At 39.2% G+C, this 124,521-nt stretch overlaps 10 protein-coding genes, 2 long non-coding RNA genes and 1 other non-coding gene across 18 annotated transcripts; 5 read left to right on the top strand and 8 right to left on the bottom strand.

Moving 5' to 3' along the window:
• Positions 1 to 24,940: 24,940 nt before the first annotated feature.
• LOC139197848 (uncharacterized) lies at positions 24,941 to 26,105 on the bottom strand. The gene is made up of 3 exons (XR_011583223.1): positions 25,690 to 26,105; positions 25,474 to 25,545; positions 24,941 to 25,165 (listed from the first exon to the last, which is right to left on the bottom strand). It is a non-coding gene; the product is annotated as an uncharacterized lncRNA (long non-coding RNA).
• A 4,828-nt stretch (positions 26,106 to 30,933) lies between these two features.
• LOC103452125 (geraniol 8-hydroxylase-like) lies at positions 30,934 to 34,745 on the top strand. Its single transcript, XM_029105024.2, has 2 exons — positions 30,934 to 31,958; positions 33,894 to 34,745. The coding sequence occupies exons 1-2, from the start codon at positions 31,062 to 31,064 to the stop codon at positions 34,512 to 34,514; spliced, it is 1,518 nt and encodes a 505-aa protein (XP_028960857.1). The 5' UTR covers positions 30,934 to 31,061; the 3' UTR covers positions 34,515 to 34,745.
• A 10,022-nt stretch (positions 34,746 to 44,767) lies between these two features.
• Positions 44,768 to 47,636, bottom strand: LOC103420450 (uncharacterized). Its single transcript, XM_008358517.4, has 2 exons — positions 46,955 to 47,636; positions 44,768 to 46,165 (listed from the first exon to the last, which is right to left on the bottom strand). The coding sequence occupies exons 1-2, from the start codon at positions 47,308 to 47,310 to the stop codon at positions 46,144 to 46,146; spliced, it is 378 nt and encodes a 125-aa protein (XP_008356739.1). The 5' UTR covers positions 47,311 to 47,636; the 3' UTR covers positions 44,768 to 46,143.
• A 1,488-nt stretch (positions 47,637 to 49,124) lies between these two features.
• On the top strand, positions 49,125 to 50,420 carry LOC139197291 (uncharacterized). Its single transcript, XR_011582532.1, has 2 exons — positions 49,125 to 49,873; positions 50,225 to 50,420. It is a non-coding gene; the product is annotated as an uncharacterized lncRNA (long non-coding RNA).
• Positions 50,421 to 51,796: 1,376 nt separating this feature from the next.
• LOC103405387 (actin-related protein 7) lies at positions 51,797 to 58,075 on the bottom strand. 3 transcript variants are annotated; one of them, XR_003774642.2, is made up of 9 exons: positions 57,908 to 58,075; positions 57,712 to 57,812; positions 55,930 to 56,145; positions 55,224 to 55,365; positions 54,501 to 54,745; positions 53,738 to 53,921; positions 53,290 to 53,357; positions 52,588 to 52,739; positions 51,797 to 52,129 (listed from the first exon to the last, which is right to left on the bottom strand). XR_003774642.2 is itself a non-coding variant. In XM_008344381.4 (8 exons), the coding sequence occupies exons 2-8, from the start codon at positions 57,787 to 57,789 to the stop codon at positions 51,977 to 51,979; spliced, it is 1,086 nt and encodes a 361-aa protein (XP_008342603.2). In that variant the 5' UTR covers positions 57,790 to 57,812; positions 57,908 to 58,075; the 3' UTR covers positions 51,797 to 51,976. The 3 variants fall into 3 exon arrangements, 2 of the variants coding, with proteins under 2 accessions (XP_008342603.2, XP_070680392.1); XM_008344381.4 differs by lacking the exon at positions 52,588 to 52,739; XM_070824291.1 differs by lacking the exon at positions 52,588 to 52,739 and having other exon boundaries at positions 57,712 to 57,842; positions 57,908 to 57,978.
• Positions 58,076 to 59,023: 948 nt separating this feature from the next.
• LOC103405388 (uncharacterized) lies at positions 59,024 to 62,275 on the bottom strand. Of its 2 annotated transcripts, none has more exons than XM_008344382.4 (3): positions 61,938 to 62,275; positions 61,079 to 61,422; positions 59,024 to 60,942 (listed from the first exon to the last, which is right to left on the bottom strand). In XM_008344382.4, the coding sequence occupies exons 1-3, from the start codon at positions 62,149 to 62,151 to the stop codon at positions 59,401 to 59,403; spliced, it is 2,100 nt and encodes a 699-aa protein (XP_008342604.3). In that variant the 5' UTR covers positions 62,152 to 62,275; the 3' UTR covers positions 59,024 to 59,400. The 2 variants fall into 2 exon arrangements, with proteins under 2 accessions (XP_008342604.3, XP_070680393.1); XM_070824292.1 differs by having other exon boundaries at positions 61,079 to 61,393; positions 61,938 to 62,076.
• Positions 62,276 to 69,519: 7,244 nt separating this feature from the next.
• LOC114825939 (uncharacterized) lies at positions 69,520 to 72,546 on the bottom strand. Its single transcript, XM_070824293.1, has 10 exons — positions 72,277 to 72,546; positions 72,105 to 72,180; positions 71,912 to 72,009; positions 71,623 to 71,724; positions 71,407 to 71,493; positions 71,100 to 71,216; positions 70,811 to 70,914; positions 70,521 to 70,660; positions 70,291 to 70,427; positions 69,520 to 70,165 (listed from the first exon to the last, which is right to left on the bottom strand). The coding sequence occupies exons 1-10, from the start codon at positions 72,472 to 72,474 to the stop codon at positions 69,983 to 69,985; spliced, it is 1,242 nt and encodes a 413-aa protein (XP_070680394.1). The 5' UTR covers positions 72,475 to 72,546; the 3' UTR covers positions 69,520 to 69,982.
• A 933-nt stretch (positions 72,547 to 73,479) lies between these two features.
• On the top strand, positions 73,480 to 73,596 carry LOC114826203 (U5 spliceosomal RNA). The gene has a single exon (XR_003775124.1). It is a non-coding gene; the product is annotated as a U5 spliceosomal RNA (small nuclear RNA).
• Positions 73,597 to 74,354: 758 nt separating this feature from the next.
• On the bottom strand, positions 74,355 to 80,740 carry LOC114825941 (uncharacterized). Its single transcript, XM_029105027.2, has 13 exons — positions 80,606 to 80,740; positions 80,304 to 80,468; positions 80,065 to 80,191; positions 78,663 to 78,790; positions 78,505 to 78,574; positions 78,279 to 78,381; positions 77,371 to 77,488; positions 77,117 to 77,198; positions 76,636 to 76,697; positions 75,868 to 75,940; positions 75,700 to 75,780; positions 74,994 to 75,074; positions 74,355 to 74,792 (listed from the first exon to the last, which is right to left on the bottom strand). The coding sequence occupies exons 2-13, from the start codon at positions 80,360 to 80,362 to the stop codon at positions 74,628 to 74,630; spliced, it is 1,149 nt and encodes a 382-aa protein (XP_028960860.2). The 5' UTR covers positions 80,363 to 80,468; positions 80,606 to 80,740; the 3' UTR covers positions 74,355 to 74,627.
• Positions 80,741 to 81,356: 616 nt separating this feature from the next.
• On the top strand, positions 81,357 to 83,986 carry LOC103409928 (protein TAB2 homolog, chloroplastic-like). Its single transcript, XM_017325418.3, has 5 exons — positions 81,357 to 81,959; positions 82,435 to 82,504; positions 82,892 to 83,063; positions 83,180 to 83,323; positions 83,577 to 83,986. Exons 1-5 carry the CDS (start codon positions 81,460 to 81,462, stop codon positions 83,834 to 83,836), a joined length of 1,146 nt encoding a protein of 381 aa, XP_017180907.2. The 5' UTR covers positions 81,357 to 81,459; the 3' UTR covers positions 83,837 to 83,986.
• Positions 83,855 to 102,415, bottom strand: LOC103420483 (uncharacterized). Of its 3 annotated transcripts, none has more exons than XR_011582966.1 (14): positions 102,121 to 102,415; positions 101,676 to 102,042; positions 98,266 to 98,443; positions 98,146 to 98,195; positions 97,374 to 97,466; positions 97,199 to 97,287; positions 96,559 to 96,637; positions 96,376 to 96,458; positions 95,999 to 96,077; positions 95,151 to 95,892; positions 86,100 to 86,171; positions 85,328 to 85,958; positions 84,661 to 85,045; positions 83,855 to 84,373 (listed from the first exon to the last, which is right to left on the bottom strand). XR_011582966.1 is itself a non-coding variant. In XM_029105028.2 (13 exons), the coding sequence occupies exons 1-13, from the start codon at positions 102,150 to 102,152 to the stop codon at positions 84,904 to 84,906; spliced, it is 2,637 nt and encodes an 878-aa protein (XP_028960861.1). In that variant the 5' UTR covers positions 102,153 to 102,415; the 3' UTR covers positions 84,491 to 84,903. The 3 variants fall into 3 exon arrangements, 1 of the variants encoding a protein (XP_028960861.1); XR_003774644.2 differs by having other exon boundaries at positions 83,855 to 84,481; XM_029105028.2 differs by lacking the exon at positions 83,855 to 84,373 and having other exon boundaries at positions 84,491 to 85,045.
• A 1,451-nt stretch (positions 102,416 to 103,866) lies between these two features.
• Positions 103,867 to 107,748, bottom strand: LOC103416412 (cation/H(+) antiporter 28-like). The gene is made up of 4 exons (XM_008354660.4): positions 107,453 to 107,748; positions 105,840 to 106,844; positions 105,020 to 105,610; positions 103,867 to 104,685 (listed from the first exon to the last, which is right to left on the bottom strand). Exons 1-4 carry the CDS (start codon positions 107,642 to 107,644, stop codon positions 104,071 to 104,073), a joined length of 2,403 nt encoding a protein of 800 aa, XP_008352882.2. The 5' UTR covers positions 107,645 to 107,748; the 3' UTR covers positions 103,867 to 104,070.
• Positions 107,749 to 112,424: 4,676 nt separating this feature from the next.
• On the top strand, positions 112,425 to 114,084 carry LOC103410445 (protein SEMI-ROLLED LEAF 2-like). The gene is made up of 5 exons (XM_008349146.2): positions 112,425 to 112,591; positions 112,707 to 112,904; positions 113,033 to 113,325; positions 113,409 to 113,558; positions 113,680 to 114,084. Exons 1-5 carry the CDS (start codon positions 112,582 to 112,584, stop codon positions 114,082 to 114,084), a joined length of 1,056 nt encoding a protein of 351 aa, XP_008347368.1. The 5' UTR covers positions 112,425 to 112,581.
• The last annotated feature ends 10,437 nt before the right edge of the window (positions 114,085 to 124,521 follow it).

A 124,521-nucleotide genomic window follows, 5' to 3' on the forward strand; every position in this document is an offset into this window, starting at 1 on the left:
CTGAAGATCAGGACATGAAGTTCCTAGATAAGTACCGTAAGTTTGAAGTGCCGCAATGCCTTAACTTAATTGTAATAAAAGCCGTAAGAGTCTCAGTTTACAGACTATTAAATAAGGACCATAAGTTTCTTATGTCCATACTCAAAATGGTTTAGCAGAAGCCTTTTATTAAGCGAATGAAATTGATTTCCCGCGCTCTGCTCATAAAAACGAAATTGTCAGTTTTCTACATGGGAACATGTAAACTGTACATGATGCATTATTAATTCGGTTGAGACATGTTACCGACCTTCAATACTTCTCAGTACAACTCAGGTTTGGGAACCAGCCAAACATTATACATTTACGAGTTTTTGGTTGTGTTATCTATATGCCTATTGCACTGCCACAACGTACTGAAATGAGGCATCATCGTGGATTAGGCATTGAAGTTGAGCATCATCTATCATTCAATATTTAGAACCCTTGATTGGGGATATGTTTACCACATGGTTTGCAGACTGTTATTTTAATAAGACAATTTTCCCGCTATTAGGGGGAGAAAATATCGTTCCAGAAGAATGATGAGAAAATACCGTTCCAGAAGAACGAAGAGAATTTGTCTTATTTTCATTCACGAAGCAATCAATGAGAAAATGAAATAGGAATAATTGAATGATGCAACGAAAGTGATGAAATCATATATACTTGCTGCAAATGTGCCTTCAAGAATTGATGTCCCTGTTGGACAAAATAATGAGACAGTAAATGATTTATCTGTTGCACGCCTGAAGCGTGTCAGACTTTTAAACTCAAAATGTTTAGTCATTTGAAAGAAAAAGAATATGGCACTACTGAACTATTGCATTCCCGAAGCTTAACTGTTGCATGCCAGAAGCATGACAGTCGCCGCATGGATACACGTCCTAGATAGGACAATCCGCGAACATGGGAATATTGATGTCTCATGCATGAAGCATGATTGACGTATAGGTTCTAAATGACTCAACTCTTGGAAGTGGAGATTAAAATCCAAGGTCTATAACGCTCAAGAAGAGGTTATGATCCGCATTCTTTAAAATATGACTATCCTGGAAGAGATAGTGTAATGCCCTTGAAGAGGCAATGGATATCCAAAAGAAATGAAAAGTTTTTATGCATGCGCATGCACATGAGAATATGTGATCACGGATTGATGATAACCAATGGTAATTTTAGTTTTTATAAGTAGTTACTAAATTCATCAATGAGCTGTGTTGATATTGAGTCTCATTCTTTTTTGTCAACAAAATTATTGGCCAAAATGGAAAAAGGCAATTCCATTACGATTTTGTAAGAACGTGGAAAAATGGACCTATATATATTTGAATACAATACAAATAGACAAAAGATGTTGAACCAAGGAGGTTACATATGGGCATTTTGTAATACAGTGTAATACACTCACATGATATGACACAAGATTACTAATTGAAACCTGAAATTATACTCTTGTAAACGAGTTCATATAAATGGAGAATTATATACGAAGGGTTGTGGGTCGCCCACATCATATTTCCATAAGTAAATCCCTCAAGTATACATGGGAGCAAATTGCTCTATATATATTCCAAAGGAAAATGTGTCATGAAGTGTAGAAAATCCCTGAAGGACTCAAATTTCTTGAAGTAAGCCCCCGAAGGGTAAAGCATAAAATATGTACTCAATACCAATGGATGGTATAAATTGCCTTAGTGAGTACTATTATTATGATATTATTGCAACATACTAAAATCTCTTGCAAGAGTCAATGACATTAAATTAGAACTCTTGAAGAGTTGATGATATTAAATTGAGACTCTTGAAGAGTCAAGAAAGATTATAAAGTGTTGAGAGAATTATTGTCTCGAGCTGCAGATCGAACAATCTACCAACATGAATCTTATCCATGATGTTTATGATATTAAAAGAACCATATGGATTGAAGATTATGAGTTGAATACTCAAATGATGTAGACACTAAGAATAATCATTTATCTTCGTGAGGGTAAAGATAAATTAATATTTGGTCTAGAAGTACCACATCTTAGTGAAGTATATGCTTTATTGTATTTGGCACAATACATTGAATGAAATAAAGCTTATCTATTAATATCTCCAAGAAATTACAGATATGTACATACACATAAGTTAAAGCAAACAAACAGGATGGAGCATTCACAAAAGTTGCTCATGTGAAGCATCAGTACTCGGAAGTACCCCAAAAGGGGGAGGCACTGGAGATTGATTATGTGACACCCCAGTACTTGGCAAAACACCAGAAGGGGAAGGCATCAATTGCTTTCAGAATCTAGCAACGAACCTCTGGTGATCACTTTGAATCTGACTTTCGGATTCCTGCAGTTGGTCGAGCTTTCTTTTCATGCTCGTCGAGCAATTATTTGCAAGCACGTGTAACACTCTATTCTCGTGCTTGAGCCCTTTGATCTCTTGTTTAAGATTTGCCACCTCAGCCATCAATGATTCAACTTGGCGAGTTTGAGCAAGTAGGCGTTGGCCCATATTGGAAACAGAGCCAGCACATTGAACACTAAGAGCCAAGGAGTCTTGAACGGCCAACTCATCAAACCGTTTTGAAAGGATTCTGTTATCCTTTGGAGTGAGAAGATTCCTAGCTACCACAGTAGCGATTATGTTATTCTTCATCACAGAGTCCCCAACTGTAAGAGGACCATTAGAAGATAAGAAGGACGGGCGCCATATGTTATCTTGACGCTGCTCGTTTGTATCACTCCTAAGACTCATCTAAGAAAATGTTAGATGGGCAAGTCATTTTCAGAAATGATGAAGGAAAAATGAGGTTAAGTAAAATTTCAGAAGTGCAAGTAGGGGAAATTTCTACAGGTAGCAACTTTCTGAGCATACTTTTGAACACAATTGATGTCTTTATAAAAGAAGAGGCAACATAGCCATTCGTCAAAAGATCGAAGAGGCACCGCTTTCCGAATTTCAAAAACTAGATTTTCCTGAATAAAGTTCGTTGGCATTTTTCAAACGCAATCTCAGCTTTTTCGGATATCGCGTGCAACGTTGTCAAAGATCTCTGACAAAGTTGAAAACACATAAATCTTACTGTTCTAATTACACCACAGTTGCTGACAAGAGTAAAGGCATAACACCACCACTTGCTATTGGGAAATCTCTATATATGTCGACCTCTGTTCTCCATAACAAGGCAGACCTGCAAGCATGTCCAACTCTTCCTCATCTCCGAGAATGCATCTTCAACACAACATCTCGAAATACTTAGTTTTCTTCATCTCTGAGAATACCTCTTCAAACAAGTCACACCAGAGTAAGATTATCTCATATCTTCAAGGACGAGAGTAAGAGTATCTCATATCATGCAATCTCCATGTCTTTTCCTTTGTCCTTGTTCTTACCTCCAAAAACAAGGATAAAGAAAACAATATGTCGGAACCTCCACTCAAACTCCCAGTAAGGAACCGACTGCCTGGAACCTTCCATGATTGCTTACCTAGCTCTCGAGTAGTCATCTTTAACTGTTGTTGGAGCTGGGTCTCCAGTCACCAAGAAGTGATGAACCATCCAAATGCAAGGGTTGCATTCCACTCCTGCATCAGAGGGCAAATACTGCAGGAGAATATGCCACATATGCATGGGGGAAAACCAGGGAAAATACTACTTAAGCAAGGGGAGCAAGTAAGGCAAGTGAAAATGATACATTGAAGCATGTGGAGACAAGCGCAACATACACATGTTGATTCATCCCGACAAAACCTAGAAGATCACTTGCCACGTGAAGCTCCTCATAGTCCAATTTCATTCAAGATTAAGCCTCGAAGTCCTTGAAGAAATCACAAGTCCGATTCAAGATCAAGTTTCCACCACCCTTGAATCAAATTCCGCTCCAGATAAAAGGAGTAAATTCAGACTTTTGAAGCAAGTCTAGCAGAAAGCCCTCCAGCTCAGTTTAAGAACAAGTCTGTGGAAAGTTAACAACAAGTAAAGCACCTCTTTCGGCAACTTTTCTTACTAAGAGACTAAAGCATAATGGTCAATGATTAGCCTAAAGAAGTTGAAATCAGGGGGAGATACTCGTCAGGGGGAGCATCCAAAAACTGATATTGATATATGGGCATCCAAGGGGGAGTGTTGTAAATAGTGGGTATGTTTGCCCACATATGTATAGTAATGTGTATAGTAAAGTACCACATGTGTATAGTAATGTGTATAGTAAAGTACCACATGTGTATAGTAAAGTACCACATGTGTATAGTAATGTGTATAGTAAATACTCACATGCATATAGTAAGCCTTTCACTATGTTGCTTGTGATTTGCTTCTATAAAAGCAAGTCTTATGGAACACAACAAAAGATTAGGAGATGAATGTGGGAGATTCACGGGAGAGATAGGAAGGAAGAAAGGAAGAGAGAAAAAGATAGGAAGAGAGAAAAGAGAGGAAGAGGAGAGGAGATAATAGAGAGAGTTATCTTTGTACTCCTATTATTCCAAATTATAATGAAAGCACCACTGCTGCCTCGAGGACGTACTCCAGTCACACTGACTGTAGAGGAACCTCGTAAATTTTGTGTCTTGTTTCATTTATTCCACTACACCCACCGTCGATTTTACAACAATTATGATATTATACAGTTTCTTTCCATTGTGAAGAAGCGTCGTGGGAGGTACCACCCATCCTTGTCCACCTACATCTGTAGCCATTGTTGCCAAGGTCCTCGCCACTTTCACGATACCAAGTGCTGCCATCTTCATTGGTACCAGATGTATATTTAGTAGACTAAACAAAAAAAATAAATGAAACATATAGTAGTGTAGTGAGGCCTAAAACATTGTTAAAATGGGATTCCACCCTCAAGAATATAATGGAAAGTATTACTGTAATTCTCAAATTTTACGGTGAGGCGAAGGAGAAATTAAAAATATTGAACGATGATTTATGTTTGCAAAACCAACTAAAAACCGTGAGTGTAAACCAACATTTTTTGTCAAAAAATGCAAATTATTTTCATGAAATATTTTTTGTGAGTATTAAGGAAAATTTTATAAGGCATTTGGAAGCGGATTCACGATTTATTAAGCAACAAATGTATATTTAGTAGATTATTTAAATCGAAAACTAAAAAAATAAAGGAAAAATATAGTAGTGTGGCCCAAAACATTGTTAAAATGGGTTCCACCCTCAACAATATTAATGGAAAGTATTACTTTAATTTTCAAACTTCACAGTGAGGCGAAGGTAAAAATAAATAGTTTGAACGGCGATTTTTGTACGAATTTGTAAAAACTGACAAAAAACCGTGAGTGTTAACCACGTTTTTTGTCAAAAATGCAAATTTTTTATTTTCGCGAAATATTTTCCGTAAGCATTAAGGAAAATTTATAAGGCATTTGGAAGCGGATTTACGATTTATTGAGCAACAAATGTATATTTAGTAGAGTATTTAAGTTGAAAACTAAAAAATAAGTGAAAAATAGAGCAATGAAACCCAAAACATTGTTAAAATAGGGTTCCACCCCCAAGACTATTAACAGAAAGTATTACTTTAATTTTCAAACTTCATGGTGAGGTGAGGGTGAAAATAAATAGTTTGAACAACAATTTATGTACGAATTTATAAAAATTGACAAAAAATTGTGAGTGTTAACCCACGGTTTTTGTCAAAAAATGCAAATTTTTTGTTTTCGTGAAATATTTTATGTGAGCATTAAGGAAAATTTATAAGGCTTTTGGAAGCAGATTTAAGATTTATTGAGCAACAAATGTATATTTAGTAGAGTATTTAAGTCGAACTAAAAAAATGAAAAATATAGTAGTGTGGCTTAAAACATTGTTAAAATAGGGTTCCACTCTCAATAATATGAATGGAAAGTATTACTTTTATTTTCAAAACTTCACGGTGAGGTGAAGGTAAAAATAAATAGTTTGAACGACGATTTATGTACGAATTTGTAAAAATTGACTAAAAACCGTGAGTGTTAAGCCATTTTTTGTCAAATAAACAAATTTTTTATTTTCGCAAATATTTTCCGTGAGCATTAAGGAAAATTTAAAAGGCATTTGGAAGCAGATTTACGATTTATTGAGCAACAAATGTATATTTAGTAGAGTAATTAAGTCAAAAACTAAAAAAATAAGTGAAAAATATAATAGTGAGGCCCAAAACATTGTTAAATTAGGGTTTCACCCTCAAGAATATTAACGGAAACTATTGCTTTAATTTTCAAACTTCATGGTGAGGCAAGGGTAAAAATAAATAGTTTGAACGACGATTTATATACGACTTTGTAAAAATTGACTAATTTTTTAGCAACAAATGTATATTTAGTAGATGAAAACTTAAAAAATAAGTGAAACATATAGTAGTGAAGCCCAAAACATTGTTAAATTTGGGCAGCACCCTCTAGAATATTAACGGAAAGTATTACTTTAATTTTCAAACTTCACGGTGAGGCGAATGTGAATAAATTGTTTGGACGACGATTTATATACGACTTTGTAAAAATTGACTAATTTTTTGTCAAAATTGCAAAAAAAAAAAAAATTCGCAAAATATTTTATGTGAGTATTAAGGAATATTTAATAAGGCATTGGGAAGCGGATTTGTGATTTATTGATCGACAAATGTATATTTAGTAGACTATTTAAGTCGAAAGCTAAAAGAATAGTGAAAAATATAGTAGTGAGGCAAAAAATAATATTAAAATAGGGTTATGCCCTCAAAAATATTTTATTAACGGAAAGTATTACTTTAATTTTCAAATTTCACGGTGAGGCAAAGGTGAAAATAAATAGTTTGAAGGACGAGTTATGTACGAATTTGTAAAAACCGACTAAAAGCCACAATTTTTGTCAAAAATGCAAATTTTTTATTTTCGCAAAATATTTTTCATGAACATTAAGGAAAATTTTATAAGGCATTTGGAAGCAGATTTGAGATTTATTGAGCAACAAATGTATATTTAGCTAGACACTTTGTTGCTTTGGCATGATTGTTTGGGACATCCTGGACGTGACATGATCTGCCGTATCCTCAAATCTTCACACGGGCATAAGTTACATCCACACATTGGAGTCCCGCCATGTATAGCGTATTCTTTAGAGAAGTTGAATAATGTTCTAGCCACAATGGAACGAATCCACCCAAAGGGCACGTTATGAACACAGGCCCAAAACATTGTTGAAATGGGTTCCACCCTCAACAATATTAACGGAAAGTGCTAATTTAATTTTCAAACTTCACTGTGAGGCGAAGGTGAAAATAAATAGTTCAACCGGCGATTTATATACGAATTTGTAAAAACTGACTAAAAATTGTGAGTGTTAACCCACGTTTTTTTGTCAAAAATGCAAATTTTTTATTTTCACGAAATATTTTCAGCGACCATTAAGCAAAAGTTACAAGGCATTTGGAAGCAAATTTACTATTTATTGAGCAACAAATGTATATTTAGTAGACTATTTAAGTCGAAAACAAAAAAAAGGGAAAAATATAGTAGTGAGGCCCAAAATATTGTTAAAATGGCGTTCCACACTCAACAATTGACACACCCCGACCTAAATTGAGGCGTGTTGGGCCCCCACCACAACCCGGGCCGGGATGTGACAACAATATTAACGGAAAGTATTATTTTAATTTAAAAATTCACAGTGAGAGGAAGGTGAAAATAAAGAGTTTGAACGACGATTTATGTACGAATTTGTAAAAAACCAAGTAAAAATCATGGGTGTCAAACCCCTTTTTTGTCAAAAATGATTTCTTTTTTTTTTTGCGAAATATTTTCCATGAGCATTAAGGAAAATTTATAAGGCATTTAGAAGTGGATTTACGATTTATTGTGCATATTTAGAAGACTATTTAAGCCAAAAAAATGAGTGAAAAATGTAGTAGTGAGGCCCAAAACATTGTTACAATGGGGTTCCACCCTTAAAAATATAACAAGAAGTATTACTATAATTTTCAAACTTCACGATTAGGCGAAGGTGAAAATAAATAGTTTGAATGACGATTTATGTATGGATTTGTAAAAACCCACGTTTTTTTGTCAAAAATGCAAATATTTTATTTCCGTGAAATATTTCATGTGAGCATTAAGGAAAATTTTATAAGGCAGTTGGCAGTGAATTTACGATTTATTGAGCAAGAAATTGATATTTAGTTGACTACTTAAGTCAAAAACTATAAAAATAAAAATAAAAAGTGAAAAATATAGTAGTGAGGCCCAAAACAATGTTAAAATGGGGTTCCACCCTCTAGAATATTAACGGAAAGTATTACTTTAATTTTCAAACTTCACAGTGAGGGGAATGTGAAAATAAATTGTTTGAATGATGATTTATATACGACTTTGTAAAAACTGACTAACACACCCACGTTTGTTGTCAAAAATGCAAAAAACAATTCGCGAAATATTTCCTGTGAGTATTAAGGAATATTTTATAAGGCATTTGGAAGCAGATTTCTGATTTATTGATCAGCAAATGTATTTTTAGTAGACTATTTAAGTCGAAAACTAAAAGAATAGTGAAAAATATAGTAACAACAACAACAACAACAACAACAAAGCCTTTTCCCACTAAGTGGGGTCGGCTATATGAATCCTAGAACGCCATTGCGCTCGGTTTTGTGTCATGTCCTCCGTTAGATCCAAGTACTCTAAGCCTTTTCTTAGAGTCTCTTCCAAAGTTTTCCTAGGTCTTCCTCTACCCCTTCGGCCCTGAACCTCTGTCCCGTAGTCACATCTTCGAACCGGAGCGTCAGTCGGCCTTCTTTGCACATGTCCAAATCACTGGAACCGATTTTCTCTCATATTTCCTTCAATTTCGGCTACTCCTACTTTACCTCGGATATCCTCATTCTCAATCTTATCCTTTCTCGTGTGCCCACACATCCCACGAAGCATCCCCATCTCCGCTACACCCATTTTGTGTACGTGTTGATGTTTCACCGCCCAACATTCTGTGCCATACAACATCGCTGGCCTTATTGCCGTCCTATAAAATTTTCCCTTGAGCTTCAGTGGCCTACGACGGTCACACAACACTCCGGATGCACTCTTACACTTCATCCATCCAGCTCGTATTCTATAGTTGAGATCTCCATCTAATTCTCCGTTCTCTTGCAAGATAGATCCTAGGTAGCGAAAACGGTCGCTTTTTGTGATCTTCGCTAGATTGCTCCGGTCATTAGTGTGGATAAGTATATAAATGGATAGAGATAGGAAAGCAAACACAAGATGTACGTGGTTCACCCAGATTGGCTACGTCCACGGAATAGAAGAGTTCTCATTAATTGTGAAGGGTTTACACAAGTACATAGGTTTAAGCTCTCCTTTAGTGAGTACAAGTGAATGATTTAGTACAAATGACATTAGAGTACAAATGACATTAGGAAATATTGTGGGAGAATGATCTCGTAATCACGAAACTTCTAAGTATCGGAGTGTGGTATCATCTTGACTTGCCTTATCTGTCTCATAGGTAGATGTGGCAGCTTCTCTGGAAGTACTCTTCCTCCATCCAGGGGTGGTATCTTTAACTGGTGGAGATGCACAAGGTAATGTATCAATTTCACTTGAAGCTTACTTGTAGTTTCAGGCTTGGTCAAGCACGATACAAACCATGTAGTAGGAGTCCCCCAAGTCACCGAGCTAAGGGATCTGTTGAAAGAGGTGACAGACAAGGTAAGCAATCAAAGCTCCGGCTGATTGTTCACCTTCTCCCCATCTTGCAGCAGCATGAAGGATAAAGAGAAGAAAAATGAGAAGAGATGATATGGGATACTTTTGCTTTTGAAGAAGTAACTTTCCACAGGCTTATTCTTGAACTGAGCTGGAGGGTTTTCTGGTTTCCTCCAGAGTATAAGGCTGACTGAAGAATTTGAGGGTCAAAACAAGTCCATCAAATATAGAGTACGTTCGACCCTGCTGATATGGGATACTTTTGCTTTTGACAGAGTAATGGATGTATAGGCACGTGTGCTGTTACGCTTGTCTCCACATGCTTCCTTGTATCCTTCGCACTTGCCCTATCTGTTCCTCAAGCAGATGCGGTATCTTCCCTGGAAACATAAGATGTTGAAGATGAGTACTCGAGAGCAATGCCAGGTAAGTAATCAGGTAAGGGGTTCCAGGCAGTCAGTTCCTGGTTGGGAGCTTGATTTCAAGTGCTGACTGATTGCTCTCTTTCTCCTTGTCTTGCAGGTAAAAACAAGGCCAAAGGAAAAGACAGGGAAAAAGCATGATATGGGATACTCTTGCTTTTAACCCTGATGATATGAGATATTCTTGCTCTAGTATAGCTTGTTTGCAGAGGTATTATCGGGGGGAAAGAAAGCTGAATATTTCGAAAGGCTTCGTTAGGAGTGCCCTCTCAGATATGAGGAAGGGTTAAGCATTTTTGCAGGTCTGCCTGTCCGTTGGGGATGGAGGTCGACATATATAGGAGTCTTCCTAACAACAAGTAGTAATGCTATACCTTTACCCTGCTTGGTCATAGCACGGTAGTGGGAGCTGCCAGCTTCACATGTTTTAACTGTCAGAGCACTTTGAAAAAGTGGTATGTGGTATCTGGCTCTCGAGATTCGGAGAACGGTGCTTCTTCGATTTTTGAGAAAGCAATCATGCTGGGGGTCTGGCTCTCGAGATTCGGGGAGCAGTGTCTCTTCGATTTTTGAGAAAGTAATCATGTTGGGAGTCTGGCTCTCGAGATTCGGAGGGCGGTGCCTCTTCGATTTTTTAGTAAGCAATCTTGTTGGGAGTGTTTTCTCGGATGTGAGTAAAGGTTGGGCATGTTTGCTAGTCTACCTTGCCACGAGGCACAGAGATTGACACACAGGGACTTTCCAATTATCCAGCAGTGGTACTATTCCTTTACCCTTGTGGGTAATAATATGGTAGCTAGACCTTCAAAATTTATGTGTCTAAACTTTGTTAGTGCTGTTTCTTTGCTATTCTTTTACCTTTCTTGGTCAGAGCGATGTAGTGGGAGCTGCAAGCTTCACGTGCTCAACTTTGGCAGAGACTTTGGCAAAGTTATCTGTGGTACCCATGAGCTATTGTTGCGTGTGGGAAGTGGGTGATTGAACAGTAAGATTCATGTGCTTTCGACTTCACCAGAAGTCTTCGACAGAATGCCCATAATTTCCGCAAAGCTGAGTGTGCGTGTGACAGGTGCTGACAAGGCTAGAAAAGTAGGTGCCTCTTCGATTTCTGAGATCGGCCCTCGTGATCTCTGAGCAGCCCAGCTTTTGAGAAAACGAGCGCCTCTTCGATTGATTCGGAGAACGATGCCTCTTCGATTTTTGAGAAAGCAATCATGCTGGGGGTCTGGCTCTCGAGATTCGGGGAGCAGTGTTTCTTCGATTTTTGAGAAAGTAATCATGTTGGGAGTCTGGCTCTCGAGATTCGGAGGGCGGCGCCTCTTCGATTTTGGAGCAAGCAATCTTGTTGGAAGTGTTTTCTCGAATGTGAGTAAAGGTTGGGCATGTTTGCTAGTCTACCTTGCCCCGAAGCACAGAGGTTGACACACATGGACTTTCCAATTATCCAGCAATGGTACTGTTCCTTTACCCTCTCTTCGATTTTTGAGAAAGTAGTCATGTTGGGAGTCTGGCTCTCGAGATTCGAAGGACGGTGCCTCTTCGATTTTGGAGCAAGCAATCTTATTGGGAGTGTTTTCTCGAATGTGAGTAAAGGTTGGGCATGTTTGCTAGTCTACCTTGCCACGAGGCACAGAGGTTGACACACAGGGACTTTCTAATTATCCAGCAGTGGTACTGTTCCTTTACCCTTGTGGGTAATAATATGGTAGCTAGACCTTCAAAATTTATGGGTCTAAACTTTGTTAGTGCTGTTTCTTTGCTATTCTTTTACCCTTCTTGGTCAGAGCGATGTAGTCGGAGCTGCAAGCTTCACGTGCTCAACTTTGGCAGAGAACTTTGGCAAAGTTATCTGTGGTACCCATGAGCTATTGTTGCGTGTGGGAAGTGGGTGATTGGACAGTAAGATTCATGTGTTTTCTACTTCCCCAGAAGTCTTCGACAGAATACCCATAATTTTCGCAAAGCTGAGTGTGCGTGTGACAGGTGCTGACAAAGTTGGAAAAGTAGGTGCCTCTTCAATTTCTGAGATCGGCCCTCGTGGTCTCTGAGGAGCCCAGCTTTTGAGAAAGCGAGCGCCTCTTCGATTTCTGAGATCGGCTTTCATGGTCTTTGAGCAGCCCAACTTTTGAGAAAGCAAACACCTCTTCGATTTATGAGATCACCCTCGTGGTCTCTAAGCAGCCCAGCTTTTGAGAAAGCAAACGCCTTTTTGATTTCTGAGCAGGCGCCTCTTCGATGTCTGAAGCTCCGTCGAGTGCAGCTTTTTATAGGGGCTGGCATTAAGTTCCAAAGCACACTTGAATCTCCACCAGTAGAAGCTCCATTCTTGCACTTCTAAGATCTTGATTTGTCCGACTTCTTCTCTCTTCAACACCTTTGAAAATGTCTGGCCCCTCCGACCGTCGTTTTGACTTGAACCTTGTTGAAGAGGTAGCCCCGCCTTCTCCAGACAACATATGGCGCCCATCCTTCGTCTCCCCTACTGGTCCTCTTACCGTTGGGGATTCCGTGATGAAGAATGATATGACCGCTGCGGTGGTGGCCAGGAACTTTCTCACTCCCAAAGATAACAGACTACTTTCCAAACGGTCTGATGAGTTAGCTGTTAAGGATTCGCTGGCTCTCAGTGTTCAGTGTGCAGGTTCTGTGTCTAATATGGCCCAACGCCTATTTGCTCGAACCCGCCAAGTTGAATCATTGGCGGCCGAAGTGATGAGTCTCAAACAGGAGATTAGAGGGCTCAAGCATGAGAATAAACAGTTGCACCGGCTCGCACATGACTATGCTACAAACATGAAGAGGAAGCTTGACCAGATGAAGGAAACTGATGGTCAGGTTTTACTTGATCATCAGAGATTTGTGGGTTTGTTCCAAAGGCATTTATTGCCTTCGTCTTCTGGGGCTGTACCGCGTAATGAAGCTCCAAATGATCAACCTCTGATGCCTCCTCCTTCTAGGGTTCTGTCCAGTACTGAGGCTCCGAATGATCCCCCTTCGATGCTTTCTCTTTCTGGGGCTCTACCGACTGCTGAGACTTCTCCTAAGCAACCTTTGTGAAGGCTCCATCTTGTTTGTTTATTTTGACTCATGTATATGTACATATTTTTAGCTTATCGGGGATATCAATAAATAAGTTTTCCTTCATTTCAACGTATTGTGTTAAATACACCAAAGCCTTCTTCGCTAAGTTCTTTGAATTTTCTTTTGTTGAAGCTTGTATGTTGAAGCTTTCTGAGTGGAGCATGTAGGTTGGGGCAGTGTTCCCTTAATTTTCCGAGTGAGGAAAACTTCTCGGTTGGAGACTTGGAAAATCCAAGTCACTGAGTAGGATCGGCTATATGAATCTTAGAACGCCATTGTGCTCGGTCCTGTGTCATGTCCCTCGTTAGATCCAAGTACTCTAAGTCTTTTCTTAGAGTCTCTTCCAAAGTTTTCCTAGGTCTTCCTCTACCTCTTCGGCCCTGAACCTCTGTCCCATAGTCGCATCTTCTAATCGGAGCGTCAGTAGGCCTTCTTTGCACATGTCTAAACCACCGTAACCGATTTTCTCTCATCTTTCCTTCAATTTCGGCTACTCCTACTTTACCCCGGATATCCTCATTCCTAATCTTATCCTTTCTCGTGTGCCCACACATCCAACGAAGCATCATCATCTCCGCTACACCCATTTTGTGTACGTGTTGATGCTTCACTGCCCAACATTCTGTGCCATACAGCATCGCCGGCCTTATTGCCGTCCTATAAAATTTTCCCTTGAGCTTCAGTGGCATACGGCGGTCACACAACACGCCGGATGCACTCTTCCACTTCATCCATCCAGCTTGTATTCTATGGTTGAGATCTCCATCTAATTCTCCGTTCTTTTGCAAGATAGATCCTAGGTAACGAAAACGGTCGCTCTTTGGTATTTCTTGATCTCCGATCCTCACCCCTAACTCGTTTTGGCCTCCATTTGCACTGAACTTGAACTCCATATATTCTGTCTTTGATCGGCTTAGGCGAAGACCTTTAGATTCCAACACTTCTCTCCAAAGGTTAAGCTTTGCATTTACCCCTTCCTGAGTTTCATCTATCAACACTATATCGTCTGCGAAAAGCATACACCAAGGAATATCATCTTGAATATGTCCTGTTAACTCATCCATTACCAACGCAAAAAGGTAAGGACTTAAGGATGAGCCTTGATGTAATCCTACAGTTATGGGAAAGCTTTCGGTTTGTCCTTCATGAGTTCTTACGGCAGTCTTTGCTCCTTCATACATATCCTTTATAGCTTGGATATATGCTACTCGTACTCCTTTCTTCTCTAAAATCCTCCAAAGAATGTCTCTTGGGACCCTATCATACGCTTTTTCCAAATATATAAAGACCATGTGTAAATCCTTTTTCCCATCTCTATATCTTTCCATCAATCTTCGTAAGAGATAGATTGCCTCCATGGTTGAGCGCCCTGGCATGAACCCGAATTGGTTGTCCGAAACCCGTGTCTCTTGCCTCAATCTATGCTCAATGACTCTCTCCCAGAGCTTCATTGTATGACTCATTCACTTAATACCCCTATAGTTCATGCAATTTTGTACGTCGCCCTTATTCTTGTAGATAATCACCAAAGTGCTCGTTCGCCACTCATTTGGCATCTTCTTCGTTTTCAAAATCCTATTGAAAAGGTCAGTGAGCCATGTTATACCTGTCTCTCCCAAAACTTTCCACACTTCGATTGGTATATCGTCTGGGCCTATTGCTTTTCTATGCTTCATCTTCTTCAAAGCTACAACCACTTCTTCCTTCCGGATTCGACGATAAAAAGAGTAGTTTCTACACTCTTCTAAGTTACTTAACTCCCCTAAAGAAGCACTCATTTCATGTCCTTCATTGAAAAGATTATGAAAATAACCTCTCCATCTGTCTTTAACCGCGTTCTCTGTAGCAAGAACCTTTCCATCCTCATCCTTGATGCACCTCACTTGGTTTAGGTCCCTTGTCTTCTTTTCCCTTGCTCTAGCTAGTTTATAGATATCCAACTCTCCTTCTTTGGTATCTAGTCGTTTATACATATCGTCGTAAGCCGCTAACTTAGCTTCTCTGACAGCTTTCTTCGCCTCTTGCTTCGCTTTTCTATACCTTTCACCATTTTCATCGGTCCTCTCATTGTATAAGGCTTTACAACATTCCTTCTTAGCCTTCACCTTTGTTTGTACCTCCTCATTCCACCACCAAGATTCCTTTTGGTGTGGGGCAAAGCCCTTGGACTCTCCTAATACCTCTTTTGCTACTTTTCGGATACAACTAGCCATGGAATCCCACATTTGGCTAGCTTCCCCCTCTCTATCCCACACACATTGGGTGATTACCTTCTCTTTGAAAATGGCTTGTTTTTCTTCTTTTAGATTCCACCATCTAGTCCTTGGGCACTTCCAAGTCTTGTTCTTTTGTCTCACTCTTTTGATATGTACATCCATCACCAACAAGCGATGTTGATTAGCCACGCTCTCTCCTGGTATAACTTTGCAATCCTTACAAGTTATACGATCCCCTTTCCTCATTAGAAGAAAATCTATTTGTGTTTTTGACGACCCACTCTTGTAGGTGATCACATGTTCTTCTCTCTTCTTAAAGAAGGTGTTGGCTAAGAAGAGATCATATGCCATTGCAAAATCCAAGATAGCTTCCCCATCCTCGTTTCTCTCCCCAAAACCATGGCCACCATGAAAACCTCCATAGTTGTCTGTCTCCCTGCCCACGTGTCCATTTAAATCTCCTCCTATAAATAACTTCTCCGTCTGAGCAATTCCTTGCACCAAGTCTCCAAGGTCTTCCCAAAATTTCTCCTTCGAACTCGTATCCAACCCTACTTGAGGTGCGTACGCACTAATCACATTGATAAGTTCTTGTCCTATTACAATCTTGATTGCCATGATTCTATCTCCTACCCTCTTGACATCTACAACATCTTGTGTCAAGGTCTTGTCCACGATGATGCCAACACCGTTTCTCGTTCTATTTGTGCCCGAATACCAAAGTTTAAACCCTGAGTTTTCTAGATCATTTGCCTTACTACCAACCCACTTAGTTTCTTGTAGGCACATAATATTTATCCTTCTCCTCACCATAACTTCCACTACTTCCATAGATTTTCCCGTTAAGGTTCCTATATTCCACGTTCCTAAACGCATTTTTCTCTCTTGAACTCTACCCTTCTGTCCTAGCTTCTTCACCCTCCCCCGTCTAATAGGATCAAAGTACTTCTTTTGTGTGTCCCGTGTAAAGTTGATAGGAGCATATGCTCCCAAACAACTTTGAGTGGAGTCGTTCGAAAAGAAGTTTCTACGGCCCCCTTGCTCATTTAACACTGCATCCGGGTGCCGATGGAGATACAGCGACCCTTGCTCACTTATCACTGTGCTCGGGCCACACAGCGCGCCACTTACGGGTGACGCCCTAGCTTTAGCGCGATTTTGTTCTGGATTCATTTTCATAAGGATTCGACGTGATCATGGAGTGCCGGCTGTCGACTACCTGACGCCCTCCCCCTCCTCCTTTATCCGGGCTTGGGACCGGCAATGTAAAATTACATAGGCGGAGTTAGTGAAAAATATAGTAGTGAGGCAAAAAAATATTATTAAAATAGGGTTCCACCCTCAAGGATATTTTATTAACGGAAAATATTACTTTAATTTTCAAATTTCACAGTGAGGCGAAGGTGAAAATAAATAGTTTGAAGGACGAGTTATGTACGAATTTGTAAAAACCGACAAAAAACCACGATTTTTGTTAAAAATGCAAATTTTTTATTTTCGAGAAATATTTTTCGTGAGCATTAAGGAAAATTTTATAAGGCATTTGGAAGTAGATTTTCGATTTATTGAGCAACAAATGTATATTTAGTAGACCATTTTAGTCAAAAACTAAATAAATTAGTGAAAAATATAGTAGTGAGGCCCAAAACATTGCCCTCAACAATATTAACAGAAAGTGATACTTTAATTTTCTAACTTCACGGTGAGGCGAAGGTGAAAATAAATAGTTAGACTGGCGATTTATATACGAATTTGTAAATACCGACTAAAAATTATGAGTGTTAACCCATATTTTTTTTGTCACAAATGCAATTTTTTTTATTTTCGCGAAATATTTTGTGCAAGCATTAAGAAAAATTTACAAGGCATTTGGAAGCAGATTTACTATTTATTGAGTAACAAATGTATATTTAGTAGACTATTTAAGTCGAAAACAAAAAAAAATAAGGGAAAAATATAGTTAGTGAGGCCCAAAACATTGTTAAAATTGGGTTCCACCCACAAGAATATAACGCAAAGTATTACTATAATTTTCAAACTTCACGGTGAGGCAAAGGTGAAAATAAATAGTTTGTACGACAATTTATGTACGAATTTGTAAAAACTGACTAAAACCCATCAGTGTTTACCCACGTTTTTTTTGTCAAAAATGCACATTTTTTATTTTCATGAAATGTTTTTTGTGAGCATTAAGGTAAAATTTATAAGGGATTTGGGAGCGGATTTACGATTTATTGAGCAACAAATGTATATTTAGTTGAGTATTTAAGTCGAAAACTTAAAAAATAAGTGAAAAATATAGTTGTGAGGCCCAAAACATTGTTAAAATAAGGTTCCACCCTCAAGAATATTAACGGAAAGTATTACTTTAATTTTCAAACTTAACGGTGAGGCAAATGTGAAAATAAATAGTTTGAACGACGATTTATGTACGAATTTGTAAAAACTGACAAAAAACCGTGAATGTAACACCCACGTTTTTTGTCAAAAAGGCAAATTTTTTATTTTCACGAAATATTTTCCATGAGCATTAAGGAAAATTTATAAGGAATTTGGAAGTGGATTTACTATTTATTGAGTAACAAATGTATATTTAGTAGACTATTTATGTCGAAAACTAAAAAAATAAGTGAAAAATATAGTAGTGAGGCCCAAAACATTGTTAAAATTGGGATCCACCCTCAAGAGTATAACAAAAAGTATTACTATAATTTTTAAACTTCACAGTGAGGTGAATGTGAAAATAAATAGTTTGAACAACGATTTATGTACGAATTTGTAAAAACTGACTAAAAACCGAGAGTACTAAGCCACATTTTTTTGTCAAAAATGAAAAACTTTTATTTTCTCGAAAACATTTCTGGGAGCATTAAGGAAAATTTTATAAGGCAATTGGAAGCATATTTACAATTTGTTGAGCAACAAATGGATATTTAGTAGACTATTTAAGTCGAAAACTAAAAAAATAAGTGAAAAATATAGTAGCGAGTCCCAAAACATTGTTAAAATAGGGATCCACCCTCAAGAATTCTAATAGAAAGTATTACTTTAGTTTTCAAACTTCAAGGTGAGGCGAATGAAAATAAATAGTTTGAATGACGATTTATGTAGGAATTTGTAAAAATCGACTAAACACCGTGAATTATCCACGTTTATTATCAAAAATGCAAATTTTTTAGTCACGTAAAATATTTTCATGAGCATTAAGCAAAATTTGTAAGGCATTTGGAAGCAGTTTTGCGATTTATTGAGCAACAAATGTACATTTAGTAGACTATTTAAATCCAAAACTAAAAAAAATGAGTGAAAATAGAGTAGTGAAGCCTAAAACATTGTTAAAATGGGGTTCCACCCTCAAGAATATAACAAAAAGTATTACTATAATTTTCAAACTTCACGATGAGGCGAAGATGTAAATAATTAGTTTTAAAGACAATTTATGTACGAATTTGTAGAAACTAACTAAAAATCGTGAGTTAACCACGTATTTTTGTCAAAAATGTAAATTTTTATTTTCAAGAAATATTTTCTGTGAGCATTAAGGAAAATTTTATAAGGCATTTGGAAGCAGATTTACGATTTATTGAGCAACAAATGTATATTTAGCAGACTATTTACATCGAAAACTAAAAAAATAAGTGAAAAATATAGTAGTGAGGCAAAAAATATTGTTAAAATGGGGTTCCACCCGCAACAATACTAACGGAAAGTATTACTTTAATTTTCAAACTTCACAGTGAGGCGAAAGTGAAAATAAAGAGTTTGAACGACGATTTATATACGAATTTGTAAAAACAGACCAAAAAGCATGAGTGTTAACCCACTTTGTGTAACATCCCACATCGCCCAGGGGAGTGGATCTTGTAAGCCTTATATGTATATTCTCATCTCTACCTAGCACGAGAGTTTGTGGGAGTTCACTGGCTTCAGGTTCCATCGGAACTTCGAAGTTAAGCGAGTTCGCACGAGAACAATTCCATGATGTGTAACCCACTGGGAAGTTCTTGTGTGAGTTCCCAAAAACAAAATCGTGAGGGCGGGGTCGGGGCCCAAAGCGTACAATATCGTGCTACGGCGGAGTCGAGCCCGGGATGTGACAATTTGGTATTATAACTAATCCCTGGCCAGGGGTGTGCCGACGAGGACGTCGGGCCTCTAAGAGGGGTGGATTGTAACATCCCACATCGCCCAAGGGAGTGGATCCTGTAAGCCTTATATGTATATTCTCATCTCTACCTAGCATGAGGCCTTTTGGGAGCTCACTGGCTTCAGGTTCCATCGGAACTTCGAAGTTAAGCGAGTTCGCACAAGAACAATCCCATGATGGGTGACCTACTGGGAAGTTCTCGTGTGAGTTCCCAGAAACAAAACCGTGAGGGCGTGGTCGGGTCCCAAAGCAGACAATATCGTGCTACGGCGGAGTCGAGCCCGGGATGTGACAATTTGGTATCAGAACCAATCCCTGGACGAGGGTGTGCCGACTAGGACGTCGGGCCCCTAAGGGGGGTGGATTGTAACATCCCACATCGCCCAAGGGAGTGGATCATGTAAGCCTTATATCTATATTCTCATCTCTACCTAGCACGATGTCTTTTGGGAGCTCACTAGCTTCGGGTTCCATCGGAACTCCGAAGTTAAGTGAGTTCGCACGAGAACAATCCCATGATGGGTGACCTACTGGGAAGTTCTCGTGTGAGTTTCTAGAAACAAAACCGTGAGGGCGTGGTCGGGGCCCAAAGCGAAAAATATCGTGCTACGGTGGAGTTGAGCCTGGGACGGACGAGAGCACTTGAACGTATTTATTTACACCCAGCCTGTTGTACAAACCACATTAGGTGGTTCCGACTCGTGTGCAGGGAACTAGTTGAGGAGCTATAAACTCAGTCGTACAGGCCACATTATGTGACTCTGGCTTGCATACCATTTCATATTGGGTTATTCCACATGGCTTACTTACTTCATTGATGAGATATTTGACGTGGCATATTTGTGGATTTGCTATTTTGAACATGGTTTTGAGATATATATATATATATATATATATATATATATATATATATATATATGCATGTTATTTTCTGGGAATTATACAGTTTTACGGCGAAGGGTTACTACCTTTGATAATTGCAATGGTTTTTGAAAAGCTTTGTTTTTGCCCACTCGCACTTTCTGTTTTGCGCCCCTCTAGGTTTTAATTGCTTAAAGTTCGTATCGACGAGGATTCTTGGAAAATCTCAGGGTAGGTGGTTACTTCTGAGAGTATAATCCTTATCCACTCTACTGTACTTACTTATGCTCTAACGTCACGTGTGAAGTGAGTTCATTCCCGCTCACCAGCGCACTCTGGTATTTAGGCACTCTTAGGTTTAAATTTATTCACTTTTTTCCACATCATGACACTTTATGGCTTCGTCACCTTCCAGGTGTCGGCTAGCACAGCTCGATTCGAAGTCCTAGCGGACATTTCAGGTCGGGGTGTGTCAGTTTGGTATACAATCATCAATACCTATACTCACCTCGAACTTACCTGTGCGTCCGCAGCGTTAAAAATATTATACACAACTAAGAGAAGCATATTCTAAGATATAAAGCATTTGACATGGCATACTTATGAATATCGCTTTTCTGAGCATGGTTTTGAGTTATGTATATATTCTATTTTTTCTGGAAAATTATACAGGTTTTACGGCGAGGGGTTACTACCTTTGATAATTGAAATGGTTTTTGAAAAGCTTTGTTTTTGCCCACTCACACTTTCTGTTTTGCGCCCCTCTAGGTTTTAATTGCTGAAGGTTCGTATCGACGAGGATTCTTGGCAAATCTCAGGGTAGGTGGTTACTTATAAAGGTATAATCCTTATCCACTCTACTCTACTTACTTATGCTCTAACGTCACGTGTGAAGTGGGTTCATTCCCACTCACCAGTGCACTATGGTATTTAGGCACTCTTAGGTTTAAATTTATTCACATTTTTCCACATCATGACACTTTATGGCTTCTACACCTTCCAGGTGTCAGCCAGCACAACTCGATTCGGAGTCCTAATGGACATTCCGGGTCGAGGTGTGTCAGTTTGGGTGACCCAGTGGGAAGTTCTCATGTGAGTTCCTAAAAACAAAATCGTGAGGGCGTGGTCGGAGCCCAAAGCGGACAATATCGTGCTACGGGGGAGTCGAGTCCGGGATGTCATGGAGGCCCAAGTAGGGATGTGACACTTTGTTTGTCAAAAATGCATATTTTTTATTTTAGCAAAATATTTTCCATGAGCATTAAGAAAAATTTATAAGGCATTTAGAAGCAGATTTACGATTTATTGTGCATATTTAGTAAGCTATTTAAGTTGAAAACTAAAAAAAATTAGTGAAAAGTGTAGTAGGGAGGCCCAAAACATTATTAAAATGGGGTTCCACTCTCAAGAATATAACAAAAAGTATTATTATAATTTTCAAACTTCACAGTGAGGAGAAGGTGAATAGTTTGAATGATGATTTATGTACAAATTTGAAAAAACCGATTGAAAATCGTGAGTGTTAACCCTTTTTTTATGCAAATATTATATTTTTGTGAATTATTTTCCATGAGCATTAAGGAAAATTTATAAGGCTGCTGGAAGCAAACTTAAGATTTATTGAGCAACAAATGTATATTTATTTGAATATTTAAGTCGAAAACAAAAAAATAAGTGAAAAATATAGTAGTGAGGCCCAAAATATTGTTAAAATTGGGTTGCAGCCTCAAGAATATAATGGAAAGTATTACTATAATTTTCAAACATCACAATGAGGCAAAGTTGAAAAGAAATAGTTTGAACGACAATTTATGTACGAAACCCATGTTTTTTTTGTCAAAAATGCAAATTTTTTATTTTCGCTAAATATTTTTCGGGAGCATTGAGGAAAATTTTATAAGGCATTTGGAAGTGCATTTACAATTTATTAAGCAACAAATGGATATTTAGTAGACTATTTAAGTCCAAACTAAAAAATTGAGTGAAAAATATAGTAGTAAGGCCCAAAATATTGTTAAAATGGGGTTCCACCCTCAACAATATTAACAGAAAGTATTATTTTAATTTAAAACTTCACAGTGAGGAAAATGTGAAAATAAAGAGTTTGAACGACGATTTATATACGAATTTGTAAAAACCGAGTAAAAATCATGGGTGTCAACCCACTTTTTTGTCAAAAATGTTTTTTTTTTTTATTTTTGCGAAATATTTTCCATGAGCATTAAGGAAAATTTATAAGGCATTTAGAAGCGGATTTATGATTTATTGTGCATATTTAATAGAATATTTAAGCCGAAAATGAAAAAAATGAGTGAAAAGTGTAGTAGTGAGGCCCAAAACATTGTTACAATGCGGTTCCACCCTCAAGAATATAACAAGAAGTATTACTATAATTTGCAAATTCCACGATTAGGCGAAGGTGAAAATAAATAGTTTGAACTATGATTTATGTGCGGATTTGTAAAAATCGACTATTTTATTTTCATGAAAAATGCAAAATATTTTATTTTTGTGAAATATAGTAGTGAGGCCCAAAACACTGTTAAAATTGGGATCCACCCTCATGAGTATAACAAAAAGTAGGGTAAATTACATAGTAGCCCCTCAAGTTTGAGGTCTATTACAATCCCATACAACGTCTTTAAAACATTTCACTTTCATACATCATGTACCATTTTATTTCAAAATAATACATCCGTTAGATTTTCCGTCCATTAATCTGTTAAATGCTGACGTGGCTGCCACATTTGTGCTGATGTGGCTGCCAAATGTGTGCCACGTGGCAAAAATAATAATTTTTTAATTTTTTAAAAAAATACCTAAATCTTCTAAATTTAAAAAAATAAATAATAATAAAAAATAAAAACCCAGAATCTGAACAAAACCCCACCCCCGTGAACCCCCCTCAGCCTTCTTCCCTACTCCCATCTTCCCCCACCCCATACCTGCACCTTTGAAGGAAAAAAAAAAAACCAGAGAACAACCCATATCCCATATCCCCGCGAAACCCATACCCCATACGACCACCCCCCAACCCAGATCCCATTACCACGCCCCCCCCCCCCGAACTGCAAGGACGTCATCCTCACCTGCATCATCTTCGTCGTCGAAGACGACAACGAGCAGGAGCAGCAAGGCGACGATGAGAAATCCCGGTCGACAGCGAGATCGGGTGGTGACAAAGGACCTCCGTGAGGAGCGGAGGGATCAGAGAGAGAGCTCTGCGATGCAGCGCAGGACCCAAATTCACCGCCAAGGAGACGACCAGAACGTTGAGCCCATTCCGACCCAACCCCCGACCCTCATCCCACTCTCCTCACTCTCTCTCTCTCAAACCCCAAACCCCCCAGATCCAAAACCCACACAACTCCGCCGGGTCACCTCCGCCAACGCCTTCCTCCTCAGCGGTTTGACCCTCCTCCCACTCTCCTCACTCTCTCTCTCAAACCCCAAACTCCCCAGATCCAAAATCCCCACCTTCTTCCCTCTTTCTATTCGCCCCAACGCCAATCCTATATCCATCACTCTCTCTCCTCCTTCTGCTTTCTCACTCCTTTCTCTCCCTCTCTGACTCTCTCTCCGGCAACCCCCCCACCCCCCCTCCGCGAACCTAGATCCCAGATTTGTGCATTTTTTTTTTTTTTTTTGCTTTTCTTTTCTGGGTTGAGATCCCATTAACCCCTTCCCCCACCCCTCGCGAACTCAGATCCACACAGTTCGGTGGTGTTGGGATTGGGAGTGGGGATGAAGATGGTGAAGGGAATGATTTTTGGGAGGTGGAATTTGTGGGATTGGGTTGCAGGGAAAAGGCGAGGCTCGGGTTGGGGGGAATGAGGATTTAACGGGAGTGGGTCGTCGGGGGGGGGGTGGGATTTGAAGGGAGTGGGTCGTCAGGGGAAGGGGGTGGGATTTGACGGAAGTGGGTCGTCGGGGGAAGGGGGATTTAACAGGGAGTGGGTCGTCGGGGAAGGGGGTGGGATTTGACGGGAGTGGGTCGTCGGGGGAAGGGGGATTTGACGGGAATGGTTCGTTGGGGGGTGGGGGGGGGGGGAGGAGGAGGTTGCTGCGCTAGGTTTCTAGGGGGATAAATGGGGAGGTGGGTTTGGGATTAATTGGTTTCTGGTTTTGGGGGTTGCGGGTAAAGCTTTCAGGTTTTTTTTTTTTTTTTTTTTTTTAGAAGATTAGATTAAAAATAAATAAAAAATTAATTTTTTTTGCCACGTGGCAGCCTCATCAGCACAAATGTGGTAGTCACGTCAGCATTTAACAGACTAATGGATGAAAAATCTAACGGAGGTGTTATTTTGAAATAAAATGGTACTGGATGTATGAAAGTGAAATGTTTTAAAGTTGTTGTATGGAGTTGTAATTGACCTCAAATCTGAGGGGCTAGTATGTAATTTACTCCAAAAAGTATTACTATAATTTTTAAACTTCAAGATGAGGCGAAGGTGAAAATAAATAGTTTGAACAACTATTTATGTACAAATTTATGCACTTGATAATCACAAATGAGATCATAACATCCAAAAAATTAACGACTCAACCCAAAACTATGAAATACCAAATTAAATACAAAAACATCACAACCCCAAACCCAAACAAAACCTCAAATCAATTAAAAAAAATGGCCCAACCCGTGTCTCTCTCATTTTCCCCTTCCCTTGCTCTGTCTTCCCACCTATCTGTCTCAGTGTATATTCTCTATGCCTCTCACGAAATCAAAACTGCCAAAACCATGAACCAACAGAAAACCTGCAAAATACCATAAACCTCCAGCTATTTATACCTTGGCATATTCATTTTTTTACAACTATCACTTCAACGAACAAATGGATTCATCCACTAACAGCATAAAAAAATTTATATCACAATTGAACTTAACACTTTATGTCATCATCTCCCTCTCAATGTTCCATGTTTTCCATACAAACCAAAACCAGAAAATTTTCAAAAATTGGAGTCGCTTGACTCATCTTTTTTCACAAATCACAAACCCCTTTTAATCCAACAATTGCAAATACATATTAAAATTGGGATAAACAGAAGCAGAGATAACACACCCAAAAAATAACAGTGTCGTTCCAATTCCTGCCAAATCCGAGATTTATGAACTGAGATAACAAAAACTGCAACTGATCACAAAGCCAAACGGTTAGGGTTTGGTCCAAACTGACAAAAATCGAAGGGGCAATAATCTGAAATTACAGTTCTAAAAATCAAAATACATTACGAAAAATAACAAATAATTTGTGAAGCAGAGCAGAAGCGCGATTTACCTCGACGCTTATGTAGAGGGTTTGGAGGATGGCTTCCTCGTAGTGGTCCATGCGACCAATTTGATAATAAGTACTCTGAATCTCGTCAATCCCAGACGGATTCGAACGCAAAAAAGGCCAAATCTTCGCCCCTCCCGATGACAACTCTAGAAACAGTGACCAATTTTATGAAGCTGGACAAAACACCCACAACCCCACGTTTAAAAGGATCCAAAACCCTCCACAAATCAGTTACCAGAAATAAGATCTCTTAAAATACGAAAAATTTTGGGACAGAGAAGGAGCAGAAGAAAAACAGTGAGAATAAGGCACGGATCAGAGAAGGAGCAGAAGAAAGAAAGGTTTAAACGAAATAGAAAACTCTCGAACTCGAAGCGGACATATCGAACTCGAAGGAGCAGAAGGACGATACACAATTTATCTCTATATAAAGGAGAACGCAAATTTTAATAAATTTTTCATATTGTAAAAATGCTTCTCACTTCTTATAACTACAACAACAACAACAAAGCCTTTTCCCACTAAGTGGGGTCGGCTATATGAATCCTAGAATGCCATTGCGCTCATTTGTGTCATGTCCTCCGTTAGATCCAAGTACTCAAGTCTTTTCTTAGGGTCTCTTCCAAAGTTTTCCTAGGTCTTCCTCTACTCCTTCGGCCCCGAACCTCTGTCCCGTAGTCACATTTTCGAACCGGAGCGTCAGTAGGCCTTCTTTGCACATGTCCAAACCACCGGAACCGATTTTCTCTCATATTTCCTTCGATTTTGGCTACTCCTACTTTACCTCGGATATCCTAATTCCCAATCTTATCCTTTCTCGTGTGCCCATACATCCCACGAAGCATCCTCATCTCCGCTACACCCATTTTGTGTACGTTGATGCTTCACCGCCCAACATTCTGTGCCATACAACATCGTTGGCCTTATTGTCGTCCTATAAAATTTTCCCTTGAGCTTCAGTGGCCTACGACGGTCACACAACACGCCGGATGCACTCTTACACTTCATCCATCCAGCTTGTATTCTATGGTTGAGATCTCCATCTAATTCTCCGTTCTCTTGCAAGATAGATCCTAGGTAGCGAAAACGGTCACTTTTTGTGATCTTCGCTAGATTGCTCCGGTCATTAGTGTGGATAAGTATGTAAATGGATAGAGATAGGAAAGCAAACACAAGATGTACGTGGTTCACCCAGATTGGCTACGTCCACGGAATAGAGGAGTTCTCATTAATTGTGAAGGGTTTACACAAGTACATAGGTTCAAGCTCTCCTTTAGTGAGTACAAGTGAATGATTTAGTACAAATGACATTAGGAAATATTGTGGGAGAATGATCTCGTAGCCACGAAACTTCTAAGTACCGGAGTGTGGTATCGTCTTGACTTGCCTTATCTGTCTCATAGGTAGATGTGGCATCTTCTCTGGAAGTACTCTTCCTCCATCCAGGGGTGGTATCTGTAACTGGTGGAGATGCACAAGGTAATGTATCAATTTCACTTGAAGCTTACTTGTAGTTTCATGCTTGGTCAAGCGAGATACAAACCATGTAGTAGGAGTCCCCCAAGTCGCCGAGCTGGGGGATCTGCTGAAAGAGGTGACAGACAAGGTAAGCAATCAGAGCTCCGGCTGATTGTTCACATTCTCCCTATCTTGCAGGCAGCATGAAGGATAAAGAGAAGAAAAATGAGGAGAGATGATATGGGATACTTTTGCTTTTGAAGAAGTAACTTTCCACAGGCTTATTCTTGAACTGAGCTGGAGGGTTTTCTGGTTTCCTCCAGAGTATAAGGCCGACTGAAGAATTTGAGGGTCAAAACAAGTCCATCAAATCTAGAGTACGTTCGACCCTGCTGATATGAGATACTTTTGCTTTTGATAGAGTAGTGGATGTATCGGCACGTGTGCTGTTACGCTTGTCTCCACATGCTTCCTTGTATCCTTCTCACTTGCCCTATCTGTTCCTTAGGCAGATGCGGTATCTTCCCTGGAAGCATAAGATGTTGAAGATGAGTACTCGAGAGCAATGCCAGGTAAGTAATCAGGTAAGGGGTTCCAGGCAGTCAATTCCTGGCTGGAAGCTTGATTCCAAATGCTGACTGATTGCTCTCTTTCTCCTTGTCTTGCAGGTAAGAACAAGGCCAAAGGAAAAGACAGGGAAAAAGCATGATATGGGATACTCTTGCTTTTAACCCTGATGATATGAGATATTCTTGCTCTAGTATAGCTTGTTTACAGAGGTATTATCGGGGGGAAAGAAAGCTGAATATTTCGAAAGGCTTTGTTGGGAGTGCCCTCTCAGATAAGAGAAAGGGTTGAGCATTTTTGCAGGTCTGCCTGTCCGTTAGGGATGGAAGTCGACATATATAGGAGTCTCCCTAACATCAAGTAATAATGCTATTCCTTTACCCTGCTTGGTTATAGCACGGTAGTGGGAGCTGCCAGCTTCACATGTTTTAACTCTGTCAGAGCACTTTGAAAAAGTGGTTTGTGGTATCTGGAAAGCTGATGTTGCGTGTGAAGATTACAGACCTGTCAGGGGTCTGGCTCTCGAGATTCGGAGAGCGGTGTCTCTTCGATTTTTGAGAAAGTAATCATGTTGGGAGTCTGGCTCTCGAGATTCGGAGGGCCGTGCCTCTTCGATTTTGGAGCAAGCAATCTTGTTGGGAGTGTTTTCTCGAATATGAGTAAGGTTGGGCATGTTTGCTAGTCTACCTTGCCACGAAGCACAGAGGTTGACACACAGGGACTTTCCAATTATCCAGCAGTGGTACTGTTCCTTTACCCTCTCTTCGATTTTGAGAAAGTAATCATGTTGGAAGTCTGGCTCTCGAGATTCGGAGGGCGGTGCCTCTTCGATTTTGGAGCAAGCAATCTTGTTGGGAGTGTTTTCTCGAATGTGAGTAAAGGTTGGGCATGTTTGCTAGTCTACCTTGCCACGAAGCACAAAGGTTGACACACAGGGACTTTCCAATTATCCAGCAGTGGTACTGTTCCTTTACCCTCTCTTCGATTTTTTAGAAAGTAATCATGTTGGGAGTCTGGCTCTCGAGATTCGGAGGGCGGTGCCTCTTCGATTTTGGAGCAAGCAATCTTGTTAGGAGTGTTTTCTCGAATGTGAGTAAAGGTTGGGCATGTTTGCTAGTCTACCTTGCCACGAAGCACAGAGGTTGACACACCGGGACTTTCCAATTATCCAGCAGTGGTACTGTTCCTTTACCCTTGTGGGTAATAATATGGTAGCTAGACCTTCAAAATTTATGTGTCTAAACTTTGTTAGTGTTGTTTCTTTGCAATTCTTTTACCCTTCTTGGTCAGAGCGATGTAGTGGGAGCTGCAAGCTTCACGTGTCTCAACTTTGTCAGAGAACTTTGGCAAAGTTATCTGTGGTACCCATGAGCTACTGTTGCGTGTGGGAAGTGGGTGATTGAACAATACGATTCATGTGCTTTCTACTTCGCCAGAAATCTTCGACATAATGCCCATAATTTCCGCAAAGCTGAGTGTGCGTGTGACAGGTGCTGACAAGGCTGGAAAAGTAGGTGCCTCTTCGATTTCTGAAATCGGCCCTCGTGGTCTCTGAGCAGCCCAGCTTTTGAGAAAGCAAGCCTCTTCGATTTCTGAGATCGGCCTTTGTGGTCTTTGAGCAGCCCAGCTTTTGAGAAAGCAAACACCTCTTCGATTTCTGAGATCGACCTTCGTGGTCTCTGAGCAGCCCAGCTTTTGAGAAAGCAAACGCCTCTTCGATTTCTGAGCAGGCGCCTCTTCGATTTCTGAAGCTTTGTCGAGTGCAGATTTTTATAGGGGCTGACATTAAGTTCCAAAGCACACTTGATTATCCACCAGTAGAAGCTCCATTCTTGGACTTCTAAGATCTTGATTTGTCCGACCTCTTCTCTCTTCAACACCTTTGAAAATGTCTGGCCCCTCCGACCGTCGTTTTGACTTGAACCTTGTTGAAGAGGCAGCCCCGCCTTCTCCAGACAACATATGGCGCCCATCCTTCGTCTCCCCTACTGGTCCTCTTACCGTTGGGGATTCCGTGATGAAGAATGATATGACCGCTGCGGTAGTGGCCAGGAACCTTCTCACTCCCAAAGATAACAGACTACTTTCCAAACGGTCTGATGAGTTGTCTGTTAAGGATTCTCTGGCTCTCAGTGTTCAGTGTGCAGGTTCTGTGTCTAATATGGCCCAACGCCTATTTGCTCGAACCCGCCAAGTTGAATCATTGGCGGCTGAAGTGATGAGTCTCAAACAGGAGATTAGAGGGCTCAAGCATGAGAATAAACAGTTGCACCGGCTCGCACATGACTATGCTACAAACATGAAGAGGAAGCTTGACCAGATGAAGGAATCTGATGGTCAGGTTTTACTTGATCATCAGAGATTTGTGGGTTTGTTCCAAAGGCATTTATTGCCTTCGTCTTCTGGGGCTGTACCGCGTAATGAAGCTCCAAATGATCAATCTCTGATGCCTCCTCCTTCTAGGGTTTTGTCCAGTACTGAGGCTCCGAATGATCCCCCTCTGGTGCCTTCTCTTTCTGGGGCTCTACCGACTGCTGAGACTTCTCCTAAGCAACCTTTGTGAAGGCTCCCTCTTGTTTGTTTATTTTGACTCAAGTATATGTACATATTTGTAACTTATCGGGGATATCAATAAATAAGCTTTCCTTCATTTCAACGTATTGTGTTAAATACACCAAAGCCTTCTTCGCTAAGTTCTTTGAATTTTCTTTTGTTGAAGCTTGTATGTTGAAGCTTTGTGAGTGGAGCATATAGGTTGAGGTAGTGTTCCCTTAATTTCCCGAGTGAGGAAAACTTCTCGGTTGGAGACTTGGAAAATCCAAGTCACTGAGTGGGATCGGCTATATGAATCTTAGAACGCCATTGTGTTCTGTCCTGTGTCATGTCCTCCGTTAGATCCAAGTACTCTAAGTCTTTTCTTAGGGTCTCTTCCAAAGTTTTCCTAGGTCTTCCTATGCCCCTTCGGCCCTGAACCTCTATCCCATAGTCGCATCTTCTAATCGGAGCGTCAGTAGGCCTTCTTTGCACATGTCCAAACCACCATAACCGATTTTCTCTTATCTTTCCTTCAAATAAAATTCAAAAGAAACAACCTCACCCGTGTAAAGAAGTTAGTGGGCATTTTTTTTATGAATTTATTACCAATTAAAAATAATAAATAAATTTTTACTTGCGAATTAAAATAAATAAATAAATAAAAATACAAAAAGTGGTAAGAATGATGAAGTCCACATGCGCCCTATCACATTATCACTTCTCAATTTGGATATACACGCAACATTCATCATCTCTTTCAACAGTTGCACTAGAGTTACAGGTTTAGGAGAACGAGGAGACAGAGCTCAGAGATGGACATCTGGAGTTGCATACTACTAGGTCTAATGGTTGCATGGATCTCAATTTACACTCTCTATTATTCACTTGGAAGAAGATCATCAGTTACCACAAGGCTCCCACCTGGACCAAACCCACTTCCCTTCATTGGCAATCTCTTAGAGCTTGGCAACAAACCCCATATCTCTCTCACCAAGCTTTCACAACGCTACGGCCCCATAATGGCCTTGCAACTCGGCCAAATAACGACGGTGGTAATTTCTTCATCAACCGTCGCCAAAGAAGTCCTCCGAACCCACGACCAACTCTTCTGCAACCGAACCGTCCCAGATGCGATCCAGGCCTGTGACCATGCTAAGTACAGCATGCCCTGGATACCGGTTTCAGCGGCATGGAGAAACCTTCGAAAAATATGCAACTCGCAATTGTTTGCCACCAAAGTTCTCGACGCCAACCAAGGCAACCGTCACCTAAAAGTTCAAGAGCTCATATCCGAGGTCAAAGAAAGCGTTTTAAAAGGTGAAGCCGTTGATGTTAGAAGTGCTGCTTTCAAAACTACGCTCAACTTGATGTCGCGTACCGTATTCTCTGTGGATTTGGCGGACCAGAATAGTGAGACGGCTAGAGAGTATAAGGAGTTGGTATGGGGTATTGTTGAAGAGATTGGGAAGCCAAACTTGGCTGACTATTTTCCTGTACTTAAGAAGATCGATCCCATGGGAATACGGCGTCGTCTGGCCAATCACTTCCAGAAGATGATCGGCCTCTTTGACCGCATGATCACACAAAGGTTGGAGTCAAGAAAATCACGTGATTATATCACAACTAAAGATATGTTGGATACACTTATAAACTTCAGTGAAGAGAAAAGCGGGGACATGGACATGGCTGAAACTGAGCATTTGTTTCTGGTTAGTTCCTACTATATATTGTTCTTGATTTGATGAATTAAAAGTAACTAGGTTTTCTTCGATCATAATTTTTGTTGTTGCTGGTTCTTTACTTGTTTGTTAATTATGAGTTGTGTCGCTATATGTACCTTCTAAAATGGTCATCATGTGCCTCACTTGAGGAGTACATAAACAATTGACGCTTCACAAGGGCTCTCTATTATTGCTACTATTCTTGAGGGGGTGAAGGACTATATAAACACTTTGTTGGGAGCCTTTCGTATTTAAAAGGAAGGATTATTGAGAGCACTAAAATTTAGTGAATGAATTATAGAAAACTTCATTTTAATCCTTAAAAAAGATGAGTTTTAGATTATAACCCTGTGTAAGATTAAAATCCAATTTTAGTCCCTAGTACATTTAATCATATCATTTATTAGTTATATTTTGATGTTTTATTTATCTTTTTATTTATTTTTTATTTTAATGTATTAATTACATTTAAATTTAATTTTTATTTCATTCATCATAATATATTTTAATGTCTACATTTAGGCAACTAATTTTTTTATAATATATATTCCGATAACAATTTTATATGTTCTTCATTTAGGTACATTAATACATTTGAATATTTCGGTATATCCATCGGTACAAACATATAGTTACAGTGATTCAGTATAATGCATTTCGTTACGTATACTTTGGTACACACATTTGAGTATTGACTTTTAGGTACATTAATTCAATATATTATATTTTGGTAAATAAATTTAGGTACATACATTTTGGTATTGATATTTAGGTACATACATTTCGGTATTGACATTTAGGTATGTACATTTTGGTACATACATTTCGGTATTGACATTTAGGTACATTAATTCAATATAATACATTTCGGTACATACATTTAGGTTCATTATAATATATTTCGGTACAATCATGTAGGTACAAATATTTCGGTACAAAAAAGTCAATTTTATATATTTAGCGCAGTCATTTATGTATACTTAATTATGTATTTATATATTTTTGTATCACAAATTTCTTTTAATATTTTCTCATTTATGTTCATTTCTAATTAAAAAAAACTAAATATGTGCATATTAATAAAATTAAAATTTAATATGGAAAGATTAAATAAAAATACACATTAAATAACAAAAATTGAATGTAAATTTTGATAAAAGTACACTCAAGGGATTAAATTGAATATTTAATCTAGCATCAGGTTTTTTTTAAATTTTAATCTTTTGCAAGGACTAATGTTCAAAAACCCCAATGAATTATATCTTTTAATATTATAATAGTTATATGACAAGTGGATTTTTTATAGGATAACCCTGTCCTCGAGCCCGGAACTTTAATTTTTTCACATTGTGCCCTCGTTGACTTCCGCTTTAGCCAGATTTGTAATGATCCATGTCAAAGATAATTTAATAAAAAGGGGGAGGGTGGAGGGTGGGTGTTTAAGGGCCCCAATAAATCATATGGTCACTTGAGTTAGTATAAGTAGTTTTTTTCATTCATTATATTAGCTTCATTTAATTTTTTTGTTGGAGTATAATAATGATTAAAATTGCTTTCTTGTCCCGTTTGTTTCAAGATTAGATCTTTATGAATACACCTATTGTAACCTTGTAGGAATGAAGTCTTGACAAAATGTAGTCCCTTTGCTGTGTAGCGTCTTATCAAATTTTTTTAAAATTCCTTTCTTTTAGTCAGTAGGAATAAGAACACATTTTTATGCAATGATATATTTACACTATGGGAAATGAGGAATAAATTCGTTATTTTTTAGATTTAAACTTAAGACCTTTCACTTACAAGTGAAGAAGAATGTCACTACTAATTAGTAGCGAATAAGAATAATAGTTTGTAATAAGTTTTTCTTCTATTCTCGTCACTTCGATATATTAAAATTTCAGACTAATTAGCCATTTGGTCAATTAGGATCTGTTTAGTGCAGCCACAGATACAACTTCAGGCACATTGGAGTGGGCAATGGCTGAGCTACTCCGCAACCCAGAAAAACTATCACAAGCACAAGCAGAGCTGAAGCAAATCATCGGCAAAGGAAAGCCAGTTAAGGAGTCACACATTGCTGGACTCCCTTACTTACAAGCCATAATCAAAGAAACCTTCAGATTGCACCCAGCCACTCCATTTCTACTTCCTCGAAAAGCCGAAATAGATGTTGAAATCTGCGGGTACATTGTACCAAAGGGTGCACAAGTATTGGTCAATGCATGGGCCATAGGGAGAGACCCCAACATTTGGGACGATCCAAACTCGTTTATGCCGGAGAGGTTTTTGGATTCGGAAATTGATGTTTTAGGGGGAAACTTTGATCTTATTCCGTTTGGTGGTGGGAGGAGAATATGTCCTGGATTGCCATTGGCAATGAGAATGTTGAATTTGATGTTGGGCTCGCTTATTAATTCGTTTGATGATTGGAAGCTTGAAAATGGAGTTGTATCAGAGACCTTGAACATGGAAGAGAAGTTTGGCATCACCTTAAAGAAAGCTCAGCCTCTCATAGCTGTGCCCATGCTATATAAAAACCTAGCATGATTTTTACTTTACTCAATATTGTATGTATGGGAGTGCGCCTATAGAACCATACGTTGTTGATATTGGAATAAGTTAATATTTAGTAGAAAAGAGAATGTAAATATTTTGTAATTACTAGAGTCTTGTTTTAGGAAAGGTATTATGTTCTTTATTTGTTGCCTTTCTTGTAACTAGGGTTGTACATATCCTTTTATTGAGAATTATGGAATACACAGAAATTATCCCGTAAAATTCTATTTGGTATCAAGAGCCAAAGCTGCCGTAACCCTAGTTTTTCCGTTGTGCTCAATCAACTGTTTTTTTTGCAATTCTTTTCGCAGAGATCAGTCACTGTGCGTGTGTGTTGTTGCTGTGTGTGCAACCGTGTGTGAATGGTATTGCTGTGCTTGTGGTTTTTAACAGTGTACAATTGTTGTGCAATTGTTAGCATACAATTGCTTTGCATCAATTGTCAAAGTACCTTTTCCTTTATCCCGTGGGTAGTAAACAATTTGGCTTGCTGTCCAGTTTGTTGCAGTGAGTATAACTATAATTCTTGTGCCGAGCTGCACTTGAATTGTTGTCCAGTATCGTGCCTTTGTTCCTGTGCGTGTTAGTACTATTATTTCAGATTCTGTCTGCAAGTTCTGCAATTTTTTCTCTTTTGAAAAAAAAAAAAAAAAAGGATTTGTGGGTTCTTGCTACTGCTTGCAATGTGTGGATTGTTCTCTTGTACCGTGGGCTACAGTTTGTGCTAGTGATTTCTGTCCGTGGATCAGCGTGTCTACAGCTGCAAGTGTGTAGTTTGTTACGTATAAGTATTGTGCGTACTTGTTGTTTTGTGCAGTGTGTAGAGACTGATGTGCAGTTGTTATTACAATGACCAATACCGGTTGGATTTTAGATTCCGGTGCAACGGATCATATGACGTATGATAGAACTTTGTTTCAGTCCATGAAAGATTCTCATAGAAAGTGTGTGGCAACTGCCAATGGTACTACTGCTGCCGTTGTTGGAGCGGGAACAATGTCTCTTACACCCTCTCTTCCGTTACATAATTGTTTATTGGTTCCGTCATTGTCCCATCACTTATTGTCTGTACCTCAAGTCACTGAACAATTGGATTGTGTTGTAGTAATGTATCCTTCATTTTGTTTGTTTCAGGATATTCAAACAAAGGAGATCATTGGGCGTGGCACTAAGAGAGATGGACTATATTATGTGGATGACGTGGTTCCTGGAAGAGCTCATTTGGTTCATTCGTCACGTAATAGGAATCTACAGAAGGTATTGTTATTGCATCGTCGTTTGGGGCATGCATCGTTTGGTTATTTGAAACATATAGTACCTGATTTGTTCAGTGGTATTGAAGACTCAGAATTGAAATGTGAAGTATGTATTTTAGCCAAAAGTCATCGTGCTTCATTCCTTCCAAGTATGAATAGAAGATCTTCTCCATTTGCACTAGTACACTCTGATGTGTGGGGGCCTTCCCCTGTTAGTACTACTTCGGGAATTAGATGGTTTGTTACTTTCGTGGATGATTGCACTCGTATGACGTGGTTGTATATGTTGAAAAATAAAAGTGAGGTTTGTGATGTGTTTCGTCTGTTTCAACAGATGGTTAAAACTCAGTATTCCATTGATATTAAAGTTTTGCGTTCTGACAACGGTGGAGAGTACATAGCTTCTGAGTTATCCCGGTTTCTACAAGATCGTGGAATTATTCATCAAACTACATGTCCGCATACTCCACAACAAAATGGGGTTGCTGAGAGAAAGAATCATCATATCTTGGAAACTGCTCGTGCCCTGCTTATTGGTGCGTCTGTGCCTAAACGTTTTTGGCCTGAAGCCGTTACCTATGCTGTGTATGTGATTAACCGTATGCCATCTCGGGTTGTAGTATCCACTAATACCCTTACTCCTCGTGTGTTTGCATGTGTAGTATATGTTCATATTCACAAGATTCATCGTAGCAAATTGGATCCATGTGCCCTTCGGTGCGTTTTTGTTGGGTTTGCCTCTCAACAGAAAGGGTATAAGTGTTATCATCCTGAAACTCGACATATGTATGTGACTATGGATGTTACTTTTTCTGAATCAGAGTATTTCTATTCTTCGATCCCATCACCTTCATATCACCATGGGGAGAACACTAGTGGTGATCAAGTTGATCTTGGGTGGTTAGAGGTACCCGAGGATGTGATATGTAGTTCAGGGGGAGCATGTGTTGACGACAATGATGAAAATGGGACACCAAATTTTCGACAAGAAATTGCCGAGAATGATATGGGCCTTCAGCTGATGCCTGCCGAGACAAGTGCAGGCTTTAGGCAAGGTCCTACTGAGGAAGCTATAATAATCCAGCAGCCTATTGTCGAACCAAGTACTTCAAGGGAAGAAGTGCCATCTGCAGAACCTACATCACCCTCTCTCTCTCGCTCGATAGTGCCACCCAATGTGTCTACTCTGAATATCCCTGAGGTAAGTACTACAGATGCTCATGTAACTAATCCAAATAATGATGTAAGTATGTATAAGTTGCCGCCAAGGCAAAATCGTGGTGTTCCTCCTGATAGGTTTTCTCCTGAAGGAAAAGTAAAGTATCCAATATCAAATTATGTGTCGTGCAAAAACCTTGCACCTGAACGTCAAGCCTGGGTAAATAATGTGGAAGCAATCCAAGCACCAACCCGAGTTGAGGAGGCCTTGAAGGATCCTAAATGGGCTGCTGCAATGGATGAAGAAATGATGGCACTACACAAGAATGATACATGGGAGGTGACGGAGCTACCTAAAGGCAAGAAACCAGTTGGGTGTAGATGGGTCTTTACAATTAAATATAAGGCAGACGGATCGGTAGACAGATATAAAGCAAGGTTAGTAGCGAAAGGGTATACTCAAACTTATGGTATTGACTATCAGGAAACTTTTTCTCCGGTAGCGAAGATGAATACGGTACGTGTTCTGATTTCTTTAGCTGCAAACTTGAATTGGCCACTGAAACAGTTTGATGTAAAGAATGCTTTTCTTCATGGGCACCTAGAAGAAGAGGTGTATATGGATTTTCCTCCGGGGTACAATGCTGGAGGAAAAACCGGAGTATGTAGATTGCGAAAGTCACTCTATGGACTTAAGCAATCACCTCGTGCATGGTTTGGGAGATTTACTCAGGTTATGAGGAGGTTTGGATATTATCAAAGTCATTCGGATCATACATTATTTGTGAAACGGGGAAGTGGTAAAGTGACTGCCTTAATAATTTATGTAGATGACATGATAATAACCGGTGATGATTCAGAAGAGATGATGAAGCTTGAACAAAACCTTGCTGCCGAGTTTGAGATGAAGAATTTGGGAGATTTAAAATACTTTCTTGGAGTGGAAGTCGCTCGGTCATCTAGAGGTATTTTCTTGTCTCAACGTAAATATGTTCTGGATTTATTAAAGGAAACAGGCATGCTGGGGTGTAAACCTGTGGACACTCCTATCGTAGAGAAACATTATTTGGGGATTTATCCAGATCAGGAACCGGTTGACAAAGGGAGATATCAAAGACTGGTGGGGAGGCTGATTTATTTGTCTCATACTCGTCCGGATATTGCTTACGCGGTAAGTGTGGTTAGTCAGTTTATGCACTCACCAAGTGTAGATCATATGGAGGCAGTGATGAGAATCTTGGCATACTTAAAGTCTGCTCCGGGTAAAGGAGTTTTGTATGAGAGTCATAGGCATATGAGGATCGAGGGATTTACGGATGCTGATTGGGCCGGTGATGTGACTGATAGAAGGTCTACATCGGGATATTTTACATTCGTTGGAGGCAATTTGGTTACGTGGAGGAGCAAGAAGCAAAATGTGGTGTCACGGTCTTCTGCCGAAGCTTAATATAGGGGAATGGCACATGGTGTATGCGAGATGCTTTGGCTGCGAAAGTTACTTGAGAGCCTTGGTTTTACACAGAAGGAGGCAATGAAGTTGTATTGTGATAATAAGTCCGCTAGAGAGATAGCCGAGAATCCAGTACAGCATGACAGGACTAAGCATGTTGAAGTTGATAGACATTTTATCAAAGAAAAGCTGGAGAAGAAGATTGTGTCAATACCATTTGTGAACTCAGAGGAACAACTTGCAGATGTACTTACCCATGCCGTGTGCAATAGAAGGTTTGGTGAGTCGCTTGTCAAGTTGGGCATGAGTAATATCTATGCTCCAACTTGAGGGGGAGTATTGGAATAAGTTAATATTTAGTAGAAAAGAGAATGTAAATATTTTGTAATTACTAGAGTCTTGTTTTAGGAAAGGTATTATGTCCTTTATTTGTTGCCTTTCTTGTAACTAGAGTTGTACATATCCTTTTATTGAGAATTATGGAATACACAGAAATTATCCCGTAAAATTCTATTGTTGATATGTAACCCCTGTTTGTCGCGTTTGACAAAATTGATATCGTTTGAGAGTGAAAAAACGATAAGTACTAATGAGAATGATGCAAGAGAAAGTTTTGCTCCGCAAATTTTGAGAGCACACTCGGTGGATTTTGTAAATTCCACAAACCACAAACAATATAACATTTTATTTACAGCCATTGCATTTCTTGATGATGCCAAAACTAAAGTACAGAACCAACTGATGCTCAGTTATCTATCATAACACAAAGAATCCTACTCACTTCCAAGATTTATGGAATTGGACAGCCAAATAACACTGTCATTTTTGTATCTACATATATTTACCAAGTTCTAAACATTAAAAATTACCTTAATGTCTCATATTAACAAAACTAGCAAAATATATAACCTTATCTCAAGAATAGCATTCTTTTTGCATAATTTTTTTGTTATTCGTGAAAATAGTGGTTAAAACCGTACTATTTTTGTCAAAAAATGAACGAAACCGAACGTGGCGCGTATTTTCCCTTATTTTTTCTAGGCGATGTCATAAGCCATGCTGATTCGAACAATTCAAGGAGGTCATCTTTAGAGTTCGTTTCGCTATCATCATCAGCAACACTACTCTCCACTTCTTCCTTGTTATTAACGTTATTCTCTTCTTTTTTTCCAATCCCTCCTTTATTTGTTCCCTTCTGCAGAAGCACTTCCTTGTAAGTAACACCTCTACGAGGAGAAGAAGAGGTATTACCCTTATTAATGTGATCACCACTTGCAGCAGCATTATTCTTATTACCATTTGGGGTAGACCAGTCAGCTTCATGAACCGAACCCGGTCCATGGTTGCGATCAATATTGCTGCTTGTATCAAATGTGGAATTTGTGTTTGTGCCGGAGTCTAGTAACTGTTGGCAGCGTCGTAGAATGAAATTGAAAACATAAATTTACTCAAACCATTCGAAGTAGAAAGAACAATGAAGCTTCTTCCCTCCTCTAATGTTGGATTTGTGAATTACTGAATATGGATTTGTGAGTTCTTGGGAGTTTATTCATCTTCTCAGTCAGTTTGCAGCAGCTTATTCTTGAGTCCTGATAGGGATTATACCACACACGCACAAGGGTTAAAAACTCCTATATTTCTTGCAAGAATGACAAGATTATTGTAGTATAAACGGTTCTCGCAAGGTCGTTCTCCACAAGGATTATTAAATAATTCGAAGCAAATCAAATTCCAATTAATTATTCTAAAGGAGAAAGTTGAGATGATTGATTTTATAACCTACTTAAATTAAAAATGAATTTAATAAATAAAAGTAAACTAATCTGCAATATTAAAACTGAAAGAAGAAGAAACAGTTTGGGAGAAATCAAATTAAGAAAACATTAGGGTTCCAACATCACCTAGCAATCCTATGAACTTTTATCAATTACTTATGATCTACACATGCCACTTTGAAGGTTAGGTTTTTCTAATTCATATTTTACTTGGAACCTCCAACATAGAACGTTTATCTAACATACAACCCGTCCGGACGTTCGGATCAAATCTGAACATGAGAGACTCATTATGCTTTATGAAAACCCTTTGAAAAACCATGCAACCCTTAAGACGAAGTGTTCATCTTAAGTGAAATTACAATTATTAACCACATGAAGTCAGCGTCAATTCCAGAGAACCTTCCAACCAAAATTGTATCAAATTACTTTTCTAAAGATTCTAATGGTGATCAGTCATTAAGACAATTAGATAGTTTTAATCACGGTGATTAATAATTCAAAGTATGCATGCATTCAATCATAAGCAATTAAATAAAAAAAGAATTAGTTTCGCATATTCATAATTAAAATCATAGAAAATATTATTAAGAATAAAAGGAATGAAAATACCTTAAAGTAGAAAATCTCCAAGAACCCTAGCAATTACTCTCTATCTCCAAAGTTGCATCAAAGAAAGCGTACGTAAAAGTGAGAACGGCAAAAGCAATATAACTGCTATGCCCCCGCACAACTCCTAAAACATAGGTCTCTTATTCCAATTAGGAAACTAAGAACAATAATAAAATATCTTAGAAAATAAAATCCTAATTAAACTAGGATAATCTGCTAAGTACTTGTCCAGCCACATTTTAGCCTCAGATATCGTCCAAATCCAGCCCATAATAGCTTGTTTTGAAGATCAGGACGTTCTGAACATATCTCCAAAAGGCCACAAACTCATCCGAGGTCATTATGGGCTCCAAAAACGCAATTCAAGCCCAAAACGTCATTATTCCAGAACCGCGCATCACTCCTTTATTTTATTACTAGAAAATAACCGCTTGGTAGACAAATCCCAAATTTTGATACAAATACGCCAAGAGAGACACAAGCGTCCTCCAATATTGAAAATACAAATCAAAGTATCAAAATTCTACAAAAATAATTACCAAAACATACTAAGAATAGGGTAAAATATATAATATGAAATTGACTTATCAAGTCCTCCACGATCAGGTTTCCTTTTTGCACGTTCAATTTCTTTTCTTTTTTCTTTCTATTTTATCTCAGTTTGTGGCAGTTTAGTTCGAGTCATCCACGATCAGGTTTCTTGTGAGTTTTAGTTTTGCTTAAGTTTGGTTTACTTAACCATCCTTTAGTTTTGCTTAAGTTTGGTTTACCTAACCATTCTCCTTTGCTTACATTACTTGCTTATCCCTTCAGGAACTTCCCACACAGGAGTGTCTTCTGTCCTTTTGATCTGGTAGTCGAAAGAATACCATGATTCATTACTGATGTTGTTCGTTTGTGTTTTAATTTCTAATGTTATTCTATTGCACATGCACCTTTGAAGCATGAACACCAAGAGATGTGGTTTGATTATGTTAATTCGTCTTTTTGAAACCAGAAACAAATGTGTTGCAGGAAGAATTCTTTGGCACAAGGAATTAGAAAATATAAAATGTGGGGAGAAAATTGTTGCGGCAAAAGGAAGAAATCAGGATCCAAATTCGATCAGAGTCGAATGTTTGAGTGAGTTGGTTCAATCAGCATGTACAGGTTTGGGAGTTTGTATTACTAACAATTTTGAAAATTTATCTTCTATAGGTTTTCAGAATGTTGGAAGGTAAAAGTGGAATCATTTTATTCTCATTGGTAGTTTCTTGACTTGCTTAATAATTTATATGGTACATTATTTTCATTGGAGTATGCATGATTCCTCTGTCTCTTCACTTATTTTACATATAAAAATTCTTTTGATAATTTATAATGTTCCCTTACTCTGCGTGAGGGATTGTGTAGTTTTACAGAATCAACTATTCATTTTGGTGGCAGCCAAAAGTTCCAACCGTCTTAAATACTTCGGACAAATGTTCGCAGAAAATTACTGATTTTGATATTCTGTTAAGTTACATTTTGCATTGTCTAGAATATAAAAGCCATGCAGGAATGGAGTTTATAGGCTGCTAAAGAGGCCCCTATCAACTCTGCTGCCGTGAAGTACACAAATTTCTTATTGGCAACAACCTCTGGAAAAGTTGGAGAGTTGATAGGCCCCAATCAAAATTAGTTTTATCACTCCCTTAATATGGAAAATTATGGACGTATAAATCAATGCATGTAGAACATGTATGAAGTGTTTCTAAAGCAAATATGTTTTTATGCATGCACAAATGTGGAAGGAATAAAAACTCTGTATGCCACGTGTAGCACGTCGTAATGTAAAAAATGTATTTTGCACGCGCAAAGCACATGCAGAAAGGCTAGTTAGTTATAATCCACATAATCATCTAATATTTACAAATCTCCACATCACTCTTAATCTAGACCATTGAATATTATAAGATCTAAAGGCTATAAAGGAATGTAAAAGTATTTGTCCATTGGTTCTAACCCATCATATATATATATATATATATATATATATATATATATATATATATATATATATTATCTATTATATTATTATTATTAAGAGAACTCTCCTTGTCAATCTTTCTCAAATATGACAATCATATTCCTATTTTACCCTAAACATTTTCTCAAAATGACAATCATATCCTATTTTTTGTATTTTACCCTCACACACAATATCTAAGGAGGACAAAACAGTAATATGAGCCTTTTGAGAAAATGACAATCATATCCCTATATTTTACCCTCGTTTTTTATACATAATATTTTCATAAAGATGACAAAACAGTAATTATGCAATACTAAGAAAAATATGCCCTTATTAATAGAAACGATCTCATCATCATTGTCCCATGCTTTAAAAAAAAAATTAGAAACTAATCACACTCCTTAATCAAAAAAAATAAAAAGAAATTGTTCACACACAAAATGTGTGCTCATCTGCTATTCTGATAAAATGTCATCATTCACTCAAAACATGCATAAATATAATGGAGAAGTACATAATGATTTTTTTCTAAGTGCTAATAACAAGTTTTGTAGTAGTACACATTATAATATCATTCATTTTGCGCAGGCTTCAGCGATGAAAATAAGCAATGTAGTATATGATAATGTGAAAGGCACATATGCCTCAAAAATGGGAGTGAAATTTGACTGTAGCAAGCGCTTCAGATGTTGAGAGATTTTGTTAAAAGACGTAAACCTAAAGCCTCTGGTCGACGGAATTGCCCAAGCTTCGTGTGAGAATGTCAGACTAAGTCATAGAGGAACGGTTTCTCCAAAATGCTTTCCTTAATACAATTGGTTCATGAACTTTCACCATATTTAGTTCAGATATCGTCATTAAATTAATCTTGGTCTTTGAAACGGCAAAAGATGAATGAATCATAAAGAGGGCAAAGATGGCCTTCATTTCTGTAGAGGTACCCACAAAGTTGTACGCGCTAAAGGTTCGTTAGACCTCACACGTTGGGAAGCAACTGTGAAATTTGTGATGACTAAATCAACTACTGAAAAGATAATAGTTGAGAAATAGAAACCACACCCAACGCATATTGGTGCAAAATCTGCTTGGTACCCAGTTTTCAATGTTTTATAACCCGAAATTCTTATCACAATGCACTGTTGTTCACGACCTGAGAAACCCGACCCATATTGCTATTGGAATAGTTGAGGGGGGTAATGTCAACATGTTGCAAGAGTTATACGAAAAATGGGTTCAAGCTGATAGAATTAACGTCCTACATGATTACAAGGTTGTTGTGTTGGGCAAAATTGCAGTTAATTCAATTCTTGCGATTAAATACAACATATTGAAAACGATATCGTAATTGTCTAAGTTAGTTCATACCAACTTTGAGAATGATATCGGAACTGTCTGAGTTAGTTCATACCAACTTTGAAGATGTGGAAGAGGTCATTAGAATGGACAGGAGGGTTGGACTTCACATTGATTCAAATCTCGGAATTGGAGGGCAGGGTATATTCTCCACCATTACGGCTTGAAGTAAGACTCGGAAGAAGTTCACAAAATCATTAAATTGAATGGTGAAAGTACAAGTTTATTGCTACGATGATTAGGAGGATGGGGACAATAAGAAATAAGAAGATTGTTGTATTCGGAGTTTCCTACGAATACAAATGATGTGCGAAACTCAACGGCAATACAGATTTGCAAATGTCTGTTGAAAGAAGGATGTGATAAATTAACGATTTATGATGCTAAAGCAAGAAGAGAAGACATAGTACGATCCCTACCATGGAGAGCAGCATAGTACGATACCTGCCATGGAGAGCAGTCTTTAATAAGAGGGTAGAGATTGATGTAGAGGCTCACAGAGCATGGGGAGGAGCTCATGCAATTGTGTTTTTGGTCGATTTAGATGAGTTTGAAGAATTATCCTGCGAAGATATTCATGAAACAATGGAGAAGCCACCATTTATTTTTGTGGGATACAATCTAATTCGACACCATTAGATAAAATATGGGTTTAAATAAAATTTATTGGAAATTACCTCTAGGTCTGATTGAATCCCAGAGTCCTAACGGTGTTCAGATTTAGATTGCATCCCACAAAAATAAATGGTGGTTTGCCCATTGTTTCATGAATATCTCCCCAGGGTAATTCTTCAAACTCATATGAATCGACGAAAAACACAATTGCATGAGCTCCTTCCCATGCTCTGTGAGCCTCTACAACAATCTCTACCCTCTTATTAAAGACTGCTCTCCATAGCAGGGATCGTACTATGTCTTCTCTTCTTGCTTTAGCATCATAAATCGTTAATTTATCGCATCCTTCTTTCGACAGACATTTGCAAATCTGGATTGCCGTTGAGTTTCACACATTGTTTGCATTCTTTTTGTAGGAAACTCCAATACAGCAATCTTCTTATTTCTTATTGTCTCCATACTCCTAATCATCGTAGCAATAAACTTGTACTTTCACCATTCAATTTAATGATTTTGTGAACTACTTCCGAGTCTTCCTTCAAGCCGTGATGGTGGAGAATATATTTGTAGTAGTACAAGTCGTTGGTAAGACACTGCTCTCCAATTCCGAGATTCGAATCAATGTGAAGTCCAACTCTCCTGTCCATTCTAATGACCTCTTCCACATCTTCAAAGTTGGTATGAACTAATTCAGACAGTTCCGATATCGTCCTCAATATGTTGTATTTCATTGCAAGAATTGAATTAACTGCAATTTTGACCAACACAACAGCCTTGTAATCACGTAGGACATTAATTCTATCAGCTTGAACCCATTTTTCATATAACTCTTGCAACACGTTGACATTACCCCCTAAACTATTCCAATAGCAATATGGCTTGGGTTTCTCACGTCGTGAACAGCAGTGCCTTGTGATAAGAAATCCGGGTTATAAAACACTGAAAACTGGGTACCAAGCGGATTTTGCGCCAATATGCATTGGGTGTGGTTTTCTATTACATCAATTGGCAGGGTGGATTTCTCAACTATTATCTATTTAGAGTTGATTCAATCATCACAAATTTCATAGCTGCTTCCCAACGTGTGAGGTCTAATGAACTTTTAGCACCTACACCCTAAGGCTTTGTGGGTACCTCAACAACAATGAAGACCATCTTTGCCCTCTTTATGATTCCTTCATCTTTTGTCGTTTCATCACATACAAAACAGACATTATGAGAGTGTTTGGCATCATTCAACAAGTCTCTCAGATGAGGCTCCTCAAAAGGCAATGCAGCATCAGGCACACCATTCCAGACATTATTCCAAGCTCAATCTTTAATTTGTCAGTATCAACAATTGTAAAACCTATACCGTGGTGATTTGAAGCCATGACAAGCATGTTCACAACGCCAGAAAGGCTGGCCCCTAAACAACAAACATTCTGAACCTGCATAAATAATAGTTTGGGGATGAGAAAATCTTGAGACATCTAGGTTTTCACGTTAGTATTCAAAGTTTACAGTTGAGCAAAAACTGTACTGTTTACAAATTTCACTTCACATGACAAATATGTTTTCAAATCATATATATGCTATATATCAATTAGTACGCCGTCTCACGTTATTAATCAGTATGCTATATATTAATTAGTTGTTCAATTGATGCCATAGCAGTAAACTGTATAAGTACTTGAGGAAAAAACATACAACTGATGCTTTTGGAACATAAAAAACTTTTTCTTTAAAAACGATTTTAATCAATTTAAAAGCACATCCAAATGAGCCCATATTTGGGTGGACAATAAAATTTGATCTTGTAACTTCACCGTAAGCATAGCCAACAAACCCTCAATTTTAAATCAGACATCATTACAATAAGCCAAATAGGAAAATCGTTTCAAGAACAACCTTCAAGCAGAAATCAATCCCAAGAAATCCAACCGTAAGCATAGCCAACAAACCCTCAATTTTAACAGAGGAATCAGACATAATTACAATAAGCCAAATAGGAAATCCTTTCAAGAACAACCTTCAAGCAGAAATCAATCCCAAGAAATCCAACAAAGAATGAAATAATAGGCACTTGGATTTGGCCTTAATGAAATGCGAATGTCACAAGAAATTCAATTGAAAACACCAAAAACAAGAAGAAGGAATGTTGAATTCAACCAAAAAAACAGAAGAAAATTTCATTGATGCATTTGATCAAACACCTGGTAGTGCTGAATCGAACGAACCTGAGAGTTTCTTCAATCTTGAACCAGAACCTGTCAAAGAGATGGAGCTCGCCAGACTCAGAATTCCGGCAATCTTTACAAGAATTGACAGCCGAAAGGCCACCGAAGATCTTTAGAGCAGTTCCACCGGAGGTGGAATAGCCCAGCACCCAGTCAAAAAACCAGGCTAGGACCCTGTCAATCCACTCCAGCCCGTGGAATAGACTAGCACCCAGCCCAAGCCAGTCCACAGGCCGGCCTAAAATCGACAGAGGAAGGAGACGGCTCATCTGACTCCATGCTAACGTCATGGTCACATCTCTCTCATCTGGAACCCATTCAACGCCTAGAACCCCATCCCGATCCTTGGAACCCATCCCGATGGAGCGAGCGGGCTTGGAGGCGAGGGGGGAGGTTGAGGTTGTTGAGCTTGATCTTGCAGAAGCATGGGGAGAAGGAAGGGTGAACGACGGAGCGAGCGGGCTTGGAGGCGACGGGGATCTTGAGAGCGAGATTGCCCACTGTGACCCGCACAAATGGGCATGGATCCATTTTTCACCAGCAAAATAAAATCAAAGGGGGAAATGCTAATGCGCCTATGCCTCTCTCCCTCTCTCCCTCTCTCAGTTGAGTGTTGGGGCAAATGGTGTTGTTGCTGCCATTGATTTCTGGCAAGTGGGAAGAAGAAGAAGGAGAAGAAGACGACATTAAAAAATCAAATTATTATTTTATAGTAAAAATTAATAATATTTTAATAAAATTGACTAGGTTATTTTTTATTAGGAGTAGAGATGTTTTGGTCTATTACAGTTTACTGTGGTATATTACTGTTTATTTGAGTGGATAAATGCCTTGGGTGCTGGCTCAAAATCTTTAGGGTGGAATTGCTCTTAACAGTGAAGAAAAGCACAGATGATATCTCAAAGAAGAGAAGGTTAAGAGATGTACTGTACGTACATAGCTCGGAGCCCATTTTAGTTGTCCATAGCCTGTTTCAGCCGGCCCACCAAGCGGGCTCTTAAGGTAACGGTACCAGAAGCCCAAAGACTAAAGTATTTTGAACTATTTCAACGTTTGGGAAAAAAATTATTAGAAAATTATTATTGGCACTTCAAAAATTTAATTGTGTACTCCACGCTTTTATATTTATATATAAAAATACTATTAAGAGGAATACACAATTAAATTTTTAGACTGTCAACAATAATTTCAAAAATTATTATTGCTTTCGTGATTGTTACTTGTTTCCCGTAAGTAAATAAACCATTTTTCTTAGTGCACAATGATTTGGTTAACTTAATTGTAAAGTACAAATTAAAAGGTTGTTTTGGCGGATCCTATCCGGATCCTCTTTGTGAGGATCTCAGGATCAATGAATCATAATTGTACGTACATTCTGCAACCAGTTTTTCTTTAAGACTGTTTGTATTTAATTTTAAATAAAAAACTTCAAAAATTTTCTGGCCGGTTTCAAGCCATGCTATAGTAGTAAACCGGACGTTACGTCGGGGGCATGGTTCGTCAAGCCAAATATTTTTCATATGGTGATTTACTTATAGCATCTAGAGGCGCAGGCCTTTTTTATTTTATTTTGGACATTAGTCGATTGCAGGGAAGGGAAGTATTTGTCGAAGGATCGAAACGGCGGATTGGCGAGAAGCGTGAAAATTTGGAGAGATAACTGACTCCCGCCCCTCAACGCCACAATGCCCTAAACCTGCAATTGTGATACCAGGACCTGCTCCAACTTTGTCTACGGCATCATTTATGATAACGGCAATCATCAATTTTCTTCTATGAAATTAAGACGAATTTGATAGTTTCAATCACATTGTACACGACTCAAGCATCTTATCGGCTTATCTGGCCTTGCAATAATTTACTGTTAGAAGTGGGTATCATTGCGATCATGGAATTAGTTCCACCACCACAAGGTTGGCATCTTCTCTGAAACCTCCCACTTGATTGAGAATAAGGTATGGAAGACTATTCGGAAGATGAAAGTTGTCCCAAAAATTATCAACTACCCTTGGCGGGCTCTCTCCATGGTGTTACCTTTTTGAATAGCATATTCCAAAGGAAAGTCATTTCATGTGAAATCTGTCCTTTTTGCGACAAGTTTGAAGAGACAGTAGAGCACCTTACCCTCATATGCCGATGGACCTCCCGACTATGGTTTGGATCTCCCCACAAACAATCACCAATCTTGATGTGTGGCTGTTGGGAGTTGCAAAATCTGTTTGTACATAAGATATAGGGATCATTTACTTATCATGGGGAGGGTTTTATTTGTGGGAGATATGGAAGAAAGATTCAATGTTTTTTCAAGAAGAAAAACCTTGATGTAACAGCTACACTAAGGCGAACCTCTCGCTCTACTGCGGAGATGATTGAGCATCGGTGCAGAGTGACGAGAGAGCTCATGCCACCACTACATGAAATGTCATTTTGGACCCCTCCCACACCACCTTTTGTCAAAACAAATGTAGATGGTGCATGAAAACCATTGTGTAAGGCTGCTTTGGGTGTTGTCATACGAGATTGTAGAGGGATCCTACTGGGAGGCGAACACTGCCATCTTCCCAGACCATCTATCGAGGAAACTGAGGCAGAGGCTACGCTTGCATGATTGGAATCAGCTAAAGACATGGGTCTGCAGAACGTCATAATTGAAAGTGATCATTCAAAAGTTTTTATGGATGTTGTCCTGAAGAAATCAGTTAGAAGCATGTGGAGAATTTAACTCCACCACAAAAGAGATTTGAAGGTTACTTCAATTTTTACTCAAGTTTAATGGAAATGGATTCAAAGCAGCATGAAGTTGTTAGTCTGGGTATCAAGAGGGTGTGTCTTCAACAGCTGGCCCTCGCAACCTCCTCCCTCTCTGGTTTTGGTTGTCAAGAGACGGGGTGTCATGTCCACCGAGGAATATAAATCAAGGTTAGGCAGAGCTTAACTCTTCCTACTTTTTTTTTGGTGCCTTTGTGGCTAGGTTAATGATGCTTCGGTGTTGCAGGCTTTGTGAGGGAACCTGTTGTATAACGCTGTATTGCTCTATTGTTCATTTATTCTGCCTTATCTGTGGTTTAATGAGAATCTCATTTGACAATAAAAATCCAAATATACCCATGTTAACAAAACGGAACCACGTCTAGCCAACCTATGAGCCACCGGCGGAGCCAATTAAGGCCCACAAGGGTCACTTGACCCTTCTCACCATCTTAAAAATGTCTTCTTATATGTTATATCCAAAGTTTTCATATTTGTACTTATAGTTGACCCTTCTCGCAGAATAATATTTGCCCCAATAAACATAATCTAATGTCATCGTGCTTCATGTGGTCAAAGACTCAAGACATTTGGGCTTAAAGGTGCGTGACACTTCATTCCTTGTCTCTAGTCTTTTGATTTATTCACATGTGTATTGAATTTATTTGATCTTTTTAGTAAATTTAAATCAACATGTGATACTCTTATTGTTTGTCTATCTTTTCGATCTTTTTTTTTTTTTATGTTAAAACTTTGGTTATACTTGTCTTAAAAAAAATATTGGTTATACTTACCATTAGTATTATTATCATGTGATTTTGGAATGATGACACAATTAGGTCGTAAATTTCAAATTTGTAATATGGGTAATAATTATTATGAAACCTTGACCAAGTTTAAAGACACTTCCAAACGAATTTAAAAAAAAATTGTGAAAGTGAAGATACATACAAATAAGAAATTAAATGAACAGAAAAGTGCTAACCCCAAAGTCCCGTTGTTCTTGAAACCTTGACTCGCACGGCACAATGATGTTCGTTGGCTTTCTCTGAAACCCTGGACAGACAATGCCTCTCCCACAGTCCCACTCGCACGGCACCAGTTGTTAATTTAGATTTAAAACACTTCATTCCATCAAATATAATTTCACCTTCCCCGAAATACCCCTCATAATTATTAGTAAGATATCATATAAAAAGGTCGTACCCAATGCACAAGGCTCCCGCTTTACGCAGGGTCTGGGAGAGGTGAATGTCCGCTAGCCTTACCCCCATTTTATGGAGAGGTTGCTCCCAAGTCTCGAAACCGAGACCTACCGCTCATGGGCGAAGACACTTGTCATCGCACCAAATGCGACCTCTTTAGTAAGATATCATATATAGTATATAATTTTAGTCATTTAACTTATTTTTAGACAATATTTTGGGTAATTTTCCCTTGATCATCTTCAAGTTTCGCAAAAATCACACTTTACTAACTGCAAAGGCCACTGGGAATCTACGAATTCCCACGACCATTGCTAGTCACCAGACATAGGCCCCGTTTGGGATTGAGGTGATTTTAAAAAAAGCCACTGTGAAAAAAAGCTGAGGGTCATTTTTGTGTTTGGTAAACTGAAAAAAAATGGCTTATTTTGGAAGCTGCTGTGAGAATAAGCTGAAAATCAAAGGAAAAGCTGAAGCTGCTATTTGCTGCTTTGAAAAAAAGCCAGTTTTTTCAAAGCACACGGAGCTACAGTGCTCCTTTAATGAAAAGACACACTATCATCCTGATTTTTTTTCCAAAAGCACTTTCACAAAAAAGTTTACCAAACACTCTACTGGCTTTATTTCACAGCCACTTATTCTCACAGCACAGCCGCTTATTCTCACAGCAGCTTTTTTTCAAAGCACAGCAATACCAAACCAGCCCATACTCTTGTCATTGGTTCGGTGCTGGTTTGCACAGCGTCGCGAATCATCCAATTCTTTGAGAGTTTATATCAATGCATCAAGATGAAATGTGGTAGAGGATGAAGTTGAATATTAAACACAATTTCCCTCACTAAACATATCCTTAACAAGATCTCTAAATTTGAAAACCAAAATGCTTGGATGTGTTAATGGATCTTTCATTGAAATCCAATCCAATCCGATGGACTTTTGGTCAGTTCCATACACTTGTTTTTCCTTTCGAGTTCCATTTCATACCATCTAGCATGCTTTCGAACTATGAGAATTGCAAATAATTATGACTGATGCGAAGGAGTAATTTCCCATCCGAAAAAAGAGAACCTCAGAAGCATTTCCGATGAACAACAGATGGTCCAGTTTCATCGTAGTCTGCTTTTGTTACATGTTGATTTTGTGGGAACACAACTTTGGCAAGTATGGCACCGCCCACCCACGCTGAATACATTGATAAATTCTCTGGCATATACTCTGGAGGCTGCATTGAACCCGGACCAAAAAACGATCAGAAGAAGTTGGCAGTCCAGTTAGTACAGAAGAAATAGTGTTGTGGAAATGTTATGTAAATCATAAAGTATCTTGCTCACATAACGTTCAGTCCGGGTAATAGAAAGTGATTCAGTGATTGCTTACAAGACCATGCAATAACAAACCATATCCAAAATTTCAGTACACTGTACACCAGATCAATGCAATTCCTTTTTACTAATCTACGTTGTAATAGCACTTTTCCAGTAGAGCTACACTGGTAACAAATCAACCAATAATCTTTCTATTAATTAATGTCATACATAATCAAATTAGATGACTTTTTGGTATCCAGGAAAAGTTTTCATGTCGAGAATCACTTCCAAATCAATGAACATGTTAATCATTTTAAATCAGAGTTCAAGGCTGAAGCATAAATTCCATCAAATATAACGGTAAAGGTCGTACCCAGTGCACAAGGCTCCCGCTTTACATAGGGTCTGGGAGAGGTGAATGTCGGCTAGCCTTACCCCCATTTATGAAGAGGCTGCTTCCAAGTCTCGAACCCGAGACCTACCGCTCATGGGCGAAAGCACTTGCCATCGCACCAAGTGCGACCTCTTCCATCAAATATAACGGTAGCATTAAGAAAATATAATCACAGGTACATGAGCACAAAAATTTATGAATTTCGTAAGCAAAAAGAATGGAAACGCCAAACACCCAACTGTCTAAGAGAGAATTATGAAAAATTGATGAAACAATACATAAAGACATCATAATCACTCGTTAACGTGTACCAAATAAGATAGGGAAATGCCATAACAGAAACTAACACAACCTCTGGACTCTGAACTATATACAGCCTCAGAAACAATTAGGAGACCAACTATAATTACGTTTGGAGTATGTGGACCTCAAATATTACCTTGGAAGGCTTATTTCATAAAGCTTACTAAGAATTTGTACTTCCGATACAGGGTTCTGATTCCAGTAAACAAATAGGTATGATGCAATGACTCGTGAAGATGACATCGTGTGAAAGAAAGTTGACTATTTCACCTAATCACTGTCAGAGTTTTTGCCTGGGAAGATTTGAAATTCAAACCTAACCCACCCTGAACTCTGAAGCTAAAACCTGAATGCAGTTTTAATGGTAAAATAAATTACCTTAATTAAAGCAGGACGAACAGCCGATGAGCATAGACCAGCTTCTTTCTGAAACCTTTCTTCAAAACCTGCAATAAACAGCAATGAAACTGCCAATACAATTACAGAACCAAAAGTTCCTATTCTTTTGAAACAAGGACAAGTTCAAATTTCGCCATGCTCTTATATCTGTTGCCTTGTACTGTAATATACTTCCAAAGAAGAGTCATATAAAAGGAATTTTGAACCCAAGGATTCCCATAACTTGGTGAATCCATTTATTAAAATGATATGGATGACAAGGATAATGAAACCAACCAAAGAAAGGGCTCGCAGACATTTATACAAAAGAAGTCATCTAACAAGAGTATTCAAGGAAAGAAAAAAGGAAAACAAAGAAGAAAATATATCGTACTAATTAGTAATTATAGTATCTGAAAGGCACAGGCATCGGCAACAATAAACTCACCAGTCATAGAAGCAGTGCCACCACACAGTACAGTATTTTCTAGCAACTGCCGGTGATTATCAGACGATACTGTTGAAATACAACGAACAAGCTGCTCGACAATTCCATGAGCCTCTAAACCCAATATGGATGGTTGGAATAGAGCCTCACCAACAGTATATCTTTCTCTTCCAATCGTAATAACCTAAACCAATGACCAGTATTACATTAAAGTAACTATACATGTAAAGCATCACAACGGTTTGGGAAAATGCTGAGTGATGAAAGAAAACAGGGTGGGAAAGAAGGTTTAAGGAACAGAAAAAGGCTAAGCTTGGAATAAATGATAACTGTGACCTAAATGCCTTGAGATGGGATTGCTGTCATCTTGCATTCACATTTCGAAGAATAAAAAAGAAAATGTAAAGTAGGGATAAAAAAAATCCACGTTAAAGAACATATATCTAAAGAATAGAAGTGTTTGAATGTAAACTAGATCTTACCTTTAGTATTCAACATGTAAGATTAGAGAAGATTTCAGTGAGGATAACTTTCAATAAACTCGTTATACAAGTATAATTAACACATAATAGATTGAAATCAAACAAAACCAGATAACTGCGATAGGTGCAAGCCAGTTACAGCATGAATAATAGCAAATTACAGGCATAATATGATATACTGAAGTCAACATATCCTCCTAACTGAAACATGCCAAGCAAGTTATGTGCTATCTGTGTCTTCTCCATCTATCCATATCATAATTTCAAAAAATTAACCATACCTGTCCATCAGGAAGGGTATGCTGCTCTATCTGGCATGAATTTTTGGTCTTTTCATAAGCAAGTTCATCTTCAGCACAACACGAATATTGCTCTTTTATTTTCTCAATATCAGACATCTTGATATTCACTAGAGGATTGGATTTCCCAAGCTCTTCAGCAAGTAATTTCGTCAAATCAGTACCGCCAATTTCAAACCTCCTTGAGGCAATGTGCTGAACAGCACCTTCAATGACTGGTGCAATATCTGTTAAAATTGGCCAAAAATGCAGAAAAGGCACAATAAAAAAAATCAGTTTGCTTACATTATCATATACCATATTGACTCACTAGCTTACACAGAGAGTCCAATGCCATTAACAGGTCAGGTGTGTTAACTAAAACTTGCAAGCTTTAGTTCAGCTACCAATGCATCTTTCATGACCATTATCATCATATGGTCACCTAATGCACACTATGTAGATGGTTATAGCTTGGCATAGCTATCAACTATCAATAAAATATTTCGGTCTTAATATTATTATTACAAGATCTGTACATGGTTCAAATCACTGGTTGTATGCTAGATAGGATAAACTGAATTCTGTATATAGATTTATTATTTTTATATTGCATATGACTTGGCATGCAGTATAGAAACGAAAGAATAGCTTAAAGAACTCTATGTATTCAATAAACAAGATTCCATTAACAAATAAAGGTTCCGTTCTGCAAGGTATATAAACCTATTTTTCCATGGCCAATATCAACAGTGCATCCCGAGATGCGTCCTACAGCATAAAGTGACAATACTGCTTGCTCTGATGCATAGAAGCCCGAAATGTTAAATGTTTCAAACATCAGTTGCACCAACTGCTCTCTGACAGCCTGGGAGAAAGAAAAAAATTAATTTTTTTAAAGAAATATATATTAGCTGCACCAAAACAAAAAGGAGTTATGTAGAACCTGCAAGTTATAATTCTAAGATTTGTCTCTCTAGAGAGATAACAAGGTTTCCTTACTCCTTACAATATTTTTCTCTCTAGTGAAATAATGTCAGAAACTGATTCACAACACACAAACTTGAGGCTACATAAATTTATTTTTAAATATAATTAAACAAGAATACGCAAGAACATTTATAAAATCATGATCTGAAAGTTTTAACTTAGACAGTGTGCTCAATGGAAGCAGCCTACACTTATAACAGATAATCCATTGACTTGTTAGAAATTTATTTTTAAATATAATTAAACAAGAATACGCAAGAACATTTATAATATCATGATCTGAAAGTTTTAACTTAGATAGTGTGCTCAATGGAAGCAGCCTAGACTTATAACAGATAATCCATCGACTTGCTAAGTAAACTATATACAAATAATAAAAACCGCGAAAATAACCACTGTGATTATTTTCAGCCAAAAATTGCATAACGACCTATTAGCTAACCTTGGGAGTACAAAGTGGATCAGTAAATAGTATCTGCCCTTCATTTCCCATTTCCCATCCAAGGCCAGTATATAGAACATGATGCAACAGGTCTTCCATGGCATCCCAGTCAGTAATAAGACCTCGCACAACTGGATCAACAAAGATATCTTCAAGTGATGAATTATCATTCATTGACCCATCATCAGGCACGCGTTTCATTTGGTTAGGAATTATCTGAAGCATATGACAGAACATAAATGTTAAAGAAAAATAAAAAAAGAAAGAAATGAGTATTAAATTACAGCGATATCATCAGCTACTTCTGGATTAGTCAAATCGAATTTTCATTATGTACAATGCAACCATCAAATTAAGTATAAGAGAGTCACTTCTTCCTTTCCAAATATGCAATTTTAGATAGAAATGATTTTCATGGTAAAGTCCAAGAAAATTGTTGGTCTTTGTTTCCAAAGAAAGAAAATTTGCTTTTCTGATTCTTATATTCAAATTAAAACAAAACTTTACCATGAAAACATTCACCTTTATTGTTTTGAAAACAAAATTTTCTCTCTTTTTGCTGAATAAAGACCAATCGTGACCTGAAATTCACTATTTGATTGATTTTCTTTTCTTCAGACTTCCCAACACCCAAGGATTAATTGAAAAGTTGAGAGCATATCAAGCACAAATTACCTTGAAATTGAATAGAGACAAAATCAGCTGGAAACTGAATACTACTACTCTTTTACATACAATAAGTAAGAAGTATTTGCAAAGGTCAATATCAATGTCTCCATATGGGCCATATACAACTTCCACAAAAACAAAATTATACTAGAATACAACGAAAATGATGTGCAAATTCATTATTTATGACAGAAAGAGTCAACTGTTTTTTCAGCTCTGGTTCTGGAATACATTTTTAATATTGTTGAGCTGGAAAAAGGAGTGCAAACTGCAAAGGCATCATTTTTGTGCAACTTCATAAGAGTTAAAAGTAGGATAGGAGGAGAGATATACATTTGATAACACGAGATTGTTGGGAAGGAGGGAAATGAAAGTAATAGTAAGAATCAATTGGATGTGTGACAATGTACAAATTACAATTATCATGCCAACGTTGTTCTGGAATATATAGTTTGGAAAGTTGAGATATATTAAGATTCCCATCAGACCAATAACAGCAAGAGTTATTTTACCAACAGCGTGCATATGCATGACGATAGCCTTCAGAACGCAAACTTGAGTGACACAATCATCTACTCAACACACCCTAACACAACCATAAAAGTTTCATTTCCTACCAGAGCAAAAACAAAATTAATGAGAGAACTCCTAACAACTTATGAGTAACAAGAGGATATCCATGCCACAGGGGTGCAGAAAAAAAAAATAAATAAATAAAAGAAAAAAGAACCCTCATAATTTAATTCACTGTTCTGCTGAAATATTAATTGGACCTACAGAAAACTACAATTTTCCTTCTCTTTCTCACAACTTTCCCAGAAACCAAACAGGTTCTACCCCCCAAGCCATTGCTACTAAATTTTCCAACTAAAGTTTCCGACTTTAAGATATCAAAACAAATCCTAGCTGGCCCCACGAAAGTCTAAACCAACAAACAATCCCAAGCTTTCACATTTGGAATTTTCCATTTTTCCCAAAAAAGCAAAAAAAAATTCCCAAGCAACCAAACAGAAAATTACAGCAAGGATAAAAAAAAGGTCTTAAAGCTCGCCTCTTTGCTTTCATAAATAGGAAGCGAGACCAAGAAATTGAAGCATATGTTGTGATAATTACCATGGAAGGAGCTTGATCGGGAATGGCGGGTCCTGCCTTCAGGAGCTTGGAGCCGGCATCGACCACAACAGCCTCCATTCTGGTATCTTAAAACCCTAACCCTAGATTTTGAACAGACAAAGGGGATTTAGCTGAGCATTTGAAATGTATATAAGCTCTCACTATTGAAGTTTAAAGAGACTAGTACTCCCTTTACCCGTTTTCTCTGTCTGCAAGCAGGCAACCGCGATGCCTGTATTTTTCAAATTTCACAAGATTGTGGAAGGAACGGTAGGAACCCTCTCTTCTTTTTTTCCTTTTTTTTTATTTTTCCTTTTCTATTATTTATTTTTGTGGGATCTGATGGACAAGAAGATTGATATGTGGGACCGGCACATTTGGATCTTGACACGTGTAAGTAAAAAATTCATTACGAATTAGCAAAATATGATGGTAGCCAATATCAATATGGATTGGAGATGGGCCCGATTCAGTCATATGACTTGAAATCAATACGGATAAAATGCGTGCACCTATTTTGGTACTAAAATTTTGGTAACTATTCAAAACATGACTAATCAATCGTATTCATCTAAAAATTAAAATTTTAATAATATTAATTAAACAATTAAACGATTTATAATTTGATTGAATTATGTGCAGAGTTAATATGTAAAAAATAACCTAAAAGTTAGATAGGTTTTTTTTATCAAACAAACACTGCAAAACGAAGAGGAGCCCTTTGTTTAGTTTTAAAGTAAGATAAATTTCCTTTGCAAAGATGTTAATGAATGCATAATGTTTTTCTAATTACTAACAGTATGTTTGGATGAAGAAATTTAAGATTATTAGGAATTTTAAAATGACGGAAATTGAAATGACAAGATTTTATTTTCTAGAATTTGTAAATTTTCTTGTTTGGTTAATATAAAAGAACAATGGAATTGAATACTGAATTTGTTATTTTTAAACTCTAAATCATAGAAATTGGGAAATGACACCTATTTACATGGAATTTGAACTTGGGAATTAGAGGTCCCAAATTCCAAGTTTTTTTTTCCACGCGGAAATTCTAAATTTCTATGTTTATGAATCCAAACAAGAGAATTAGAGCATGTCAATTTATAAATTCTGAATTTTTTCAAAATTCCAAGTTTATTTCCCTCATCCAAACATAGTGTAAGAGAAGGAAACAAACCAAACCGACCATACAGATGCATTTGGTACGGTTATTCAGTCTGCGGTTTGAATCCTAACCCGAACCAACCGCACCTTGCCCAGCCCTACAAATGTATCTATCAATTTTGGTTTATGAGTAATGAAAGAGAGGAGAGGAGAAACAGACAATCAGTAGATTCAGTAGCTCAAATTTATGTACATATCAACAAAGTTGTGGACAGACTTATGCACTATCAAATGAGACTTGCTGCAAATGTCTCATGGCTATTGCATGTATGGTCACCCCACAGGCTTGAAGGTCCTCCGAGACTATATAAGTTCATGTCCACAGAAAAATTGCCATCGGGGGGGGGCACCAACTGGCTCCCCATCCTCAACCAAAATCAAATCGCAGCCCTCGGCGCCAATAGGGAGCACGTCATCACTTTCCTTGAAAGCAGGAGCTTCGGTCACTGATTCTGGAAACTCAGCTAAAAGGGCTTCCAGAGAAAAATCGCAACTGTCCTGAGAAGTGAATTTAGAACCGGAATTTCAAAGTCCACCACAGAAGCAGCATGTGAAAATTCGAGGATATTCTTCAAAGTATCTTTGTGGGAATTCTCTTTCTGTCACTTCCTTTGGAAGAGTTAAATCAGAATCTCGATCAGCATCTTCCTCCGTGTCATCATATCCATCATCAGTCTGACGTTGAGGCAACTGGTTTTGAACATCGGTGTTATCAGGGTCTGGCGTGTTGCTTATCTCAATGCTGACATCTCCATTTTCGATATCTTCAGTTATCTGACAAAAATCAGTTCTAGACATGCCACCATTGGCTGGATCAACTGCATTCTCAATGCTCTTGTAATCATCAAGTGTTTCTTCTTCTCCACCCTCAGAATGCTGGTCCGGCCCATCGACTCTGAGTGATTGATCAGTGTGCTCATCATTAGGTGATCTTATCACATTCCCCTCACCATCTGAAGAACTTTTCGTCAAATCAGCAAGTGAACCCTTTATGTATTCTGTCACATCAGTTTCACCAAGGCACATGGAAGAATATGTGCCTACTTCATGTTCCTCTCTTGTCAATTCTTTCCTCTCAACGTTACCATCTTCTTCATTTAAAACATCAGGAGCTTTAACCGAAAGAGTTTGAGCATCATCAATTGTCAAAGCAGGCCTTGGTTTTTCTGATGAACCTATCACTACTTCTGATCCATGATCTTCGCTGTCCTCGTCATCCTCGTCATCATCACCATTAAAAAATTCAGGAGCAGTTACTACCAGACTTGGAAGCGAATGGGTGGAATTTACTGAAGCAGACATTTCATAAGCTGTGATCAGGGGTGCATCTGGTTGAATGTCCTTACCTGATTCAAATGCCTCACAACTGTAGTAATCATTTCCACTATTATAGCAAGAGTTAGACTCAGACTCATTGCATGAGAAAGAAGAAGCGTAGAATCTTGTGCATGTTGGCAATCCAGAATTCTGTGATTTGTTCGCCAGTACTTCAAGTTGCTGCTCTACCCTTTCAAGCCTTGCCTCAATCCTGTTTATCGGTTTTAGCATCTTTTCTTCAAACCTCAAAAACAGATCCTCTATTCTGCCCATTCGAGAATAAAGCTGGTCCACATCGCTTTCAACTCCTGACGGGATACATACCTGGGCAGTACTAGTACTAGCCTTATTAAAATCTGGAATCTTTACTTCTTGGTGATCAGGTATGCTGGCTTTTCCTCGTTCCTGAATCTTAGTTGCAACACTGGTAGAATCAGTTTCTTTTGACCCAGTCGCTAGAGAGTTCTGTTTTCCCCATGTATCAGAAATTGGCTTGTCCTGTGTTCGGTTAGCACCCCTTGTTTTAGAGAATTGCAAAAGGGTAGGCACAAGCATGGCCATTAGAGAACTCCCAGCTGAGTTTTCCACCGCACTAACTTGGTTCTCTGAATCAGATGAGTCCACAGGATCAGCAAACACATAAACCTCACCAACACATACACAATCTTTCCCCTCAAGCGACAGTAGATGAAGTGTGAGGGATACACAAGGACTTGCATCACTAATCTGTGCTGTAGCTTCATAAAAATCCTGATACACAAGGACTTGATCAGCAAGCACCATATAAAGAAATTAACTAGACGGGACAAAAAAAAGAAGCGAAAGAAAAACAAAAGTGGGAGGGGGTTCACTGGAATTAATATACATGGAGAACTAAGCAACATACCTGTGCAGATCCCAACTTCAATTGCGACAAATTGATTTTGTTATCAAGCACTTTAGTATCTAAGACTTTCACTTCAACACAGTCATCTTCACTGTTGTTCGGACTATTTCCATTTCTTGACTTAGCTTCGGATGGGTCCTTAAGCGACTCATTTGAATTTGCAGGACAAACTTGATCATTATCACCTGTGTGAAGCATTTGTTCATCTCGGGCAGCAATGCCACAGAGAACAGTGCAGAGATATTCATTGCCACTCTGTATATCAGGTGCATAGTATATCTCATATTCTCGGGCAGTACTTCGAACATAAACCTGCTGGATATCATGTTTTTGTGTGAAATTAACTGCAGTGGAAAACGTTGTTGGTCAAATGCACTTTAGATACCCAACTATTAACACAAGTTACACAACCCTTGGTAACACTTTGAGCTCCAACAGCTATTACTTCTACTTTTAGCAACCAAGTGTCGCTTTCGTAGATGAACTCATAGTACACTGCAAAATCCTGTTTTTATCCTCGTTTTCGAGTACAAGATTGCCCCCTACGATGCATGGACACAGCAGTATCTCCTCATATCCCGTGTCCGGTCGTATAGTGTCATATCCCTGGGTCCGTGTGTCCATGCATCGTAGATTGCCCCTCTATTTAGCTTTGTTTTCATCTAAAATTTGGCAATAATCCTAATCCTAATCAACCGGTCCCAGAAATTATTAACTTTTAAGTCATAACGTACAATAATAATATATAAAGGACCATGATTTATATAAAAAAAAAAAAAGAGAGGGTGTCAAACTCAAATTCAATAAAATTTGGCGCCGAAATGTAAAGTTTTCAGAGAAGAGAAGTTGTAGAGCATACTGGTGATCTCGCAAGGGCCCGAATCGGGTGACGGAGGGTGCAGAATAAGAGTGGATGTAGGTGTGGAATTCGGAGTGTCGTCGTCGATCAGAGAGGAGGAGGATTCGAAGGAGACGCAATTCGTGAGGGAACCACCTGCAACGGTCCATGTTGTGGCGGAGGTCCACGAAGAGGTGGTGTCCAGGTTGTCGATCCCGTCGTCGTGTTTTTCCATGGTGTTTTGGTTTGTCTTCTGTCGTGTGATAAGCAAGAGACAGAGTTGCTTAATGGAGAAGTAGGAGAAACAAGTGTGAGGTAAAGTCGTTCTTTTAAGGAATTTTCTGGCTTAAGTCCTAACTGAATCGCATTCTTAATCATTAAGAATTTTAGATGTACAGAGAATACGTACAAGATGATGAAACATAAAATATTGAGTAAATTGTAGTAATACTCTTTCAATTTTAATTAAATCAGAACAATATTTTTTCAATTAAAAATTCATTACCATTAACCTCAACTCATCAAAATGTGTAGTTATGGTCATTTTCGTCAACTCCGTCAAAATTCTATCAAAATGAGTTATGTTGGAATGACTATTGCTACAATTAGGGTAAAGTTGAGGGATCATTGCTCCAATTGAGTTAAAGTTGAGAGACCATTTATCCGGTTGGATTAAAGTTAAGGGATCATTAATACAATTTTTCTTATTTGATTTTTCATATTTGCCCCTTAATTAAGTCTCACGTGCATGACATGTGACCCATTTAGATGGAAGTTCTAAAAGAGTTGACGAAAATTACCATAACTGCACGTTTTAATTAATTGATAGATCTTTGCTACAATTTACTCTAAAAATATTTTAAACAAAACTAAAAAAAATAAAAAGTTACAAGTAAAAAATAAGATGTAAATAAACAAACTGTCACACGCTTGAGTTTGTATCAGTTTTTCTTTCAATTTTTATTTTGGAATTATTGTGAAGTCATTAGTTAATCATTTATGTTTTAAACTCATCTAATTCGTCCTTTATATTGACTTACTCATTAGTTGCTCTTACCATCTAATGTTGTTACCGTAGTAATTTTGTTAGTTGGATGATTTATTATGCATATGGGCCCACAAAGCCAATAATATTGTCCCACACCGGAGAGGTTCTTGTGTACGTACAAAATTAGATTTGGGTGGGTGTGAGAGAGAAGGTGGGATCAGGGGATGTAGTGGGCCTCAAAATCAGGGGGAGGATGTCGTGTTTCAAGTGTCTTTGGTAGGAGGAACTACGTGGTCCAGCTTCCAAACCATATAATTTCTACTCAAATTGGTTTATAAAGAGATAATGATTAATGAGAAATAAGATTAAAATGTTTATGTTACACTTGCCGACGGTCACATTTACTACAATTATTTTGCCGACAATTATCACGTGACACTTCAACCACATTGTTGCCGTCACCACTTCATATGACCACTTTATCATGACCATATTAACCATTTCAAATGATAAAAAATTTAAAAATAGCAATGTATGTTGAGGAATTAGTCATTAAAATATTCATGACAATTAATAGGATTCTATTTAAATCCATGATAAAAGTTTCACAAACTCCATTAAAATCCTTGTAGAATTCAATCAAAATCCACATGGATTCTATGGAAATCAAGTAAACTCCCTTAAAATCAATGTATTTATAACTCTATGGAAATATATTAAACTCTGTATAAAATACACCCCTTACTTTATCTCTCGTAATATGTCAAAACTAGGATATTGTTATTCACACACTCATTTTACTTTCACACGCTCTTGTTAACTTTGATCATTGATCTTCTTCAATTCATCTGATCCGACGATCAAAATTTGAGAAGTTTGTGAAATGTAAAAGTGGGTCTGTAGATAAAATTACCCTAAGGGTATCCATGAACTCATTCATTAACTTTCCGATAGAAATTTCAGACTAATCACAAGCTAACTGCGGCATGAAATTTTTTCTATAAAAGCAATCTTTGCAGGGTGTCCCTCGGATACAGAGCTCAAAAATTTTTACATTCTCATTAATTAGTTGAACCATGCAAGCACGGTGTGCCTCTCATAAGGTCTATCAAAATGCAAGCGTACTTGTCTTGTCCTTGCTCAAATTTCATCGTCAAATCTATACCACCTGAACACATCTTCATCAGCAGCTACCCCATCCTCACACATATCACATATCAATGTTGGACACAGAAGAAACTTACTGGAGCCCTGAAGCTTCTGCAGTGATTGACTCGCCAAGTTGTTCGCATATATAAGAGTAGCCGGGATGCTCAGAGTCCTCTATAAAGGTACAGTGAGCGACATTTAGCACTTCCAAATCCTCCATCCTACTCAGAAATTAGTTCATTAATTATTTGAACCATGCAAGCATGGTGTGTCCCTCATATTGTCTATCAATATGAAAGCGAACTTATCTTGTCCTTGCGCCAAATTTCTTCGTCAAATCCAACCACCTGAACACACTTCATCAGTGGTTAGTTCATCCTCAGACTTATCACACATCAGTGTTGGACACAGAAGAAACTTCTGCAACCACGAGGCTTGTGCCGTGATTGACTCGCCAAGTTGTTTGCATATATAAGAGTAGTCGGGATGCTCAGAGTCCTCTCTAAAGATAGAGTGAACCGTTGTACCCTTTAGACTTAACACCTTAAGCTTTTGGGTGTAGGCAACAACAGCCCTTGCGCATACTTCATGAAACTCAAAAGGGCACATAACTTTTGTATAGTAGCTACCAACCAGCTCCATGATTTGATCAAAACATACAATCGGGTTCCAGGTTGGTAGAACAAGCTTTTTGAGGCCAAGGGTTCCTTTGGCTGCATCACGATGGAGCTCTCTCGTGCGTCGTTCTCTCATGACACTCATTCCTACAATATAAGAAGTGCTTCTAAGGTTTAGGTGCGCAAATGAGTGTGAAGAATGTATGATGTACTTGATGTATTATGGTGAAGGCTTGTGAGGCATTTTATAGAAAACTTGAGTGATAAAATTGGTGTTCGTAAAGAAGTTGGTTTAGTCACAGACAAAATGTTCACCTGAAATGACATAGAAAGTGTTCATCAGTTTCATGTGAAATGACAAAGGAAATTACACATGCATATATCAGTTACAGAAGTTTCACGTGAAATGACAGACAAAATTTTCACCGGTTTCACATAAAATGACATAGAAAATTACACATGCATATATCAGTTACAAAAGTTTCACGTGAAATGACAGACAAAGTGTTCATCGGTTTCACGTGAAATGACAGACAAAGTGTTCACTGGTTTCACGTGAAATGACAGACAAAGTGTTCATCGGTTTCACGTGAAATGACAGACAAAGTGTTCACTGGTTTCACGTGAAATGACAGGAAATTATACATGCATATATCAGTTACAGAAGTTTCACGTGAAATGACATAGGATTACACATTCATATATCAGTTACTAAAGCTTCATGTGAAAGTTACACATGCATATATCAGTTACAGAAGTTTCACGTGAAATAACAGACAGTTTTCACCAATTTCAAATGAAATGACACACAAAGTTTTATCCGGTTTCACGTGAGATGGTACATGAAATTACACGCGCATATATCAACTACAAAAGTTTCGGGTGAAAATTATTAATATGGTAATTAATCTACATGAATATGACAACGCATTCATTTTTAAAATAGTGAATATGGCCAGTTTTCCCAAGGTGAAGGAAAAAAAAAACAATGGGCGTAAATAGCGAACAAAAATTATAATGACCTCTAATTTATTTTTTATTATTCTTTTTTTTTAGAACTCAAAATGCACAGATTGTCAAATTCGGTCCTATCAAAATATAATGGTCTCAAGTTTTAATTTTCAGTTATATGAATATAAAACGCATAAGTTTGGCTCAGTTATTCTTATTTACTTATGAACTCAAAATTCACACATTTCATCATTTCGAAACATATTGGCTTCATATTTTAATGTTTTCATTGCTCTTTTTCCTTGTGAGCTCAAAGCCTCAAACCATAAATATTCGTCCTTACCAGAAAATAATGGCCTTGATTTTTAATTTTTTATACTCTTTTTCTTCATAAACTCAAAATTCAAATATTTGGTCTTAACGAAACAATTATGGCCTCGAATTTTTTTTTATATAATTTTTTTCCTTATAAACTCAAAACACACATATTGACACTCCCCGATCCTAGAATCAAGGCGTGATGAGAAGTTCTCGTGTGAGTTCCCAGAAACAAAACCGTGAGGGCGTGGTCAGGGCCTAAAGCGGACAATATCGTGCTACGGTGGTAAAGTGGGCCCGGGAAGTGGTCTGCCCCAGGCCGGGATGTGACACATATTCGGTCATATCAAAACATATTTTCTTAGATTTCAATTACTCTTTTTTCTTAAGAAATCATAACGTATAGATTTGTCCTTATCAAAAGTTCAGAAGTAGTTGCTTTTAATTTTTCAGTTTTTTTTTTTTCTTATAAATTCAAAAGCCATAGATTTACTGTTATCGAAACATTGCCTCCCTCTCATGGCATCTTTCTTTGGTCGAATCTGAACTTCATCACCACTCCTAGAAAAACTAAAGGTTAGTGGTGAAGATGGTTCAAACTTCAAACTTTATATTTCTTTGGCTCAAAATAAAATTTCAGTTTCAGAACGTGGCTCTTGAAACGAATCAAAACGCCACGGTCAAAAATTGTGATGTCCAAAATTGATTAGTTAAAAAAGAGCTCACTTTGAAGAGTCTCAAATTGATAGAGCCCAAGTGGGGAAAAACTAAAAAGGCAACAAAATTTTCTTGAATGCTATTTAATTTTCGAAGAGACTCGATTTCCATGATAGAGTGTACTTCAATGTAGCCCTAGTTTTTAGCGTTAATTTGACAATACAAAATTTCAAAATAAAAGTGTCCATGAGACATTTGTAACATCTCATATCGACTAACGTAGAGGAGGTGATGTGCCTTATATGTACATGCTCATCTCCATATAGTACGAGGCATTTTGAGAACTCACTGGCTTTGGATTCCATAAGAACTCCGAAGTTAAGCGAGTACGGGCGAGAGCATTCCTAGGATGGGTGACCCACTGGGAAGTTCTCGTGTGAGTTCCCAGAAACAAAACCGTGAGCCCGTGGCCGGGGCACAAAGCAGACAATATCGTGCTACGGTGGAGCCGAGACTGGGATGTGACAGAATGGTATCAGAGCCACTCTGCCGTGTGGTGCGAGTGTCAAGCCCCTAAGGAGGGTGGATTGTAACATCCCACATCGACCAATGGAGATCGTTGTTTTTTGAACGTTTAAACATGAATTATAAGATATTTTGCACTTGAAAATACATTTTGTAGAATATGAAGACAATAATTTGGTGTTATGACTAGAAAAGACTCTCTCTCTCCTCAATTTGTTTAGATCAAAATTTATTTAGATTTAGGTTTTATATCGTTGTTTTTTGAACGTTTAAACATGAATTTTAAGATATTTTGCATTTGAAAATATATTTTGTAGAATATGAAGACAATAATTTGGTGTTATGACTAGAAAAGACTCTCTCTCCTCAGTCCTCCACCAATACTGAAAAATATATTTATGTAATTAACAAAACAAAACAAAAATGACTCTCCTGTCTTAAGAGACGAGTGGCAGTACGGCCCCAACTTTCCTTGATGGGGAATGGTATCATCGTACCGTTCGCTCCCTATTCTAATTTTTTTTTTTCTTTTATCTTTTTTCCTTTGAGGTTTTTTTAGGGACCACCACGGCTTCTCTCTTCTCGAGAAACCATATATCCCTTATCGATATAGGGACAATTATCTCTCAAGCACAAGTTTAGGTTCGGCCTTAGATCATCTCCAACCGAAGGGTTCAGATAGTCAGAGGGTCGAAAATAGTCCAAAAATCATCTACAACCGAGGGTTAGGCCAAATGGCTCGTGGGCCTCGCGGAATCTGAACGAGCCAGAGGGCCAACCGGCTGACCATCTTCAACCAGCTCGCTGGCTAGCCAATTTTGATTTTTTTTTCCTTCCACTTGCCCAGCCCAGTTTCTTTTTTGTTCTTTCAGCCCACTTTAGGGCTTTCAGTTTTTGGTCCCAGACCAGTTTTAAATTTTTTTGTGAACAACCCACTTTTTTCTTTTGTTTTTTTGGATTTTTTTTTTAATTTCTAATTTTTTCTACACCATTTCTCACATATTTTTTCATCATTTCATACTATACATTTCATATTATAGCCCTTTGCCCTTCGTGTGGAGATGATTTTTTGTGACAGGGCTAAAATGAACCCTCTGGCTCTTTGGCTCTCGGTTGGAGATGGAGGCAAATATGACTATGTACTGTTCATTAAAATAGTAATATCTTGGAGGGTCAGAGGGCTAAAACAGAGCACCTAACAACGTATCTTCATAGACCAAGAACTACAAGATCGCCCCTTTCTTACGTTACTTTATTTGACTTCGTTCTTTTCTTGTTTTTTTGTTTTTGGGATGTTTTCTACAAAAGTATATATTATATTTATGTATAGTATGTTAATTCTAATTATGTCACATTTCATTCACATATATACATATATGTTTTTTTTTCTTTTTTTACATTGAATCTCTTAAAAAAATGCGTGTAATAGTTATTTCGTAAAAACTTTTATCAATAATCAGTAATTAATATAAACATAATTATAAGGAATATAACTTGATAAGATATCGAAACTCAATACCGCACACAGATTTATTCCCATTGTGTTTTCATAAGTTATGCTAGATCTTTCCTCTTCATTTACAAAAGGGGTCCAAGACTGGCTTGTTTTATACATGATACGAACAAACATTTCTTAATCTATTGCTTCAGATTTTGAATTACGTTGAAGATTGAAAAAACGATGCAAAGTTCGGAGACATCCAATGACCAAGATGAAGCAGAACCTGGTGATAGATCTGAAGAGCTTAAATCATATGCAGTTCTCAAAAATCGTATCCATGATTTACTAATGGTATATATTAATTTTCATGGCTCCTCTATTCGCTTTTTATTTTTGTTACGTTAGTTTTTCAAGTTTTATCTATAAAACTAACCCACTTGCTGACACTCTTGTTGGAGTTGGACAGGCGTTGTCGGATCCAAATCAATGAAAACATCTGTGACATTACCAAATAATTGGAACCCAGGATGTGGACGCTAAGACATCTCAATATATCATCAGTTCCATTACGGAGACCAAAACAAGAACTTACACTTGCTTTCAAAGCTGGATCCTGTGGATGAGCCTGAAATCTCAAGAGATGGAGACAGAGAACGCCCTACTGGCAAAGTATTGCAGGCATTTCCAGAAGAAACCAAGTTTTTGTTGAATATAGGTCCCGCATCGGGAAATTGAGAAAATACTAGAATATAGTATATTAGTGTATGGTTCCACTCCTAATAACACCGAAAAATTTTGTGATGAAATTCAACACCTAGCAATAGGTGATTAAGTTGAGACAATATCAGTGTGGTTAGGGGTGGATCAGTGACCTGTCTCTCTGAACATCCGACAGTTTTATGCCCACTGCAATTCTATTTCTGACTGTTATCCCATTGTGACTGCAACCCTCAAAACTCAAAACAAAACATGTCATTAAATCTCAAGGGTTTTTTTGCATATTCAGAGAAGGTACAAATAGATGACTATATAATGTCATGCATAGTTATACAGAGAAGCTAAGCCTAACTGTCTTCAATTGCAAAAATGACCCTTTTTCCGTCTTTTAGTAAATCCATGAGGAGGGGAAAGTGCTATAATCTTGTGCCTTCGCGAGCTGTAGATATCCAACATCACTGCGATATCAGCGACGCGGAATATATCTCCCCAGCCCTCCGCATCTGTACAGGTGAAAGTTGTTTTCTGCACCACACACTTCATATAGAGAGAATATCGCTCCACCACTAGTGAAAGTAGATGATGCAGACCACCTCCAGCTTTGAACAACACTTTTAACAAGTTTCTTACAGACGAAGGGACAAGAACACGCAAATGTGTCGTACAGCCCACTGTGCAGAGGAGCAAACGGTTGACAATGACGTCAACATGCAACTGCAACTGCGGCATCTTTTTCAGTTTGTAAGTTGTCAGAGTCAACGGGCAAAGGACTCTTCTGGAACTTGTTTCTTAGCTGACCACATGCTGCATCTGCATCCAAGCCCCTTGTTTGACGAGTGCTGACCGTTACTTTGTTGTTCTCCAGAGCAGCTGCAAATGCTTGTACCTACCAAATAAAATTTTGTCAGAAACCACAACAAATCAGGTGAATAAAACAAGAATTAAACTAACAGAAAAGCGAAAATTGGATCAAGTATAGAGGTGTTTATGCTTGAAAACAAAGTTACATACCGCTTTCTTGGATGGACGTTTATACTCAGAGCCTTCTATTGGATTAAATGGTATCAAGTTCACATGAGAACCTCGTCCCCACTCATGGAGTAGCTCTGCAAGTTCTACTGCATGGTCTACCGCATCATTAACTCCAGCTGCTCAAAACAAAAATCATTGTCAGGTTGTTAAAGTAAGCATACAGGGATCAAAAGAGACGAACATAATTTTTCTAAATCTTATTTCACTACCTAAGAGTGCATACTCAAAGGAAACCCGTCTACCGGTTTCAGTGAAATAGTCCCTGCAATCCCTCATCAGTGCACTCAGAGGGTATGCTTTTGCACTTGGCACAATTGTTTCCCTCAGCTTCTGGTTAGGAGCATGCAGGCTGATGCACAATAATATGAGAAACGCTTAGCAAGGATTTAACTTCAGAACGCTTCCCCTTTTTTTTTTTTCTTTTTTTTTTCTGAACAAGCAGTTCAACAAAATGCTCTAATAAATACAAATAACTCATTCCCATTTAAAAATAACATACCTGACAGCCAATGTCGACTGAAGTTTGTGAGATGCCAGCCTTTTAATTGTATTTGGAACCCCCACGGTAGAAATTGTGATCATTCTTTGCCCAATTTGAATATCCTGTAGAAAATAAAGTCCAACATAAATAAGTTTCACTCAGATCATAATGTTAACAATTTTATAAAATAGCATTCCGCTTTAATACTAGTAGGTTTCATGTCACAAGGTCAAACTTCTTGATTCTATATATTAAACATGGAACCAAAGCAGCTATTAAAAAGCACAAGATAAAGTTGCAAAGGCACCTTGTTTAGACACTGATGCGCTTCAAGTACCACCTTCAGGTTCATCATCGGTTCACCCATTCCCATGAACACGACATTAGTCACCCTATGGCTGAAGATTTCCTCTATAGCCAAAACCTGGAAATATGATGGTATCCAGAATCACAATATATACTGAGCTTGCTCATGTATAGCATACAACAATGGTAAACCTTACATGAAATTTTCAATCATGCCTGTGCACAAATTAGATCAACAAGCGAGCATGCAAACAGCCCTTACTTGTAACGGAATTTGAAGATAAGAGCATGGAAAAGACAGTTGATACCTGCTCAACAATTTCATGCCTCTTGAGGTTTCTTGAAAATCCTCCTTTTCCCGTGGCACAAAAAGAGCAACGAAGAGGGCATCCCACCTGTTTCACCCAAATTAATAAGAAATACAATACAAACTGCACTGCGGTGAACCATGCACAAAACCAACACTAAAACATAACTGCAGGGAAATTTTATTTCAATGGCTGAATCTCATCTCAGAAAATCACCTGTGATGAGACACACGCTGTAAGGCGCATCACACCTTTCTCGTCTTTAACTGGTATGCCAACAGTTTCAATCAATCTGTTATCCTCCAACCTTATCAATACCTGCAAGAATCAATGGCACAACTCTTAACCGCTAATACGCTAATCCAAAAATTACTTACTGGCAATCAAACAGCCCCATTTTACAAACAATCATGATCCATGTAAACCATTCAACTTCACATTGAGTTATAACAAGGATATCCCACAAAAATTATCCAGTGGCAGTAACCATTTTCCAAGACATTACCTTGACGGTGCCATCAGCAGCAGTGACGCTCTGGTAAATGGGTGACCTACCAACTTTCCATCCAGCTTCCTCAAGCTCATTTCTGAATGCCAGAGGCACTGCAACACAAAACCCCCACAGTAATTTAGCATTGCCCCCCAAAACCCAAAAAACCCAACTTTTTCTAGAGAGAGAGATGGAGAGAGAAAGTTACCCTGACTGAAATCCTGAATATCTTTAATCTTTCTTTTGTAAATAAGATGATGGAGCTGCTTCCCTCTGTAGCCTTGCTGTAAATACATTTTCAGAAACAGAAATTTAAGTAAATAAATTCAGTAACTTTCATTTCTGCACAAACAAATTGAGAGCATTTTGTGCTTGTTTACCTGACTGAAGTCGATAGCTAGCTGCTGGAGCTCTGGTTCCGACAAGCCGAGGAGGACTTGGGGGTCGGTGCTTTTGGGGGCGGTGGTGGTGGTGGACAGGTTCATGCTCGCCGCTGCCATGGCGCGAGTGCGGGCAGCACGTGAGAGAGGAACGGCGCAGACGCGCTGAATTAGCGACGTTGACGAGGCTGTCATCATTGTGCTGTGCTGGGTTTTTGCTTTGGCGCGAGATGAAGAAGATGAAGCAGAGGAAGAAAGAGCGAGAGTGGGGCTAAAACCTCAGCTTTGTGGTTTACTGATATTGGACTTGATATGGGCTTTAGGCCCAAGTTGGATCAAGCCCATAATTTGGTCTCGAGCCTGAATCAGTCCATGAACACGGTAAAGAGTGGCAACGGGTCGTGTTCAAGTTTATTTATTTATGTTTCGTGTCAGTTGATCAATACGTAAAACGATGTAAAAATTAATAACATAATAAGCGATATAATATTTCATAATAAGCGATATAATATTTCTTGAACAACATTAGTCGTGTTTTAATTATGTTATTATATACATTATACACCTCGAGTCTTGTACATAAGAAGTACTCTGATAATGATTATTGAGATCTTATAGAAATGGACAGTCACAAGTGATTAGTCCAGCCTTGACATTGTTTCTAACTTAACAACCTCGATGATATTTTTCCAAATCCACTGCTACTTATAATTCATATAATTATCTCGAACATAAGAAAGAAGTAGAGAAAAATGGGAGCTTGCAGCACCTGGTTCGTATAAACTTGGCTTGGAACTTGGAGGTTTAATCGCGTAGCCTCACTCTTTTTTATTTTATTTTACACAATCAATATTGGAGAGGGAATTGAACTCGAGACTTTCGGTGCATTAGTAGAAACTCTTAGCCAACAGAGCTACAACTCCACAATTGTGAAGCTTCCATTAGTTTCTCAAAGTAAGAGGGACAAATGGAGAGCAATATTTTGAAGTGTAGATGTAAAGAATGGCAAATCCTATACCATATGGGAGCCTGGTTAGGTCCTGAAACGCTAGCTGTAGCTCTTGTGGGTTTTTTTGTGAGGACTGCTGAGCTGAAACTGTTGAGTCATAAGCAGTAGGCGCTTCCCACATCGACGAGACCATCAAGAACGAGCTACAGTCGGGAATATAAAAAGGGGCATTTCCGTGCAAGTAAAAATTACGGAGCCATGCATTGAGCACAAAGCGAACTATTCTTTCGCCTTTTACTAAAGAATACCGTGTGCTCATTGCTATAAGTGGCATACGCCTATTTTTGGAGGGGTGCACCTTTGTGGGTGCCCCTTACAATTCCAGTTCACAATTTATCAGATTTGCGGCAACGCTATCCATGTATGTACTAGGAAGATTATGTAAAATGAAGACTGTCACATTGTTAACGAGAAATACGACCTATAAACTTTAATCCGATGCTTGTAAATCTGTTTTGTATTTTTCAACGATTAGAAAAATTTCTGAATCCGCCACGTGTTTTCAATATTTGTTCGTTGATTACAATCAGTGTCTCCTTCATTACGACACAATGAAGAAAGTGACTACTCTTCCTTTGCCCCTTGTTCTGCTTTTAAGGTCCTACGCAATGTTTTATTGCTCACAACTAGGTGTCGATGCCAGGTGAGGCTAAGCTCACTCATCCCTTTTAGTGTAAATAATATTATCGTTTGTTCAAGAAAAGGTGTCACTGCCGGAATATCAAGCTGGCAGCCATGGGACTGATTTTCTCATTCCTTCTGATCGCCAGTGGATTCAAGTGGAAGAAATTTTGGTTACGGATACTTTTGAGTAAACCAAATTGTTCCAATTGGTAACTCTTCGTAACTCAAGTTCTTAATTTGTTTGTTCCTTGTACAAACTATATATATGTTTCTCATTACCAACAAATTAAAGTTCTATGAACTAATTTCCAATTTAGAAGCCAATCGACGGATTAAATTCCAAAAATCCGTAGTTAATTGCACATACAAAGAGTCGATTGCATGTTCCACATTGTAACGAGACACAAAAAGAGCATTTTATCAATCACCAAACACAAATAACAAATCGACCTCTAAAAGTTATTGGATTTACCTACCAGATCAGTGAACAACTTGCTCGAGTTCGGAGCGAGGTTCTTCGTATACAAGCAAAATATGTTGTAATCAAAACACAAATTGCTAGTCGTCATCCAAAGGCGACTGCATTACAAGATATGTGTTTTTGACTATCTATGCACTGACATGTATGATGCAATGGGTCCTGTGATCAATCATGTTACATTCCAAAAATTTGACAACGGGTTTTGCCGCCAGAAGTATATAGTTAGAATGGAGACCGCTAAGCATATTGTAGTTCTAGTTCCCTTGATTCATACGCCGGAGGCAGCAAACTGTGTATGTTCGCAAAAGGATCTTCACTGCCTGATGGTGGCTCCCCAATAGGTTTATCCAAAACATAGTCAGGAATCGCTACAAGCGTTTCATCAAAAAACTCTTTCATGGTCTGCAAGGTTCAAGAGTCATATCAGAAACTTAAGCAACTCAGAAATAACATACTTTCCTGGATCAGAGTAAAAAACCATTGGAAAATAATGAATGAATATCAGGCATTGATTGGGGATGGATTATAACTTTCAAGTCCTAAAAGTGGAACTTAAAAAGTATACAAGGATAATAACAGCAGCAGCAGGAGCAATAATACTACCGTGCAATGCAGGAAAGCAGCATCAGCCTTGCGTTTCCATTGACTATTCCCAGGTTCTGAATGGAAAAGACCAATCAAAGGCTGCAGCAGAACAGAAAGAGGGTGATGCAATTGCACCAAATTACTATGGTCGGAGAAAACTTCACTCAACAAGAGACTACCTTAAGATATTGTAAACCACTCAACAACAAAAAGCAGTGAAAGAGGCGAGAATAGAGACACCAGGATAATATGGTATTTCACAAATTGATGATACTGCAAAAGCATTCAGGTCTATTTTCTCAAGAATTCCTTTGCATCGTTAAACATATCCAAAATGATATCCCAGTGCATTCGGCCTAAAAGAAATGATAGCCCAGAGTAAGACCCACCCATAAGGTAACAACTAGAATTCAACAAGGCAGATTGAGCAAGCAATGCATGTCAAATTACATAATATATATTAAGCCGTTTTGGTAATGTAATGTGACATGTGACAAGACTGAAGAGACCCATGTTAATATTTTTTTATCCTGATATTTTTTTTTAAAGAAAATCATCTCGGAGTTGGGAAAATATGGAAAATAATAACATAATATTGTCAGTTTGACATTTTCGTGTGTGCAAGAAGAGTTTGTTGGCATATTCTATTTTCTCTAGTATGACGGGTATGTGTAAAACTTTCCAGATATGAACATAATATTATGAGGATGACGGTAGCACTAACCCTTGCTACATCTCGCACAGTTGGTTTGCGTCCATATTTTCCCACAGCAGTATCTCCATACGCTCGAAACTTCTCCAGTATCTAAAGGAGGCGGAAAAGATAGTTATAAGCTGTAAAAGTTCAATGGAAACTGAGTAGATACACCTATATACAGCCAAGTTTGCAGACCTGACGCCGTGTTACACCACTGCTTGGTGCTCCATAAACTACAGTATCAACATGTCCCAAAGTATGCCATGGTCTATTGAAAAATGTACAACGGTTGTCAGTCAACTTTGGAGTCACATATTAACATTGCAGTAGAGAGGACTATCAGAATTTTAAATCAGAATTCTAAATCTAAATAAAATAAAAACCTAACCTAAAGTTAACACAAATTTTAACCCAAAATGTTGGGGATATTTTAATATGGTGGAATCATTAAAGCTAGTAGTTAGTCTTCATTCAAGTCTTGATCTTTCACTTTCCAGTAAATTTCTTACTTGGCACATCCAAGATGCGCATTTGGTTCAAGGGTAGCGGACAGACTTGCATATGGGCTAAATAATATAGTGGAGGGAAAATGCTTCCTTTTCTTGGACAACCCTCGTAGACCAGAAAAGATCAACATAAGAGTTTTCATAATCAGCTACCCTAATTTCATTCTTTCAAGTCTTGCGTCTTCTACTTAAGCCCTTGTTTCACGCAAAAATTTCATTTGGTCCTTTGATAGGAAACAAAAACTCTACTGAAAGAACTCTAGTTTCACTCTAAGGGCTAGAATTACATGTGCACTCAGACACAAAAATGAAACAGAAGTATATACAGTATAATCATCAGAGAGGATAAGAGTCATAAAATAGACTGATAGAGACTTGAACTACGTATACCAAATTTGAAAGTTCTTGCAGCAATTACCACAAGGAAAAAGAAAATCCAAATTATGATATTACATACTTATTAAATGCAGCGCGTCCAACCATTACACCATGAGCTCCTGCCCTTCTTGCTGCATTGACCTATAATTAGTGGGGGAAGACGACATGAGATAAAGGTTGTCAACATAGAGTTTCTGCATCAACTAAGAGGCAGCACAAAAATGTCGACAGTTTTGTTGTATCACTATCACCATGTATGCCCAACTCATGTTAGAAACCAGGAATTCCAATTCATATATATGCATAAAGTTGGAACATCAAGAAAATAACAGGTAAATTTTGCATATATGCTGTATTGACTAATTACAATGAAGAAAGTTTCAAAACAATACAACCTTGTCAACAGTAAGGAAATGACAGCAGGGACACAATACCCCAAGTTACAACTAATGTCCCAATGGACGACACAAAATTTTATAGAAAATAATGATAGAATTGAATAAAAATGTAGCTGGAAACATGATATCCTCTGAAGACAATACAATTGTTCATAGGTTCACCTCCTCAACGGTGTTTATGCCCCCATTTATTGTAAATCTCAAGTCTGGAAAGTCACGCAAGAGGCCATAAAAGTACTCATATCTGCAATAAAGTAATATATGAACATTAATAAGAAGCCGTATGTTACTTGTGAATGTAATACAAATGTTTACAAATATAATCCAAGCATTTTTTAATAGCAATTATGAGATAAGCATATCAGTAAAGTGAAGAAAATATAAGTTCATAAAACAAGAAATAACAGAATACATACTTAAGAGGCGGAATACTTCGATTTTCAGCTGGGCTAATTCCATTAAGTAGTGCCTTCCGTGAATGTATTATGAAATGCCTAGTTGGTGATTGAGAAGAAACCTTGTAAATAAAATCACCTGAAAAAGAGACAGGTGGTGACAAAATTAAGTGAGGATGCAACTCAAGAAACTAACATAAGCATAGCTATATTCCTTTCATATTCAGATAGACAACGATATGGAATTAGATAAACTCAGTTATAAGCATTAGATGAATCAATAATGCTCTATGTTTATCACTCAACAAGCATATAAAACATAAATGTGGAAAGTGTACGCAACAAACAAAAGGTGGTTCCTGTTAACTTTCCAAAAAGCTGCACTTTGCTGTTGTAGGATAATTTAGAAAGCTCTTGCATTTACCCCATCGCTTCTATATCGGTACTACATTTCACTGCTAAATTTGTATTTAATCTGATGGATGAAACTTTGTAATATAAATTACATCCTCTTTTTGTTATTTGGCATACTGTAAATCATGTCTAAACCTATTCTTTTAATTTCCTTTTCCTTTAACTCAGAGATCATTTTGAACTTATGGTAAGAAAAATATGCAAAATCACCAAACTGATCAAAATTTAGGCTTCCAACGATGTACAAATTTTGACTTTTTGTAGCACTGAATGTCATTGTGTTTTCATGGTATAAATATAATTGCATAATCATAAAGCAATAAACAAGGGCTATGAAAGGTATGGCCAAACACAGAATGCAAAATTCAAGCATAACTATTTATATTATGCAAGAAACTATGTGTCCTCAGTTCATCATTCGCTGGCTTTTCCAATGTCTTTCTTCTTTTTTTCTATATTGATATTGACTAGTTTGCTGACTATATAAACAGAAGAATCAGGCAAAGAAAACTTACAGAGCTCGTTATATGAGTCATGATTATCAACACCAATTCGACATTTCACGCTAACAGGTGCATCTGTGTGCGCAGCAATCACTGACATAGCCTCAGCAACAAACTTTCCTTGTAAAGACCAAATGTCTTTATCAGAGAACATTATAAAGAAAAAAAAACTATATATATATGTGTGTGTGTGTGTGGAAAAGTTGCAAATAACAATATAATGAGAAAGGTATCAAACCTTTGGATCAAGCATAAGACTAGCACCAAAGCACCCGTGCCCAGCTACTCTTGGACTCGGACATCCACAACTGGTAAACGGTAGAGGGTCAGATTAGAGGTTGGGGAGAACTTGAAAGATAAATTCTAACGGACAAAAGCTTAATAAAGAGTACAAACTTAAAATTGATCTCATCATATTTGTAAGGGTTAGCAAGCTCAGTCGCTTTGGCGAGGTTTTCCAAATTATTCCCGCCAATTTGAAGAACAATAGGATGTTGTTCCGGGGAATATTCCAAGAATCTATCCTGTTAAAAGTCCCACTATCAGTATCAGTTTTCTTAATCCAAACATATCGAATGTACAAGAAAAATCCAGAAATAAATGAAACTGTGAATACCAGTTCAAAATTTATCAAAAAAATAAAAACATAACAAAATAAAAGAACTTTAATCTAGGGGTTGGCCCTTAACCCAAGGGTTGGGGCGGGTCTAAGGTGGAGAAATTGACGGGGCAGGTCCAAAAATCAGAAGAAACAGGGCTCTGGCCCGAACTGTTCTACCGTTGGACAATTGGATTGAATCACACCTCCACCGTTGGATCTTTTCTCATTCATTATCAGACTCACTCTTCTCTCCCAAGTGCCTCGACAGCCATCATCAATTCACCATCCCTTGACTCTGTCTCCCTCTCTTTGGCTTCTGGAAACCACCATCACCATCGTCTCCTCCCATACCTTCCAATCGCGACCACCCCCGTCACCACCATCGAGATTGTACAACACCACGGCCAGCGCTTGCGAATCAAAATCGACCACCAACCATCACCAATTGAAATTGGCCACCACCTACTGGGATGAGCAGGGGACATGGAGCCAATGATTCCAGTGAAATCTCTGAGATGGTGGCGTACACCAAATAAACTTCACAATTTCCACCAAATTACTTTTTGGTTGAGACTATTTCAAAGCTTTCAGATGCTGATGTGACACTGAACAATTCCTTCTAATCTTATACAAAATGAAGTCCAATGGGTTTCAATGAGGTTAGGCTTGGCTCAGTTAAAGACTTCTTATGAGCTCACGGTGTGGTAGAGTTAATAAGTATATGGGGAGAAATAGCTAAGTGTTCCGGGAACACAGAGATCTCAATTAGAGGTAATAATGCATTCTAAACACAGTAGCAAGATCATGCATCTTTTATGAAGTCCATGAACACCCTTTTACTGTAGTATTAGAAATTCAAAATATTCAACTGATTGAAACCGATAATCAGAAACCCCCCACGGTAAAGTTATCTACTTCAACTAAACGCTTTATTTAAAGAGAAATGTCAAGTAAACACATGGAAGATGTTTGTCAAACTAACCCTTCTATTAGATGCCTACATCAATTCAGTAGAACCCTAATGTTATCTGGAGAAAACCAACTTCTACCGAATTAATTATTCGTTGCCAGTATTTCAAAGCTTTCGGATTCGGAAGTGAAACTCAACAAATCTTTCTAATGTTGCACAAAACGAAGTCCAATTTGAGGCTACAAATTGCAATACTTGCAGAAAGAGTAAATATAAATATGGTTTACCAGATTATCCTTCTGGTAGACAATGGTCTCAGCAGCAAGCATCTCGGTGTAGAGCCACGCATTCTTCGAAATGAGCCTGGCCAGCGTCCTGTAGTGATTGTCAGTCCACTCCATCATGGGAGCAATACTGTAAATTTGCAAAAAAACCCAATTCCGCAAAAAACCATAAAAATCATGGGCAGCAATGCAATGTGCAAATCAATTGAAAAGTAGAGAGAGAGGGAGAAGAAGATGAGAACCTAAACCAAGGAGGAGGGTAATGGGCGTGGTGAGGGTGGGTGGCGAGAGAAGAAACCATGGCGGCGGCAGCGGCGGGTGTGCTACTGCTGAGCAGTTGATGGGTTTTGAGAGGAGGAGGAAGTAAAAGTGGTGGTGGTGGATGAGTTGGCCGTTGAAGAAGTGCCCTGAAATAGATTAAACGACAATTTGCCACGGTTTTTTGTGCGAAGAAAAGCAGAATGAATAGGAGTAACAGAGGAATAAGAAGAAGAAGAAGTTGGAAAATTCATTTTTTTTCTTATGGGTCTGAATTTAAACTCACGGTTCAGAGAATCTCAGAGGCTCCTGCTGGTTGTGTTTGTTGGCTCCATGGACTCTCGGGAGGGAGGCTGATAGCTTGATAGGGCAATTCTTGGTCGACGGAGGCAGAAGACAGAGCCACTGGAAAACGAAAGGTTGCTATCTATTGGACTTGGACATGTTAAAAGTAGCCCAATTTAACACTAGGCCCAATTAAAAAGCATTTAGCTTACTTTTACATAAATACTGTTTGACTCTTTACATATAAAAATCACTCGTTGTCAATGCAAAATTAAAATATGCAAAAATATAACAAAAGCTTATGAATATAAGTTAAAATGTGATTTTTCTGCAAAAACCAAAGATTTATTTTACATGTAAGGAGCCAAGTATTTTTCGTTATGAAATTTGATCTTTAACACCCAATTCCTTGGTTTGATAAGATAAAAAAAAAAAAAAAAAAAATCCAATTCCTTGGTTCGGGCCAACAATTAATGTCACTTAATCATTATCAAACCAACTGCAACCTTTTTCTGTCTGTGAAATCCCTTCAAAAATTAAAAAAAAAACAAAAAGAGAAAAAAACTTTGGGTGTCCAAAAACCCTCAATATGACCGTCACACGAGATGGTACACTACGTGTTCCTATAGAAATTGTGGGTTATATGTGTTAAAAGGTTAATAAATTAAAAATTTAAAAATTTCACCACTTGCATAAAAACATGTAGTATACCATCGTGTTCTCGTCACAACTAAAAATTTCTCTTACGGGGCCCACATTCATCTTCAAGTATATGTGGCGGAGAAACAACCGCTGTAACTGTTTTTCTTCTTCCTGCAAACTCTATCAGTTCAGTTCCTTACTCTCACTACTTCCATGGCGAGCTTCAGCTTCAACACCACCAGAATCAGAACCCCCACCCTTCACTCTCACAAACCCATCTCCAAATTCATCTCCCGCGTAAACCCCATCAAAATCCCATCTCCTCTCTTCACCAATCCCTCAAAACCCCGGCCAAAACTCCGCTGTTTCCGACCCAATTCCGTCTCGGAAAGCTCTGTTTCCACGACACAAGAAGCAGAGGAGGAGGAATTCGATGAATTGGACGATGACCCGACGGCGGAGCTGAGCTACCTCGACCCAGAAACCGACCCGGAGAGCATTTCGGAGTGGGAGCTGGATTTCTGCTCGAGGCCGATTTTGGATATCAGGGGGAAGAAGGTGTGGGAGCTGGTAGTGTGTGACGAATCGCTGTCTCTGCAGTTTACAAAGTATTTTCCGAACAATGTTATCAACAGCATTACTTTGAAGGATGCTATTGTGTCCATTAGTGACGAATTAGGCGTCCCTCTGCCGGATAAAATCCGCTACTTCAGGTAATCATAACCGTTCATTTTCTTAATCTTCATTTAAAGATCATCTTTGCAACTAAACCGGCAAAGATGCAGTCATTTATATGTGTCGAACAAATCAACAACTACGTTAATCACAATTGGTGAGGTGCGCTCATCGGGTTGGCGCAACTATTTTCTTACTAGTTGTTACAACTCGGTAACAATGGCTGAAATTTTGCAAATTTCTGAACGAAAATAGCATGTTTGGGGCACGTATGAGGTACCTTACCCTCACATTGGTCACTCGTGCGCAAAATATTTTGAAAGAAGTTGATGAAATAAAGTCATTGTCCTCGAATTGTAACATATAGTAAATTAGAGGGTTAAAATCGCAGAACTTAGCCGTTTATTTTGCGCATAATGTGTGCTTCTGTGGATTGTGCGTACTTGAGAAAGCATGTCACTTGGGATTTGGTAACGGTTCCACTTTTATGATTTGTCTAATTGGACTACGTAGGTCACAGATGCAGACAATTATCACAAAGGCATGTAACGAGCTTGGTATAAAGCCGATTCCCAGTAAACGGGTAAGCATGTTTTTCTTATCAATTGTCTAATTTTCGGAACATGTACAGATTGAGGAAGCAGGTTTTCAACCACACAACTGATCAAGTAACTTAAGAAAGTTAAGCTAATAGCCTAGAGAATTTAGAGGGCCACTACAGAGTTAAAGATTTCTGTTTTGGAAAATTGTGGTTGGTTGTTTTCTGTTACGTAAATTATCACCGGAAATAAACACGGTTGTACTGTACAGAAGTATGTGACATTGAACTATCGCGATGCTACCGCAGAGATGCAGAAGTTGCATGACTTTGAAACACTGTCATCAGTTAGCAATGAAGCTTTTTCTTTGAGTTTCTGGTGCAACTGCTTCTCTCTGTCTGCTTATTGTCTTAAAACATTGCTTTTTTCAGTGCCTATCGCTGCTTTTGTGGTTGGAAGAACGCTACGAGACAGTATACACACGCCATCCTGGTTTCCAGAAAGGATCTAAGCCGCTCCTGGCATTGGATAACCCTTTCCCAATGGAACTTCCGGAAAATCTTGTTGGCGAGAAATGGGCCTTTGTTCAGTTGCCCTTTTCAGGTAAAGAACTTGCTAATAGCGACGTTTCAACAAATATAACAAGTCACATTCTCTGACCTGCCTTATTCTTCCAGTAACATTTCATGTGCCCTTGCTAATTCTACTTCCTGTTTCAGCTGTTCAAGAGGAAATCTCATCCTTAGACACGAACCTCGTGTTTGGCGCAAGTCTAGATCTGGATTTGTTGGGGATTGAAATTGACGAGAAGACATTGATTCCAGGATTGGCTGTTGCATCTTCACGTGCAAAACCGCTAGCAGGTGTTTATTCTCTCGGACTGTCGTCTTCTTTCTTCTTATGCATATTTACTTGCACATATCGATACACAGATAGCGTTTTGTGTCATTGGATTGCTAATATGAACTGTTGGGCGAGTGGATCGACAAGATAACAGTATCTTCTTGTGATACATTTTCCATAAGTCCGCTCTCATTCCTATTGCGTCTTGTACAATTTTGTGTTGTTCCTCTAACAATCAAGGATCTGATCACATCTTGCTATATGGTGCTGCAGCTTGGATGAATGGGTTGGAAGTTTGCTCTATTGAAGTCGATTTGTCACGGGCACGCTTGCTACTTTCTGTCGGGATCTCTGGCCGATATATTTACGCCACCTACAATAAAACTCCTGAAACAAGAAGTGAAGCCGAAGCTTGGGAAGCAGCAAAGAAGGATTGTGGAGGCTTGCACTTCCTTGCAATCCAGGGGGACTTGGACGGTGATGATTGTGTCGGATTTTGGCTTCTGCTGGACTTGCCACCTCCACCTGTATAGTTTAATCTGTCGAAAGGTTTTCGAAAGAAATCACTCTCACGTTAGTTTCTTAGTTACATTACTTCATCTTCATACTTCATAGTTGAGAAATGATTGCGAATACTGCTTTGGAACGGAGTTTCTTGTTGAAAATTTGTACTGTTTATCAAACTCGCTATCCGGTAAACTTGGTAGCAGGGTTCAAGGTCTCTCATGCAAAACTTTGGTTCGGGGTCCCTGAGTTATCGTACCGGGTCTGTGATCCTGTGTTTGGGATCACAGACCCAAAGTTATCCACTTAACATTTTCAACTTGTATTGCCCCTCCTTCTAAGGAACTTTAGGATGCGAAATATTCCACAGAAAAGCAAGCACAACCCTCCTTCATTCATCTTTATTCTAACCTCGTTTGAAGTAGTCTCGATTTCGCCGTTCACCCCTGCAAGTTTCCAGAACTTATCAAGTTCGTCAGGCGTGGGATTTACAGTTTCACAACTAATTGATGGTGCCACCAAAATCGACTCCTGCTCGGGCGTAGTCAGTTACGAGGCACCCCGATCTGCACGAACAATGACTTGAGGATGGGATGCTTTCTAATTGCTGAACAAATTTCAGTCATCAAAGTAATGCCGGAAGCATTCATACTTTCAAAGATGGTAAAACACATCTGCACCGCTACGAAAACAACTTTTCATTCCTATCCTCTCTGTTACCGAGAGTTCTAAAATATCATAGTTCGAGGCTGAGTATTCGAATACATTTCAAGAAGATAGCTTAGCAGTCTATACAACGAAAGAAAGAAAAAAAAAAAAAAAAGGAGAAAAAAAGAAAAGAAAACCTGCCTACCTCAGAATTTACCCCGGTTCACCAGAACCCATTCTTCACGACCGATGAAACTGAACAGCCCTGCACATACAATCCAGTCTCAAGTCCGAAAGAATGTGAGCACAGATACAAGCCAATGGATATGCTACAACATGTTATCTCTTCCGCCTTTTCAGAGGCAGACAACTTCCTTTCCATCTTAATCTGGAAGAAAGCCTACAGATGAGATCAACACAAACATCAAGTTGTGTGTACGTACAGCCCTCATGTTCTTGGCCTCTTATGCTTTTGAGATACAAATCGAACCCCTTGCTTCCCGAGTTCCAGAGATTTGACTTTGCCATCATCTAAAGTAACAGATAATGTTGACATGCCTTCAATAACATCGCTAACCACTCCCTTATGCCTGTACGAAACATGGGAAAAAGGAAAGAAATCAACTCAAATGATAACACCAAAAGTCTCCCCTTAAAGTAACACTTGATACTGAAAACCACATCTTCTTCGGAAACAATCATTTAGCAGAAAACATGACCGACAATCGTCTTAATGATTAAATTGCTGGTATTAAACTGCTTACAACTCAAGAAGTCCTTTTATATGTTAGTATGAACTGTAATATTTTGTTTTATCTTATTTAGGGTCCTATGAGACTGAGTAATGCACTATACAGAAACAACAAACTCACCATGAATTGTCAGATAGCTGCTGAACTTCAACTCGCTTTCCAATTGCATCTCTGCCCAATTTTTTCAATATCCAGTTAACATCCATCTCATCCATTACATTATCCTGAACTGATTGTGTCTTGTCATCATTCTCACCAAATGATGTCTTCTCCATAAACGGTGATGCTCTCTTTCTTTTTGACCGCTGGCCCTTGACGTAACTTTTTTCTTCCTCATGATGAGAAGAATTCTGATTTTCAATATTAGGCTTCTTGAGCTTAAACTTCAATGACGGAGGTTTGGCATCTTTTGACGAAGAATGTGACACGGGTGTCTGAGCGTAAGAATCATTGGTTTCAGTACGTATATTAGACCTGCTATGTGAATGCTTCCGGGAATATACCCTGTCATTTCTTAAAGTCGGGACTTCACCTACAGGCACAGCTGCAGTCGTGCCTCCTTCAATGCCTTTTCCAAACGAAACAGGTGTCTGCTCAGGTTGAATGGCTTCATATTCATCAGCCTTATCCCCTCTTGCAAATTTGGGGTTATGATCAGAAGCTCCAGACCTAACTTTTCCCAACTTTATAAAGTTTCCTTCTCTCCCAGAAACCTTTGGAACTTTCAAAGGGCTAGAATAATCACTTTTATCTGCACAATGTCATCACGAAGGTTTCAACTTTCAATTACACAACATAAGAAAACATCCAATTTTGACTGAAATACTAATCAATTGAAAAGAGATCGAACTTTTCCACCATACTAATGGGTTGCAACTTGTAATCCTTATACCTTTAGCATTAACCGAACCATCATGTCTATCCACCATAACAGGTGCTCTCTGCTGGCTGGCATCTTCACCGGCTGCCCATCAAGAGGAACACAAGTCATATATCTACACATATATACAATACACACACAAAATATATTGGTTTCTTTCAAGAATTTTCTACTAGCCTATTTATCTTTATTAATTAAAGTAACCTGGCTACATCCACCATAAGCAGCTACTTCTCTTATTGGTTTTCAGCCCTCAAAATATTTTTTTTATATAAAAAACGATGGTTTTTGGCCCTCAAAATTGAAGTGATATTCTAAATAATATTGCAAGTGGGGACAGAACAACAACAACAACAAAGCCTTTTCCCACTAAGTGGGGTCGGCTATATGAATCCTAGAACGCCATTGCGCTCGGTTTTGTGTCATGTCCTCCGTTAGATCCAAGTACTCTAAGCCTTTTCTTAGAGTCTCTTCCAAAGTTTTCCTAGGTCTTCCTCTACCCCTTCGGCCCTGAACCTCTGTCCCGTACTCACATCTTCGAACCGGAGCGTCAGTCGGCCTTCTTTGCACATGTCCAAATCACCGGAACCGATTTTCTCTCATCTTTCCTTCAGTTTCGGCTACTCCTACTTTACCTCGGATATCCTCATTCTCAATCTTATCCTTTCTCGTGTGCCCACACATCCCACGAAGCATCCTCATCTCCGCTACACCCATTTTGTGTACGTGTTGATGTTTCACCGCCCAGCATTCTGTGCCATACAACATCGCTGGCCTTATTGCCGTCCTATAAAATTTTCCCTTGAGCTTCAGTGGCCTACGACGGTCACACAACACGCCGGATGCACTCTTACACTTCATCCATCCAGCTCGTATTCTATGGTTGAGATCTCCATCTAATTCTCCGTTCTCTTGCAAGATAGATCCTAGGTAGCGAAAACGGTCGCTTTTTGTGATCTTCGCTAGATTGCTCCGGTTATTAGTGTGGATAAGTATATAAATGGATAGAGATAGGAAAGCAAACACAAGATGTACGTGGTTCACCCAGATTGGCTACGTCCACGGAATAGAAGAGTTCTCATTAATTGTGAAGGGTTTACACAAGTCCATAGGTTCAAGCTCTCCTTTAGTGAGTACAAGTGAATGATTTAGTACAAATGACATTAGGAAATATTGTGGGAGAATGATCTCGTAATCACGAAACTTCTAAGTATCGGAGTGTGGTATCATCTTGACTTGCCTTATCTGTCTCATAGGTAGATGTGGCAGCTTCTCTGGAAGTACTCTTCCTCCATCCAGGGGTGGTATCTTTAACTGATGGAGATGCACAAGGTAATGTATCAATTTCACTTGAAGCTTACTTGTAGTTTCAGGCTTGGTCAAGCGCGATACAAACCATGTAGTAGGAGTCCCCCAAGTCGCCGAGCTAGGGGATCTGCTGAAAGAGGTGACAAACAAGGTAAGCAATCAGAGCTCCGACTGATTGTTCACCTTCTCCCCATCTTGCAGCAGCATGAAGGATAAAGAGAAGAAAAATGAGAAGAGATGATATGGGATACTTTTGCTTTTGAAGAAGTAACTTTCCACAGGCTTATTCTTGAACTGAGCTGGAGGGTTTTCTGGTTTCCTCCAGAGTATAAGGCCGACTGAAGAATTTGAGGGTCAAAACAAGTCCATCAAATCTAGAGTACGTTCGACCCTGCTGATATGGGATACTTTTGCTTTTGACAGAGTAATGGATGTATCGGCACATGTGCTGTTACGCTTGTCTCCACATGCTTCCTTGTATCCTTCGCACTTGCCCTATCTGTTCCTCAAGCAGATGCGGTATCTTCCCTGGAAACATAGGATGTTGAAGATGAGTACTCGAGAGCAATGCCAGGTAAGTAATCAGGTAAGGGGTTCCAGGCAGTCAGTTCCTGGCTAGGAGCTTGATTTCAAGTGCTGACTGATTGCTCTCTTTCTCCTTGTCTTGCAGGTAAAAACAAGGCCAAAGGAAAAGACAGGGAAAAAGCATGATATGGGATACTCTTGCTTTTAACCCTGATGATATGAGATATTCTTGCTCTAGTATAGCTTGTTTGCAGAGGTATTATCGGGGGGAAAGAAAGCTGAATATTTCGAAAGGCTTAGTTGAGAGTGCCCTCTCAGATATGAGGAAGGGTTGAGCATTTTTGCAGGTCTGCCTGTCCGTTGGGGATGGAGGTCGACATATATAGGAGTCTCCCTAACAACAAGTAGTAATGCTATTCCTTTACCCTGCTTGGTCAAAGCACGGTAGTGGGAGCTGCCAGCTTCACATGTTTTAACTCTGTCAGAGCACTTTGAAAAAGTGGTATGTGGTATCTGGCTCTTGAGATTCGGAGAACGATGCTTTTTCGATTTTTGAGAAAGCAATCATGCTGGGGGTCTAGCTCTCGAGATTCGGGGAGCAGTGTCTCTTCGATTTTTGAGAAAGTAATCATGTTGGGAGTGGCTCTCGAGATTCGGAGGGCGGTGCCTCTTCGATTTTGGAGTAAGCAATCTTGTTGGGAGTGTTTTCTCGGATGTGAGTAAAGGTTGGGCATGTTTGCTAGTCTACCTTGCCACGAAGCACGGAGGTTGACACACAGGGACTTTCCAATTATCCAGCAGTGGTACTGTTCCTTTACCCTTGTGGGTAATAATATGGTAGCTAGACCTTCAAAATTTATGTGTCTAAACTTTGTTAGTGCTGTTTCTTTGCTATTCTTTTACATTTCTTGGTCAGAGCGATGTAGTGGGAGCTGCAAGCTTCACGTGCTCAACTTTGGCAGAGACTTTGGCAAAGTTATCTGTGGTACCCATGAGCTATTGTTGCGTGTGGGAAGTGGGTGATTGAACAGTAAGATTCATGTGCTTTCTACTTCACCAGAAGTCTTCGACAGAATGCCCATAATTTCCGCAAAGCTGAGTGTGCGTGTGACAGGTGCTGACAAGGTTAGAAAAGTAGGTGCCTCTTCGATTTCTGAGATCGGCCCTCGTGGTCTCTGAGTAGCCCAGCTTTTGAGAAAGCGAGCGCCTCTTCGATTGATTCGGAGAACGATGCCTCTTCGATTTTTGAGAAAGCAATCATGCTGGGGGTCTGGCTCTCGAGATTCGGGGAGCAGTGTCTCTTCGATTTTTGAGAAAGTAATCATGTTGGGAGTCTGACTCTCGAGATTCGGAGGGCGGTGCCTCTTCGATTTTGGAGCAAGCAATCTTGTTGGGAGTGTTTTCTCGAATGTGAGTAAAGGTTGGGCATGTTTGCTAGTCTACCTTGCCACGAAGCACAGAGGTTGACACACAGGGACTTTCCAATTATCCAACAATGGTACTGTTCCTTTACCCTCTCTTCGATTTTTGAGAAAGTAGTCATGTTGGGAGTCTGGCTCTCGAGATTCGGAGGACGGTGCCTCTTTGATTTTGGAGCAAGCAATCTTATTGGGAGTGTTTTCTCGAATGTGAGTAAAGGTTGGGCATGTTTGCTAGTCTACCTTGCCACGAGGCACAGAGGTTGACACACAGGGACTTTCCAATTATCCAGCAGTGGTACTGTTCCTTTACCCTTGTGGGTAATAATATGGTAGCTAGACCTTCAAAATTTATGGGTCTAAAGCTATTCTTTTACCCTTCTTGGTCAGAGCGATGTAGTGGGAGCTGCAAGCTTCACGTGCTCAACTTTGGCAGAGAACTTTGGCAAAGTTTTCTGTGGTACCCATGAGCTATTGTTGCGTGTGGGAAGTGGGTGATTGGACAGTAAGATTCATGTGTTTTCTACTTCCCCAGAAGTCTTCGACAGAATACCCATAATTTCCGCAAAGCTGAGTGTGCGTGTGACAGGTGCTGACAAGGCTGGAAAAGTAGGTGCCTCTTCGATTTCTGAGATCGGCCCTCGTGGTCTCTGAGGAGCCCAGCTTTTGAGACAGCGAGCGCCTCTTCGATTTCTGAGATCGGCTTTCGTGGTCTTTGAGCAGCCCAACTTTTGAGAAAGCAAACACCTCTTCGATTTATGAGATCAACCCTCGTGGTCTCTAAGCAGCCCAGCTTTTGAGAAAGCAAACGCCTCTTCGATTTCTGAGCAGGCGCCTCTTCGATGTCTGAAGCTCCGTCGAGTGCAGCTTTTTATAGGGGCTGGCATTAAGTTCCAAAGCACACTTGAATCTCCACCAGTAGAAGCTCCATTCTTGCACTCCTAAGATCTTGATTTGTCCGACCTCTTCTCTCTTCAACACCTTTGAAAATGTCTGGCCCCTCCGACCGTCGTTTTGACTTGAACCTTGTTGAAGAGGCAGCCCCGCCTTCTCCAGACAACATATGGCGCCCATCCTTCGTCTCCCCTACTGGTCCTCTTACCGTTGGGGATTCCGTGATGAAGAATGATATGACCGCTGCGGTGGTGGCCAGGAACCTTCACTCCCAAAGATAACAGACTACTTTCCAAACGGTCTGATGAGTTAGCTGTTAAGGATTCGCTGGCTCTCAGTGTTCAGTGTGCAGGTTCTGTGTCTAATATGGCCCAACACCTATTTGCTCGAACCCGCCAAGTTGAATCATTAGCGGCCGAAGTGATGAGTCTCAAACAGGAGATTAGAGGGCTCAAGCACGAGAATAAACAGTTGCACCGGCTCGCACATGACTATGCTACAAACATGAAGAGGAAGCTTGACCAGATGAAGGAAACTGATGGTCAGGTTTTACTTGATCATCAGAGATTTGTGGGTTTGTTCCAAAGGCATTTATTGCCTTCGTCTTCTGGGGCTGTACCGCGTAATGAAGCTCCAAATGATCAACCTCTGATGCCTCCTCCTTCTAGGGTTCTGTCCAGTACTGAGGCTCCGAATGATCCCCCTCTGATGCCTTCTCTTTCTGGGGCTCTACCGACTGCTGAGACTTCTCCTAAGCAACCTTTGTGAAGGCTCCATCTTGTTTGTTTATTTTGACTCATGTATATGTACATATTTGTAGCTTATCGGGGATATCAATAAATAAGCTTTCCTTCATTTCAACGTATTGTGTTAAATACACCAAAGCCTTCTTCGCTAAGTTCTTTGAATTTTCTTTTGTTGACGCTTGTATGTTGAAGCTTTCTGGGTGGAGCATGTAGGTTGGGGTAGTGTTCCCTTAATTTTCCGAGTGAGGAAAACTTCTCGGTTGGAGACTTGGAAAATCCAAGTCACTGAGTGAGATCGGCTATATGAATCTTAGAACGCCATTGTGCTCGGTCCTGTGTCATGTCCTTCGTTAGATCCAAGTACTCTAAGTCTTTTCTTAGAGTCTCTTCCAAAGTTTTCCTAGGTCTTCCTCTACCCCTTCGGCCCTGAACCTCTGTTCCATAGTCGCATCTTCTAATCGGAGCGTCAGTCGGCCTTCTTTGCACATGTCCAAACCACCGTAACCGATTTTCTCTCATCTTTCCTTCAATTTCGGCTACTCCTACTTTACCCCGGATATCCTCATTCCTAATCTTATCCTTTCTCGTGTGCCCACACATCCAACGAAGCATCCTCATCTCCGCTACACCCATTTTGTGTACGTGTTGATGCTTCACCGCCCAACATTCTGTGCCATACAGCATCGCCGGCCTTATTGCCGTCCTATAAAATTTTCCCTTGAGCTTCAGTGGCATACGGCGGTCACACAACACGCCAGATGCACTCTTCCACTTCATCCATCCAGCTTGTATTCTATGGTTGAGATCTCCATCTAATTCTCCGTTCTTTTGCAAGATAGATCCTAGGTAACGAAAACGGTCGCTCTTTGGTATTTCTTGATCTCCGATCCTCACCCCTAACTCGTTTTGGCCTCCATTTGCACTGAACTTGCACTCCATATATTCTATCTTTGATCGGCTTAGGCGAAGACCTTTAGATTCCAACACTTCTCTCCAAAGGTTAAGCTTTGCATATACCCCTTCCTGAGTTTCATCTATCAACACTATATCGTCTGCGAAAAGCATACACCAAGGAATATCATCTTGAATATGTCCTGTTAACTCATCCATTACCAACGCAAAAAGGTAAGGACTTAAGGATGAGCCTTGATGTAATCCTACAGTTATGGGAAAGCTTTCGGTTTGTCCTTCATGAGTTCTTACGGCAGTCTTTGCTCCTTCATACATATCCTTTATAGCTTGGATATATGCTACTCGTACTCCTTTCTTCTCTAAAATCCTCCAAAGAATGTCTCTTGGGACCCTATCATACGCTTTTTCCAAATCTATAAAGACCATGTGTAAATCCTTTTTCCCATCTCTATATCTTTCCATCAATCTTCGTAAGAGATAGATTGCCTCCATGGTTGAGCGCCCTGGCATGAACCCGAATTGGTTGTCCGAAACCCGTGTCTCTTGCCTCAATCTATGCTCAATGACTCTCTCCCAGAGGTTCATTGTATGACTCATTAACTTAATACCCCTATAGTTCATGCAATTTTGTACGTCGCCCTTATTCTTGTAGATAGGCACCAAAGTGCTCGTTCGCCACTCATTTGGCATCTTCTTCGTTTTCAAAATCCTATTGAAAAGATCAGTGAGCCATGTTATACCTGTCTCTCCCAAAACTTTCCACACTTTGATTGGTATATCGTCTGGGCCTATTGCTTTTCTATGCTTCATCTTCTTCAAAGCTACAACCACTTCTTCCTTCCGGATTCGACGATAAAAGGAGTAGTTTCTACACTCTTCTGAGTTACTCAACTGCCCTAAAGAAGCACTCCTTTCATGTCCTTCATTGAAAAGATTATGAAAATAACCTCTCCATCTGTCTTTAACCGCGTTCTCTGTAGCAAGAACCTTTCCATCCTCATCCTTGATGCACCTCACTTGGTTTAGGTCCCTTGTCTTCTTTTCCCTTGCTCTAGCTAGTTTATAGATATCCAACTCTCCTTCTTTGGTATCTAGTCGTTTATACATATCGTCGTAAGCCGCTAACTTAGCTTCTCTGACAGCTTTCTTCGCCTCTTGCTTCGCTTTTCTATACCTTTCACCATTTTCATCGGTCCTCTCCTTGTATAAGGCTTTACAACATTCCTTCTTAGCCTTCACCTTTGTTTGTACCTCCTCATTCCACCACCAAGATTCCTTTTGGTGTGGGGCAAAGCCCTTGGACTCTCCTAATACCTCTTTTGCTACTTTTCGGATACAACTAGCCATGGAATCCCACATTTGGCTAGCTTCCCCCTCTCTATCCCACACACATTGGGTGATTACCTTCTCTTTGAAAATGGCTTGTTTTTCTTCTTTTAGATTCCACCATCTAGTCCTTGGGCACTTCCAAGTCTTGTTCTTTTGTCTCACTCTTTTGATATGTACATCCATCACCAACAAGCGATGTTGATTAGCCACGCTCTCTCCTGGTATAACTTTGCAATCCTTACAAGTTATACGATCCCCTTTCCTCATTAGAATAAAATCTATTTGTGTTTTTGACGACCCACTCTTATAGGTGATCACATGTTCTTCTCTCTTCTTAAAGAAGGTGTTGGCTAAGAAGAGATCATATGCCATTGCAAAATCCAAGATAGCTTCCCCATCCTCGTTTCTCCCCAAAACCATGGCCACCATGAAAACCTCCATAGTTGCCTGTCTCCCTGCCCACGTGTCCATTTAAATCTCCTCTTATAAATAACTTCTCCGTCTGAGCAATTCCTTGCACCACGTCTCCAAGGTCTTCCCAAAATTTCTCCTTCGAACTCGTATCCAACCCTACTTGAGGTGCGTACGCACTAATCACATTGATAAGTTCTTGTCCTATTACAATCTTGATTGCCATGATTCTATCTCCTACCCTCTTGACATCTACAACATCTTGTGTCAAGGTCTTGTCCACGATGATGCCAACACCGTTTCTCGTTCTATTTGTGCCCGAATACCAAAGTTTAAACCCTGAGTTTTCTAGATCCTTTGCCTTACTACCAACCCACTTAGTTTCTTGTAGGCACATAATATTTATCCTTCTCCTCACCATAACTTCCACTACTTCCATAGATTTTCCCGTTAAGGTTCCTATATTCCACGTTCCTAAACGCATTTTGCTCTCTTGAACTCTACCCTTCTGTCCTAGCTTCTTCACCCTCCCCCGTCTAATAGGATCAAAGTACTTCTTTTGTGTGTCCCGTGTAAAGTTGATAGGAGCATATGCTCCCAAACAACTTTGAGTGGAGTCGTTCGAAAAGAAGTTTCTACGGCCCCCTTGCTCATTTAACACTGCATCCGGGTGCCGATGGAGATACAGCGACCCTTGCTCACTTATCACTGTGCTCGGGCCACACAGCGCGCCACTTACGGGTGACGCCCTAGCTTTAGCGCGATTTTGTTCTGGATTCATTTTCATAAGGATTCGACGTGATCATGGAGTGCCGGCTGTCGACTACCTGACGCCCTCCCCCTCCTCCTTTATCCGGGCTTGGGACCGGCAATGTAAAATTACATAGGCGGAGTTGTCCTATGTAAAATTACATAGGCGGAGTTCAAGTGGGGACAGAACAAGAAAGAAAAAAAATCCGTACGTCTGACATACATTTTTGTCAATGTCAACCCATATGTCTCTGGGTTTTCAGTTGTCTATGTAGGAAACCAAGGTTTATGCCCCAAATTTCCACCATCTCAGCAACACATTGCCAGGACATTAACAAGGCAGACGGATCTACCTTCAACCCCTATATCACTATTAGTGGGTTTAAAACCCAAATTGACAACCGACACGACCTTTCTGAACACTGAATGAGAGATTGTGAAGGGGGCAGCAATGGGCGGAATTGATGAATGCTGGTTATAGGTGGCTGTAGGAACATTCATTGGTATTCCTCTCAAACTCAAGCCAGAGTTGGGCTAAAAGCAGTAATCTATTATTACCTAATGTTCAATGATGGTACCATATGTAAGCCTAGAATCACACATCCCATTATGCTGAATTGCTGTGTACATCCAAAAGTTATACGCAAACATAAGGGAGATACTTACTCATCCTCTTCAACAAACTAAACTGCCTTTAACTCTTTTTTCTAATGGCAATGCTAAAAGTAAGAATAGAATAAGCCAAGTAACAGGTCATATAGAAGGCATACCATTGGAAGTCAACAAATCTTGCTCTCTTTGACAGGTTGAAGCATCAGATATTGGAGACTTGGGCAAATTTATCTTCCGTGCACCAAAATTTATCACTAACTTCTTCCCTTTAACAGGCTTTGATTTGCCAGCATGCTTTCCAGTATCCTCTCCACTATCCAGACCATGAGACTTACCCTTGATATGAACGACTTTGGAAGCCCTATCTTCATCACTTGCCATCACCTCATCAACAAACTTGTGCTTCAAAATACCTGGCTTATTGACGGAGCACATCTCTTCGGTGTGGCTAATACTTCCAGCTATAGGCGAAGAATATAAGTCTAATTCTGCATTTTTGTAGGGCTGCATCTCATCATTCTTGTCATAGCCCAAGCTAGATCCGAAGGACTGAGGATCATCATGTCCTCCAGACCTCTGAATCACTTCAGTTTTACCAACAAAGAACTCCTGGTATTCCTTTTTCTTAGCAGACACTTTATTTGAAGATTTTTTCCCACTGTCCTTGGTCTTTTTTTGTGACTTATCAACTAACCCCTTGAGAGATAATTTCAACGGACGCCCATACTCATTCTTTAATAATTGAGGGCTGTTTTCTTCATCATCGGAATAGGGTGAAATAGAAAATATTTCTTCTTGAGTTGGCAACCCTGCAGCAACCCTCAAGCTAAAAATTAAATCTTGCTCCGCTTCGTCTTTTCTCCTCCAAAGCTCTACCACAGCATCCTCATTATTCTTGACCTGTAAAAGAAATCCAAAGTAAGAAGTAATCAAGTTGAAAATTAAGAAAAACCAAAATTAAAGCAAAAAGAAGGGTAGCACAGAATACTATCTTATTAGAACAAACCTGGTAGCATTCTCCACGACATGTAGCACATTTGTACTCAAGATTTCCATCTAACTGATACAGCTGATATCTCTCATCACTGAAAAAATAATGAATCACTTTGGGAAATAAGCAATCCCATAGGGAAATGAAAAAAACAATTCAGCAATTATAAAGTCACAAGACGGGGTTGGACCGTTGGAAATAGAAGTGTTTCCTCCAGATGTGTTCCATTAGTCTTTGCTAAAACACTAGTTCTATTAGGGAAACGTTTTGTCACCAAACATTCAGGCCCAAAGTTCCATGGTACAAAATTACTCACTTGGGACCAAGAAAAAGTAAAGGCAGGCCGCAGGATAATACAGCAAAACTAGTATGGGTCTATAAAAGTAATGAACCTGATTCCATCACAATGACAATGCACCCAGCGCTGGCAAAGATCACAGCAAACCATTGGTGTTGATTCTGAATCTCTATAAACCTATAAAATAAGACCACAAATATGTCATGAGAAAAATCATGCAAGTTAATAAAACAAAAGTATCTCAGATAAATCAACCCTTAGAGAAACAAATTAATACCTTCAAGCACACAGGACAATAGTTCCCCTTCACAAATAATCTTCCACACGCATCACAACAAGTGTATCCCAGAAACCATCTGTCAATGTAACAAAAAAGGAGTGAGTCCACCAGTACATGCTACGTAAAAGTACAAAGTAAAAAGTAAATTAATAGTGAAACAAAAAATAACTTATTAAAAAAAAAAGAAGTAAACTGAGCCTATCAGAGTTCTGCTTGGTGGCATAGAATTTGAATGACTAGTTTAGGCAAAAACTATTTAAAGAGGGAGGGAAAATATGAAATATATAAACAAATACAAAAGACCAACATACTAAATTACACAACAAAACTCATAGCAAAACGAAAACTTTAATTTGAATGGCTTTCATTGCAGAAGGGAACGACACAAAATGCTACAGGATTAGAAATAAGATGTCACAACTACGTACAAAAGTATAAAATAATTTAGAGAGATCTAAAACGGGGTGCTGGTAAGCCAAATTATCAGAAAGATAATATTAAATTCTAACATGGTGCCTAACAAACATTTTATGATACTACAATGTTTAAAAATTACAAATGTAAAATAACAATCATCTTATCACCTCCGTTGATAGAAGAAAATAAACTCACAGTATACAATATTGATAGTTAATACCTCACGCTCAAGCCATTTCCGGGGACTTTTGACCCGCAGCTGTGACACTGTGTATGTTTCGGGCACACATAAGGTCCAGGAGAAACATTCTGCGGCATGAATTAACAAAAGTAAGCATATTTTGAATATTTTGTAGGCCAGTATACAACTCAGGACTAAGCAGTACACATCCTACCTTGTGTGAAGGATGTTGGCAGTAACAATGGTAGGCGCCATCACACCTTTTGCAGAACATAAGCTTATTTGGATCTCCAGTTCTTCGGCATACCTGAAGAACGAAACAAAAGGATACAGTCAACAGCACTTAGTATGAACATTCCATTAATGAGCACATTCTATTACCATCATCCAGCCAAAACCCCTATAGACAATCTTAGTCCTAATGAAAGTTATCTGATGCCAATAACAAGTGTGGGTATGTTGTTGCAAATGGTAGTAGTATCCAACATTCTTAAATTCAGTGGAAGGCAGAAAAGTATTAACTAGGCTAAATTTATCTGCCTTTTTATCAGGAGTTATTAGACTGCCTGTATACATAGGCTACTTCTGTAATTGTGTCTTGCTTTTTGCCAAATGATTTAATTAGAATACAAGAAAGAAAAGTCTCACTTCTTTTCCTTATGTTCAAGTTATTATTCTCTTCTTTCACTCCAAATATTTTTACTTTTCTCTCGATTCACATCAAGATTCCCACACAGGTTCTACAATTATCCAATTTGACTCCTTTTCTGGACAAGTAATAAATGTGGGTCCTATATGCCATTTAATATTGACCAAAAGAAAGAAAAAAGAGCATGATTGGGGTTGCATCATAGAACAGAAACATGAAAAAATTGTAGAGCAAGAAAAAAGGAGCCTTTAAATTCTTTTTAAGGAAATATGGAGGATTTGGACTTTCAAGCATGAATAGAAACAACATTGGACAAATATTGCAAATCACCCATTACCTCACAAATTCGGCACAGGGGGCACGTCCATGAACTCCAATGAAATAGATCTACAAAGAAGTCCAATTACTTTAAGCAAAATCTGTAGCCTGGTGGGAAAAAAAGAGAGGAGTAACTCACCTCTGTGTTTAGACCAAACTTTTACGCAGTTCCTGTGGTACTTCTTGCCACAAGTTTTGCATGGAAGCATTTTTCTTGCTCTCTCACTTCCTTCATTTTCACCACAAAAGCATATCCGGCACATAACATTCACATTGGACTGAGCCTGCTCTTCACCCACACCACCTCTTGAGGTGTCCTGTTAAAAGAAAATAGAACTGATATATTCAAATGCAACAAATACATAAAGAATATAAATATATAACGGGAAAAATACAATCAGATTTCAACACTCCAAAAAGCTCAAAGTATTACAATTGTAACATATGTATTTGAAGTTCAGCAAAACTGCAAATTCATAATGGCACGTGTCCCAAAAAAAACAACACAAAAAAATGGTGCAGGTAATGGGAGCCACGAGCCGTTCAAAATAATATGATGGAATATTCAATTCCAGTACCTACTAGGTCCGCTGAATGAAGTCTTTTTTGTTGACATGACAGTAAAGGTTATGCCATGAGAAGATACACTCTCCTTTGTCCGCTATCATAGAGAAGCTACTTCGCAGCATATCTTTCCATCTGATCCTAAAACATTCTTCCCATTGAAATGCTTTTTCTCTCTCTCTCTTAAATTCTCATCGGTCAGTCCTACTGTTAATGCCCTCTTTAAGATCTCCCCAAATCCACCTATTTTGTTCTAAACCCTAGAAGAGGTGAACATATACATATATCTGCACAAAAATGTACCATTGAAGCAATTTTACTGCAAAAGACATTGTAAGCATGTCAAAGTTGACATCAACCGCACCTCAAAACCCAAGAGAGAAGCTTGACCACCCGAACAACTCAACCCAGGAGAGGGAGCAGGATGATGTTTTAGATCAAAATTTTGAATCCAGGTAGATTAACTTTAGAGCTGCTCAAATTATTCTGTTCTGTTTCAGGGTTGAAAATCAACAAAGCTAAGTGTTATTTGGCTGGAATAAATTCAGATTGTGAGAAATTAAATAGATTGGCGGATTCTTGGGGTTGTGAGGTAGGTAGCTGGCCTATAAAGTATTTGGGACTCCCTCTTGGGGGTAGGCCAAGAGCACTCAAGTTTTGGGATCCAGTGGTAGATAAGATGGAAAAAAGACTTCAAAGTTGGAAGAAGGCCTTCTTATCCAGAGGAGGTAGATTAACTTTGATTCAATCTGTTTTGGGAAGCTTGCCGACCTACTACATGTCTCTGTTCAAAATGCCTTGCGGGGTGATTGGACGCCTAGAAAAACTAATGAAAGGATTTTTGTGGGAAGGTGTGGAGGAAGGAAAGAAAAACAACCTGGTAAAATGGGAGATAGTTATTAAAAGTAAAGAGGAAGGAGGTTTAGGGGTGGGGAATTTGAGGAATCGGAATGAAGCATTACTTGCTAAGTGGTTGTGGAGATTCCCAAAGGAACCTCATTCTCTCTGGCACAAAGTGATAAGAAGCAAATATGGGCTACAGGATAACGGATGGAACGCATTTCCTCCGATAAGGGGTTCAAGCCGTAGCCCATGGAAAGATATATCGATTGGTTCCCAATTGTTTCTTCACTGCTGTAAGTTCGAGGTGGGCAACGGGGAGAGGGTGAGGTTTTGGGAGGATGGGTGGTTAGATGGAGGACCATTGAAAGAGCAATTTCCTAGATTATTCTTGCTATCGAGGAAGCACAATCAGAACATTTCAAGCTTTGTAGATCTTTCTACCAATTCTTTAAGTTGGAATTTTGATTTCAGGAGAAATTTGAATGAGGCGGAGATAGAAGAGGCGGCTAGATTATTACAGAAAGTGGAAGAGGTCCGATTGTCTCAATCAAGAATGGATAACAGAAGGTGGAAAATGGAAGCATCAGGATTGTTCACATGCAAATCCTATTGTTCCTTCTTGAGTAACAATGGGATGATGCAATACTTCCAACCCCATTCACAGATTTGGAAATCCAAAGTTCCTCCGAAGGTTAAGATTCTTGTATGGCTGGCGGCCAAAGGGAAGCTCAACACTTGTGACCAAATTCAAAGGAGAAGCCCTTTTATTTGCTTATCCCCACAATGGTGCAGTTTGTGCAAAGCAAAGGAGGAGAGTGTAAACCACATTTTTCTCCATTGCTCTTACACGATTCAGCTGTGGTGGAAACTGTTTCAGGAGGTTAGAGCTAGTTGGGTCATTCCAAAGGGTTGTTTCGAGCTTCTAAGCACCAAGTTTCAGGCCCTAGGAAGTGGGAGGAAAGCTAAAGCTTTGTGGGGTTGTCTGGTCTCGGCAGTTTTTTGGAACATTTGGCTGGAGCGTAACAAAAGAATTTTTGAGGATTATACAGGTGTGGGGGTAGAAGTACTTTGGGGAAGAGTAAAATATTGGGCAGCCCTTTGGGCTTCAGTCTCAAATGTTTTTAATAACTACTCTATTTCTCAATTACTGTGGGATTTGTTAGCAGCAGTAAAGTGAGTTAGGTCTAGCTAATGTTGCTGTAGCCAAATCCTAGTGAGAGTTTTTTCTTGTTTCTTGTTAATGGTGGATTTCTTATCCACTCCAGTGTATTTCTCTTTTCTTCTATAAAATGTTTTGTTTCTTCTCAAAAAAAAAATTTTGAATCCAGGTAAGGCAAATTGAATAGATTAGGTTTTGGGATAAAAGGAATTTTAAATGTAATGAAATTTTTTTACTGAAGGAATACCAATTTCTGGTTTAGAATCAGGTACAAGACCTAAGAAAAAAATGTAAAATAGAAAATAAGAAAGGATGTTTTGGTGCTGGCCACCCAGTTCTTACTTTGTCCGCTCCTTTTACACGGGTCTGCATAAGACCAGTTAATGAAACTTTTCAGTTGGGACCCACTTACTTAATCCCCTCGTAGAATAAGAACCAGTGTTACCCAAGGTGGAATATACCTCTTATTCAAGACAATCCCAGCTAAGCCCAGGTATAAAGGTGTACCAACGAGCCCTAAGTGGTACCAACGAGCCCTAAGTGTGCTCTGTAACACCTCAAGAATCACCTATTTCTTCTAACAGATTTTGTTCCAAAACTATTTTCAAACAAAATATATCCGTATCTTCATATCAATGCCCTTCAAACTTAGCAAATATAGAAATATATAAATGCAGTAATAAATGGAAACTACAATTTAGGGAAACTCCCAATTATTAAATAATCAATTCCTCATATTCCCGGACATGGCAAAGCGGAAACTTTAACTCAAGAGCAACCTCAAAATGTCAGTGTGAAACAGTATTAGCCAAAAACAAGTCAGTATTAAGCAATTGCAATTCATTTTACAACTACACACTCTAAATTCACATAACACGGATTCGATACAAACATTCATACAATAATAACCCCAAAAACTAGCTCCTACACTTACACTAGAAACAATTCAAACAATCAAAAGCAGTGAATTTCAAGAACCTCACCGACAAATAACCAGACTCGAATCGCCGAGCAAAGTCCTCAGCCGCCACCATATCCGCAGCAGCCTTGCGCTGGAGCGCGGCACGCTTGGCCTGGGAGGAGGCGGCGGCGGCGGACTCATCGTCAACAACGGCAGCGGCGTAACTATCTCCGACGGCAGAAGACATAACCGGCTGGGGAAGCGGCGGCGGCGGCGGGGCGACCTTCGGAACGGCGACCTGGACCGTTTTGCCATCATCGCGAGCCCTAATTCCGGAGGGATCGATGAGAAAGTCGTGAACTCGAAGCACGTCTTCGAGGAACGAGGCCTTGGCATTGCCGGTGGCGAGGGTTCGCGGAAACCCTAACGCACAGTCGCAGATTCGCCGGCTGAGATAAACAACGACAAGTTTTAGTGAGAGAAAGAAAGAGAGAGGGGAGGGAAAAAAGAAAAAGAGAGTTTGGTACCAAGTAATTGGGCAGGCGACATGAAATGCCATATTGCGCTGAGAAGAAAGATTTAGCCTTTAGATTTGAAAAAATTATGGGTTGAGGGATCGCCCTCCTGGACCTTCCCTCCCTCCCTCTCCCTCCCAACCCAAAATTTTTACTTTGGAATATTCAAATTAAATTTGTTTTATAAAAATTTAATTAAAATTTTGAATTATAAATTTTAGATGGGGGTGACTGTGTATGTGGGTAATAGTACGATGACGAAGATTGTCGACAGTCGAACGAGCGAGCTAGAGATGATAGAGACAGAGAACAGGGGGAGAGAGGATTTGGGTTTATATGGTAATTGGGGCCGAGGGTCTGTACGTGGGCTTTCATACATTCAAAGGATCCTCTGGATCCATTTTGTGAGAATATTAGGATCTCAACATTTTAATCATTTATCGTATATTAGCAAGTTTTTGTCAGATACTATTTATGTTTAATTTTAAATAGTAAAAATTAAATGATTTCTAACTACATTATACAGGATAAGTGATTAAGATATAGGAATCTAGGATTCCCAAATAGATCCGGATGAGATCCAATTGCAATTAAACCCATTCAGCGATGATGTAACAACTACATATCCCACTCTTTTGTTGACATGGCGGTCAATAATGTGGCACATAAGAAAAAAATATTTTAAAATATAATTTTTTTTAAAAGAATAGTAGGTCCCACCTCCTCACTTAAAAATAGCTTATTTTCACAGTTTTTGGTGAAAAAAGCTGAAAACGTGAAGCAGTAAAAATGAGTTTATTCTTACATAACAGCAAAAACAGTTTTTTTTTAAAGCGCAGCAATACCAAACCAGCCCTTATACGTCTAAAAAACGTGATCTTTCGGACAATATTTGCTCTTACTATTTGTGTGAAGGGGATCTACAAATATTGTCTTGTGGATACAATAAAAACCGAATATAATATGTTGTTCGACAATGTTATGCACTACCAAAGTTGAACTAAACACAAGAAGAGATAGACTGGTTGTAACCTTGCAAAGCGCACTATTTTGCGCCTTCAAACACCAGTAGCCAGTCTCACATCGCCAACGGGTTGCTTGTGTCACAAGCTCCAAACATGAGCCACGGCCTTCATCTCGAGCGACCGGTCATCCGTTCCAGAATCCATTTTATTTTGAAAAACTTCCAACAATATTGTGCAAATGTATTGGTGGATTGTCTTCATTCGAACTAGGCTGACAACAAGATTTGGAGGATATTTACTACCTTGGAGGAAATCAGGATGTTTCTTTGAATAAAATGTTTCAATTTACCAAAAAATAAAACATAATGATCGACTAGTTTCTATAAGAAAAATAGGAAAATCATAGAGAAGGATTCGATCTTGGAACTTCTTCCAAACTGTATATAGGTAGCACACTGTTTAAGTTGTATTGACACCAAAAGTTGGTTCAACGAGGTAGAGATCGTGGAACGGTAATCGCAGACAAGAAACCACGGATTTACGTTACATGGGTCACCCACCTCGAGTTGAGCTTCCCATTTAAGTCCAAGGGTCTTTGTTTCGGGTCTTCAATATTTTACAGCGAGAGGATTTCATGAAACTGATCATATATTCCCTAGGAATCGGTATAACATATGACTTATGAGCACCTTTACGGGGAGAAAGATTCGCACACTGTCCTGGTTAACCGGCATTGCCCAAGCGCGGTGTTGGAAATTGTAGAAAACAAGAAACTTAACTGTAGCAGTCTTCAGACACAAATGCGTTTGTTGATTTACAGTTTACACTACCTCAGTAATTTCTAACCTCTTTTTTTCCTGCCTTGATTTTTCTTCTTTTCGCATAGCTCCTCCTAAGTTTCTATACAAACTACGATTTTTCACAAACCATCTGTGGTAAATCCTTGCTACAATTTGTATCTAAAATTCTAAGCTATCTTTTGCTATGTGTGACACATTTACATGATCGAGAAGTCATCTTCAAGCCCGTCTAGTTGTCCTTTTAGACTGTTTTCTTGGATGATCAAAACTGAGGTTTTAACCGAGAAATCAGAGCCCGAAAGGACATCCCCGATTGGCCCCAACTCCGGACATTGCTGCCAGTCATTCATCCCAAATGTCAGAACCGAATTCACCCTTTCCCCTCGTCCCACTATAATGAGCGCGTACTGCCCGTCCAACTCCCTCAAGGTAGAATAGGTCTCAGCAGAATTGGCCATATGCTTCTCAACGTAAGCGACTTGTCCACATGCTATACGTCTCTCATAGAAGCTTGCGAAACACTCATCGTCAAGCTTCATTTCCTCTTCTTGCTCAGAACGGCTGACAGTGTAATTTCCAGGTCTCACTGTGGCCTCTGAGCTAGCATCTACCAAGAATCTTATGACTGTGAGCTTTACACCTGCATGTCGTGCTACGCGACCAGCATAGGCAAGTGCTTCTCTATCGTCTTTGCCACCAATGAAGATGACTGCCATGCTGACAGAATGATCGTGTGTTCTTGGTAGTTTTTCAATCAGTCCAAGACCTCTGTCTACAAGAATCCCGACGGAGCACGGAGCATTCTTGAGGATCTGTTAACACCAAAGTATATCACTAACTGATAAATAAGAAGTATGCTAAAACAGATAAGTCTATAGAAATGTGGAAGAACTTGGAAAATTGAACAAATATTAACTCCTTTACTTTGTGTTTATCATATTACTAATTAAATCGTCTAATTCTTTAAGATAGAAACCAAAAGCCCTAATATAACCTAGAGCCTAGAGGCTTTATCAGTGAATGTGTCAAACATATGCTTCCAAGCACAAATTTTAAATTGATCATGCGTCGTTCCAAATCTGATCACGGTGTTCTTGTAGAATTTGTAGGTGTTTGAAAAATATTCAGTTGTCTGATATACATTACCTTACGGTTCACATATCTGAAAGCAGAATTTCCGTTATCCAATGTTCCATCTGCGCGTTGAACCTTGTGAAATGGCAAGATGATGAGGCCTACCATTGAGTCCTCTGCCAAAATGCAAATATCCTGGGGCATGCCACTGAAAGTCGAAAGTGCAAGCAATCGTCTAAGTGTGATACCATCTCCACTCTCACCTACATATGCTTGAACTGCAGCAGTGACTTGATCTCTCATTTCTTTCACTCCTGTGTGAGTCACTGTCATGGTGTCCGCCCCTTCTTCTTTTACCAGTGTGGCAGCAATTTCGTCTGTGAGTTCTATCATGTCTGTTACATATACCACAATTCCAGGGTCAGCTGTCCCTCTAGATATCTCAATGAAGTTTATCATAGTTTGAACATTTTGAGGCCCATGAAGGCATAGTAATATGCGGAGTTCGCTTGAAGGGTCAAGCAACTGAAGTGACATTCGATGAGTAGGTGCTCGTTTCCTTGCACGCTTGATGATTTGTGCCACAACTGATGGGGCATGCACAACCGTGAAAAATATAGCTATTACCATCACGGTACTGGTTGAAGTAGATGTTTTCCCGGCCTGCATGCAATATCAGAAGTGCAAAACGCAACAAGATCAGCGTGGTTAAAATAATATGACCAATGGTGACGAATCACTCGTAAGTTCTCTGATTCCGTAAGGAGGAAAAATAGCATGTGCTTAATTAAACAGTATCATTTATAACTTTAGGAGTAAAAATGCCTCGGAGAAGATTGAGAGGGAAAAAGAAAGCATGTGAGAAAAATAAATAGAGACGTGAGAGACTAACTTGTTTTGCAGCAATGGCCAAGTATATGTGAAAATGGCCTTTGGTAGTGAGCAGAAGCCCGAGTGCAATAGATTCCGGCCAGTGAAACCCCAACAGCTTTCCGCAGAGGACAGTTCCAGCAACTTTTCCTACTGTTGCTATACCAAAAAGTACAAATAACCTTGCCCATGTCCCGAACTGTCCGGGTTGAAATTCCTTGAACGCAGCTTCATAACCCATCCAGAAGAAAAAAATTGGATAGTAAATGGTAGATAACAAGTAATTGATCTTGCCGATCACCCATTTCGATACTCTCCCCCCCTTTGGTAAAAAGGTTCCTGCCATAAATGCACTCAAGGCCGGATTGTATCCATAAATTGGTGAGCAGGAAATGATCAAGGCCATGAAAGCAAGAGCAAGCACTAGATGTGAACCTTTGATGGGTTTGCCTTCGGGGTTTTCGTTGTTGACCCAGTTCATGAAGATTGGTGAAACATAGCCCGCAAAAAGTGTCTGGATCACCAATGCAGAACCCATCTCAATGGATCTTCGGACGCGTTTTGAAGTCTCTACAACTTTACCTCCAGAATCAACTGGCCAAAAGACATAGCCAATTGAGAGGAGAAGAGTGGATACAAAATCAGCGTGCATTCCTGCAGAAATGACTAGCTGGCCTATGTCCGACTTGCCTATTTTGAGACTCGTTATGAGACGTGTCAGTACAGGAGAGGCGGTGCTAGAGAGAACGGTGGAGAGGGAGAGAGTGAAGTCAACCTTGAAACCGCCATCTGTAAACTGCAGAAATGGTGTTATAGCGCAGGCTAGGATGAATGTGGAAAGCATACCACCATAGGCCACTTTAGCATCCTTGGTCGGTTCTTTAAAAAGTACATATGGATCCATTTCTATGCCTAAAACAAACATATAGCAGATCATGCCGAAATCAACAATAAAATTCAACGTTTTCCTGGCTGAATCCGTTACTAGGTTGCGTATGAACCCTAAGTTTCCGATCAGCAGTCCTATCTGCATACCATAAGAGAGAACAAGAATTTAATCACAATAATAGTGGCAAGTGAGTAGAACCAAAACGAAACACCACGCAAGGTAGCGAAAGATGGTACTTTCATGTTATAACGAAGGGTGCAGTTTCTTTTCTGCCTTCAGATTAACTCTACATTAAACTTCTACTCTTCAATGCAGCATTTAGATTACAAACAAATAAAGAACGTGAGAGCCGCCACAAGGCATACACGATTATGAAATAGGCATCACCAGAATAAGGCAGCAAGTTTTTACTTGATCAAATATTATAACAAAATGCTTGATCCCATCTGCTATTCAAACTCGTATGCACTCACAATGGCCCTTTGAAAATGCTTCTGCTCATAAACGGTTTTGCTAGAAGCGATTTTATTAGAAGCACATGAAATTTTAAAATACTCGTATAAGGATTACATAATGACAAATAGGGAGTGCGAATAACATTTCCCGTTATGAAAAAAATTGATTGTTAACTTTTGAAATGAAAAATGAAGAGGAAAACCAAAACAAAATTATGAGAACAAAACAAAAAACAAAGATGAATACATGGAGAGAGAGAGAGAGGGAGAGAGAGAGAGAGAGAGAGTTACAACGGTGTCGGAGGTAATGCGAGGCTGAGAATACGGCTTTAACAGGAAGTGGGAAACATTGCAGAGAGCATACATTAAGAAGAAACCCAGTGCATATTTTGCTAATTTTCCAAAAAGCTCTTTTAATTTGAGAGTGCATGGTCCAACAATTGAAATTTTTTGAGAAGTACGTAACTTTTCCTTGCTGCCCATTTTTTTCTTCTCTTGCTTTTTCTCTCAATCCTTTGTGTTTTTGTTTGCAATTGCTAGAGAATTTCTTGTTTTGTTTTGCTGGGCTGGAAGTTTGCAAATGAGCACCAATGGCACAGTTAATTCTCTTTCCAGCTTGGCCAGGATGAGTTAGTGGTTCTGATTGATTGCTTGTTGCTTTGTTTGAGGAGAAATTGAAGGAGAACGGCTAGGAGAGTGAGCCATTTACAATGGTAGGCAGGCATTCTTTCACAAAACAAAAATTTGAAAGAAAAAAAAAAACAATGGTAGAAATTCTACAACTTTGCAATAAAAAATACAAGGAATATTTTTCCTCACTACTTTGTTTATATCGTTAGATGAGTTTAAATTTCGAAGTTTGTGTAGATAGACCTAAATCTCAAAATTTAAACTAATCCAACGTTTATAAATATGATGGTGACTGGTGAGCACTACCGGGTTGTGAGCAAAATGCGCGCAAAATACAACCATATGGGAATTGGTTTGTAATACTAATAATTAATTGCAATAAAATTCACATTAATTTTTTTTATTTATTAATTTCTTATGAATGAATCAAAAGTATTAGATGCAATGCAACTAGCTCCAAGGCTAGAAAACATTGCAAATATTTGTACTAGGATCTTGACCTAATTGATTAAACAATAAGAAGAGTGCTAGCTGCTAAATTTACCCACCTATCTTACTTTTTCATCCACCTCTTAACTAAAATACATAGGCAGTTAGGCACAATATCAACCCATGAAACTACACATGCAATGTACCATAATGTTAAGAGTCTTTGGGAAGTTTCCAAAAAAAAAAAATGTTAAGAGTCTTTGGGATATTTCAGGCAAAACCTCTTCAGAAGTGGTATATAATATCGCCATATGATCGACTCTCTACGTCGTCTATGGCCGTGGAGGAGCACATCTCGTCCTTACACAGACTCCATAATCTCATGTTAGGCATGCATTGGTGGAAAAATAATTTCCAATAGGAGCCCAGATCTTGACATTTGTTGTCTGATCCACAGCATGAAATAATAGCTCCTTTGTACTAACCAAATATATATATATATATACACACACACAGCAAACTTAACTTCCCATCCAAACTCATGTTTTCTTATAAATCTCCATAAGATGGGCAGAGAGAGGAGAGAGGTGTCAGGGTTAGGGTTAGGGTTTTCCGCAACAGAGTGTTGATTGGAGGGAGAACTGACAAAACACAGTCCAAATGAGTTTTACTAAATATAAAAATTAGAAAAATTTAGAAATTCAATCAGCGCATGCATGAGTGACCGATTTCCAAGACGCTAGTATTTCAATATATGAATAATTGGATAAAATGTCCTCGTAGTAAGGTAATCGGTAAATAGCCTTCGTCATAAAAATATTAGGATTTAAGGTCTTGTGATGTAGTTCGTTAGTAAATTTAGTCTAAAAATTATTTTTCCGTTAAATACAAGAGTAAAAACGTACTTTAATGTGCAACATGAGGGTTGAAATCCTAATTTTTTTACCATGGGGCTATCTTCCGATTACCTTACCCTGTATGTGCACAGTAAAGTACATTTTTACCCTTGTATTTAACAGAAAAATAATTTTTTGACTAAATTTGCTTACGGACTACACCACGAAGGTTTAAATCCTATTTTTTTTACTACGGGACTATCTTTCGATTATCTTATCATCACGAGGATCATTTATCCGATTAAGCCTTCAATATATCACAATGTTTCAAAATTCTTCTTTCTTGTAATTTCCTTACGAAGGCTTTTTGTCCAATCAGCGCATGCAAGCAAGTAGGAGTCCCAATTCGCATGAATAGGGTCCACCAACGCATATGAGTTCAATCTCTATTAAGAAGTAGGTACAAATAAATGGTAAGTATAATGTTTTGAATCCCCACAAACAACGGTGGCATCACGGCTCCAAGCCAAACCTCTTTCTCCTTTCTACCATAAAAGAATGTATACATTATTTCTCCTTTCTTCCAATACCGTCCCTCCCACCCTCAAATACAATCCTCCCAACCCTCCTTTTTAAGTACATCGATGTTTTATACTAAATGGAGGAAGAGTTTGGCTAAGTCACACAGTGACAGTCTAATTTGGTATCGAATTCGTCATCCACGAGATTTGAACCTAAGACCTCTCACTTCCAAGTGAAGAGAAATATCACCCGACCGTAGTACTGAGTGGCCCCGACCCTTCTTTTAGAGCAACCATAATTTCATTACTTCAAAACGTCAATAAAATACATAATTAAGAGCCATATAGAAGAAGAAGTTGGCTCACAAAAAACCTCACACGGCAAAACAAATAATTAAGAGCCTTATAAAATTATTTATTTAGCTTGAACGCGTGAAGAATTGAAAATAATCTAACCATTATAGCCCGACATTTGTATACTTTACTTCCTAAACATGTTCGTATTAAAATGAAGTAATTAATCCCACATTAAAATTTCCACAGTAAAGCTAAAAAGACTTTTTCAAAAGTGAGACTTTTTATTGACTCGTTGTCACCTCATGTGTTTTGCATTATGTTTTATAATGTTGAGACATAAATTAACGTTACATTATAAGGTGCCAAAAAGTTCATGGAGAATCCCCTTAGCATTCTCATAATTTCATTAGTCGTTTTTTTAGCCTCACTAACTTTCATTGGACTGGATTAGACTGCACTACTTATTAAATGGACCAAAGGGGACAAGTATGCTGCATGGGCTAACTCCCTCGCTAGCAAGACCCGTTGAGAACCATGAGACACGTGGACTAACTCCCTCATGTCTCTCTCTGCTCTACGTTTTCACAAACGCCGAGAGCCACCCTCGTCCTCCCTTGCCAATTCCCCCTCCCCCTCCCCCTCATCTCTTTCTCCTCACTTTTTTCTCGTTTTGCTCCGCCGAGATCCGGTTCTCTTCAACCCGATCCGATTGGCGCCCAATAACCCCTTTGACAAGTTTGTTCACCCACAAGGCCTGCCTAGAGCTCAACGTCAGGAAAATCGCCCTCTCGAATCTTCCGAACCCGGATTCGGACCTCTCCAAAGTCGGGTTCCTCCTTCTCTTTGCCAACTGCCTCCAGCCGCTCAAGATCTCCATGAACGTCAAATCCATTATAATCTTTTCTTTAAAAATAACCAGAGGGGTATAATTCAAAATTACAACATTTCTCAATATTATTACTATTAGGTGAAATAACACTACACTAGAAGCTTCCATCATAATTCTTTCTTTTTGGCCTCCCTCTTTAAATGATATTTTTCTTTAAAGTAATTCAAATTCAAATTAGTGAGAAATTCAAACTCAATACAATAATTACGTACACGTAAAACAAAAACCATAGAAAGAGAGTGTGCCAAAAATAGCAGTAGCAGTAATAACTATTTCGTATATAAAACGGTCAAAACTTATGGGAAATTTGAAAATATAACCAAAATTTGGACCTCATAGAATTATAACCAGAATTTTAATTTTATGATAATTATAACCAAAAGTTGATATAAAAGTACTAATATATCCTTAATGTTAGGGTTTCTCACAACAACCAAAACCCAACTTATAATATTGCATATTTGAATATAGATGGAGATTTAAACTATCTTTAGATGTCTACAATCTTTAACTATACCTTTAGATATCTGCAACCTTTAAACCAAAATGAAAGCATGAATTAAAACAGCTTCCATGGAAAACGTAAAAAATTAAAGAACTTGGAAGATTAAAATATAGAGAAAAGGGGGAGTGAGTGAGCTGTTGATTCTGTTTATATATGGCAGGCCATTATTTGCAAGTAGCGTGATTGGCATTGTACAGATTCTACTTGATCAAACACGAGACGATGAAATACGTCTTTTAGGATGCCAAACTCTTATTGAGTTTATAAATAATCAGGTGGGAGTCGTCGGTATGTTCTTTCTCTTTCAGATTGTTGTTTGTTTTTGGTAATTGGTTATGACTTGCTTCTGAAGCTGCAGCCTTTTCTCCTATGGAAGTTTTTAATCTCTTGTAGCTGTTTTGATTGTGCAGAAGGATGGTACATATATGTTTAATTTAGATGGCATGATTCCAAAACTTTGTCTTTTAGCTCAATAAACGAGGGAGGACGGGACGGATAAGCGCTTGTGTTCTGCTGGGCTTCAAGCTTTATCATCAATGGTAATTCATCCTCATTTCAATCTGGTCATTACTTCATGCACTGCTACTTGTTTCACATGTGATATTCAATTTAGTATCATGTAGTCCGGTATTCATAATTTTCACATTGTTACTTGCGAAAGATTTATTAGAATATTTATGCGTAGGCGAGAATGGTAACTAATGACTCATGCGGAGCGGCACCAGATCTTGTAAATCATAATCTTGTATGAGTTGCAAATTCTCCCATATGCACCCTCACAAGTGTGTTTTGTATGCAGGTTTGGCACCATTTACTGCTATGTCTAATTCTTATATAATTGTTTCTGATATAATTACCTTATCGCTTTTTTTAATTGCTATTTTATCTAACTAAAAAATGTGCTCATTTATGTTTATAGACTCATACAGATTTTAAGTAAGTATCATTGTCAGCTTGTAGCTGTAGGAAGAAAAAAATACGTATGACACTTTTTTGATATCAAATATTGTTTATAGATTCTTTTTCTTTCTGTCTTTTTTCATGTGTGGGTTCTTCATAACTTCTAATGGCATTTATGGCGTAGTCCAATTGTCATCTTTTTCAAGCCGCAAATCATTAGCATCCGACAACCTTTTATTTTCCTTTTGTAAATCAGGTTGTTTCAGTTGTCTTGGAAAATTATGGAGGTCAAAAGAATAAGTCAGAAAAACAAGACACCCAGATTGGGAGTCCAGGAGAAGTTTCACCTTCACTAGAACCCATGACAAGGATTTCGTCCTTGAGGCTGCTAGGGAGTGAAATAGGCGAAGTCCATGTATCAGGGTAGTTTTTCTTGGCACAGTATTGCGTAAATAACTAACTATCATTATCTATCATTCTAGTTATTTCATTATGTTATAGCTAATGTATTATTTCTTCTTCTTGTTTTTGTTTACAGGGGACGACATGAATAACCCCAGATTCTGGTCAAAGGTTTGCCTGCACAAGATTGCTAAGTTAACCAAGGAAGCTACAACCGTACGGCGTGTATTAGAATCTTTGTTCCGGTATTTTGATAATGGAGATCTCTGGTCTCCTAAACATGGGCTCGCACTGTCTGTCTTGATGGATATGCAGTTAATAATTGAAAATTGTGGTATTTAATTTTTTTTCAAATTGCTTAGAACTTGTTGCCTCTGGGAACTTGACTAGTCTTCTTTTGTGATGAAATTAGTTGCACTCTTCCAACTGATATTTTGATGACCTGTGAACTGCTTCTTGCAGGGCAGAACAGGCACTTCATGTTGTCCATCTTTATTAAGCATCTTGATCACAAGAATGTTCTTAAGAACCCAAATATGCAGCTGGACGTTGTTGATGTTGCCACCTCTCTTGCTCGAGAAGCAAAGATCCAATCATCAGTTGCTATAATTGGTGCTCTAAGTGATATGATGAGATACCTGCGGAAAAGTATACATTGCTCACTTGATGATTCAAATTTGGGGGCCGAAGTAATTGAATGGAACCGAAAATTTCGAGCAGCAGTGGATGAGTGCCTTGTGCAGTTGACACATAAGGTGACGGTAACATCCTTTACATTTCTTTAAAGATGGAACAAGTAGTCTCACAGGGTAAGTTTGATTGCTCTTATATTGTGCAGGTAGGAGATGCAGGTCCTGTTCTTGACATGATGGCCGTGATGTTAGAAAACATGTCTAACATTACTGTTATGGCTAGAACCTTGATTTCTACTGTTTACCGTACTGGTCAAGTTGTGGCGACAATACCTAATTTGACATATCAAAACAAGGCAAGAATGCATCAGCTATATCACTTGCTTCAATCTACAATTATTAATGCACAAACTTACCAATTTTCCGTCTGATTTTCTCTCTTTTCATTTTGTGGTTTGAATGTCTGAGTTTCTGTAGACATTTCCTGAGGCATTATTTCATCAATTACTCGTAGCTATGGTCTGCATGGACCAGGAAAGCAGGTTGGGCACACACCGCATTATTTCATCTGTTTGCCCTCGTCCTTGTGCTGCTGTGCCCATTACTACAAAGAACAATAATATTGGAAGGACCCTCTCTAGAACTGTATCAGTATTTTCTTCATCAGCTGCGCTCTTTGAAAAATTAAACCATCAATCTCACTCACAGGAAAATATTACTCAAGAGATGAAGGACAAAGTTGTAATTGTGGAAGAAGCAAAGGTTCCTAACGAGTCCATGTTGAACAGATTGAAGTCCAAATTTAGTTCAAGAAGGCATCCATCAGCTACAAGTGAGTCTGTCGGTAACGAGGATGGTTCGGTCTCAGTAATCACTCCGTGATGAACCGGTTGAAGTCAACTTATAGTCGAGCCTACAGTGTTAGAAGGAATCCATCAGATACACCTTCTGCTGATGAAAAAACTACTAGTATTTCAGATAAAGATTCGGTATTGTCTGTTGGTTCTGCTATTGTCATACAATGACTGTACTTTGAACAGTATAGTATTGCTTGGTCATCTTCTATTGTGACCATTAATAAGGGCGACGTACAAAATTGCATGAACTATAGGGGTATTAAGCTAATGAGTCATACAATGAAGCTCTGGGAGAGAGTCATTGAGCATAGATTGAGGCAAGAGACACGGGTTTCGGACAACCAATTCGGGTTCATGCCAGGGCGCTCAACCATGGAGGCAATCTATCTCTTACGAAGATTGATGGAAAGATATAGAGATGGGAAAAATGATTTACACATGGTCTTTATAGATTTGGAAAAAGCGTATGATAGGGTCCCAAGAGACATTCTTTGGAGGATTTTAGAGAAGAAAGGAGTACGAGTAGCATATATCCAAGCTATAAAGGATATGTATGAAGGAGCAAAGACTGCCGTAAGAACTCATGAAGGACAAACCGAAAGCTTTCCCATAACTGTAGGATTACATTAAGGCTCATCCTTAAGTCCTTACCTTTTTGCGTTGGTAATGGATGAGTTAACAGGACATATTCAAGATGATATTCCTTGGTGTATGCTTTTCGCAGACGATATAGTGTTGATAGATGAAACTCAGGAAGGGGTAAATGCAAAGCTTAACCTTTGGAGAGAAGTGTTGGAATCTAAAGGTCTTCGCCTAAGCCGAGCAAAGACAGAATATATGGAGTGCAAGTTCAGTGCAAATGGAGGCCAAAACGAGTTAGGGGTGAGGATCGGAGATCAAGAAATACCAAAGAGCGACCGTTTTCGTTACCTAGGATCTATCTTGCAAAAGAACGGAGAATTAGATGGAGATCTCAACCATAGAATACAAGCTGGATGGATGAAGTGGAAGAGTGCATCCGGCGTGTTATGTGACCGCCGTATGCCACAGAAGCTCAAGGGAAAATTTTATAGGACGGCAATAAGGCCGGCGATGCTGTATGGCACAGAATGTTGGGCGGTGAAACATCAACACGTACACAAAATGGGTGTAGCGGAGATGAGGATGCTTCGTTGGATGTGTGGGCACACGAGAAAGGATAAGATTAGGAATGAGGATATCCGGGGTAAAGTAGGAGTAGCCGAAATTGAAGGAAAGATGAGAGAAAATCGGTTACGGTGGTTTGGACATGTGCAAAGAAGGCCTACTGACGCTCCGATTAGAAGATGCGACTATGGGACAGAGGTTCAGGGCCGAAGGGGTAGAGGAAGACCTAGGAAAACTTTGGAAGAGACTCTAAGAAAAGACTTAGAGTACTTGGATCTAACGAAGGACATGACACAGGACCGAGCACAATGGCGTTCTAAGATTCATATAGCCGATCCTACTCAGTGACTTGGATTTTCCAAGTCTCCAACCGAGAAGTTTTCCTCACTCGGAAAATTAAGGGAACACTACCCCAACCTACATGCTCCACTCAGAAAGCTTCAACATACAAGCTTCAACAAAAGAAAATTCAAAGAACTTAGCGAAGAAGGCTTTGGTGTATTTAACACAATACGTTGAAATGAAGGAAAACTTATTTATTGATATCCCCGATAAGCTACAAATATGTACATATACATGAGTCAAAATAAACACACAAGAGGGAGCCTTCACAAAGGTTGCTTAGGAGAAGTCTCAGCAGTCGGTAGAGACCCAGAAAGAGAAGGCACCGGAGGGGGATCATTTGGAGCCTCAGTACTGGACAGAACCCTAGAAGGAGGAGGCATCAGAGGTTGATCATTTGGAGCTTCATTACGCGGTACAGCCCCAGAAGACGAAGGCAATAAATGCCTTTGGAACAAACCCACAAATCTCTGATGATCAAGTAAAACCTGACCATCAGTTTCCTTCATCTGGTCAAGCTTCCTCTTCATGTTTGTAGCATAGTCATGTGCGAGCCGGTGCAACTGTTTATTCTCCTGTTTGAGACCTCTAATCTCCTGTTTGAGACTCATCACTTCAGCCGCCAATGATTCAACTTGGCGGGTTCGAGCAAATAGGCGTTGGGCCATATTAGACACAGAACCTGCACACTGAACACTGAGAGCCAGCGAATCCTTAACAGCTAACTCATCAGACCGTTTGGAAAGTAGTCTGTTATCTTTGGGAGTGAGAAGGTTCCTGGCCACCACCGCAGCGGTCATATCATTCTTCATCACGGAATCCCCAACGGTAAGAGGACCAGTAGGGGAGACGAAGGATGGGCGCCATATGTTGTCTGGAGAAGGCGGGGCTGCCTCTTCAACAAGGTTCAAGTCAAAACGACGGTCGGAGGGGCCAGACATTTTCAAAGGTGTTGAAGAGAGAAGAGGTCGGACAAATCAAGATCTTAGAAGTGCAAGAATGAAGCTTCTACTGGTGGAGATTCAAGTGTGCTTTGGAACTTAATGCCAGCCCCTATAAAAATCTGCATTCGACGGAGCTTCAGAAATCGAAGAGGCGTCTGCTCAGAAATCGAAGAGGCGTTTGCTTTCTCAAAAGCTGGGCTGCTTAGAGATCACGAGGGTTGATCTCAGAAATCGAAGAGGCGTTTGCTTTCTCAAAAGTTGGGCTGCTCAAAGACCACGAAGGCTGATCTCAGAAATCGAAGAGGCGCTCGCTTTCTCAAAAGCTGGGCTCCCCAGAGACCACGAGGGCCGATCTCAGAAATCGAAGAGGCACCTACTTTTCCAGCATTGTCAGCACCTGTCACACGCACACTCAGCTTTGCGGAAATTATGGGCATTCTGTCGAAGACTTCTGGGGAAGTAGAAAACACATGAATCTTACTGTTCAATCACCCACTTCCCACACGCAACAATAGCTCACGTGAAGCTTGCAGCTCCCACTACATCGCTCTGACCAAGAAGGGTAAAAGAATAGCAAAGAAACAGCACTAACAAAGTTTAGACCCATAAATTTTGAAGGTCTAGCTACCATATTATTACCCACAAGGGTAAAGGAACAGTACCACTGCTGGATAATTGGAAAGTCCCTGTGTGTCAACCTCTGTGCTTCGTGGCAAGGTAGACTAGCAAACATGCCCAACCTTTACTCACATTCGAGAAAACACTCCCAATAAGATTGCTTGCTCCAAAAGCCAGACTCCCAACATGACTACTTGCTTAAAAATCGAAGAGAGGGTAAAGGAACAGTACCATTGCTGGATAATTGGAAAGTCCCTGTGTGTCAACCTCTGTGCTTCGTGGCAAGGTAGACTAGCAAACATGCCCAACCTTTACTCACATTCGAGAAAACACTCCCAACAAGATTGCTTGCTCCAAAATCGAAGAGGCACCGTCCTCCGAATCTCGAGAGCCAGACTCCCAACATGATTACTTTCTCAAAAATCGAAGAGACACTGCTCCCCGAATGTTCGAGAGCCAGACCCCCAGCATGATTGCTTTCTCAAAAATCGATGAGGCATCGTTCTTCGAATCAATCGAAGAGGCGCTCGCTTTCTCAAAAGCTGGGCTGCTCAGAGACCACGAGGGCCGATCTCAGAAATCGAAGAGGCACCTACTTTTCTAGCCTTGTCAGCACCTGTCACAAGCACACTCAGCTTTGCAGAAATTATGGGCATTCTGTCGAAGACTTCTGGTGAAGTAGAAAGCACATGAATCTTACTGTTCAATCACCCACTTCCCACACGCAATAATAGCTCATGGGTACCACAGATAACTTTGCCAAAGTTCTCTGCCAAAGTTGAGCACATGAAGCTTGCAGCTCCCACTACATCGCTCTGACCAAGAAAGGTAAAAGAATAGCAAAGAAACAGCACTAACAAAGTTTAGACACATAAATTTTGAAGGTCTAGCTACCATATTATTACCCACAAGGGTAAAGGAACAGTACCACTGCTGGATAATTGGAAAGTCCCTGTGTGTCAACCTCTGTGCTTCGTGGCAAGGTAGACTAGCAAACATGCCCAACCTTTACTCACATTCGAGAAAACACTCCCAACAAGATTGCTTGCTCCAAAATCGAAGAGGCACCGTCCTCCGAATCTCGAGAGCCAGACTCCCAACATGACTACTTTCTCAAAATCGAAGAGAGGGTAAAGGAACAGTACCATTGCTGGATAATTGGAAAGTCCCTGTGTGTCAACCTTTGTGCTTCGTGGCAAGGTAGACTAGCAAACATGCCCAACCTTTACTCACATTCGAGACAACACTCCCAACAAGATTGCTTGCTCCAAAATCGAAGAGGTACCGCCCTCCGAATCTCGAGAGCCAGACTCCCAACATGATTACTTCCTCAAAAATCGAAGAGACACTGCTCTCCGAATCTCGAGAGCCAGACCCCCAGCATGATTGCTTTCTCAAAAATCGAAGAGGCATCGTTCTCCGAATCTCGAGAGCCAGATACCACAGACCACTTTTTCAAAGTGCTCTGACAGAGTTAAAACATGTGAAACTGGCAGCTCCCACTACCGTGCTATGACCAAGCAGGGTAAAGGAATAGCATTACTACTTGTTAGGGAGACTCCTATATATGTCGACCTCCATCCCCAACGAACAGGCAGACCTGCAAAAATGCTCAACCCTTCATCATATCTGAGAGGGCACTCCCAACGAAACCTTTCGAAATATTCAGCTTTCTTTCCCCCCGATAATACCTCTGCAAACAAGCTATACTAGAGCAAGAATATCTCATATCATCAGGGTTAAAAGCAAGAGTATCCCATATCATGCTTTTTCCCTGTCTTTTCCTTTGGCCTTGTTTTTACCTGCAAGACAAGGAGAAAGAGAGCAATCAGTCAGCACTTGGAATCAAGCTTCCAGCCAGGAACTGACTGCCTGGAACCGCTTACCTGATTACTTACCTGGCATTGCTCTCGAGTACTCATCTTCAACATCTTATGTTTCCAGGGAAGATTCCGCATCTGCTTGAGGAACAGATAGGGCAAGTGCGAAGGATACAAGGAAGCATGTGGAGACAAGCGTAACAGCACACGTGCCGATACATCCATTACTCTGTCAAAAGCAAAAGTATCCCATATCAGCAGGGTGGAACGTACTCTAGATTTGATGGACTTGTTTTGACCCTCAAATTCTTCAGTCGGCCTTATACTCTGGAGGAAACCAGAAAACCCTCCAGCTCAGTTCAAGAATAAGCCTGTGGAAAGTTACTTCTTCAAAAGCAAAAGTATCTCATATCATCTCTTCTCATTTTTCTTCTCTTTATCCTTCATGCTGCTGCAAGATGGGGAGAAGGTGAACAATCAGTCGGAGCTTTGATTGCTTACCTTGTCTGTCACCTCTTTCAGCAGACCCCCTAGCTCGGCGACTTGGGGGACTCCTACTACATGGTTTGTATCGCGCTTGACCAAGCCTGAAACTACAAGTAAGCTTCAAGTGAAATTGATACATTACCTTGTGCATCTCCACCAGTTAAAGATACCACCCCTGGATGGAGGAAGAGTACTTCCAGAGAAGATGCCACATCTACCTATGAGACAGATAAGGCAAGTCAAGACGACACCACACTCCGATACTTAGAAGTTTCGTGATTACGAGATCATTCTCCCACAATATTTCCTAATGTCATTTGTACTAAATCATTCACTTGTACTCACTAAAGGAGAGCTTGAACCTATGTACTTGTGTAAACCCTTCACAATTAATGAGAACTCTTCTATTCCGTGGACGTAGCCAATCTGGGTGAACCACGTACATCTTGTGTTTGCTTTCCTATCTCTATCTATTTATATACTTATCCACACTAATGACCGGAGCAATCTAACGAAGATCACAAAAAGCGACCGTTTTCGCTACCTAGGATCTATCTTGCAAGAGAACAGAGAATTAGATGGAGATCTCAACCATAGAATACGAGCTGGATGGATGAAGTGTAAGAATGCATCCGGCGTGTTGTGTGACCGTCGTAGGCCACTGAAGCTCAAGGGAAAATTTTATAGGACGGCAATAAGGCCAGCAATGTTGTATGGCATAGAATGTTGGGCGGTGAAGCATCAACACGTACACAAAATGGGTGTAGCGGAGATGAGGATGCTTCGTGGGATGTGTGGGCACACGAGAAAGGATAAGATTGGGAATGAGGATATCCGAGGTAAAGTAGGAGTAGCCGAAATTGTTGGAAAGATGAGAGAAAATCAGCTCCGGTGATTTGGACATGTGCAAAGAAGGCCGAATGACGCTCCGGTTCGAAGATGTGACTACGGGACAGAGGTTCAGGGCCGAAGGGGTAGAGGAAGACCTAGGAAAACTTTGGAAGAGACTCTAAGAAAAGACTTAGAGTACTTGGATCTAACGGAGGACATGACACAAAACCGAGCGCAATGGCGTTCTAGGATTCATATAGCCGACCCCACTTAGTGGGAAAAGGCTTTGTTGTTGTTGTTGTTGTTGTTTGGATTCACTATGTCATATAGAACACCTCCGATGAGACCCTGATCCGAAGTTTTCAGCTAGCCTTTTCCCTATGGAGCATTTCTCTTGGAGGAGGTAAGCCCTCGAGTCTACAGATGGTTTCTTTTCCATAAGTTCTTAACCACTTAAATGCATTGATCATGCTATAGTGAAATGCCAAGATTGAGATTGTATAGTTCATAAATTTTCTTGCTCAACATATGACTTGGGAATTGTGTAAGTTATCTAATGTTTATGGCTCAGTAAAACAACTCAGTTACTGGTAAACTAATAGAGGAGTGAGCTGGAGAGTAAATTGCAGTTCAATCTTGCCCGCCGTCTTCCTATTACTGAGCTTTAACTGTTTGGTCTAGTTTATAGAAGAATTTCCTTTGAAACATGTTGTAATGGTGAGTTTCAGTCAAGTTACATACAAATTTTTGCATCTTATTAACTGTGGTAAATTGGTAATCAGCTTGTTGATCGAGTCGTAAGTGAAAGGTGGCTTAAGAGATTTAGTATGAAAGAAAAGCATATGTAGTATAGAAGGGCATGCATTGTGTTGATGCACAAAACCGGAGATCTTGGAACAATGTAAATCCGACCGTGAATCTGCATGAAATGTAAATAACACAAGATGTATCGTGGTTCACCCCAAGGTTTGGGCTACATCCACACTGATTGTATTTATTTAAGGGGAGAGAGAGCTCTGAGAGTGAGAGCGTTGAGAGGGGTGAGAAGGCTCCAGAAATGGCCTCTTCCAATTGTGAGGGTGAGGGGTCCTTTTATAGAATAAGGACTCCTCACTTATTACATATTTGCCCATTCCTTTATCACATAATTACATTTAAGTCCCCTGAGTATTTATACAAGGTCTAAATACGAGGCCCTAAATATGGTATAAACAGTAGTCCCCCAAGTCTTCAGTCAAGAAAGTCTTTTGGCTGGAGACTTGAAATTCAGTTCATGTGTGGGCCGAAGCAACTAGATGCTGTCTTGAACTGATGCTCAACTAGAAGTAGCACACGCTGCGAGACTGCTCGGCTCGTGGCTTATGTTGCCTTGGTTGGCTCGGCTTTGTGGCGTTTGAAGGTGAGGGAGTCCCTTTTATAGAATAAGGGATCGCTCTTCAATACATGAATGATTGGCTAAAGTTGATGCTCGCGGCGAGACGGTTGCTCAATATGCGGCGATGCTCTCTAATAGTGGTGAGGGGATCCCTTTTATAGAATAAGAGTTTGCTCCTCAATACATAAGTGATGGGCTAAGTCCCCCAAGTGTTTTTCATGAGTGCTTTCTAATGAAAGTGAGGGAGTCCATTTTATAGAATGAGGGCTTGCTCCTCAGTACATAGATAATGGGCTAAGTCCCCCAAGTATTTTTCATGAGGCCCAGTTGAGGCCTAATATATGGTACATAATGTAGTCCCCCAAGTCTTCGGTCAATAGAGTCTGTTGGTTGGAGACTTCAAATTGAATCCATGTATGGGCCAGAGTGGCGGTTGTTCGAAGGTGATATTTGTATACCCTGCCCTGAAGCTTTGTAAGTGAAGCTTTGCAAATGAAGTTTTGAAGCTAGAGCTCTGTAAATGAAGCTTTGAAGCTGGAGCTCTGTAAATGAAGCTTTCGAAGCTGGAGCTGTGTAAATGAAGTTTTTGAAGCTAAAGCTCTGTAAATGGAGCTTTTGAAGCTAGAGCTTTTGTTAATGAAGCTTCTGAAGCTGATTGACATGAGTGATGCTCATGAATGTTTATGTTGATTGACATGAGTGATGTTCATGGATGTTGACATGAGTGATGCTCATGAATGTTTATGTATGATTGACATGAGTGATGCTCATGGATGTTGACATGAGTAATGCTCATGAATGTTTATGTATAATTGACATGAGTAATGCTCATGTATGATTTGAAGTACTGGACGTACTTTTGATCACCTGGTTGGTGGCATGAAGGAGAGTACGAGTTGTACATTTCATCACCTGGTTGGTGGCATGAATGGCTAGTTGCCAAATGATATTAGAGTACAAGTTGTACATTTCATCACCTGGTTGGTTGTAATTGCGGCAGGTTGCTGAATAATTTTGGAGTACTGGGCGTACTTTTGGTCACCTGGTTGGTGATAATAGCGGCGGGTTGCCGAATAAATTTTTTGTGGTACTGGACGTACTTTGGTTCACCTGGTTTGTGCTATTTTGGGCTTATTGACCTTCGCACGACATTCCAGCCCATTTATTTTAGGCTTTGCCCTTTTTTTTTTATACCCTCTGATGGTTTATACAGATGTCTCCGAAAGATACGAAAAATAAATTACATCATATAAAAACAAGAAAAGTAAATCATATCATTCTGGTGGGTGTTTATTCCTTGTTTTTGCTTTCTCTTTTGCTTTTGCTTTCTCTGTTCCACCGCACCTCTTTGTCTCTGTCTCTACGTTGCTAGAGATCTAGCTTCCACTTGGTGACGTTGCTTCTTTCCCCCTTTGAAAAGCTGACAGCTCCTGTTTGTAAAAGTAAGAAGATACCATTTGTAAAAGCATCTTTTCCTTTTTCTTTTCACTTTTCCTTTTGCTTTTATCTCTCTGTCTTTTTTTTCTGTTGCATTGCAGGTTTACAACATATTTTTCAGCCAATTTGAGGCAAATACAATGTATGCTCTTGGGCACACCATGTGAGGCTAAGGCCATCTCCAACCGAAGGCTGGCCAGAGGGCTCGTTTGAGCCCTCTAGCCCTCCAAGATTCCCCAAGATATTAATATTTTAATGAACAGTACAGGGCCATATTTGCCTCCGTCTCCAACCGAGGGCCAGAGGGCCAAATGGCTCGTTTTAGCCCTGTCACAAAAAACCGTCTCCAACCGAGGGCCAAAGGGCCATAGGGCCAAACATAATTTATTATTTAAAAACTACAATTTAATGTTGTATAAATGGCCTAGGAAGTTATACGAAAAAAATAGAATTGAAAAAAAATATGAAACAAATTTTGTGAAATAAAAGTTATAGGAAAAAAAATATGAAACAAAATTTGATTCATATGAAAAGGAAAAAAAAAGGGGAAAAAAGAAGTTTACATTCATTAAAAAAAAAAAAAAAAAGAAGTTTAAATTCATTAAAAAAATAAAGAAAAAAAAATAGGCCTAATAATACAACGGCTACTAGCCGTTATATTAAAAAACATTTCAAACTATTAGTGTTGGTTATAACCGACACTAATAGTAGAACTATTAAAAAAAAAGAATATCTTTAATGTTGTCGGCTATAATCGACAGCAATAGGAAATCATTAAAAAAAAAATAGCCAGCCCGGGGCTGGCTGGCTGGCCGAAAGCAACCAGCCCTCCAGCCCTCTCCGATCCCGTGGGGCCCTCCCAGATTCCAAAGCCCTCTGGCGTAGCCCTCGGTTGGAGACGGTTTTAGGGCTATTTTCGACCCTCTGGCCCTCTGGACCCTTCGGTTGGAGATGGCCTAAGTGCCATTAAACCGATTCTCGTTGTCTAGCTGACTGAACCTTTTGTTCCATTCTTGATAGCATGGCCTTTGTTTTGAAAGGGAATGCCTTGACATCTTGTTGCTTCAACGTCATCTCTTGGACCAGTTTGGTTAAACGACTTGATCCCTTGTTCATTATTGTTTACGTTACCATCATTTGCTTCCAGCAGTGCTCTTGTCAACTCCTCTCTGAGTGATGATTCGTCATTACCGCTGAAAAACCTCCAATCCTACGCAGTCGAGCATGGAATAGCAAGCAGTGGTAGATTCACGCAATTCTAACGAAAAGGAAGGGCAAAACTAACGCGAGCACCAGCAACAACGGCGAGACCGTTCGGTAAGAAATCTTCCGAGTCGCCGCCGTCGAAGGAGATTCCTTCCCAGCGTCGGCGCTGGATATTGTTAAGGGTGTATAAAACTTCATCTTCCCCCACAACAGCGAATCTACCTTCGCGGCAGCTTCATATTAATGCGACTGCGATG

Source organism: Malus domestica, chromosome 07 (genome assembly GCF_042453785.1).
Source record: "Malus domestica chromosome 07, GDT2T_hap1".
In the NCBI taxonomy this organism is placed as follows: domain Eukaryota; kingdom Viridiplantae; phylum Streptophyta; class Magnoliopsida; order Rosales; family Rosaceae; genus Malus; species Malus domestica.

Bases quoted from the DNA above. Each gene is read 5' to 3' on its own strand.
- LOC103416412 (XM_008354660.4), bottom strand. From the start codon at position 107,644: ATGGGCAGCAAGGAAAAGTTACGTACTTCTCAAAAAATTTCAATTGTT. The intron at 106,845-107,452 runs GTAACTCTCTCT...TATGGTATGCAG, and splicing joins GCATTACCTCCGACACCGTT to ATAGGACTGCTGATCGGAAA. The intron at 104,686-105,019 runs GTAATGTATATC...TGGTGTTAACAG, and splicing joins TCAGATATGTGAACCGTAAG to ATCCTCAAGAATGCTCCGTG.
- LOC114825941 (XM_029105027.2), bottom strand. From the start codon at position 80,362: ATGGTTTCTTCTCTCGCCACCCACCCTCACCACGCCCATTACCCTCCT. The intron at 77,489-78,278 runs GTAAGTTTTCTT...TCTCTTTTTCAG, and splicing joins TGACTCATATAACGAGCTCT to GTGATTTTATTTACAAGGTT. The intron at 74,793-74,993 runs GTAGTATTATTG...TGAACCTTGCAG, and splicing joins CTGCTTTCCTGCATTGCACG to ACCATGAAAGAGTTTTTTGA.
- LOC103405387 (XM_008344381.4), bottom strand. From the start codon at position 57,789: ATGGAGGCTGTTGTGGTCGATGCCGGCTCCAAGCTCCTGAAGGCAGGA. The intron at 54,746-55,223 runs GTTTATATACCT...CAATTTTAACAG, and splicing joins TATTGGCCATGGAAAAATAG to ATATTGCACCAGTCATTGAA. The intron at 53,922-54,500 runs GTATGGTTAATT...TCATTGGTTTAG, and splicing joins ATACCCTTCCTGATGGACAG to GTTATTACGATTGGAAGAGA.
- LOC103420450 (XM_008358517.4), bottom strand. From the start codon at position 47,310: ATGGGTTCCAAGGATCGGGATGGGGTTCTAGGCGTTGAATGGGTTCCA. The intron at 46,166-46,954 runs GTTCGTTCGATT...TTATTTATGCAG, and splicing joins AAGATTGAAGAAACTCTCAG to GTTCAGAATGTTTGTTGTTT.
- LOC103409928 (XM_017325418.3), top strand. From the start codon at position 81,460: ATGGCGAGCTTCAGCTTCAACACCACCAGAATCAGAACCCCCACCCTT. The intron at 81,960-82,434 runs GTAATCATAACC...TGGACTACGTAG, and splicing joins GATAAAATCCGCTACTTCAG to GTCACAGATGCAGACAATTA. The intron at 83,064-83,179 runs GTAAAGAACTTG...TTCCTGTTTCAG, and splicing joins TGTTCAGTTGCCCTTTTCAG to CTGTTCAAGAGGAAATCTCA.
- LOC103452125 (XM_029105024.2), top strand. From the start codon at position 31,062: ATGGACATCTGGAGTTGCATACTACTAGGTCTAATGGTTGCATGGATC. The intron at 31,959-33,893 runs GTTAGTTCCTAC...TTGGTCAATTAG, and splicing joins AAACTGAGCATTTGTTTCTG to GATCTGTTTAGTGCAGCCAC.
- LOC114825939 (XM_070824293.1), bottom strand. From the start codon at position 72,474: ATGATGACAGCCTCGTCAACGTCGCTAATTCAGCGCGTCTGCGCCGTT. The intron at 71,217-71,406 runs GTATCAACTGTC...TCATATTTCCAG, and splicing joins GGCATGAAATTGTTGAGCAG to GTTTTGGCTATAGAGGAAAT. The intron at 70,428-70,520 runs GTAGTGAAATAA...TGTTTTGAGCAG, and splicing joins CTTTGAGTATGCACTCTTAG to CTGGAGTTAATGATGCGGTA.
- LOC103410445 (XM_008349146.2), top strand. The intron at 112,905-113,032 runs GTATTTAATTTT...TGCTTCTTGCAG, and splicing joins GTTAATAATTGAAAATTGTG to GGCAGAACAGGCACTTCATG. The intron at 113,326-113,408 runs GTGACGGTAACA...TATATTGTGCAG, and splicing joins TTGTGCAGTTGACACATAAG to GTAGGAGATGCAGGTCCTGT.
- LOC103405388 (XM_008344382.4), bottom strand. From the start codon at position 62,151: ATGGAAAAACACGACGACGGGATCGACAACCTGGACACCACCTCTTCG. The intron at 61,423-61,937 runs GTATGCTCTACA...TTTCCACTGCAG, and splicing joins GGGCCCTTGCGAGATCACCA to TTAATTTCACACAAAAACAT. The intron at 60,943-61,078 runs GTATGTTGCTTA...CTTGTGTATCAG, and splicing joins TGAAGTTGGGATCTGCACAG to GATTTTTATGAAGCTACAGC.
- LOC103420483 (XM_029105028.2), bottom strand. From the start codon at position 102,152: ATGGCATTTCATGTCGCCTGCCCAATTACTTG. The intron at 98,444-101,675 runs GTGAGGTTCTTG...TTCTTTTAACAG, and splicing joins TCGAGTCTGGTTATTTGTCG to GACACCTCAAGAGGTGGTGT. The intron at 95,893-95,998 runs GTTTGTTCTAAT...TTTCTTTTACAG, and splicing joins GTCGTGGAGAATGCTACCAG to GTCAAGAATAATGAGGATGC.